This window comes from Saccoglossus kowalevskii, chromosome 16, assembly GCF_978046115.1.
Source record: "Saccoglossus kowalevskii chromosome 16, keSacKowa6.1, whole genome shotgun sequence".
NCBI lineage: Eukaryota > Metazoa > Hemichordata > Enteropneusta > Harrimaniidae > Saccoglossus > Saccoglossus kowalevskii.
The window spans coordinates 6,564,241-6,675,971 of NC_140656.1; the positions used below are offsets into that span (position 1 = coordinate 6,564,241).

General features: G+C 35.8%; 3 protein-coding genes across 6 annotated transcripts; 2 read left to right on the plus strand and 1 right to left on the minus strand.

Moving 5' to 3' along the window:
• The first annotated feature begins 7,254 nt into the window (after window positions 1-7,254).
• Window positions 7,255-27,059, plus strand: LOC100372584 (acid sphingomyelinase-like phosphodiesterase 3b). Of its 2 annotated transcripts, none has more exons than XM_085491675.1 (6): window positions 7,255-7,396; window positions 7,969-8,173; window positions 8,487-8,734; window positions 9,510-9,673; window positions 11,552-11,732; window positions 26,688-27,059. In XM_085491675.1, exons 1-6 carry the CDS (start codon window positions 7,318-7,320, stop codon window positions 26,693-26,695), a joined length of 885 nt encoding a protein of 294 aa, XP_085347801.1. In that variant the 5' UTR covers window positions 7,255-7,317; the 3' UTR covers window positions 26,696-27,059. The 2 variants fall into 2 exon arrangements, with proteins under 2 accessions (XP_085347801.1, XP_085347800.1); XM_085491674.1 differs by lacking the exon at window positions 26,688-27,059 and adding an exon at window positions 22,940-24,394.
• A 2,712-nt stretch (window positions 27,060-29,771) lies between these two features.
• On the minus strand, window positions 29,772-38,629 carry LOC100378966 (uncharacterized). The gene is made up of 10 exons (XM_006817061.2): window positions 38,342-38,629; window positions 37,929-38,099; window positions 37,653-37,837; window positions 34,352-34,511; window positions 33,911-34,004; window positions 32,978-33,140; window positions 32,360-32,504; window positions 32,042-32,207; window positions 31,558-31,742; window positions 29,772-29,929 (listed from the first exon to the last, which is right to left on the minus strand). Exons 1-10 carry the CDS (start codon window positions 38,559-38,561, stop codon window positions 29,892-29,894), a joined length of 1,527 nt encoding a protein of 508 aa, XP_006817124.2. The 5' UTR covers window positions 38,562-38,629; the 3' UTR covers window positions 29,772-29,891.
• Window positions 38,630-46,303: 7,674 nt separating this feature from the next.
• On the plus strand, window positions 46,304-110,937 carry LOC102805195 (rabphilin-3A-like). Of its 3 annotated transcripts, none has more exons than XM_085491677.1 (16): window positions 46,304-46,459; window positions 66,886-67,189; window positions 74,298-74,441; window positions 88,811-88,940; window positions 89,328-89,414; window positions 90,173-90,356; window positions 91,298-91,393; window positions 93,831-94,034; window positions 96,442-96,771; window positions 97,542-97,696; window positions 99,812-99,921; window positions 100,442-100,568; window positions 101,325-101,482; window positions 102,739-102,820; window positions 103,041-103,137; window positions 103,389-110,937. In XM_085491677.1, exons 2-16 carry the CDS (start codon window positions 67,119-67,121, stop codon window positions 103,514-103,516), a joined length of 2,103 nt encoding a protein of 700 aa, XP_085347803.1. In that variant the 5' UTR covers window positions 46,304-46,459; window positions 66,886-67,118; the 3' UTR covers window positions 103,517-110,937. The 3 variants fall into 3 exon arrangements, with proteins under 3 accessions (XP_085347803.1, XP_085347804.1, XP_085347805.1); XM_085491678.1 differs by having other exon boundaries at window positions 90,173-90,341; XM_085491679.1 differs by lacking the exon at window positions 93,831-94,034 and having other exon boundaries at window positions 90,173-90,341.
• The last annotated feature ends 794 nt before the right edge of the window (window positions 110,938-111,731 follow it).

The window sequence follows — 111,731 nt, forward strand, 5'->3', positions numbered from 1 at the left end:
TTATTTGCATACACCAGTGCTTTGTCTCACGTGTCTTATTTGCATACACCAGTGCTTTGTCTCACGTGTCTTACTTGCATACACCATTGTTTTGTCTCACACGTCTTATTTTCATCCATCATTGCTTTGTCTCACGCGTCTTATTTGCATACACCATTGCTTTGTCTCACATGTCTTATTTGCATACACCAGTGCTTTGTCTCACGTGTCTTATTTGCATACATCATTGCTTTGTCTCACGTGTCTTACTTGCGTACACCATTGTTTTGTCTCACGCGTCTTATTTGCATACACCATTGTTTTGTCTCACGCGTCTTATTTGCATACACCATTGCTTTGTCTCACATGTCTTATTTGCATACACCATTGCTTTGTCTCACATCTCTTATTTTCATACATCATTGCTTTGTCTCACGCGTCTTATTTGCATACACCATTGTTTTGTCTCATGTGTCTTATTTGCATACACCATTGCTTTGTAGCACGTGTCTTATTTCCATACACCGTTGCTTTGTCTCACGTGTCTTATTTGCATACATCATTGCTTTGTCCCACGTGTCTTATTTACATACTCTATTGCTTTGTCTCACGTGTCTTATTTGCATACACCATTGCTTTGTCTCACGCGTCTTATTTGCATACACCATTGCTTTGTCTCACGCGTCTTATTTGCATAATCATTGCTTTGTCCCACGTGTCTTATTTGCATACACCATTGCTTTGTCTCACATGTCTTATTTGCATACACCATTGCTTTGTCTCACATGTCTTATTTGCATACATCAGTGCTTTGTCTCACTTGTCTTACTTGCATACACCATTGTTTTGTCTCACACGTCTTATTTTCATACATCATTGCTTTGTCTCACGTGTCTTATTTGCATACACCATTGCTTTGTCTCACGTGTCTTATTTGCATACACCATTGCTTTGTCTCACGCGTCTTATTTGCATACACCATTGCTTTGTCTCACGCGTCTTATTTGCATAATCATTGCTTTGTCCCACGTGTCTTTTTTGCATACACCATTGCTTTGTCTCACATGTCTTATTTGCATACACCATTGCTTTGTCTCACATGTCTTATTTGCATACATCAGTGCTTTGTCTCACTTGTCTTACTTGCATACACCATTGTTTTGTCTCACACGTCTTATTTTCATACATCATTGCTTTGTCTCACGCGTCTTATTTGCATACACCATTGTTTTGTCTCACGCGTCTTATTTGCATACACCATTGCTTTGTCTCACATGTCTTATTTGCATACACCATTGCTTTGTCTCACATGTCTTATTTTCATACATCATTGCTTTGTCTCACGCGTCTTATTTGCATACACCATTGCTTTGTCTCACATGTCTTATTTGCATATACCATTGCTTTGTCTCACATGTCTTATTTGTATACACCATTGCTTTGTCTCACGTGTCTTATTTGCATACACCATTGCTTTGTCTCACACGTCTTATTTTCATACATCATTGCTTTGTCTCACGTGTCTTACTTGCATACACCATTGCTTTGTCTCACGTGTCTTATTTGCATACACCATTGCTTTGTATCACGTGTCTTATTTGCATACACCATTGCTTTGTCTCACGTGTCTTATTTGCATACACCAGTGCTTTGTCTCACGTGTCTTATTTGCATACACCATTGCTTTGTCTAACGTGTCTTACTTGCATACACCATTGTTTTGTCTCACACGTCTTATTTTCATCCATCATTGCTTTGTCTCACGCGTCTTATTTGCATACACCATTGTTTTGTCTCACGTGTCTTATTTGCATACACCATTGCTTTGTCTCACGTGTCTTATTTGCATAAATCATTGCTTTGTCTCACGCGTCTTATTTGCATACACCATTGTTTTGTCTCATGCGTCTTATTTGCATACACCATTGCTTTGTCTCACATGTCTTATTTGCTTACACCATTGCTTTGTCTCACATGTCTTATTTTCATACATCATTGCTTTGTCTCACGCGTCTTATTTGCATACACAATTGCTTTGTCTCACGTGTCTTACTTGTATATACCATTGCTTTGTCTCACGTGACTTATTTGCATACACCATTGCTTTGTATCACGTGTCTTATTTGCATACACCATTGCTTTGTCTCACGTGTCTTATTTGCATACACCAGTGCTTTGTCTAACGTGTCTTACTTGCATGCACCATTGTTTTGTCTCACACGTCTTATTTTCATCCATCATTGCTTTGTCTCACATGTCTTATTTGCATATACTATTGCTTTGTCTCACATGTCTTATTTGTATACACCATTGCTTTGTCTCACGTGTCTTATTTGCATACACCATTGCTTTGTCTCACACGTCTTATTTTCATACATCATTGCTTTGTCTCACGTGTCTTACTTGCATACACCATTGCTTTGTCTCACGTGTCTTATTTGCATACACCATTGCTTTGTATCACGTGTCTTATTTGCATACACCATTGCTTTGTCTCACGTGTCTTATTTGCATACACCAGTGCTTTGTCTCACGTGTCTTATTTGTATACACCATTGCTTTGTCTAACGTGTCTTACTTGCATACACCATTGTTTTGTCTCACACGTCTTATTTTCATCCATCATTGCTTTGTCTCACGCGTCTTATTTGCATACACCATTGTTTTGTCTCACGTGTCTTATTTGCATACACCATTGCTTTGTCTCACATGTCTTATTTGCATACACCATTGCTTTGTCTCACATGTCTTATTTGCATACACCAGTGCTTTGTCTCACGTGTCTTATTTGCATACATCATTGCTTTGTCTCACGTGTCTTACTTGCATACACCATTGCTTTGTCTCACGTGTCTTATTTGCATACACCAGTGCTTTGTCTCACGTGTCTTATTTGCATACACCATTGCTTTGTCTCACACGTCTTATTTTCATACACCAGTGCTTTGTTTCACGTGTCTTATTTGCATACACCATTGTTTTGTCTCATGCGTCTTATTTGCATACACCATTGCTTTGTCTCACATGTCTTATTTGCTTACACCATTGCTTTGTCTCACATGTCTTATTTTCATACATCATTGCTTTGTCTCACGCGTCTTATTTGCATACACTATTCCTTTGTCTCACGTGTCTTACTTGCATATACCATTGCTTTGTCTCACGTGACTTATTTGCATACACCATTGCTTTGTATCACGTGTCTTATTTGCATACACCATTGCTTTGTCTCACGTGTCTTATTTGCATACACCAGTGCTTTGTCTAACGTGTCTTACTTGCATACACCATTGTTTTGTCTCACACGTCTTATTTTCATCCATCATTGCTTTGTCTCACATGTCTTATTTGCATATACCATTGCTTTGTCTCACATGTCTTATTTGTATACACCATTGCTTTGTCTCACGTGTCTTATTTGCATACACCATTGCTTTGTCTCACACGTCTTATTATCATACATCATTGCTTTGTCTCACGTGTCTTACTTGCATACACCATTGCTTTGTCTCACGTGTCTTATTTGCATACACCATTGCTTTGTCTCACGTGTCTTATTTGCATACACCAGTGCTTTGTCTCACGTGTCTTATTTGCATACACCATTGCTTTGTCTAACGTGTCTTACTTGCATACACCATTGTTTTGTCTCACACGTCTTATTTTCATCCATCATTGCTTTGTCTCACGCGTCTTATTTGCATACACCATTGTTTTGTCTCACGTGTCTTATTTGCATACACCATTGCTTTGTCTCACATGTCTTATTTGCATACACCATTGCTTTGTCTCACATGTCTTATTTGCATACACCAGTGCTTTGTCTCACGTGTCTTATTTGCATACATCATTGCTTTGTCTCACGTGTCTTACTTGCATACACCATTGCTTTGTCTCACGTGTCTTATTTGCATACACCAGTGCTTTGTCTCACGTGTCTTATTTGCATACACCATTGCTTTGTCTCACACGTCTTATTTTCATACATCATTGCTTTGTCTCACGTGTCTTACTTGCATACACCATTGCTTTGTCTCACATGTCTTATTTGCATACACCAGTGCTTTGTCTCAAGTGTCTTATTTGCATACATCATTGCTTTGTCTCACGTGTCTTACTTGCGTACACCATTGTTTTGTCTCACGCGTCTTATTTGCATACACCATTGTTTTGTCTCACGCGTCTTATTTGCATACACCATTGCTTTGTCTCACATGTCTTATTTGCTTACACCATTGCTTTGTCTCACATGTCTTATTTTCATACATCATTGCTTTGTCTCACGCGTCTTATTTGCATACACTATTGCTTTGTCTCACGTGTCTTACTTGCATATACCATTGCTTTGTCTCACGTGACTTATTTGCATACACCATTGCTTTGTATCACGTGTCTTATTTGCATACACCATTGCTTTGTCTCACGTGTCTTATTTGCATACACCAGTGCTTTGTCTAACGTGTCTTACTTGCATACACCATTGCTTTGTCTCACGCGTCTTATTTGCATACACCATTGTTTTGTCTCACGTGTCTTATTTGCATACACCATTGCTTTGTAGCACGTGTCTTATTTGCATACACCGTTGCTTTGTCTCACGTGTCTTATTTGCATACATCATTGCTTTGTCCCACGTGTCTTATTTGCATACACCATTGCTTTCTCTCACGCGTCTTATTTGCATACACCATTGCTTTGTCTCACGCGTCTTATTTGCATAATCATTGCTTTGTCCCACGTGTCTTATTTGCATACACCATTGCTTTGTCTCACATGTCTTATTTGCATACACCGTTGCTTTGTCTCACATGTCTTATTTGCATACATCAGTGCTTTGTCTCACTTGTCTTACTTGCATACACCATTGTTTTGTCTCACACGTCTTATTTTCATACATCATTGCTTTGTCTCACGCGTCTTATTTGCATACACCATTGTTTTGTCTCACGCGTCTTATTTGCATACACCATTGCTTTGTCTCACATGTCTTATTTGCATACACCATTGCTTTGTCTCACATGTCTTATTTTCATACATCATTGCTTTGTCTCACGCGTCTTATTTGCATACACCATTGCTTTGTCTCACATGTCTTATTTGCATATACCATTGCTTTGTCTCACATGTCTTATTTGCATACACCATTGCTTTGTCTCACATGTCTTATTTGCATACACCATTGCTTTGTCTCACGCGTCTTATTTGCATACACCATTGCTTTGTCTTATGATCGTCAGTCACGGTTACAAAGTGCATTGATTTATGGCACTTTGTGTTTATTGTATATACACGCTAATTGTGAAGTTGTAACCTTTGAACCACTGAATTTGTTGAACAGATTGGAAGCTATATATAAATATAACAGCAATTGTTTGATGCAATGGGACAAATCTGTAGGCTCCAGTCTTTGTGGACTATAATACATTTTATTTGGGTGATGTCATTGATACCGTGTTCTGTTATTTCTGGACACTGCTGATCATCATTGCGACTGCATGTTAAGACAATTCCTAATTTCCGAGTTAATATTTTTCTCACGAAATTCGATAGAGGGCGTTCTCAAAGTACCCGGATGACAGTCTGTGGTGGGGTTGAAATTTGAGCGGCGTCTGCTGTAAGCAATATACTCACGCCAGTGGATTCGAATGCGTCGTCGGGAACCTGAGTGGACGCCAAACTATATTCCTGGGTTTGTTCACGGCATTTTCCATCCTGCGCCAGTATTATTTTAGTTCAATAACTGGAGACAGCCGTCTTTCAACCGCAGTTATACATCGATTGAAAAATGAAAACTCTGTCAGCTTCCCGAGACGAGCGCAAACAAAAACATTGAGCCGGATTTGATGGAAATTTCGCTCGTTGCCGATTCCCACATCGATCTTCTTGTTCAGAATCCTTATGATGGCATTTGTTTCGAAGTTGAAGTTAAAATAACTACGGAAGGAAAAAACGTGTGTCCATTTATGATAACTGCATCTGCTGATCGCCTGGTGGATCATATTAAATCAAACTCACACTACACAGTTACAAACATCAGAAACTAGTAAGGATTTTCCTTCATGGATGATTGCCGAATACACTCTGCCATAGTGAAAATAAATTCTGTATTCTGCACATGATGAAGCTTTACGGAAAGTAAATAACCATTATCAAGTCGATATTCTTTCAGTCTGGCTGTTGTCCAGTCACTTCGATGCAACAAATATGCGAACATATCAGCTATTTCAAACAAAGGCAAAGTATGAAGGTTTTTACGTTACACGGATCTACCAGAGCTATCGTCGACTCACTGTATTACAGTACGACGACGAATTGTTTGACTCTTGGCGAACATTTAACTCGTTTGCTAACTCAACAAGTTCAAAAAGTTTAGCTTTACGAACATTGTTGCAAGTTATACCACGACCCTGAAGCAAATTTGCGGAGTTCTGGAACTTTTATGTTTTTCCAATCTATTGATTTACGCATGTAAGAATACAGAACTTCAATAAAAACAACCCCACTCAGGCTCGTCATCCGGGTATTTTGGATGCGCCCTCTAGCGGAATTCCGTAGAAAACTAACAACTCGAAAATTAGGAATTGACAATTGTGTACTGGCGTGACAATGTCAGGGAGACGCCATAATTTAGAGTTTTGCTTACAAGTGTGTTAATTCCCGTCCAAACTATGTGCTGACTAGACACTGCTAAGGAATAATAATATTTTCCGTGTCGGTTTCAGAGGAATTACTATGCGAAAACATTCACCGGTTTTGACGATGTGTGACAGATTTTAATAACGTTTGAAAAGTAAAATTGATATTGATTTGTCGATCTCTTGGCGCATAGTCCAGAACTTTTGTTTTTAATATAACGGCTATTGTATCTTTCCGTGCTAGTTTATGTGTTGTATACGTGTTCCAGACTGTCTTTTAGTATCACGGTGCCTGTAAATATGTGTTACGTCGACTGAGTTAAATAAATAAATGATTTTTTTTTCAATTATTTCAGTGGAAAATTCTGTACAATAATACATTATAGATGCATTCGCCTGAACCAGGCTCAGCAAGGTTTGAATAATTCAAAGGTCATGGGTCATGGCGCAGCATAAAGTGAAAACCCACACATGTACATTCATTGGCAATTCCTGTCATACTAGCAGATACCGGAACGAAAGTCTTTGGCAGCTGCACAGGTTATAAATAGAATATTACCGCAAGCATTTTTAATTACAATATCCGTCACTTCATACGTTTGAATACTCAACGCTTGCCGACATCGGTGAACAGGGTAAACGACGATCGAGCAAGAAGCAACGGTGAAACTTGTAAGCGCTACTCGAGTTTGCAGACCACACGATGCTGTGCATTCACTTCCTGCTTTCCATTAAGTACATGGTTCTGCTTTTCGTGGGAACATCATATGGGTCCAATATAGGTAAGAGATTTTTTTTAAGTTACACATGGATTGTGGTTGGTTGATCCCCCTCCCCTCGAAAAACATTTACCAACCTAGATCTCTGTGCTGTGGCAGTTAAAAAATAAATCGTAAATTTGCAATTGTAAGTAAATAATTGCCATTGCTTTTCCGGTTTCGATTCCGAAATGGCCTTTCGGAGAAATGTTGTACACCGCGCGGTGTTCTGAACATATACCAAAAAGTGAATAAATATTACGTTATTGTCGAGTATCGAGTTACAATAAAAAGGGAGAACGCATGCATTTAATCTGATACCGATACAGAATTACGGTTTAGAGTGCAGGATCAACGGCTGCATTGTAGTAGTTTTATTTCAGTCTCAAAACGTGAACAGCGAAACAATTGGTCGACATGTTCGTGTTTGTTGAATATGTTCATGTACATGTTTGATTAGTCAATTTTGAAAACAACGGCTGTTTCTGACTAATAACATAGTACTTTGGGAAATCATATAAATACCTATGTGCTATACATTTTAATTAATTGCTCATTTGACGTCACTTTCTTAATCATTGTGGTCACTTCTATAGGTCGTATCTGGCACGTCACAGACATCCACTATGAGCCAAACTATACAGCTGGTGATTATCCTGCGTCCAGTTGTCGTGACCTAGATGGAGGCACGCCTGGTTACTGGGGAGATTATCGATGCGATTCACCGTGGGCATTGGTCAATTCATCAGTATACGCCATGAGATCTATCGAGGAAAATCCCGACTTCATTATCTGGACTGGGTAATGCTCCCACGCGACGGATATCTGAATATATGCAAATATGCTGTTTGAATTTTCCAAATTGTGGTCAATATCTTATTCGATTATGATAAGCAGATTTGTTTGTTGGTACAATGACGAGATTTGACAATTAGACCCATTTTTGATTTTGAAGTAGAGAAGACTGTGTTTAAAATAATCACATGTAATATGTATTTATCAGAATTTGTTCGATAGTAGGTGCGTATTACCATGGAACTAATATAGTTCCATGGTATTACAAATGTCTTGTGCAATATTCTAATAATAAAGAAACTGTAAATTTATTTCACAGAGATGACACCCCACATGTCCCAGACGACAATCTCAGCACAGATAAAGTAATAGATATCATAACGAACGTGACCACACTACTGAGCGAAACATTCCCCGGTACGACTGTATTCCCTGTTTTCGGTAACCATGACTACCACCCCAAGCATATGTTTCCACCGATGACGAATCCGGTTTATAGCACAATTGCCGACTTGTGGTCGCATTGGTTGGGCGACTACCCGGCATTCAACGAGAAATTCCGAAAAGGTTGGTGTATACTATCATACAAGGTGTGTTCGCACATTTGCTTTTGTGTACTGTAACATGTTTTTTTAGGAAATTTGTCTAATCTGTAATTAATTTTGCTAACTCAAAATGTAGCCAGTTTGAAAGAAAGTATATTCTCACCATAAAATTGAAGGCACCTTAGCTAAATCAAGATTCTGTTCTCTGTAATGTCATTTAGTTATTTCGAAGTGTTTTGAAGTAGTCAATCGCACTAGTAGCTGTGCTGTTCCAAGAATAACTGTCACACTTATACACCACACATATGACTGCTATACTTGAAACAGCGCGTATACGCGGTACGATTAACGACTTGTACCACGACAATCCGACAAAAACGCGAATTAAACTCGTGCATAAACACGCGGCGATGATTGTATTCTTCAAACGTTTACATATGTATATGATGGTTTAACCATCACAACAAAATCACTCATTGAGATTATAGGTACTGACTTCTTGAACGAAAGTCCTGATTCGAACCCATTTTGGCTAATTTTTTAGGTAGTTGAGAAAAAACTCTCAATCAGCCCAGAATTCTAGACCATGACAGCAAGCCAAGATAAAAGTTTATTTACACGAACGGAAACTAATTATATGCATATATAATATGTCAATTAATAATCTTCACACTTTTTCGTGGAATTCCGGTCGAAATGCTAATTACCAGCAATGGATACCAGTTCCCTGATTATATTCACAATTGTCGCGCATTGTGCTCTCCAACTGACTTGTGGGTTTTTTCTGTGATGCACAGTTGCATATTATACAGCACAATTCACTGCTGGACTTCGAATAGTTGGACTCAATACTGTATATTATTATACAAGCAATAAAGTAACTGAGGATTTGGAAGATCCTGGTGATCAGTTCGTGTGGCTGGAATCTGTATTGAACCAGGCCGCAACAGATGGCGAAAAGGTAGGCACATTGCGTATTCGTAAGAGCATGCAATTATGTGTGAGGCATTACGTATTCGTAAGATGTATGAAGCATTACGTATTTGTAAGATGTATGTATTATGGTATATATGGTATTATTATATATTATGATAAAATGTATGTATTGTGTATGAAACTATTATTTCTTGTGTGCAGTCGAGTGTGTGAAATGTGATTCGAGCCCCCCCCCCTCCCCGTAGATAGAAATATAATTTAACACGTATTAGTATTAACCTAATACTTAAACTCAATATTTATAACTCACTCACATATGGAGATTTTCAGTTGATGATATGATGACATTAGTTGATGATATGATGTCATTAGTTGATGATATGATGTCATTAGTTGAAGATATGATGCCATTAGTTGATAATATGATGTCATTAGTTGATGATATGATGTCATTAGTTGATGATATGATGTCATTAGTTGATGATATGATGTCATTAGTTGTTAATATGATGTCATTAGTTGCTGATATGATGTCATTAGTTGATGATATGATGTCATTAGTTGATGATATGATGTTATTAGTTGATAATATGATGTCATTAGTTGATGATATGATGTCATTAGTTATTGATATGATGTCATTAGTTGTTAATATGATGTCATTAGTTGATGATATGATGTCATTAGTTGATGATATGATGCCATTAATTGATAATATGATGTCATTAGTTGATGATATGATGTCATTAGTTATTGATATGATGTCATTAGTTGTTAATATGATGTCATTTGTTGATGATATGATGCCATTAGTTGATAATATGATGTCATTAGTTGATGATATGATGTCATTAGGTGTGGATAAGATGTCATTAGTTGATGACATGATGTCATTAGTTGGCGATATGATTTCATTAGTCGATGACATGATGTCATTAGTTGATGCTATGATGTCATTAGTTGATGATACAATGTCATTAGTTGACGATATGTTGTCATTAGTTGATGGTATGATGTCATTAGTTGATGATATGATGTCATTAGTTGTTAATATGATGCCATTAGTTGCTGATATGATGTCATTAGTTGACAATATAATGTCATTAGTTAACGATATGATGTCATTAGTTGTTAATATGATGTCATTTGTTGATGATATGATGCCATTAGTTGATAATATGATGTCATTAGTTGATGATATGATGTCATTAGGTGTGGATAAGATGTCATTAGTTGATGACATGATGTCATTAGTTGGCGATATGATTTCATTAGTCGATGACATGATGTCATTAGTTGATGCTATGATGTCATTAGTTGATGATACAATGTCGTTCGTTGACGATATGTTGTCATTAGTTGATGGTATGATGTCATTAGTTGATGATATGATGTCATTAGTTGTTAATATGATGTCATTAGTTGATGATATGATGTCATTAGTTGATGATATGATGTCATTAGTTGGTGATATGATGTCATTAGTTATTGATATGATGTCATTAGTTGTTGATATGATGTCATTAGTTGTTAATATGATGTCATTAGTTGATGATATGATGCCATTAGTTGATGATATGACGTCATTGGTTGATCATATGATGTCATTAGTTGTTGATATGATGTCATTAGTTGATATGATGTCATTAGTTGACGATATGATGTCATTAGTTGACGATGTGATATCATTAATTGACGATATGATGACATTAGTTGACGATATGATGTCATTAGTTGTTAATATGATGTCATTAGTTGATGATATGATGTCATTAGTTGATGATATGATGTCATTAGTAATATGATGTCATTAGTTGATAATATGATGTCTTTAGTTGTTAATATGATGTCATTAAATAATTTCCATTGCAAAAACGTGTACTAGTATTTATTTGCATTATAGGTGTACATAATTGGTCACGTGCCACCCGGGTCATTTGAGCGTCACGCTTCCAAATCGTGGTTCTACCCTAAATTCAATAAAAGATATACGAATATTGTAACTAAGCACGCTGACGTCATTTCCGGCCAGTTCTTTGCCCACCAACACGATGATAGCTTCAGGATGTTCTATGACAGCAAAGGTGAGTTACGTTACTGTCATTTTTAACATGTGGTTTTGATATTAATTTTTACGATAACGCTTTTCATGATTAAATAATTCATGATTGAATAATGTATGATTAAATAAATTTTCAGAAAATGAGTTGATGACGTCAGCGCATTTTACCTTCACATATACATGAAACATGAGTGGCAGTAGAGGTAGTGGATTTATTTTTTGTTGCGTAATATCACATTTAGAGTAAATATATTATAGTTTTCAACCCCATCTCAAGGCGCAAAGAAACGTGGGCGGTGCAATTCTCTCTATTTTGAAACAAAAACTTTTAGCAAAAAAAACATAATGCTACTATTTCAAACTGTTGAATATGGTATGATACAAGAAAAGTCACTCGTAAGGTTTGTGATTGGAAGTTTAGCATACATCATCGGCGGATTGATACATTTAGAGTGAGCAGTCAGCTGAGTCAACTTTTCTAGTATTGTCAAAACTAGTGTAGTTGATGACATTTTTGGACTTTCATTGTGATGATGTTGTTTTGATTTTTTAAACTAAAATACCTCTTTCTAATTTTGTAAAGTTTGGAATACGTATTGCCTCTATATGTATATGTAAAATAATTATGCTTTATAAGTTTGTACATCGTCGTCTGTGGGGACTTCACTGAAGTGGGAATAGCATGCCATGAATAATTGAACTGAAATAACAGGAAATATTACAATAACAGTAATATATATATTCATATATGTAACACAAACAATATTACGCTATGTTGTTATGTGTTTAATTCGAACACCGCGGTTTAAGCGGAAATAACAATTGCCAAAGACCACAGAATATAGTTTCAACCTGCGCCATGTGCAAACGTGACATGGTTGGCATACAAAGCGAATATACGGTTAACAACGCTCGTGACTGTCATTCGCATATTTGAAAACAAAACATTTTTCCGACCGTACATGACATAATATTTTTAGATTTGCTAAATACACCTCATAACTAAATTCAAATATATAAATATATACCCAATTCTCTAAAGACTCATTATGTCATTGTAATTACCTACTATCATCATCTGAAAAACACATGAACATAAGACAACACCGTCTTTTCCATTATCACATGCAACAGTGCCGTTGTAATAATTCATTGGAAACCCAGGAAACATTGTCAAGCGAAGAGATCACCATGCCTGGGTGCATTTTTTCATTATATTGGAACAATGTATCCGATGCACGCGTTCTCTAAATTAATTCTAAATTAATAATTTATTTTTAGTCCAATTAAATACTGTATATGGAAAGGGGAATACGTTAAACGTGCAAATACTGTAAAACCATTTATTTTCATTGACATGTTTAATTCACTATTTTAATGTTCAGGACTTTTCACCGGGGTTTAAGTTCACAAATCTGACAGAGAAACAATGAGTTCTACCGTTACATGTTCATGTGGATTTGATTCGGCGGATTTTAGTTTATCGGCGAAAATAAGGAAATTATAACAAATTGAAATTGAAGTCCAATTTCTGTGACGTCTTGTTAATTAGTTATATAATGACAAAGTAGCGCTCCGCGGTACATTTATTTATAGTTTATATTGTGTGGTTCACGTGACTGCTAAATAAGCTTCTGAATTATTCACGTTTTACAATTTCAGAATATCAAATTCTTTAAGTTAGAAACCATGAAAGGCGTTACAATCGTCACGCAGTGCGTGTTCGATTTTCAAGTGAAAGTTGGGAAGTACAGTCGCTTACACTTAACTCGAGTAGGGGCTTTACAAATGTCAGACGCGGACACAGTAATTCAATTAAACACGGGGTTTATTGAACATTGAATACTGAAGCACAGTAACGAGTAAATGTCTGAAGAAACACATAATTATGAGCCGGATTCTCATCTCTATATATACTGTAAACCAGTGGCGGATCCAGCAAAATATATTTGGGGGGGGGGGGGGGTCCAAGCTTCGCTTAAGATATACGGAGCGTAAATCACAGAAAAGCTATGCGTAATCCAGATGATATGAATCGGCCCCCTGCCCCCACCCCCACCCCTTTTGGATCCGCCACTGCAGTAAACGGACACGCGAGAAAATGGACAAACATACTAAAATCGAACGTGAAAGAAATTACAAGCAAACAAGGACATTTAAAAGGCATAGAAAAACATATCGTTATGCATATAAAAATACTCTGCTGTGAAAGATATTAAAATTGTCATGGCCAAAAAGCATATTAAATATTCAGATTTGATATAATTGTTTTCGCCGGCTGGTCAGTATAGAAGGCAAACTCTACATCATCTCATCCCAGCTGTTGTCACGGGATAGTACGGATAGAATACAAGGCCAATGTCATTATCATATTACTCTAAAAATGCAAAGAGAAATTTCAGTGGAACAGCGTTTCCCGACATTCTCCAAACCGCAAAAAAGTGCAAACTATTGAATTGAAATTCAAACTCGAAATACTAGCAGATCACACTCAGGCATAACAGAGAAAGGAAGAAAAAAATAGTAAAGAAACGATGAGCATCTTCGCTCAATGAAATTATAATAAAAAATTAAATATTCACTTGCTGTTTATTATCATTCATATTTCGATATCCATAATGTCTCCATTGCGTGTTTGGTAATTCTAACTAACTACTATTTCGCAAAATTTGCCCAGGCTTGCTTCTACCAGTAATTTAAGTCAACTCCCATATAAATTACATTGACCTTGTATTCTATCCGTACCATTCCATGACAGCAGCTGGAATGCGATGATGTGCATTTGGCCTTCTATACTGACCAAACGGATTCGCGGGCGAATACCATTATAGCAACAAGAGAACTGGTGATGGACAAAGACTGTTGTGTAATGCAAGGGAATGTAAAGGAAAATGTATTATATTGTTACCTCTGTGCAATTTACAATATATCTGCATTAACCTCCACTGTTAAGGACAATATGGGAGTAGAAGCAAGGCTACGCAAATTTTGCGAAATAGTCGTTAGTTAGAATTACCAGATATTGTGGGATATAAAGAAGTGGTCTATTAACCCATGAAACATACTCGCACATATCCATACATGTCTTATTGTGTGGGGCAAAGCTGTCATGTACACAATCATAATAACTGGAAATGGTTTCACAACAGAAAAAAGTGTTATTGTTGTAAATAATTATGAACAATAAAAACTGAAATTTAGAAAAACTATGAACAAAAAATAGTGAAAGTCTGTGATGTTCTGTACAGTTTCCAGAGATTCACTTCGAGTATATCAGAAATATAATTTTACAATTGCATACGAGTCATCAAAACGTACAGATTGATGACATAATTCAAATTGTGTATAGTTCAATATGCATACAACCACCCATATACTAGTACATTTTGACAATAAACCCCTCTTTCACACTGTGCAAATACAAACAAGACATTAAACCTTCCTGACAGTAACATGTAAGCGTTGTATAAACCCGAATGAAAAGCTTTGAGTCACGGCGAATACTTCTATCGAGTCGCCCATTTAAAAACCGCTTCAACTAGCCAAGGCCAATCACTAATGTGCGGGGTCATTAATTAAATAATATTAATTTCATTAACACTTACACATTCCCTGGAGGGGTTGGCAATGGCTACAAATGTTTAAGAAAGAATAAAAGGTTAAACAAATTAAATAAATAAAATAAAATAAAAACATACAAAACATACTAAGCTAATACATTACTGAAGCAGAGAAAGAAAATATTAAGACTAAATTATTATACAATAAAAAGATAGAAAAATGCAAAACTTAACTGTGAACGAAAATTGTCACTGGGGTTGCTGTCTTATTTCAAAACACTTCTTTAGGTACCTTGCTACAGGGAGTGTTAGACCACCATTTTGGTTTTTGCCATTTCAAATAAGACATTTCTATCGGGGGTATAATTTTTGCATGACATCATTAGGTGATCACAAAGGTTACATAATCTATTGTCAGTCAGTTTCAGTTTTCAAGTTATGGTCACTGTGGCGGAATTATTTAAATTTTCGCGCATCTCAATATTTTTAGGGTAACAAGGTAAGTTTCAAAAGCGTTTTTTTTAATTCTCTGTATGTTCTTAATTTATTTATATTTCATTTTGTTTTGATTGATTGTCGTTTTGTAATTCACTTTTCCAAGTTGATATAAATGATGTTTGTATATTTTTATTAATTTGTCCTAATTGCCTTGCTGTTAAAATTTCATTGTTGTCAACCAGGTTAGACTGGTTGATGTTATTCAAAAGGAAGTCTACCATTTACTATTAATTTCTTAATATTGATAATTTACTATTAAACTCGAAAACATCGTAATGTTATTACTTCTACACCAGGTAACACAAATTAAAATCACCATTGATTTAGAACTGTGGCCAATGACATTGAAATTTGCTCTTCCATAAAGCAGCAGTTTCCCTCTTCTAATAATCAAAACTACCCTTGATACCCTGGTGAATTATGTCCATTGTTTCACAACAACGACTGTCCCAAGAGATTTTCGTCTTCTCAATTTCTCAAGACCCCCCCCCCCACTCAGGATCCATAGGGGCCGCATGCGCGTTCCCATTTTCTCGGGAAAGGGGGTACTTTTTGACGATCTGTCTCGGGAACATTTTCCCGAGAAAATCGTAGAAAAGGGGGTATTTTTTGCTTGTTTTCCCGAGATTCTCAAAATAGGGGGTGTATTTCAAAACACTTCCCGAGATATATAAAAAGGGGGGTTTAAAAGGAGTTCTAGACTGAAAAGTTCCCTAGATAGGGGGTGAAATTCATCGGAAAAGCCCGTGAAAGGGGGGGGGGTTAAATTTTCTTCTTTTCCCTAGATAGGGGGGGGGGTCAAAAAATGAGGGAACAAGCATAGGCCCCCCTAAATATAGGGAGTGGGGGGGGCTCAAGATAAACGTTCCATGGTTGTTTTGTTTACTAGAAGGAAATGTCTGTTGACAGCATTTCTTGAATTAATTTCCATTGCACAAAAAGCAGAAAATACTGTTACTGAAACACAGAATTGAAATGAATTTTTTCCCCGGTCATTCACGCAAATATCAGGGGTAAAATCTTTTCCTCTGGGTTTCTCCACACTTGTCAGGGGGGAATCTCGTCTCGTCTCTCTATCTCGTCCCCTTGAGGTACGGGATCGGAAAAGTCACTTAAGCTTTACAGTAAAATAAGACACGCACAACGAATCGGTCATTTGAGCACTCTATAAGACCTCAGACTAGTAATACAATTGTATTACTAGTCTGAGATAAGACACAGCGCCCTGGGGAAAAATCCCCAAGACTATCGCAAGGCTGACCCAAGACTGCCTATAGACTGCGTCAAGACTCGCCCCAAGACTCTCCAGGACTGGAGTGCGTCTGTCGTGCTGTACTCGCCAAGACCAACTAAAAACTCTTTATTCATTTTCAAAACATTAACCAATTACAAAGCAGTAAAAAGACTCTAGGGCGTAACCTTCAATCATAAAGCCAATCACACTAAGTACTGAATACGTCATATCTTTCAAGTTTGATTAATCGTTCACTACATTAACAAGTAACCTGTTAATAATAAATAGTTACCAAACAATGAGAAATCTATAGGATTGAATATACCCCACAGCTGGCTTCACATGCATTGTTCATAGTTCATATGGTGCTTACACCAGGATTTAATTACAGCACCTAGGCGGTATGTGGTTACAGCTTAATGTTCCGAGTAATCGCAAGAAATTGACATGACAATAGAAATTCATTAAAGACTGGCACTCCCATGCAATTAACAGCGAGTGGAATTCCTGGGATTGAAACATATATTTTGAAGTCACTGATGTAGGCAACGAGTAACTGCAAGTTGACATAAAGACGAGGTAGTTTATTTAATCAGTGGTCAACTAGAGGCTGAAAATATAATAACCTCGTAATTTCTCCTGACGTCAAATAGAATACACTGGTGAAACACGGTAGTAACTGTGGGTGAAAGGATGTTTTGGGGTGTAGTTTACATTGTATTTGGAGTGGTAGGGTCGGGTGTAATGTGTTCATTTCCAACTATTATGAAGTCACGTAGAATTTCACTTAATTTATTTTTGCTGACATGTTTTCAAGCATTACATGTGAATCCAATTTTCACTGCGCTGTGTCTCAATAGAGTATGAGGGAAATGGCATATTCACTGGAATTTATTTCAGGGGAAAAATGTTTTCAGTGATAATGAAGTATTATGATACCCTCCCCGTGATTTCTGAAGTTATTTTCACGAGTGATGCGCCTGTATCCTGCTGCCGTACTTTCACGAGCGAAGCCACGGGGAGGGTGTGGGGTTCTGTTATTATACATATGTCCCATATTTGATTATTTCATATTAAAAAAAGAACGTGCAACAAACCGGGATAGAAATTTAGATCGGGGAACCCAATTGCCCATTAATATGCTCCAAGACAGTGCTGCGACCTAGCAACGCTTGTCAGTGTAGAACCACAGGGAGCCCAGGAACTATAATCAACTGTAATACGCAGTCTCTATGAGCGGGGGGGGGGGGGTATCGGCTGGTATCTAGTGTAAGAAATAAACAAGGGATGAAGGCTCCAGCCAGCTCACATTTTTTAAACTCGAAAAAACAGACGAAAAGAATGAAAAATAAAATATAAAAAAATACCAGGTTGAAGAATATTAGTTGCTTCTTCAAATTTCGCCAAAGCCCTACCTACATTTTACCGATATCTGCAGAATAAATCAAGAAAACTACACAAATTTACTCCATTTAGGAATTCCTAACTGTTTGCCCGAACGCATGGCACAGTTGGAGGCGTGGCCTGTTCAGCATTTGTCAACAACCAATCACAAGACTGGTTATGTGTGAAAATAAAATAATCAGAGGTCTAATTTGAGTCATTGTTCGAAAAAATAACTCGTGGATGTTTAAGCGCGGTGGTCGTAGCGCATGCAGCGCGTGTTCGAATTTCATGTAAATAAACAATGTATTTTACACGCGTTGTATACGTCGCTATGAGTCCCATATCGAACAGGACGCGACACGACGACTGTCGCCCTTTAGTTGGGACCACGACAGAACCAGAACTTAAACTGGGCGACTACGATACACGGTTGATGTTGAAGTTAAAAGTTCCTCCACAGATCTGTGCATTGGCAAACATGCCGTGCAACTGCGGTACTCCACTGACGGAATGACTTTCGTTGAAATCGGCCGTCGCTGACTCGTGAGCTGCACACTACAACCTCGTTTGTGATGTTGCTTGCTGGTCGTGGATAGACTGAGTCTTGGTTACCGGTTAAATTTTGCTAATTTGGCGTTGGTAATTTTTATTTGGAGGAACTGAGTAACGCCGCGTCGTCGCCAGCAAAAACCTCCTGGTATCTCGATGTTGATGGTTGCGGCTTCATAGTAATCGCTGATTTTATTGCGGGTCCAGGCTGCGGATGGATCTTCCGAGAGCCCTTCAAGATTTATAAAACTCAGTTTCCAGGTGTTCAACAAACATTAAGTTCTCCCAATCCTAGTATTCTATGTGATGTACATCTAACATGCCAAAAATGCTGGTGAACGATTTTTTAACTCTTCTGTGATTTTTTTTGGCTTGGCTGATTTTGTTCATACTTGACAGGCAGGTCGTACCATCACTAATCGGAAAAACAATCCTGACCCACCGCTACCATGACAACAGCCAAAATCTGTTTTTCGCCAAATTTATTGCCTCCTACCAGTCTTGTAATAGCAGTGCCCAAATGATCATGCCTTTTATTTTGGCTACGTTGCGCACTCGTAAGAGATCACCAGCGCCGACATTGTTACCACTGTCAACGTAATCCCAACGCAGCTTTGAACTTTGAATAAAATGTAAATGCTGCCTCCAATCTAGAAAATACTATCGCAAAACGGTTGGAAATAATACATTTAACGGCTGAATACATTCTAACAATAAAATAAAGTGACTTCTAATGACTGCCATGTTATTTTGCGAACCTCGTATAAGGTGCCCGGTTTTAGTTATAAACAGACGTTAGCTTCACGTTCATGTCCTTCCATGATAACAGCCGAAAACATATTGCTTGTTTTTTACCGGTTTTCATTGGCAATCGAAGTATTTTTATTTTGTAAACAAATTTTCGTCTGCTATTTTTATTCAGTTCAAATCGTTCAGCAATATTTTTGGCATATTAGGTGTACATCACATGGAATACTACGATTGAGAGAACTTGATGTATGTTGACTGATTTTTAACATAGTACGAAGTACCAGGAAGTTACTCAGTTCCAAATAAAAATTACCAACGTCAAATGAGCAACATTTGACTGGTAATCAAGATTCATGTAATCCATGGCTAACAAGCAACATCACAAGCGAAGTTGTAGCATGCAGTACTAGTAAGTCATCCAGTCAGTGGAGTACCGCAGTAACACGGCATATTTGCCATCAGCATTGTATTCAAACGAATCACGTGGTGTGCCGTTCTCGTTCAAACCTGGGATTCGATCAATAGGGGAGTCCCAGTAAATAAAACACATTGCAAATCATGCAAGTTCAACATTTTCAAACCAATATACTAAAACAGAAATGCTCAGAGATGCAAATGAAGGATAGATATTACTTTTCACTATACACATCTCTGTTGATACTATCCCTCACATATTCTACTCCCAATTACTCCTGCGTAAAATGGACTAGCCTCTTTTCATGTTGACATTCAGAGTAAAATCATGTGACAGGCTATTAAAATTGGCTGTTGCATACTCTTTCGCCGGTCTGGAAAATGTGTTTAATTAGCTCACATTCAAGCAACAATGCAGATTTCCCAGTGGGAGTGAGACTATTCGACTCTGCCACTAAAAAATAGGGGTGTTCTCAGCAAAAAACGAATAACCCTGGAATACACACAATATACTGAATTTCGGAACAAATCGTGCATTACTTACAGCAGCAGAATACCACAGAAATATCACACGAAACATGAAAACACTATATATTGTATTTCAGCCTGAACCCTCTATATTGCAATTCAAGGAATTAACCCCATATGTGCATCCATTTCCCACCTTGGTATCACCCACCCCTGAAAACAAACTCTTAATACCACGCTGAAGCGTTTGGTAATAACTACGAATACCAACTGTCAGAAATAGTAGTCCGAATAGCGAAGCTCGTAATTAGTTCCAAATCACTGAGTCAAGTTCCGTTCAGAACCTCAAATGGCCTAAACGATGCCAGACATAACACAGCAATTCGCTAGTAATCAACTAAATAAGTCGGTTAACAGATACGCGTAAACAAATTCATCATACAAACTGCAAATCAAGACTTTTACCGCATCCATAGTTGTTGACAGTTGATGATGATGGATGTATTGTGGCGTATTTTGACCCCCCCCCCCGATTCTGACCTTGCATTCTTACCACATTTACTGACCTTTCATACCCGTTCAATTTCCTTTCATTATTTCATCATGATTCCTTGATATTTAAAACCAACCTTTATTTCACAGTCACGTTGGTTTTCACTTTTCTAAAATTATCTTACTGATCAAAAGACTTTTCACTCCAATCATGCAATCTCCCACAGTACTTCCGCAGACACAGCGGCAATCGCCAACATATCTACAAATAAACTCGCTCTCAGGAGCTGAGGAATAAAAAGCACAGTGCTGAGATTCACTTCGAGTATACCTGAAATATAATCTCACAATACGAACCGTGAAAACGTACAGTTTAGTGACAGTTGGGAATGATACCAAGATTTGACAATTCCATGATAACATCGCATATTGTTCTTTTAACACATGAAACGGATGTGCATAAGTCAAATTTTGTATAGTTCCAATACACATACAAGCACCCATATATATTTTGACAATAAACTTTTCTTTCACATTGTGTCTAAACCTAAACGTTTTCAACAAGCCTCAGCGACTAATGTGCGGGGTTATTACTGTGGCCAATGACATTGAACTTTGCTCTTCCATAAGGCAGCAGTTTCCCTCTTCAAATAATCAAAATTTCCCTTGATACCCTGGAGAAGTATGTCCATTGTTTCACAAGAACAACTGTCCTAAGGAATTTTCGTCTTCTCAATATATCAAGAAAAACGTCCCAAGGTTGTTTTGTTTACTAGAAGGAAATGTCTTTTGGTAGCATTACTTGTATTAATTTCTATTGCACAAAAGAAACAGCAAATACTGTTACTGAAGCACAGAATTTGCATGTTTTTTTTCCCAGGCCAAATCAAGTCTCTTACCGCATTCATAGTGTTTGACACTTTGCAGCCGCAATTTTGACCCCAGAGACTGACCTTGTACTCTGGCTACATTTACATGTCATACCAGTTCAATTTCCTATCATTACTTCATCCAGATTCCATGATATTTAAAACCAACCTTTATTTCACAGTCACTCTAGTTTTCACTTTTCTAAAATTATTTTACTGATCAAAAGACTTTTCACTCCCATCATGCAATTTCCCACAGTACTTCATCAGACACAGCGGCGAGCGCCAACATAACGACAAATAACCTCGCTCTCAGGAGCTGAGGAATTACAAAATATTTGCAAAGAGGAATGTTATAGTGGCAAGCGTTGTCTGACAGTGGACAAGCAAGCACATGTTGAATACATTGTTAAGAGCCCCACATGGAACACTATGCGGCGTGACGACTGTAACAACGTGTTTACAAAATCTGATAAAATGTTGCGATTTACTTATCTGCTTACATACAATGTCAAAAGGCTGGTTTGAATTACTGTAAAACATGTCTTTTTAGCTAGCATGTTATTTTAGCTAATTTGGCTAATCTGTAATTTCGCTAATTCAAGATGCAGCTAATTTAACATAAAGTATATTCTCACGAGGAGATAGTCGACACTTTAGCTAAATTAAGATTCTGTTAATTCATGCCAAGAGTCAAATCCGCTAAAATTGCATGCAGCTATTTCAACGTGTTCTACAGTATTAATAGATGACATGAACAATGGAGCACGTGACCAACATGAAATACATAGTATTTACATTGCTATAGCAACCAGTTAGTAAATTATGATTTGTGTTTCAAATTAAATTATTCCGTTCAAATAACTTGAGATTAAATACTCAAATCACATACACGAGTCATGACACAAATCCCTTGGTGACTTGTTTGACAAATAGAATTGCAGATGTGTCGATACACCACCTGAGCCTAATATAATGTTTTATTTTATCTTATTTTATTTTGTTTCAGGTATGGCAATTAATTCAATGTTTCTGACCCCAGCCGTAACACCTTGGAATACAACCCTTCCAGGCGTGGGACCAAACAACCCTGCTATCAGATTGTATGAATACAATAAAGATAACTTCGCAATCAAGGATATCAAACAATATTTTCTGGATCTGTCTCAGTCTGGAACACCAACCTGGAAAATGGAATACTCTGCGACGGCAGGCTACGGAATCCCAGACGTAACCACGGCATCCTTGCAAGGGTTAGTCGACTCTTTCTGGGACCAGACAAGTGACAAATTCGACAAGTATTACTTGTACAACAGTGTCAGCTATGACAAGAAGAAATGCGACTCTGTCTGCCGAAAGGTACAACTTTGCGCCATAACCAATGTTGATTTCGATGACTACGCAGTGTGCATTTCAGAATATACCAGTGGAGTACAACGCTACACAGGGAGTGCACTCACTTACATGGTTATATTGATTTGTTTGAATGTCATAATGCATTCATATATTCTTTAAACCTTGTACACTAAATGTACCTGACCAAGCAATTGTATGAATTCTAATAGCATGTAACCCATGGCTTTGATTTATTATATTGTGTTAATATCTGATAGGTATTCATGCACTACTGGTGACAAGCCATTGCATAACACGTTATTTTGAATCATTGCGATTACTGACTACCATTTTTAGACATGTTTCATGTATTAGCTGATTTAATTACTAAAATGCTGGTTTAATTTATTATAATTACATTTTCTATAAATAATTTCCATAAACAATTTGATTCAACTAAGAACAAATTTCTTGTCAATCTAATAATTTTGGTAATTAATTCAAATTAATTAATGCGCTCTAACTTCGATTAAATATAATATTAATATTCGGGTGTACTATCAGCTTTTTTCTTGTAAATGCCATAACTCGAGGTATTTATTGAGATTAAGGCGTCGTAATTAACATAGTAAAACTCAGATAACATATTCAAAGTTGATGTGGCTCCCGTGCATGAATAATTCTACTTGGGAATAAGTGTTTCGCAGGTTTCAAACTACTGAAAGTGTGTGGTTGATGCTTGCATACGAATGGGAGAGTTTAAAGCCGTTTATAGTAATCTGGTCACGTTCCACACATACTTAGCTATTGTTATTCACGATGTAAGCATGTAGAGGAAGAGTACTTCTTACGAACATCGAGTTACGAAAATGACCACGCCCATAACCAACGTTTAATTAACAGTTAATAACCGAACTTGTGTGTTCATAAACTTGATAGCAACGTCTGGATTCCCAGACATCAAATATGATGTTCTATAGACCGTCGCACTGATTTACGTATTGCGCGCATGCGCAGTGACTGGATGACAAGAATGGTCATTCGCTCCGAAGATAAAATAAAGTTGTTTGCTGATTCCGTTATTGAATATTTCTGTAAGTGTTTCTAGTAATAAAATAACTTGTAGGAATAGGGATTGTGAGCTACATTCGTTATCACACATTCTCATGCTGATTGGCAAAAAATGTAAACGTATGGCGTCACATTACGACGGCCTATAAGAGAGCAGCAATTGCATGGAGGCACACTTTTCCAAGCTAGTAAAGATGTCATAGAAACAATATAGCAATGTTGATAATGTACCCACAAGATTTACACAAGTATCTTGTAACTGGCTGCAGAAATAACTGTAAGTTAATAAGGTTTTTTATCAAGCAAATACAAATGTTGAACGAGATTGTCAATTATCAGTTAAACCATGGACTCAACCATTTAACACGTGTATTCTCGGTTGAAGTGATGACATTCCGTGGTTAAGAATAGTTTCGGCTTGGCTGTTTTAAATTCCGAATATTTAGGTACCCGAACTAAGTTTTGAATTATGAATAGCGTGGACTTTTCATTGCTAGTCAGTAACTATGTTTTTTATCTTCGGAATCACTCGTAGAAATACTATGGTTACGTATTTTGGTCATAATCATACTATATCATAGTATGGGTATGGCAGCTGATCGCTGTTCGTATAAAACTCTTATTAACACCATAAAAAGAAATCGCACTAAATCATTGTTTCAATACTCTGATTTTCATTCGCTTTACGTAATTTATGTATTAAAGCGAGAGGGTCGTCACCTGCGCACGCGCGGGAATTGAGTCCCAAGCGACGATAACAACACACGCTCAAAACGCAAAGGCTCGTGGGTAGACGCTTGTTTGTAAACAATGACACGCTGTGGCCATCTGACGCATGCGCAGCTGACGACTCCTCCTCTTTAAACCTTTTACTCAGGAAAACGTCAAAGACATACCAACATGTTTTACTGGTTCGTCTATATTGTTTGGCAAGTCAATAACTTGGTCATCGTTGTATTACTTGAACTGAAAATTCGTAATGGCACCACAGATTTCGTGCTAAGAGTTAAACTCCCCACTACGACAACGTAAAACCTTGAGAAGGAATTTAGAAAAAATATCTAGTTTTTAAAGTCAAATAGTGTATCGCAGGGATTGAATGTTTTCAAACATGAAAGCAATTCAACTTCTGAATCAATGGCATTAACAGTATTGACTACTCACTTCAAATGTATCAGTCCAACTTTTCAAAACTAGTTGGTTTCTTACGATTTAAAATACTGCAAGGTTTTGGCATGATGTAAGATATACACAAAGTCCAACGATTACTTGTTAATAAATTACGTGTGACATCATTGTTGAATGGCAGTAGTCGGACTGCATTATAAATTGCTTTAGTTTGATGAAACTCAGTCAAATACCCGTCGTAAAAAAACAAAAATGTCTTTCTGTTGTTTCGTCTATATATATATATATAACGATTTTTTTTATTATTATACAATAGAACCGAGAAAAAAAGGAATTTCCCGTTTTGTTCTTCAAGCCTCTACTGCATAATTATTTCCGTTGATGGCTTGCCTGGGGAATTCCGAAATAGTATTTTATACATCAATCTGAATAATTGCGTTTTTTTCAAATATGTTAGATATATCATTCATAGTTTAGTTTGTTAGTGTGATATATAACAATTCAGCAAAGTATTAGATATCCGCGAAACTTCGCAAAACACAAAAAGTAGTCCCGCTTCAGATTACAATAGAGTGAAGAATCAGTTTGACGTTCAGTGCGAGCAATGCACGAATGTATTTAGCAATGTAATTCTACCGAAATGATCCGAGTGCAATCACCGTTTGTTTTTCACGCGTTTTGAGCACTCGAGTTGTTCACTCGTGTGTCTTACGCGCGTTTTAAAGAATACAAGAATATTCAATTCACATGTGGCAGAGACTTGGTCAATGCCTGGAGAATGTACCATTTCGTAAAAAATTGTATCCGGGCCCAGTATCCCGGTCTATTTCAAAACGTGTCTGCACTCGTCTCGACGTTTGATTGTTAATTGTAATGGGGTCACGTCACCAGCATGCATTAAACGCCTTATTAAAGCGCGGTGGTCGTCGCGCAGCGCGTGTTCGAATTTCATGTAAACAAATAATGAATTTTACACGCGTTGTATACGTCGCTATGAGTCCTATATCGAACACGACGCGGTACGACGACCACCGCCCTTTAACAAAGAAAATACATACAATAGTAATGAAGCTATCGCTCAGGCAGCACGGGATCGCATCGACCGATGCCTACATACGTCGTACTTCGTTCGCTTTCACGTTTTAACGTCATATCCAATTGTAAAAATTTTGTTATTTCCAGAATGATTTAATTGTTAACGTTATGACCTATATAATCCACAGTGCGGTGATCGTTAACGAGTGGTGGTACTACACAAGCAAATAATGTACACCGATTTCAGTCAGACCCATAGCTAGTCAGTTCATGTATTCCAGTCAGCTCTATTGCCAGTCGAGTCGACTTCTTGGTTCAATGGTGTACGCTGAAGATTGTTGGTTCAAATGCCACATTAGGAGACTTGCAATTTTTCACTTTATATATCTAACTCGTTTCAAAATTTGTAGAGCTATCTTTATGATATATATGACAGTGCGGAAGTATAATATGATACTCTGCACCTGTAACCAGATATTAATATTGATTATCTTGTTGTTCATTTCCTGTTACAAAGTAAGTCATTTCCTAGCATTAAACATAATGACAATATCACACAATTGTTCCGACATTGTTTCTTTACGTGCTAGTCAATAAATCAAGCAAGTTGTCTGTCACATGCTGCTTTATTATCGGGTATCAACTTCTTCAAATCAAGTACTACTCCGTATTATCCGACAAGTGTTGGACAGTCTATGATAAAGAATGGTCACATTATCATTTGGTAAATATTGACATTGAGCCATCCAAGCGTATTTCTTGTCTCTGACGTCATTCAGTGTATTACTGGTCTTTGATGTCATAACATCCGGGACAATCAGATTGTTGTTGACGATTAAAGCGGGAGGGTCGTCACCTGCGCACACGTGGGAATTGAGTCCCAAGCGACGATAACAACACACGCTTAAAACGCAAAGGCTCATGGGTAGACGCTTGTTTATAAACAATGACACGCTATGGCCATCTGACGCATGCGCAGGTGACGACTCCCCCGCTTTAAAAGGATGGGTGACACTTTCGAATGCAATTTTCCACTGGGGGCTAATTTATTTTTACCTCGATTGTTGTCTTGTTAGGATCTTTCTTGATAATTAAACAGGAATATATCAAGAATTATCTTCTCCAAGTGGCTGTTATCGGGAGAGACAGTGGTCAATATCAACCACTTGGGGATAATCATATTTGATACCGGCCTCAAGAAAACTGTGTTGGCTCAAGCTCACAAGATTTATTACCGGTAATTTATTACAAACGCGCACAATGACTAGGCCCAAAAGAAACAAGCAAGCTTATTGCCTGGTCAAAATGAAAGACAGTGCCTGGATGTTTGAACATTCTACGTTGCCGTAACTCGAAGTTATGTTAACTGTTAATAGAACATCGAGTTACAATTTGGGCGTGGTTTTAAAAAGTGGGCGTGGTTTCAAAAATATGATGTTTCGTAACTCGATGTCCGTAACTCGATGTTCGTAACTCGAAGTCCGTAACTCGATGTTCGTAACTCGATGTTCGTAACTCGATGTCCGTAACTCGATGTCCGTAACTCGACGTTCGTAACTCGACGTCCGTAACTCGACGTTCGTAACTCGATGTCCGTAACTCGATGTTCGTAACTCGATGTTCGTAACTCGATGTCCGTAACTCGATGTCCATAACTCGATGTTCGTAACTCGATGTCCGTAACTCGATGTTCGTAACTCGATGTTCGTAACTCGACGTCCGTAACTCGATGTCCGTAACTCGATGTCCGTAACTCGATGCTCGTAACTCGATGTCCGTAACTTGATGTCCGTAACTCGATGCTCGTAACTCGATGTCCGTAACTCGATGTTCGTAACTCGAAGTCCGTAACTCGATGTTCGTAACTCGATGTCCGTAACTCGATGTTCGTAACTCGATGTCCGTAACTCGATGTCCGTAACTCGATGTTCGTAACTCGATGTCCGTAACTCAATGTCCGTAACTCGATGTTCGTAACTCGAATTCCGTAACTCGAAGTCCGTAACTCGATGTTCGTAACTCGAATTCCGTAACTCGATGTCCGTAACTCGATGTCCGTAACTCGATGTTCGTAACTCGGTGTCCGTAACTCAATGTCCGTAACTCGATGTCCGTAACTCGAATTCCGTAACTCGATGTTCGTAACTCGATGTCCGTAACTCGATGTTCGTAACTCAATGTTCGTAACTCGAACAATTCAGCATTTCCCTCAAGAGAATAGAACATCGTAACCTAGAAATCTGTTATAAGATTTTTCACATTCAGCTGGGGCATCACGACTCCGACGAGATTTAGTTCCCGCCTAGTATCAACCAACACCAACAATTTTCACTTATAATGTATTTGATGCATAACAGCTTTGTAGATCTGTGTATTATTTCAAATCTCAAAAAATAATCCATTTGTTAACTAAAAGATGCCACTCACAGCTAACAATGATTAAAAACCTTATACGGCCGCCGAATTCTCGTTGAGAGCGAGACCCCCCCCCCCCACCGTGCGAAATATTGTTCCATTGTTCCCCATCATCACATGTATTGTTCCCGGCCCTATGTAGCCATGGTATTTGGGATAGTAGGAGAAAGTGGAACACTATTAGTGTGGGAAAACAAGTTTCGTGGCTTTCTACATTACATGTTTCATTCCGTTTTTTGTTGTTGTTTTTTTGACGTTGTCGTGTGTTCTATGCTCTCGTCTTTCACGTGCGTACATTAGAGGCGGCAATGTGGATAAGGTATTTTAAAAAGTAGTTTGTTCTTGAATCTTACCAAAAAGAGTATGATCCATCGTGAAAAAAAAGTTGTTTCGACAGAAAACATACAAGCATTCGTTATAATAACATAACACGCATGCGCACCGGATTTGCCGATACGTACTAGTAATTCAAAGCACATGCGTACGTACCCTGATAACTGCAAAATCGAGAGTTGTATTGTATCGGCGTTTCTGTTATTGTTCGCTGCGGGCGTTTTTTTTTTTCCAAATACGGACAGTTTTATTTAGGCTATTTTAGACATTCGTACTAGTATATGGGTTCGACAGACCCCACCCCACCTGCGACTCTGAATAGCAATTGCCGATAAGATGTGTCTTTGGGATATACCTAGTAACACTGTTTTGCAGCATATTCATTCAATTCGTGTTATTTTATGCCTAAGCTGAGAAGATACAAAAACATTAATAGCTTGATCGGTATTCTGTTTTGCTCCACTTACACAACAACTTTGAAAATAACGAAGACATAACACACAAAAACAACAGTACACCTATCATATTTGTATTAGTGAATATATTTGCTATACAACTAAACATACATCTACATATATGGAAATAACTTTACGAATTACTACTACGACATCAGGACCAGTTCCGTATTTACTGATTATTATCGGTCATAATGTGGGCGGCGTCAGCTCCATATGCAACAGTGCTGTGTGAAAAAAAAAATAAACACAACCGTTAATCGAACGGGTGCGTTGCGAGCGGATAGGTGTTTGGAGTTGCAAAGGATTATGGGATGTAAACATTAAACACTAGATGGCGTTTTCTTGGAGGAGGACTCACATCTTCTTATGTTAAAACCAGCTTTTTACCTCCGGTCACACGCAACGTAATATTACCGTAATTGGTATAGTACAGGTGTGATGGTTCAAATACCAAAATGGCAACAGTAACATAAAGACTTCTCTGGCGGCGATGATAACATACGAACACGGAGCCAACAGATGAGGTTTCAACTGGTACTGGTATTATTATACGCTGCAAACATCAAGTACAATAACTCGGTAAAACTCCAAACCTCCAATAACTAGATACTTAAACTCCAATACAATTCAACGAGATCTCCGATCTGATCTCAGTGCTGAACAACTCCCCTATATATACCCACACTGTCTATAAATAGACCATTACATCAGCATACACAATGAGTCTGGAACTTACTACAAATTTCTAGGATGTTCCATTACCTATTCAACCAGTTTCTAAAAATTCCACCCAGACACAGTACGGTTCTAGAACATTCTCAGTCACACGGAAGTGGTAAACAAGTCGTATGCGACACCTTCCCTCTTTTCAAGCAACGGGTTAGTTTTTTTTAATTATAATTACATTGTTGGATTTTCCATTGATTTTACTGGGAAGATTGTTTTGACAAATTTGTTTCGATTTATTACTGTTTTTGAATGCAAGCTGTCTGACTATAGGTACTGTAGTGATAGGTAAGTGTATTTGATTTCTACTCATTCATTCATTTTTATTTATCATTTATTATTTTCCGTGTTACAGTTGAACAAATCGTGCATCTTGTCAAGTAAAAAGTTTTGGTTGAATTTAAATCAGTTTTAAAAGACATTTTAAGTGTGTGACAGTGTCCAGAATAAAAAAATGGAGAACTTTCAGACTTGATTTTTAAAGAGTGACTGACACCTTTTTTGAGACCGATGTAACCTCAGTTGAATAAAAGACCAGCCTGTGTAAAGAATTCTTAATATATGAATGTACTGCCGGGGTACATTCTGTTATTGGGATTTAATGCTTCAGTTAGAGACATGACCTCAGAAGGGGGCGTGGCATATTTTGGAGGGTGGGGGTGATCTATGTGTATGTATGTTATGTTCCATAACCAATCAATTGGCATATAACTATGTATATGGTAAAAGTCATAATCCTGTCGCATCGAATGTCGCTAGAGGGCGCTAAACTCGAATCTAGACTGCTAGTATTTCTTAAAGGACGGCAGTCGTCGCACCACGCATGCGCTTGATATATGGGTCTCATATAAACAAAGATGGCTACTTCGACTGTTGCGCAGATCAACGAATACAAACTGAGAGGCTACCAAGCTTTAATTGGGTATTTTAAGGTGATTGGAAGGTATCGAAAGAGTCACCGGCGGTAATCAGTGCAAGTCGCGCCCGGGTCGAACCTCATACTTGTGATTTCCATTAGAAGAGCGCATTGGATTGTGGGGAAAACCAATATGTATCAACACAAATGTCTCACGTGCGCAGCGCGACGACCACCGCCCTTTAAACCGGATTGACGACAAACACATACCTGCTACTGCAGTCTGGAAAGCAGCATTATAGTCACACGCCACCTCATTCTTAACATAGTCCTTTCTATTGTCATTGTAATTGTCATATTCGCCGGGTCCACCAACCAATGCTCCGACCAACACGTTAGGGTTTGGATCGGCCGAATTCAATGCAGCATTTCCGCATATTGTGTCCGAACAGGAGCTACATACATGACAAAGCTTATTACTGTGAGTGTAAGTTGTCATTCATAAAATTCCAGTTATTGTGAATTAAATCAAACTACACAATACTTATTTGACAGAATGGCCTGAATACTAGAGCATTGTCTAGAACTAGAATGAAACTCTCTCGTTGTAATTCGGGGAAAACTGTCGCCGTCTCTTGAATAAATAACTGAAAGTTGTGATTCTATTTTAATTACCAAAAAAACGCCGAGAGGATTGGATTGGATTGGGTTAGTTTTTGTCATGTGGTTTATGAGTTACGTTATTAAACCTTACCTTGCTCGGTGATGAGGGCTTTTGGGGAAATTTTCTCCAAATCCAACAACGTAACTTCTACCTCCATCCCCTAACATATAGTGAATCTGCTGAGTTGCAAATTCTTTATATTTTGGAGTTCGTAATCCGAGCTCAGATGCAATCAAAGCAATCATAGCTGTGCCCGCTAGAAGAAAAAGACGACGAGTCAGCGATAATTCAGAACATATATATACAGACAGTCATACGTCCGTCCGTCTGTCCGTGCGTGCGTCCTTCCGTTCACACAAGTGTTGAATTAACAAAACAAGTCAAATCGAAATCAGAAATCCTTCTCACCTGCGTAACGCAGAGGGCCCCATTTGCTACGGAAGGCTAGACCTTTAGGTGTAGTATCAAAACCGTTTTCCGGCAACCATGCGTTAACATATGGTTTTACCCTCTTAGCATATTCTTTTTCTCCAGTCAATTCAAACATAAGAAGCTGTGGACACAAATGCAAACCACATATTTTTTATCATATTCAATGTCTGGCAAATTGTTTCACAAGTACACAACAGTTCAACGACCTGCAATCTATCAATGAGTAATCCTACTTATATTCCTTCGGGGATGCATATGGCGTTGCCATGGTTTCGAGTACCGTGTATTTGAAGACCTTTAGACGCAAACTTGAATGGCCTCTGAAACCTCGCTGAGTGCGAGAATGCCGCGAGACTATAATTTTGTCTGTCAAATAGTGTGTTTGCATTAACTGTTCCACTAATTTATGTAACCATGGTATTTGATCTATGATCCCATTTTTTCACATACGACCTTGTATGGCGATAAACAGTCTATTCGGATAATATAAAGTAATTTCAAAGACTTCGTGAAATTGTATTGACCAATTTTAACAGCACGCTGGAGTTACGGAAAACGCTATTGCTGTAAATTATACAAATGAATATTACTCACGCTAACACCGACATTCTTGGTTGACCAACCAAATGAATATGGTATTCCATTACAGGCGTATTTGTTCCACAATTGTGCTGCTTTGTTCTTCCATGCATTTGTACTGGTTGCCCTGTATAACCAGGCAGCTGCCCATGCCAGCTCGTCGCCGTATTTGTCGCTACTGTGAGTGATAAATTAAGCAACTAAATAAGTTAACTTATTACATCTACTGTAATAGTTTGAAAGAATCGGTACAACTATCATGTATCAAGATATAATATTAGATCTATGACATCCAACATGGATGCCTATTGTGCGTAACAGACATCGACTTCACCGTGACCGAGGGATACAATATATTCGTTACTCATTACATATTTGGACACCCCTGGCCACTATACGGGTATGTGCCGCCCAAGTGGGTATCTTTTTCATTCCAGTTGGTATAGAAGTGGGTATCAATCATGGTCACTGTTAAGAAGGCAGTTTATTTTTCAAATATAAAAAGTTCGAGAAATCTCCCGAAATCCCGAGTGGGAAAAACGTGCGAAAACGTTTATTCGGGAGCCACCTCCCTCTCGGTATCGCGCTGATTACCCGACTCATACTTGTTGATACCGCTCTGGTCACGTGTTTTGAACTTTGACCTACGTTTGGCATCCTATATGTTGGTCTTAAAGTGGGTATGTAATCACTACAAGCAGTGGCCTGGAAGTGGATGGAGGCTACAAATAATAGGGTCACACTTCTTAGCCATTATGTTTAAAGCGTTCCGGTACTATGCTCGAAGGGGCACATAACAACCACGTGACGTTCTATTGTCTATATGTATCGTCCTAGCAGCTTTTATACCTACCTGTTTTCAACTTACTGCTGAGTAAATGTCAACTGCTGGTTCGAGCCCACAACCTTCCTGACAAAGGCTGAAAACGACCATAATGTTATACTTACTGATAGTATTTGCCATTGAAGAGTCCACGACATTCGTCGGCAAAGGTAAACAATTCTTCGGCGTGCTTCAGACATTCTGCTGAATAGGCCGGGTCTAAGACAAATTCATTGAAAGCAACAAAATTCACCGTACTACGTAGTATTATCAATGTCAGGTAAAATTCACCGTACTACGTAGTATTATCAATGTCAGGTAAAATTCTAAGAACAGCGTGATTTTGAATTTAATAAGACGGAGAATATTTGAATGAGAGAGACCGCATATAAAAAGTTTTTTTTTTCACAATACATATTTCCTCTATGTATTTGGTGATGAGTGTTGAACATTAGGTGGAAATATGAAAAATCTGATGAGAAGATGTTGTGCATTGCTGCCACAACTTGAATGTTTTAGACAGGTTTGAAAGAAGGCGAGTACGCCATTGCCGCTAAGGTGCATACCTCGTTTTTTAAATGCCGTGGAAACCGCTGCCAGTGCAGCCGCTGTTTCGGCAGCAATATCGCTGCCACAGTTTGAGCTGTCGAGTTTCGTTGTGGGCCGTGGCATAGTCATATCTTCTGGTCGAACCCAGTATTTGTGATCAATGGCACCACTGCCAACCTAAAATATAAACAACACATGTAAAACTCCTGCTAAAATTGACAACAGTTTCAGTTGCATGCCTCTGATTACAATTTGATTATTTAATCTATTGATATGCAAATTAGTGATTTTTGAATTGTCCCAATGATACATACACTGACATCTTCGTCAGCAAAGGTACGTTTATTTGGTCATCGCCTCACCAACACACCTTGGAAGATGTTATATAGCAAACGTGCGCCCTCTGTGGCAATACTAGAGATATCTTCGTCAATGCATTGTCAAGTCAAATTGTTCGTTATAGCTGCATCACGATCAAAATTGGACAGTACTAAGATTTTCATCGCAGCCAGAGATTGTATTGACATTTTCGATCTGTTACTCGGGCTACAAATCCAAATATTTAAAAAGATGCAATCTTTTGTCCATGTAATAATATTTTAGTCATTTTTGATACAAAGGTATGCTTAATTGGGTATCTGGTATCAAAAATATTTTGCACTATCTGGAAATGGATAAGTCATAGGAAAATAATGATTCAAAGTATAACACCAATCTAATCAACACGATTTGCATTAAACTCAAAAAAGTATTCGGAAAAAAGTGTCAAGAACAAAATGCATGATGATGATAATAAAAACAAAAAACAAAATACTAAGCTGCGTACATATAGACTGCTAAAGAAAAATTGCCAGTATGAAAGTTATCTAACAAAAATAACAAATGCAAAACATAGAATTAACACCCAGAATTTAGAAATAGAGAAAGCCCGGGACGATACAAAAACAATTCCTTGCAGTGGTAGAAAGTGCAATCCTCGCACTGCTTGACCAAAATGAGATTGAAGACGAAATACACTTCTTACTTCATGCAAGCTTGTATGAAAATGAGAGAACTGAAATGTTGAAGGATCGAAATAAATTTAATACATTGCAACAACACTAATACTAATAAATTGACTACAACGCTAGCAAGCAATAACAGCCAAAAAATATCAAAACTAGCAAGCTACATCTATAGTTGTTTTAGTGCCAGAGAAAATCATTTCAAGAAACTACCAGCTGCTCCTAAATAAATACAATATTTTTTTATTTTTTTATATTCTTTCCTATTTTAGCGCTTTCGTTTCGCTACTTCCTCAATTTTTCGTCTTTATTGTAACTTTTTCTGAGTCAATATCTAAAAAAGGATACGATTATGCTATAAAGATTCTTCTTCTTCTTATTATTATTGCATTTCGTGTCCTTAAAGTTGGGTACTGAACTATTATCGACACAGAAGAGCTATGGTTGCTCCCATAGACTTGTAGCAAAATCGTACTTATTTAGGCTCTGGGGACCTACTCGAATGTCAGTCACTATATTCACAAAACGTCGCGGTGCTAATAAAACTAGAAATGAATGACAGTTGGCAATTTAGTGAAACAAATTAGATAGATGTTTTAGTGGTCATAATGGTCTATGTTTTGGTGCGTAAGAAAATATTTGTGAAGTTGAGATTGTGTTTTACACATAAGGGCGTGAAAATGCGGTCGAAGATGTTTGTGACATGCAATATAGGACGTGGGCAGTTAATAACTTGCAGGCTGGGCCACTTAATAAAAAGTTGTACTCACATCGACGCGGGGCGGCAAATATAGGTCAAAACACAACCCAAAAAATAAATTCTTGGTGCTGAGTTGTTATTCATTGTGTACATGACCAATGGAGTCTAAGGAACTCCTAAATCAAATGCCATAATATGGTTAAGAAATCGACTACTTTGATTTCTATGTTTCAATTCGTTTTATTTCATTCAATGTGATTTATTTGGATGTGATTTATTGCACCCCTCACAATTAGTGAGAATTGCCCCACAAAAAAACTTTACACAAGCATAGATCTATGACTATGTTTTATTAGTAATAATGTTAATCTGAAGAGATCAGATTAAAATATTTGTCAAGGTCAGCTAGCCTTTCCGGCAGGTGTGAAATATTTTCGGGGGACCTCCCTTTATATATATTTTGTCTTAAGTAGAAATGGTATGTCTACCTACATACTAGATTAAATAGTATCGCCCATTTCTTACAAAAGCAAGCAGCTAGCAGAATCTAAATATTCGGATCTTAATCATTGTTTTGATGCATAACTTCCGAATGTTTTTACAAATAAACATTACACAGTAAACTTTATGATATCAAAAATAAAATACTCAGGAATAAAATCATTGCCTGCTAGTAAAACAAACCTGCACGATTTGCCTCGTCAGAAAGTAATCTAAACAGCACAGGATATTTCAATGCAAACTGGTGCAATAATGACTCAAATTAGCACATGGTATTTTACTATAATCTAGTTCATAAACATAATTTTCAAATAAGCATAGGACAATGAAAAGAATCTTCTGAACATTAGCCGAGAATTACCAGAAAATCAGCTATTCATTGCAATCAGCCAATGACTGCCCGCTATATTAACTAATTAGCATGATACAATTATTCATTAATGGCGATGGAGTATAGTTGTACACGTTAAAACTAGTGGAAATAAAGGATTACTTTGAAATATTATTTTTTCATAAAAACGATCGGATAAACAACAACGACGACGGCGATATAGGCAAAATTCTGCTAACTACTCTACTATGTATTCCATTGCATCCCAAGTAAGAAAATATATGGACCATTTAGAATTCTGATTGTTTGTGTGAAAGTCGTCATATAACAGATACAAAAATAAAATAAAACCCTTCATTTCAAAAGAGAAACTACATGAAAGGGCACATACACAGTTACACAAAATAGCAACATAGGCAACATTTCAGGCCCCTTTGAACAATACTTTTTTCTTCTTTCAAATACCCTACGCTATCCAGCACCCATTCTTTTCGCAGACAGGCAAAAATACAACTAGCTGCATTTCGATTTATTTAGGTGTCATATAGAAATGGTCTATTAGATATATTGTAAGAAAAACACATGAAAGTGCCCGGATATCCTTAAAGCGGGAGTGTCGTCACCTGCGCACGCGCGGGAATTGAGTCCCATAAAGATAACAACACACACTAAAAGCGCTGTTGGGTAGACGCTTGTTTGTAAGCAATGACACGCTATGGCCATATGACGCATGCGCAGGTGACGACTCCCCTGCTTTAATGCATACGACTGTCTCCACTAACCTGCGCATAGAACACATTTGGCGATGGGTGTGCCTTTATAAAGTAGTCAGTGCCCCACTTGACAGCATCATACATATTATCCAGCTCACCAGCGGCTTTATACGCATCTTCATATCGTATTAACCCCCAAGTTAAAACCGTAATGGTATATGCCATCGGTAGACCAAACTTAACGTGGTCACCGGCTACGGAAGTAACAACAGTTAATTACAAATTGTTCATACGAAATCCGCAGCGCGACGATTCTGAATAAACGTGATTTTAAAAAAAGCTTACCATCGTAGTAGCCACCTGTCAAATCTTCGTCATTCTCGCCTTTGTCGTAGAGGCCAGAGTCCCCTCTCCACGAAATACGATGGTTTGCTGGTAGTTTCCCAGATCGCTGAGCTTCGTAGAACAACATTGACTTTTGAAGAACTTCGGCGTAGTCATAAGTTGATTGTCGGGCTGCATAAAGAAAGGTGAATTAAAGTAATATAGTAGAATACACGGCTGCGGTGCCGTGTTCAAAAATCTACAAAATACCTCTGAGCCATATCGTTTTTATCGGGTATGCGAGGAACCAACTGTTGGTGATGATTACGGTCCGAGTGAAGAAATTCCTCAAAACTCACTCTCTTTTTAACATATTTTTAAGAGAATTTCATTTCTGTTATACTTAGAAATTACATATAAAAACTACAACTAACTTTGAACATTGCGTTTCACTTCCTCTGAATCTTCGACTTCCTCCAGTGGTGATTGTTCTAGGTCAGGTGGGGGAGGGAGTGGCGGTGAATCAAATTGCCATGGATACTGCTCCATTGCATCATCATCGCCAGTACGCACGTCGATAGCCGCTTGAAAGCTGTGGGTTTGAACGCTACTGGTAAAGAGGCACCACGTAAAAATGGAAATTAAAGGCAGCATTACGAAAACTGGATGACAGTGACAGGTGAGGGCAGTGTACACTTACATACACACCGTGACACCAGTGTACGGCGCTGATACTGGTACATCATGTCGGATTCGTTTTTATAAATCTTCGTTCCACAGCAGGCTTTAAATTAAAACAGCACGATAGACATCCACGTCGGCGATATTCTATAGTTTATAACTCTTTTCTGGAAACCATATCTGTTATATTGCGCCGAAAAGGGGATTTTAAATGAGTTACCCAACATGGTTCCTATTTAGATGTTCCTATTATTTATGCACTACATCAATGTTATAACTTCTTTAAAATCACAACAGCTTTTGGTCTTTGTTGAAAAAAGTTTTTAATTATAGAATGATTCAATTCTGAATGCATAAAAAATAGTTTACGATAATCAAAATGTAAGATTTATAGAATTAAAACGAATGTTTGCTTGCATTCCTTTGTGAAAAAATAGTAATGTTCATTTCTGTCCGTATCTATCCATCAAGTCATGTGATCTTTAAATTCAATCAACGTTTTTATAGCAAGTGATAATATAACTTGCAGTTAAACAACATGTACAAATAATTGCGTGGATAGCATTACGTTAACGTTCCATGGTTATGCGCAGTTGTCGTGGCAATGTTGAAGGAAATTGGGAATGTGAAATAATCGTGTTCTGAGAATCTAGTCTTAGCCTTTTCACCACCATAATTCCTCGCTCAAATTTTTCTGTACTTTTTTCTTACATTCTCCAATATTTCTGAAAATTAACTCTAATATTGAAGCCAACAGACAAAATTTGAGTCAACTTTCATTTTTTACTTAAACAAATTTGGCTATATTTGCCAATTGTCTGAAGGAAAATGCAGACTATAAACGGGGATATTTGATGAATAGAGGAAACTAGTTGTGAAAAGATTAAGCATGTCGCACACTGCCCGACTCTACAGACCCGACACCTTCCCATTTGAGTACGAACACAATCTACACGTTCAGTTGCGTTTAGATGGAGTCCTTGATACTGGGTTTCGGTGATTGCGTGTCGCACATTGCAACGCAGACTGCTGCGACTGAAAACATTTGATTTTCATTTTCCGGGAAAAAAAACTGTTCACGCAAAGTGAGCCATCGAAACGACTTGTAACACGTATATAGAAGATAATATTTGGTAATCGTAGTCCTAAATAACTATTAAAAATAGCTAGACGTTTCGAGCAATGGCTCATTGCTCGAAACGTCTAGCTATTTTTATTAGTTATTTAGGACTACGGTTACCAAATATTATCTTCTATATATCATATTTATCAGTCCGAGCAGCGTTTATTTATTTATAAACTACTGTAACACGTATACTTTGTCATCGTGTTTAAAAATCCAAACTATGTGAATAGTTTAAACTTGGTATATAATTTTATCTTTCAAGGTTAAAAATATAATGGCAGGATCGTCTGAATGTAATACTCCGTGTATCCATGACCACAATTTATTTATTGCTTTGACATTGCTTTGCATGTACATTTTTATTCATTATACCACTTTTAGTTTATTGGAAATCCACGCATGATTCTTCGTATTTATGCTAATTATAAGCCGGCCACACATGTGTAATTTCCACAGTTGCATTCATATGCTACAAATAACTGTGGCATATTTTGTAAACCGTTGTTGTAAATTGGACCTTGCATCTTGGCTAAGAATGAGAAGTTTTAGTCAAGTAGCAACGTCTGAAGTTGCGGACAAGGAGATATTTCAATTATTCAAAAAGTTCAAGTTGGCGGAAGGTGTTCGAACCACCAACAACATTAACCACAGCACATATTAAACGTTTGTAATATTGACGCGCATAATAATCGTTTTGAAAACGCACTGAACATTTTTTTTTAAAAGCGTTTTTAAAACAGGCACATTTTTGTTGTTTGAAAAAAACGTTTCTGAAAAATATTTTAAAATAGTTTGCAAAACGTTTCTTTAACGCTTGAAAAATACAGCTGTGAAGAGCGCTTTCTATGGATGCCACTGCATTACTCGACTTTAATAACACTCATCTTGTTGTAAATACCATTGAATCACGTGATCATTCAAGCACTTTCAGTAAGTACCGTGACCATTGGATTGTTTGACATTAGGACAGTCAAGACTTTCTGTCAATATCATTGAATGACGAGATTAGAGCAATTTATGTAAATAAAAAATAATATATGGCTTTATTTCGTACGAACACGATTTATACAGAACATTTCTAAATAACTGTTTTATGAAGGGTTACTTAAAACACAGATTGTTTACAAAAAATCATGTTTTAATATAAACATAAAAGTGTTTTCAAGATTTACAAAATATAGAATATATTTATTGCATTAGAATATATAAGAAACATCGTCTCATTTATATAACGACACATTTGTACCATCTGTACATGTTGATAGGACCAGTACCGTATTCAGAGTCTTGTTAGGTTTGTGGTCAAATCTGTGCGTATCAATTAGCATACTAACTAGTGATGTCATACTGTAAAATGTGGCCGTAGTTGGAGTACGAGATGTAGAATTGCGGAACATTGACAATCAACAAAACTGATTGCAGAACATGTTTGACGTATGCACATCGAAAATCAGACTCATTTAATACACAGGAGTGCTTACGCGCTGTCGCCACATTCATCATGTTTGACGATAGCTACAAATCAAGTTTGTGCAGATATGGGATATTGTATTGTTATTATTACTGTGCGTGGGTGGTATTAACTCTGATAACGTTAATGATAGAAAACCGCTTGGACCCCCAATGGAGATTTGATATCCGCACGTCTGTCGAAATGTGAATTACGTGTTTAACTTATTTTGATTGGCCATGGTGTATGCGAATATGGTGACGTCATTTGTATTACTGCAGATGTGAATGAAATAAACATTTGGAAACAAATAAATGATATTATCACTTATTTCATTTTTGCGCAATTATCTAAAGATGCAAAATTTGACAAGACCATATATTTTTAATAATTTATATAATATTGTGGTAGGTAATCGTATAGTCTGAGTCATGATTTGAATATTTGTAATGGTGTTGTTTGATACTGTTTATTGATTAATACTTCGGGCTATGATATATGAAAATGATGTTCAGGCAAACCCTCCTACGGGTTGTATTCCAAGTCTGAGTATGGTCCACGATAAAGTCGACGACATAACTGATCGTTAACAAAAAATAACTTGACATTTGGCTGACTTAATTTGAACAGTTCGTGGTAAAAATAACATAGAAAACCAGTCTGTGCTCTTGAATTCGCGTGGATTTCACAACCACGGGGATTTAACGAACTACTAAGGTATTGCTGTATAAATTCTGCAGAAAACGGTCTAAATTGCCGCCATTGGGACTTATGTATATATGCAAAAGAAACCAGAGGGAAAATGTTTGTTCGGAATGAAGGTGTCTGGTGCAAACTAAGCCTACTACTAGTCTGTGGAACAAATAAATACAAAATATTACATGGTTATAGGCACCTGTCTATCTGTGTCGGGACAATGCATGTTCATATCCTATTGTAAATTTTAAATACTCAATGATTAAATTTTATTAAATTAGCTTCAAGCAATTGTATTGTTGCTGTAAAAAATGTACGTACTAATTGCAATATGCATGTCATTGTCAGGGGGGAAATATCTCATTTCACCAACGTATGACAAAATGGCCGAGATTTAATCAACCAAATACAAACGACCCTGTGCAATCCACTCGGAATCGTATGTGAGACCATGGAATTAGATAGGACAGTGAATGACTAATAAACACAAGCAATTTATTCACGAATAAACTCAATATATATAATGTATTTATTCTTAGAATATACGTGTTAGTAAACAGCCAATGATACATGTAGACTTAACATGAAGAGTTTCATTTGTAACTGATAAATATTCATACAAATGACAGTGACCTACTTACCACTCAATGGACAGATAACTTGTTGGAGCGTGAACGAAGCCCCCCCCCCCCAATGATCCCATTGATGTGTCGAAATAACATTGATTGAACATATTAATTGTCTGATTTCAAGTGATTTCAGCGGTATAAACTTTGTAATTAGCATTGACGTACTGTTGTTAAATTGTAATTGTTAAATCATTAACTAGATCATATCATGCATTGAGGGAAAATGACCATGAATGATCACACTACTAGTACATATTCTATTTAACCGTATATTTCCATTTCCTCTCAGTCGATTCCAATACCTCTCTAAAACTGTTGGCGGATTTTGTCATTCACCGGGATGCGACTATCATATGACTTACCGTACTGTACGGGGTTCCAACCACTTATGTGTTGTCTCATTATTACCAGGTTATTTGTTTTGTAAGATTTTATAAAATCATTAACGTGTTGTTTTGTTCCTCCGATTTTTTACGTGATATAGCTCGCTGTGAAAATAACAGGTCTTGATACAGCGATATTCACCTTCTACATTATTCTCTGGGGAAAATCACAAATCGCTGTTTTCTACTGGTGTTTTACTCCTTGGGTTAGTGTGCATATATTTTAATGTTTGTGTTGGTATCATTTTATTTTTGTACTTAAACGGAACTGACGCATAACATTAGGAGTTACGTTGTATGTGTATGTATGGGTGGACTATCTGGATGGGGTATAACTATTTTGCCACAACAAAATACGTGTTTCGTTTTTGTGTGTGTTTTGTTTGAACGACATGTAAGTCTGAGATATTATGGACTCATTAATACCTTGCATTCAAGGACTGTTTTTTTTTTTAATCAGGGGTTAAATTTCAGTTTTCTTGTTATAGTTGAATTCAAGTGACATATACCCAACGTCACCTTTTCCCACTTTCATGTACATTGGGTATTTATTATTTGTTACTGTTCAGTCACGGCAATTCGTCTTCTTCACTCCTAAATCTGACTCTGGTCTGACCAACTACCAATGCGCGCTTCTAGTTGGTTGACTCATCAAGTCAGAAACAAACTGACAGTGAACGCTACTACAGCATATGTAGTATAGGCGATTTGCTACATTCCCCCTTTTCAGACTATCGTTTTTTGTTTGTTTTTTGACACGAGTGATGAATTACATGAACCATATTTCTGCCAGAATCATGATTAACACTTTTTATGGTTTTATCAAAACAGTGGACTAGTTCGGCACCAGGGGCAGCACAGATAGGATCGACAGCGTTTACAGAGATTTCATTGGCGCCGGGAATCGAATCGGCACAGGGAACGGTGGCGTTACGTAAGTTGTCAGATAACTCATGGTCGTTGCGCATCGCATGTTAGAATTTCATGTAAACAAACAGTGCATTTTACTCGCGTTGTTACCGTGACGTCACTATGAGTGTCGTGTCGAACAGGACGCGGCGCGACGACCACCACCCTTTAAATCGGCACCAGGGGACGGCAATGCTGCATAAATATCCGAATATTTTTTGAACTTCAAATACATGCTCCTTTCTCAGTCATTAAGTCATTCTATGGGAGATATGATAAGAATTACCTTCATGTTCATTAAATTATCGAACTATGCTTCAACAAACTGGTTTGTTGGTGATTATTTACTCCACTCAGCCACTTCTATTTTAGATCATGACTTGTCATTATTTAATTGATACATTAACATGTTTTCAATAATTTTGCTCACAATACACAATACCGCTTGTGTAGCGTCATCCAAGAGACCAATAACTGCCCCTCCCCTCGCTGAAGGTGCACTGTTGCGGGATTAGTAATTAAAACAGTTTGTACTGCTAGATTATCATAAGTGAAACATAAAAATGACCAAACGTCTTCTGATTACTATGATGATGAATATATATATATATATACTCGGTTCAATCGATTCAGTTTCCAGTTTGTGTACATATCTCGCCGACTTACTGGTTTGCTCACGCCGCCCTCAGCGGTATGTGTTTTAAACACAGTGGGCCACAGACTGGAGAAACATGATGTCAAGTTTTGGCTTGAACCTGTCCGTCTGGTAAACCAGTAATTAAGGTAATCTCCACCATGTGATACTTCTGATCAAACAATCCAAAATATTCACAGCCCAAATCCACCTTTATATTATTTTTATGTTTTGGATACAACACTGACTTTGGAAAATACAAAATTAAGTCACTAAGAGCTACAGCACAAAAAAGTTCACGTAATCATCACAATACAAAGTAACATTTATAAAATACAAAATTCACCAATGATTAAACATACTCAAATACATTACACCTGTAATTATAATACTACTGTGATTTTATACAAGTTGAATGAAGTGTACCGTAGTGATCAATGAACCGCGACCATCGTTTTATTATACTGTCAAATTTGGTGCGAACTTACAAATGGAAAATGTTTTCGTCCATTTTGTTGCTTAAAGCGGGAGAGTCGTCACCCGCGCACGCGCGGGAATTGAGTCCCAGGTGACGATAACAGCACACGCTAAAAACGCAAAGACTCATGGGTGGACGCTTGTTTGAAGACATTGACACGCTATGACCACCTAACGCATGCGCAGGTGACGACTCCTCCGCTTTAAAACATGGAGTATACTAAATTATAAACAGGAATGATGTTGATCGTTTCACGTAGTTTTTAAATAATTAATACCAATGATTATGTTGTACTTACACCGTGACGATCGACTCGATAGCCGGGCGGCCGCCAAAAGTAGTTTGTAAAATCCTGTCCTTTCTGTTGTAGAAGTATATGTTTTTAATTCAATCACGTGACCTTACACATGCCTTGTAAAAACAATGCGTTGGTACAATATATGAGTCATGGCACTTTTCAACCACTAAAAAATAAAATCTGGTCACCGAACTAAAATTTCCCAAAACGACCCCGAAAATTGATCAAAAATGTGTTTCTATGGCAGAAACATTCCATCATATTTGAAAATTGTGTTCGGTGACCTATGCTAAAAAATGATATGTAGTGTTATGAGGGCTAAATATGGCTGTCATGAAAATGGGAGAATTTTGAATATTAGTTATCCATAGAATAATGTTTACATGGAATCATAAGGAGAATTTACCAAAATGGGCGCTTTTAGATTATTTTTCATATGTTTTCTTGAAAACACATCCTTCTTTTTCCGTAAAAACTTTCTGCATGTATGTGAATCATCACACAAACAACTTTTAAGGTTCACTGTGGTAATTTTTTGTTTTGTTTTAACAGCAACGAACTACCTTATGTTATGTCCCGTGCAATTGCATTGGCATTGATACTAACATCGCTCTCATTGAATTGAAACTTGCCATCCGAGCAATTACATTGTTTTTTCCTATTTGGATAACCATTCTTGGCGCATTTAAATACAATTGCCATCCTAACTGTGTGCTTCATTATAAAGTATACATCGTAGGAGATCGACAAACGGAAAACTCAACTCATTCTTGCCAGACAGTTTGCCACCATTTCTTTTAAAGGGCGGTGGTTGTCGCGCCGCGTTCTGTTCGGTATGGGATTCATGGTGACGTAACACAACGCGTGTAAAATACATTGTTTGTTTAACCGCCCTTTATGAAAAAAAGAAGCCATTATTGTAATTGTCGCAATGACGGATATATATTATTCAGAAAATATATATATACCATGAGAGATAAGATAATCCGACCCACTGTTCTTATCTTTCTTATCCTTATCCTGTCCATAACACGAGGGCTTGACTCCTGATGATCTCGCTGATTGCGCCCTCTAACAGCAAATCACGGCTTAGCAGTTCGATGCTGACGTCACGGCCAATCAAATAAATGAATTTCTCGGGTAATACGGCTGAGCAGTAGTAGACAGTCGTTGATCGCGTCGAATAGAGTAGTATCACATGATATTTTTCCTAATATCACCCGGATTTCTCACTTGATCATTGTTTATTCAAACTCACAGAATCACAGGTAAGTCCAGCCTCGTTGTGCGCTGTATAATTTGTGACCAATAGCGGTGTTTATTTACGAAATCCCGAGATCTGACCGCAGAAAGAATCGATTCATCTTCGTCGAGGCCAAAATTGATCGTGAAAACGTGTCCAGATTACATTATCGTGTATATAGTAGTGCCGATCACAATTGTTCATTAATGGTCAGCGACTGTCCTATTTCCTACGATTTCATACAGGGTATTTTGGCAGTTTTTGCCGAGTGTCAGTGTTACAAATCACTGGTTGCCCTGTCTCCCGCAATGTGAGCGCTTGACGAGTGAAGACATTACCGTTTGCGTATGAATAGTGAATCAAAGAGTTGGGGCCCTCTATACCTATGTATTATAACGACGTCTCCGACCGTCATTGTGTTGGCTATGACCACAAATTTCTGTCTAAAATTATATAGACCAAAACAGAATCCATGTATGTGGTTATTGTTGTTATTGACATTTCCGGGTCTATGAATGAACCCCATGACCTCCTCTGTTCAGTATGCTAAGTAGTTTGGCCCCTGGGTGAAACACCGACGTACAAGCGCAATTTTCTTTTCGAAGAACCCCCCCCCCCCCTCCAGGAAATTCATAACCACAAAAAAATACCTGAATTAACAATAATATTGTAAGTAGAGAACATTTAAATTTATTGGAATTTTGAGTAGTAATTAAATTAAAAAAAATGAGTTTAACAATGTAGTACTGTTTTGATGAATTTAACAAGTTGTTATGAATGTGTAACAATATATTCTGATAAAATGTAAGAAAATCTATAAAACATATTTTATTGATTATACCCTCAGTAGCCCAATATCAGAATTCCTAACTAGAAATATACCATAGTTCAATATATATTTAGCATGATTCTTTAGCTGACTTGTTGAAGCAGCTGCTACTTTTTCATATTATTCCATGAATGTTAAATAATTGTAATTTTATCTCTGTAAACAATTGCAAGTTTAGTTATCTTTGCTTACTCTGCGTGTCTACGCATGATGAAAATGACGGACTGCATGGTGAAAATACTTGAATGGTGTGGTCGATGTAACACAAATTGCTAATGGAATGTCCCTTTATCTAAAGCTAATGTCCATATCTACGCTAAGGCCATAGAAAGGGAGTTAATTCATGAATGTGTTCTTATCTGGTGTAAAAATATTTTTGTGGGAAAATGTAAACATTGAAACCAGAGGTTGAGGTATTATATGAATTGTATTAGCTTCATTTGGTGGGCATATTCACACATATGTAGTAGATGACGTCTGTATTCAATATTAAATCACATGCACTAATGGAGTGATACTGTAGAAAGATAAATATTCACTGTGTTTAATTTTTGTGGATTTAGCAATTACTGAAAATGACATGTGGTATCCATTTACTAGTACTATTTGAATGTCAAAGTCAAGATGCAGCAAAACAAACCTACTTCTCCATTTTTTTTTCAAACATTTTGATAAAAACATGTACCGGTACACTTTGAAAGAGAATGTCCAAAATTAAAAAAAATTATAGAAAAATATAGACAATAGTATTTTGCTAGAAATATTATGGTATTAAAACTGCTTGACTGTTGCTACTCTGTACACATACATTGGAAGAAAATAATAGAAGATAATAGTGTAGTGAAATTACAAGAAGATTGAATTACTGCAATTACAATACACATGTGTTTACACATATAGTTTTCTTTAAATTTATTAAATAGTAAATTAATTAATTCTATAATAAATAAAAAGTTTAAATAATTATGAAAAAAATACATTCGTCACCGTATCACTGTAAGTTACAGGTTGCAGTAATTTTGCAGTATTGCACGGTGTATCTACATCCTACCATATTAGGAAATGAGAATTCCAAATATGGAACAATTATGGGATATTTCCAAGATGGCAGACATTTTTGAAAAAAGAAGTTTTGGGCTTCCAATATCTAGCGGTTGGTTCACAAAGGTGTATAATATTAAGGTTATTTTAAAGATATCGCAAAGTATTCACTCAGCCAGTACATAGCCACATCAACCTCCATCACTACGCAGATACTCCTGCTGTACTGATTTCGTGCATACTTTGCGGCATCCTCAGAATAATCTCATAATATTGTAGAATTATTTCATTTACGTCATTCTGTTTAGTGACTATAAAATTCTAACTACTGTAGATGCCATTATTCTCATGTGTAGTTAAACCATGATTATGTACCAGAAATAACTTTACACTACAACTCATTGGAAAAAAAATGAACGAAAAAAACAACTTTTATATTTATAGGTAATTTTCTTTGTCCTCAAGGCGACAAAGCCAAGTTTCTATTCATATTGATCTATTGAGTTTTCTCTGTCAATATTACCATGGCAACTGATCTAAACAGCTCAAAATGCTAATTATATTGATTTTTGTTTCGTTATTATCAAATAATAAATTAATTTAATTTTTCCTGTTAACTTCTATTATAATTTGAATTTGTGATGAATTCTTGTGATAAGTCGAGCGGAAGACATAAAAGCGAGAACGCCACTGATATGGAAATCATACACTGTGACATATCGATGTGACAGGTAATGATCGGTCATGCTTGTAGGCGACGTTCCTGATAACCTCATTGGAACAGACACATTTTCACTGTCAAAATTGATGTATATTGTATATTCAGATAAAGGCATGTGTTGGGTTAAAACGCACACTTACATAAATATGTACGTCTATTAGTAAACATATCGTATCCTATTATTTATTTTACATGCACCTGAGGCGTTAATTTATTTTCACTTAAAATGACAAATTTATGTCGTTGGTCGTACATGTCTGTCATGTACTGTTATAAGCTACGTGTAACACTTTGGTAAGGCTACACACTATTTTATCTTTTTCAAGTATATTTTTTTCGCAAAAATGATCTGACATTGATGTATTAAATGGTGCACCACTGTTTATTAATACGAATGTCGTGAGTAGCGGGTGTTGCTGAGATCGCATAATGTATTATAATTAGACAGTACACCTGTGAATATTAATTGGGTATATTTTACATATAGGTTATAGGAATACATCTACGCACTTTATCCAACATTTATCTGCTATATATGGTGTGTGATTATATCATATGTGAATAAAATAAAGTAATTTTAATTACATAGTTACCCTTTGAACTCATTAAATCTCATAGCATGACACTGTGATTCAAATAGAAATAATACTTTCATATTAAAAAATAGTTGTATTTATTACAGGTCAATCACCTGGATGGATTAATTTCGTAGCCACCTGTTGCAACCACATTTGCTTGTCAGCTCGCTTTGTTTGTCAGAGTCGACGCTTTTAAATAACTGACAAACCTAGCAAGTTACAGAGCCCCTGTGGTTGCGACTGGCCTTACATGTTAGATAAAATATCGTTTTTGTCTTTACCATGGAAAGCACATCTCCAATGAAGGCATGTTTAAGTGACCAATCCATTGTTACGATGTCACTGTTCACATAGAGATGTGAAATTTATATACCTATTTATAAACTTCACTTTGTATTCCAAATATGGTCACTATCGACAGCTTTGACTGTTTTACTTTTCAATTGAGTGAGTGTGGGATCTACATGTGTATTGAGATTAACCTAATTAAAAATCCCTTAAACCTATTTATAAGAAAGGCCAAAAGAACTCGTTAACTTTGTTAAGTTAAGTGTTTAACAATGATTCTTTTAGTTTGCTGTTAATTTTAAATAATTTATGCAGGCATGTGACACCTCAATTGTAAAATATCAGTGGTATATATATTTACACATTACCTGCTAAAAGCCACCCCTCCCTCCCCACAGATAGCAAAAATGAATGGGAAAAAATGGTAATAGTATAATACTGTAAAATCTGTATTAGAAGCCATGATTTCTATTAAAATGGAACAATGCAACAGGGAGGATGCTGCTTCTATTAGAACATCTACACAAATGAGAAATTGTGGTTCTCAATTGTTCAAAAAGCATGGGTGCGACTTATATTAGGAATCCGGCTTCTAATACAGATTTTATGGTACTACCTAAAACAAAATAACTCCAACATTTTTTGTTTATGCAAGTTATACTCTGCTATCTAGATACAATGAGAACAAATAACGAGAGTTTTGGCAGGTAAAACAGGAATGTAATGCTTACAACGGTAGCAGTGGCTTACATACATGCCATCTGTACCCGGTGAAAAAGGGCAGTTGGAAACATGAAACTAAACATAAACATTTTTGTTGATAGAAAGGATCATACAATGATGAAGCAAAAGACGAGCAAAAGCATAGTAACCAACCTCACTTGGAAACAAATTCTCAAATTGAATCTGCTGTCATAGTAAACAGCATTACAAGTGGCAGGCGAAAGGGTTCGCTTGCACGCATAAGCACAAATGCATTTTAATGGGGGAAATGAACATGGATCCTGCAATCAATAAGTAAATTCGCTGAATAATTAAACATTTTGATCTCTTCTTAAAATTACACAATTCTAAGTGAAATATCATGAATGTCTATTACAATAAAATATTGAAAATATCATAGTATAAAAAAATATATGTATGTGCCTTTAATATGAGATGGCTGAACATTTATGTAAATTAGTTATCTCAGGGGATTTAAACTACTATGGCCTTGAAAATAATTCACTACATCTTTTACTCTACATGTATTGGTAAAACAACATTGACAATTTCTCTTTCGAACTTTTGTTCATAAAAAAAACAATACAAAATTTAGGAACTTAGATGTACAGGTATTAATTCAGAATTGTCAATATTTTAATTTGAAAACTGATATCAAAATCAACAGTTTCTTATTCAGAATACATTATGTGCTCTAGTGTATATATTACTTATCCACATGGCACTGACTCCATGATAGTCAACCCTCTGAATGCCATTGTCAACTTATGGCACCATCTATAAAATGTTTTTGTATAGTCTGCCCCTCCCTACATGAAATGTTGAAAAAAATTTACAGACCTTTTATTAAAAATTAAAAGCAATATCTGAAAATGTCTGTATAGTCGAAAATGATGATAAGATTTAGTGACTACTGTAAAATACTTTATTTTAGCTGGAATTAATTTTTCACTGAAAAAAATCATTTTGGGTGTTTTGTATGGAATTTATTTTCACTGATTTGTGACAAGTTGAATGTAAAATATAGGAAAAAATGTACATTCACCGGATTTTATTTTCACTGAATTATTCCTTAAGCGAAAATAGTGAAAATTAAGTTCATGCGAAAATAAAGTATTCTATAGTATTTCACAAAATATAAAAAATATTTGCACTGATTTTTTGGCGGGAAAAATATCTGGCACCTAAAGGATTATGGGAAACAGTTGACTGCGTTATTGTACATTGTGTATACCTATCTATACAGAAGATATGGAATATATAACTTGTCATGTGATATACAATGTAACAAGACACACATCTTACATTATGTAGATAATATAGATTTATATTTATAATGTTTATTATTATACATCTGTCACCGTAACGCCATAAGTTACAGCATGCCCTAATTTTGCGGTATTTTACGGGGTATTTTCATATTACCATATTAGGAAATGCAAATTCCAAATATGGAATGATTACGTGCATAAGCATCCTCTAATAATAAAAACAAACATGGCTGCCACCACGATTTGAGCAGACTCCATACAACGAAGTTCGCTGATTCTGTTCTAAACTTTTTGGATTTCGGCATTCCCATGATGTATCCTTGGAAGGAAAAGATGTATAATAATAAGGTTATTACGAAGATACCTCAAAGTATGCACGAAGACAGTACGCTGTCGCATCGACCTCCGCTGCGCGTAGGTCGATACTGCCACTGTGTTCGTGCATACTTTGAGGTATCTTCGTAATAACCTTATATTTATCAACTTTGATGTTTTATTACGTAAGAGAATCTTTATCATTGCTGTTTCCTGTGTTTCTCTCTAAGGCCTCCTTTCAATGAGATAAGATGACCAGACTGCTCAAGTGTCACCGTTATCTCACTCTTTCTATCTTTGCTATTTCCTTTCACGAAATGCACATGCATTCACATATCACATGATGTCAGAATATTTCCTTTAAGAGATAAAACTCATTCTTTTGTTACTTGAGCAGTGATGGCCTCACTACGCGTACCGTAAACAGCTTTAATTTTACGAGTCAAATCTTCATGAATTTCACATATCAGTTAAAATTTTAAATTAAAATTTTCAGAAATTAAAATTTATTTAAAATTTATTTTTAAATTAAAATTTATAGAACATATTCATGAGTGCCGTAAAATCATCAAATCCCCAAAAATTCTCAATATTGAATATTAATAATTATTCTATTATTTTTCATACATAATATTGCTGCCATCGCAAATATTCCATTCAAAATCCATTCCTAACCTGTCTTGTATGTTACATTGTACTTAGCAGACTTATACCAAGATTTCTATATTTAATTTAAAATTCTTTTTCAATATTTATTATTATTATATTTCTTAAAGTGAAAACTATTAATTTAGTCAAACCCTGTACGAACCTGTTTGAAAATGTTACATATGTCATTTTGCATCCTACGCATTATGGAATAGAATTACTATTCTGAACGCAAACAGAGCAGAAATGAATCTTATATCTCTACATGTACATTACTGCAAGCATGAAAAGATTTACAATAATAAGGTCATTGTGAGAATACCGCAAAATATGCTCTCAGGCAGTACAGGAACGCATCACCATTGAATAAACGTTGCACTGCCTTTGTGCGTATTTTGTGGTATATGTAATCCCAAGATATTTTCTCATAGGTTGACTGACGTCAGCAGACACGAGGGATTATCACCGATTTTTGTATCAATCTAAGCCACAAGCGAGAATCATTGCTACTTTGGTGGTAATTAGGAGTCACTGCTGATGTCGTCCTAAGAAAAAAATATTGTGGGTTTATATATTTATCACATACATATTTCCATTGCCATAAAAAAAAAGAAATGTGTTGAAAGTGAAACTAATACTTAAATACTGTATGGTCAAATCTTAACATTTACTGATGCCAGTTTAAAGCTGATTATTAAAAGTGAGTTTAGCTTGCTTTTGAAACTGCCACATATCTAAATTATGCTGAGTAATATTGCTAGTAACATCTTAGTAACATGATTAAATACTACAATAGTTGTATTGAAGTTATTAATAGCTATGGTACAACCTTAAGGCCTGTGTGTTCTCTAAGAGGGCTGATTTTGAGTCAAAATGGAATCCCCAAATTCAAGTTCCATCAGCTTTTGAGTGCTGGGGAGATAGGACTTAAAAAAAAATTTCTGTGGCCCCAAATTTTCTACAGTTTTACGTTTATTTTGTTTTTAAAATTTAATTTTATTAAATTATAAATTCCAGAACAATTGTAAGATGTATTTCAAAATGAGGATATCAATATACAATTTTCTGCTGTGTCAAAGACGCGCCAGTGAATTAGCTCACCGAATTGCGTCACAGCAAATCTTTGTACATTGATGGTGCGCCATATTGGCTTTAGAGGTCACACTGCTTCAGGCAGTGCATACAATGAAAAAAAAAAATGCATATGACATCAAACTATGGGATGGGCAGTTTGAATCTGTCTTGTATTATGTCACACTGTGAAGATACACATATTATGCATGGGGGGATCGGAGTAACATCATAGTATTGAAAAGGTCATAAATTAAATAAATCTTATTTGTGTATCCATGGATACAATAAACCTATTCATTGAATGTTTTGATAAAAATGTAATTCATGAGTTGATTAATTGATATATAATGATAGTGCAATGTCAAATATCATAAATAATATTACCATCGTTAACACAAAAATTATGATTTATAAAATAAGTGAATTTGAATAATTGTTATCCCTGTTTCTATTTTATAATATCCTAAAAATACCATTTGTGCAAAAGATATTATTTCTATCTCTATGCAACGTCTACAAATACGTGCGCATTATTGAATAACTTTGAAATGTGTCTCATTTACATATCAGGGCTGGGAGAATTGAAATTTCCTTGTTATTTATTCCTTGCCAAAATTTGTCTGCTCTTTTTTCTTATATTCTTCAATTTTTCTGGAAATGAACCCTAATGTTGGAGCCAACACGCCAAATTCGAGTCAATTTTCAGTTTTTACTCAAAAAATTATGTTTTCCCCCAATATTCTGAAGGAAAGTGCAGACTATAAATTTGTAGTGAAAAGGTTATTATATTACCCCTAAAAATTGGAACCATCCCTTTATTACTATGGATTATATTTACTGTACATTCATTTCACTTTTTAACTAAGTCAATGTTTGACAATTGGGGTCAACTAATGTCAAATGTCACACTATGTCTGTGAACCAATCACATTGCAGGAATTATAGCACGCTAGTATGGAGATATTGATCACATCACACAGTTCTCATGTAACATGATAAACAGTTTTATTTTGTGTAATTTCAATTCCTTCTAAGTGTTTGACTATTCAATGATAACAAAATTAATTTTATGATGAAACGTTTTTTATAAATTTATTGAATGTACATGAATTGATACCAATTTTTATAGCAATGTACAAGTATCTAACTGTGGTATGTATTACAGACATAGAATTGTGTTGTTGTATGGGGATTAATCTGTGCATGTTTTGATGGGTCATATGCTACCCCAGTGGATTACAAGGCACCATGTGTCCAATGAAAGCAATGAAAACAAATAATGGCACCAGGGTTCAACATTAATACTGCCCCAGTCAGTCTGTTTTTACTGACTAGTAAAAATGGATTGTGGTACGATGGAGTAGTTATTTTTCTTTACAAATGTCATAATTTAACTGCAACCTAATCGTAAATGTAAAGATCGTTTGCGGTTCAGTGGATACCACCATACCTAGGTAATGTTGGTACAGTGGTTAGTATGTTTTTCTTGCATCAGTTAAGTTCTGGGTTAATTCCAAGTCAAAGAACAGTCTACTCTGATTAGCAAACCATTCCTTGAAGTATGTGTTTCTGGTGATCCTAACTGAAGGTTGCAACACATCATACCAGTATGACAAAACATGATATAACTCCAATCACCAATTATCCCAACCACACATATCCACCCACATCTACCCCACTGACCACAACCCACCATTACCCTAACCACACCTATCTACCCCTTATATATCCATCCCACATCTACATGTCGCTACATGTATGCACATCTTTACAAATGTCCATCCCACCCTGCACATCCAACCCACTGACCCCTTTGCAGCTACACCTATGCACCTCCTTAAATGTCCATCCCACCCTGGCACATCCAACCCACTGACCCCTTTGCAGCTACACCTATGCACCTCCTTAAATGTCCATCCCACCCTGGCACATCCAACCCACTGACCCTTTTGCAGCTACACCTATGCACCTCCTTAAATGTCCATCCCACCCTGGCACATCCAACCCACTGACCCTTTTGCAGCTACACCTATGCACCTCTTTACAAATGTCCATCCCACCCTGGCACATCCAACCCACTGACCCCTTTGCAGCTACACCTATGCACCTCCTTAAATGTCCATCCCACCCTGGCACATCCAACCCACTGACCCTTTTGCAGCTACACCTATGCACCTCCCTAAATGTCCATCCCACCCTGGCACATCCAACCCACTGACCCCTTTGCAGCTATACCTGTGCACCTCCTTAAATGTCCATCCCACCCTGGCACATCCAACCCACTGATCCCTTTGCAGCTACACCTATGCACCTCCTTAAATGTCCATCCCACCCTGGCACATCCAACCCACTGATCCCTTTGCAGCTACACCTATGCATCTCTTTACAAATGTCCATCCCACCCTGGCACATCCAACCCACTGATCCCATCCTAGCTACACCTATGCACCTCCTTAAATGTCCATCCCATCCTTGCACATCCAACCCACTGACCCCTTTGCAGCTACACCTATGCACCTCTTTACAAATGTCCATCCCACCCTGGCACATCCAACCTACTGACCCCTTTTGCAGCTATACCTGTGCACCTCCTTAAATGTCCATCCCACCCTGGCACATCCAACCCACTGATCCCTTTGCAGCTACACCTATGCATCTCTTTACAAATGTCCATCCCACCCTGGCACATCCAACCCACTGATCCCATCCTAGCTACACCTATGCACCTCTTTACAAATGTCCATCCCACCCTGGCACATCCAACCCACTGACCCCTTTGCAGCTACACCTATGCACCTCCTTAAATGTCCATCCCACCCTGGCACATCCAACCCACTGACCCCTTTGCAGCTACACCTATGCACCTCTTTACAAATGTCCATCCCACCCTGGCACATCCAACCCACTGACCCATTTGCAGCTACATTTATGCACCTCCTTAAATGTCCATCCCACCCTGGCACATCCAACCCACTGACCCCTTTGCAGCTACACCTATGCACCTCTTTACAAATGTCCACCCCACCCTGGCACATCCAACCCACTGACCCCTTTGCAGCTACACCTATGCACCTCCTTAAATGTCCATCCCACCCTGGCACATTCAACCCACTGATCCCATCCTAGCTACACCTATGCACCTCCTTAAATGTCCATCCCGTCCCTGCCCATCCAACCCACTGACCCTTTTGCAGCTACACCTATGCACCTCTTTACAAATGTCCATCCCACCCTGGCACATCCAACCCACTGACCCCTTTGCAGCTATACCTATGCACCTCCTTAAATGTTCATCCCATCCTTGCACATCCAACCCACTGACCCCTTTGCAGCTATACCTATGCACCTCCTTAAATGTTCATCCCACCCTGGCACATCCAACCTACTGACCCCTTTGCAGCTACACCTATGCACCTCCTTAAATGTCCATCCCACCCTGGCACATCCAACCCACTGACCCCTTTGCAGCTACACCTATGCACCTCTTTACAAATGTCCATCCCACCCTGGCACATCCAACCCACTGACCCCTTTGCAGCTACACCTATGCACCTCCTTAAATGTCCATCCCGTCCCTGCCCATCCAACCCACTAACCCCTTTGCAGCTACACCTATGCACCTCTTTACAAATGTCCATCCCACCGTGACCCTGGCACATCCAACCTACTGACCCCATCTATGTACCTCCTTAAATGTCCATCCCACTCTGGCACATCCAACCCACTGACCCCATCCTAGCTACACCTATGCACCTCCTTAAATGTCCATCCCACCCTGGCACATCCTCTCTACCCTACTGACTGAAGCCGGTTCAAAAAGAGATATAATCTACACTTGGATGGCCTACATGTATGTTCAATTTACAAGGCCATGTTTAATAAAATATAAATTACATCAAATTTTATTAAAATATTGATGTGAATTAAAGACTATGTACAGGAAGAATATAAAAGAAAATCCTATTTTTAGAAATCTGTCTGTGATGGCAACAATCAATGAACTTTTAATTCTATTACGTTTTGTCTTGAGACACACTACAGGAATTTACCAGTGATTGAATGAGCTGTGGTGTATATTATATGACTTTGTCATTCCCAACTTTGGCCCCTTGCATGTAACAATACATATATTTGTAAGAATAGCTTATGATTTGATTGGATGATGATGATGTATCGTATAATTTGATTGGCTGATGATGATGATGACAGGTAGTCTAATATTGCAATATATGATGCGATTATATTGAATGCCTTTGTAGATGGCTTATTATTAGATTTGTTTTATTGTGATTTGTGGTTAATATATAAGTAGATGATCTACTTTGTGGCTGTGGGTTGCATCCTACCTACACTCTGTACGATAAAGGTAGGAGAAGTTTTTGCATATACATGTATATTGTTTTATAGAGCTAAGCTCAATTAATAATTAGTAATTAATTGTGATAATTTAGATTAATTATTATTCAAGTCAGTTAATTAAAACAAATAACGTGTACATTTTGTAGTATGGTTATTTGCTTTTAATTATAAATTAATATAATCGATAATGTTAATATTTGCATGGGGAATGTTTTTGACATCTTCAATAGCCTTTCCAGTTGAGTGGACAGGCTATTTTTAGAACAGCGATTATTACCAAAATGTGTTTAGAATGAATAGATGTATGATGAATGTGCCAATGAGATGATGATTATTCTCATTGTTGTCATAGCAACAAAATGAATGAATTTTATTACAAGTATAATAATACTGAACTACATATTCAGGCACTAATGCTATATCTTTCATTCAAATCAATTGTAATGGAAATAATTAGTTAGAATCTTGATAATAGAATGTTTAGATAATTAAAAAAACAAATTAATCACTGATGACTGTGATTAATTTGTTCTTTTCCTTACAAATATGGACTAGTACATGTGTACCTGTATTAATAGATTCACTGTGTATTAATTGTGAGAATATGCATGTATTTTCTGTTGAATTGGCAAAATAGATAATTTTCGCTTCACTGCAAGCAGGCATGATGCTTGAAAGGCGTGGGCTGAACGAACGTCTGCTGAAAAAATCAAATGATTCAATTTGAATCTTGTTTTCTGCAGTTCAATGTCAAAATGCCAATCTTTCTAAGGAATGTGTCGTTGAGATACTCTTACTCCATCAAAATTGACCATCATAAAATGTAAATGTGATGCACATTATTAAGCGTAGAACTACCCCAAAAGTACTTTTAACAGCGCCTGTAATTCTTTTGTAAATTCCGTTGCGTTTCGGAAAGTTTTAATTTTCATAAATTTTGAATATACCGGTATATTTGTACCGGGGTACTTTCAGGTTAGTGAGGCGGTTATAATAATAATTGTTTTTTCACTGGTCAGATTCCTTTAAAAAGTCACTTCTGGCCATTATAATTGCCATTATTTTCTTAATGGCCAGAATATTGATCAGGATTTTTTTGTTTGCCAAAATATTGACCAGTATTTTTAAAATGGTATTTTTAATTTTCGTCAAATTCCACATGATGTTTTGACACCTCTGCAACCTTTGTTTGTTTTTACATTTGATTTCACACATACATATCTCGCAGTGAATGGCAAATGATCTATTACAGGCTAGCTACATATCATATACAAGTAGTAATCTGTATAACTACCACGTTACCTGTATTCTTACATACCACCATAAATACATGTAGGTACATGTTGCCCCTCATAACAGGGAGGGGTTTGACCCTCTCATCTGACTGGTCAGTGAACTAAACCTCGAAATTTGGTATAAGGTTTGGGAGAATGGTCTTATATTGAATGGTACAGATTTTTAATCAGATGTGCTAGCTTTTTAGCTCCGCTGTCGACTTTGTCGAGCGGAGCTTATCATATGAGTGATTGTCCGGTGTCCGTCGTCCGTGTCAATGTTTTACTTTTTCGACTTCTTCTTGAAAACTACAAGCCTGAATGCTTTGATACTTGGTGTATATGTACCTTGGGTAGACCTCTTTCAGATTTGTTCATTTTGTAATGATATATTTAATTCTCTAATTTTGGTGAATATTTTTGTCATTTTTGGTAAAAAGTGATATTTTCGACTTCTTGTTAAAAACCTAAAGTCCAATTGCTTTGATGTTACATATATAGGTACTACATGTGGTTCTAACTCAGATTTGTTTATTTCATGATGATATCTTTAATTCTCTAATTTTGATGAATATTTTTGTAATTTTTGGTAAAAAGTGATATTTTCGACTTCTTGTTAAAAACAATGAATGAAATGAAATGAAAACATCTTGGCTATCAGTAAAACCATCAATTTTTGTCTTCTGTGCATCGTGCTTCTCTGTAACCCAGAAGAGATAACGCTACACGCTGAATACTTCTTTCCATTAAAATAATTTGTACGAAACGCTATAAATAGTAATTCGTTTTTTTATGATTGATGATCGAGAAACTGCAAGAAAAGTGAACAGTCTTCAGGTGCAAAGGTTAACTAGATATAGTTTAAAGGTCAAATTATTCTGATTGGATAACGTTCTTGCCTGTCATTCTGCTCATTAACATAAAAACTAGTATGAAAACACACTAGTTCTTGCTTTCACCACAGAGGGTGTGGCAATTGCGTCTAGTCTGGATGGTTTTGCAGTTACAGGGGATTTTGTGTTAACACCTCCATTTCACGATATTTGTATTTAATTTAAACTTTAAAAAGAAATAAATCGTCCAGACTCTGCCAGTCTAAAGCTGGGATGACTGGCTTTATTTTCTCTTAAGCTCTAATAAGAACCAGGGGCTTTGAAATCTATAATTGGGTTCTTTGCCAGCTGATCTTAAATAAGTTAAGTCACAATTAGTGTTTGCTTTGTCTAAATCATAAATGACGCGAAAGATATACTTAGGGTAAATGTCTGTTGTTGTCTTTGGTATAAACGTTTTTCTTGTGAATAACCTTATGATAGGTTTCACCTGATATTTTATAAACCCGTTAGTGATCTTGACCAAGTTCAATTTTGGCATGAGTTGTTTGTATATTTTTCAAGATATTGGTAAAATTTCTCTTGTAATTACAATAATTCAAACACTCATCAAGTTCAATTTTGGTGTGACTAGCATGTATATTTTTCAAAACATGGCCTAAATAACTAATCATGTTGATCTTGAAAACCAGATATTAATAATATTCTCTCAAAAATCTGTCTATAAGATAGTGTAGTAACTTGATATTATATTTTTAGTTTTTAATATAAATCATATGCTTCGCAAAATTTTTCTCTGGTATATGGCTATACTATTATTTGGGAACTTTTATTTAATTTATACTGCATGTATATTATTATATAAGGGGCATTGAGGTTAATACAGTGCATATAGTATTAATTGGATATTACTTGATTTTTCATGTAATTATGTTTAATTTTGTTTAATTTCAGTTATCTACAAATTATTGTACTTGAAACATATGCAATATTTGTTAATTGTTTTATTCATTTCGTGTTATATTCTGACTTGTACGTTGTTTCAAAATACAGACTCTGAAGTGCGAGGACCACATAAGTGTGAACGTGGTAGAAACCACCGCAGTGTGTTCTTTTGGGTCAATTTTTATATTTAACCAATTAGAGGCTTTCCCGCTAATAATTATTGATGTGCATTAAGGGCACACTTCTGTGTCATTCTTACAATTTGTGTTCTATCGTGTAAGTCTCCGGATTGCCAGCGGGCTTTCTGTTAGCAAATAAATTTATTATAAGTTGTTCTACTGTGGTGATTGGTGCTGATTGTGTAGCAGATAATTTTGCATACTAATTGTTCGTTATTTTCCATATTTGCAACATATCGTCCCCCACATGTTCATACATAAATTGAAGCCATTATTTTCTGCATAAAATTTTGTTTAGATATACATGTAGTATTATATTGTTTCAGAATTTTTATAGTTTTTTATAGCCCTGCAATGAAAAGATTGTACCCCGCAGCAAATGCATTGTTAGTTTGTGTCTATCCTGATTTCTTATTTGTTATTTTAATATATATCGTACTTCCCCGATCATAAACCCAGGGACCTCAACATGTAAAATTGTGGAAAGTAAGAAGAAGAAAAAAGTTGTCATTGATTTCCATGACACTTTTACAATGAAAAACATGTTCATAAAAATACAGAATTTTATTACAATAAAATTTACATACCATCTGAATTTACGATGTAAAAAGAGGTAGAGTTTGTGGGAAAATGATCAAAGGCAAGATCTTTATCATTATCTTCGTTGTGCAATGTTTTTGATTGTACACACTCTCCATGCAAAACAATTTCCACCATGATGTTTTTCAGCATGATTTAACCTGAAATAACTTTCTTTGACCTAACAGGTCAAGTCTTTCATTAACCAACCAATGATTACCAATAATTGACGATGTAATTCTTTAACACCCTTTTAACGAACTGCACAAGTTCTCTGGTGATGAATTGAAATGTTTTGAACCAGCCACTGAGGATGAAATAATTAAAATTATAAAAAAATCGTCGTCGGTTTCGTGCGATTTGGACTGTTTACCCACTAATATATTAAAAGATGAAAAGATCCTTTCTATCCTGCTTTCACCTATAACAGATATCATAAATGAATCACTTCGCACTGGAAGTGTTCCTGAGAAATTGAAATGTGCGCTGATTAAACCTCTGCTCAAGAAAGCATCGTTGGATTCAAACATGCTGAAAAATTATCGACCGATTTCTAATTTGTCTTTTATATCTAAAGTCCTTGAACGTGTCGTTGCATCCAGAGTGAAACAACATTTAGAGAATTATTCGTTGTATGAAGAGTTTCAATCAGCGTATCGGACCGCACATAGCACTGAAACGGCTCTTTTGCGGGTCGCTAACGATGTACTATGCAGTATTGATAATTCTAAGAATTCAGTTGCTCTCGTACTTTTGGATCTTTCAGCCGCTTTTGATACTGTGAATCACAGGATTCTCATCGATAGGTTGAGATCAAATTTTGGTTTAAATGGTCTCATCATCAAATGGTTTGAGTCGTATTTGAGTAACCGCATTCAAAAAGTGAAAATTGGAAATGTATTTTCTGATATGACGTCTATATTAGAAACCGGTGTTCCACAGGGCTCCGTCTTAGGGCCATTATTGTTCTCAATGTACATGCGTCCATTGGGCGAGTTATTGCGACGTCACGGCGTAAAATATCATTTTTACGCCGATGACACACAGATTTATTTATCGGTTTCTGAAGATGATCAAATTCGCGCCCGGGTGATACTTCAGACATGTATTCAAGACGTTAGCGATTGGATGTCTTGTAATTTCCTACTTTTGAATGTGTCGAAAACTGAATTTGTGTGCATGTCGTCTCGGAGATTCTCACAAGACTCGTGTCCTTTGTCTAGTATCGCAATTGGTGAAGAATTGGTTAGTGCTTCGTCAAGTGCTAGAAACTTAGGTGTCTTGTTTGATTCGCAGCTATCTATGGAAACACACATTTCTACTATTTGTAGATCTGGATATTCCCATCTAAGAAATATTAATCGTATTCGTAAATCATTATCCCAATCTGATACTGAAAAGTTGGTACATGCATTCATATCTTCTCGCTTAGACAGCTGTAATTCATTATTGTCTGGTCTCCCTGTAACTAAGATAAAACCTCTTATTCGTGTACAAAATGCAGCAGCCCGCCTTGTCACTCGTGCTCGAAAATATGACCACATTACAGACATTTTTATTAAACTTCATTGGTTACCAGTTGTACAAAGAATCAATTTCAAATTACTTTTACTAGTGTATAAATCTTTGTATGGTTTTGCCCCAAATTATCTATGTGAATTAATCGAATTTTATGTACCTAGTCGTAGTTTAAGATCTGAATCAAAGTTTCTTATTAAAACTCGTCAGGTGTGTAGTAAAAAGTCCAAGGTGTTATACAAAGACCGTGCTTTTGAAAATTTAGGTCCTAAACTTTTTAATGAATTACCTCTGTCTGTTCGTTCTAGTCCTTCAGTAGACATTTTTAAATCCAGACTGAAAACGCACTTATTTAAATGTGCTTTTAATATTTGACTGATTGTTTATTGTATCAGCGCCTTTGATCTTCATATGTTGGAATTGTTGCGCTTAATTAAATAAAGTTATTATTATTATTATTATTAACACAATGTGAAGTGAATTCCGCAATGTTAAAATGCGATCTGTTACTGTGGAATACTTTATTTTCGCTTGGAATTAATTTTTGCTATTTTCGCTGAAGAAATGATTCAATGAAAATAAAATCCAGCGAATATACCTTTTTTCCTATCTTTTACATTCAACTCGCCAAAAATCAGTGAAAATAAATTCCATATAACACACCTAAAAAGTCTATTCAGCGAAAATAAATTCCAGTGAAAATAAAGTATTTTACAGTAGTTGATGAACAATTTTTTTTTTCCTAAAAACTGGTGATTTGCAATTTTCAAATGGTAAACTGAGTGTGGAGGAAGTATTTAAACACCTTTCACAGTCATCAGCAGGACACGTCAAAGGATAGTTTACTCGTTCACACCCCATTCATGTTATTCTCAATGGACACAATTATTTGGAAAAGTAAAACAATATCCAATGACCAGGTTTCACGAACCAAATTATCGTACTAATCACAATTTTTATGCAATGAAACACACTTTTTACACAAATATTTTAATAAATGTCATCGACGCCTGGTAAAAAACACCCTGGGCTTTTAATCCGTGATGCTCTCAACTCATTAAATGTCAACAAATAGAGGGCTGGGCTTATACTCGGGGAGGGGCTTATGATCGGGAAAGTATGGTAAATTTTCCATAGGCAAGGTTGTAGTAGTTACACTATGTTTACTTACATTCTGCCTTCGACTTTTTATTTTAATTAATAAAGATTCAGTTTTGTTTCAAGTGACTTGTGTATTTCAGTTTTAAATGCTTGCTAATACCCACTGGGCACTTAGAACGATGGAGATAATGGTTTGGTACACTCAGCAAATGGATATCATGTTACTTATGACATCACAGTACCATCTGAAACCAAGAATATTGCCATTAAGAAGATAATTATTATACAATCGTCTGTCTCTAAAAATAATGGATTTTATTAAATGTTCTTTTTAAGTAGGGGCCTTGCCCTAATACATTGGAGATTATACGTCTGATATGTTTTTAGGTAATTTGAATATTCCAAAAGCAATTATGCGCCTCAATCCTCACAGAATTTTCTGTAATCAGCTCGTCATATCTTCACTCCATTGGTTAGTTTGCCCCTGTAGCAAATTTATCACTTAGAAATGTTCTTTCTTCTCAAAAAACAAATATTTCTTGTGTATTTAAATATAAAATTAAAAAGAATGTTTCTCAGATTGTCAAATTTCAGTAAGAAAACTTATTTCCTGGTCGATCACCTCCTACTTAGAGTGAACGCTGTGGTGTACTGTATTTGCTCTTTTTTAGCTCCACTGTTGACTTTGTCGAGTGGAGCCTATCATATGAGTGATTGTCCATCGGCAAATGTCGTTGGTGTCAACTTTTTAGCTCCGCTGTCGACTTTGTCGAGCGGAGCTTATCGTATGAGTGATTGTCCGTCGGCGGTCCATGTCAATGTTTTACTTTTTTGACTTCTTCTTGAAAACTACAAGCCTGAATGCTTTGATACTTGGTGTATATGTACCTTGGGTAGACCTCTTTGTTTATTTCTTGATGATATCTTCAATTCTCCAATTTTGATGAATATTTTTCAACTTTTTGGTAAAAAATGATATTTTTGACTTCTTGTTAGAAACTGCAAGTCTGATTGCTTTGATCGTATACATAGGTACTAGAGGTAGACCTCTCAGATATGTTCATTTCATGATGATATTTTCAATTCTCTAATTTTGATGAATATTTTTCTAATTTTTGGTAAAAAATTATATTTTCCACTTCTTGTTAAAAACGGCAAGTCTGATTGCTTTGATATTATACATATAGGTACTACAGGTAGACTTCCCTCAGATTTGTTCATTTCATGATGATATTTTCAATTCTCTAATTTTGATGAATATTTTTCTATATTTTGGTAAAAAGTGATATTTTCGACTTCTTGTTAAAAACAGCAAGTCTGATTGCTTTGATATTATGCATATAGGTACTACAGGTAGACTTCTCTCAGATTTGTTCATTTGATGATGATATCTTCAATTTTTTAATTTTGATGAATATTTTTGGTAAAAAGTGATATTATCGACTTTTTGTTGTAAACACCAAGTCCAATTGTTTTGATAATATATATACTGGTACTACATGTGGACCTTCTCTCAAATTTGTTTATTTCGTGATGATATCTTTGATTCTCTAATTGTGATGAATATTTTTGTAATTTTTGGTAAAAAGTGATATTTTTGACTTCTTGCTGAAAACAGCAAGTCCAATTACTTTAATACTATACATATTGTTCATTTTCTAATGATATCTTCAGTTCTTTAATTGAATCTGCATTGCTAACAGCGGAGCTATCGCAGCCGATAGACTGCTTGTTTAGTGTTTGTGTTCATACGTTAAACTTGTCTTATAAATTGTGTTACTACATGTAAAGGCCAGTGTTTGTAAAGTCTGAGTATCATAACTCAACCATTCTTTTACAAATTTATGTCAAACTTTTTATAAGAGCATTGTAGGAATCCAGACGTGAACATCAATTTATTTTTTTGATATGATCTGATGCAGAATTCAGATTCTTACAAATCAATGGGAAAAGCTCAAACATTCGAAGTGGAGTGATTCATCTATTCATAGAAATTCAACGTTCATGCATTAAAAAATCCCAAGTATATGGACCCCTCATTATCAAATGAACCTAGGGGTATTTGAAACGAAAACTGTAAAATCATTGCTGATTGGCTCCTGGGGTAGATTTTGACAAACACACAAAAGATTATGATCAAATACTTATTTGCTGTTAATTTCTCATTTGCAACAGGTTACTGGTTCTGATTGAATTCTCACATTCAACGTGACTCAAGTGACATTTGAATTTTAAATCTCCTATCAATGGATGTAGATAAATGGACGTGTCCCAACGATAGACATCTTGCACTCCGTGCTAAGTAAGTAACAAACCTTGAACTGGCCGTTGTAAATTTGTACACTATCTGTGACCTTTGTTGGAACTGCACTATAGGCATATAACTGGGATTTGTACCTGTATAAAATATGGCTGTGAGATCTGGTGGAATTAAGAAGTGGACATGCCCAGATGACAGACAACTGGCCCTCAGGGCAAAGTAAGTAACAGGGCCCTGCAATGTGTATTTTATATAGTTGGATTAATTGCATGATAATTATTGACGCTCAATAAATTATGCTATTGGTCAGCGTAACTATTGGATAAAATGTGTACATTGTGCTGTTTTGTTTTTAAGAAAATCGTTTCTGAAATCTAAAAATTAATGTAAATTATTTCAATTTGATTCAAAAGAGCCATGTTCAGAATATGTGAAATCACTGTGCCATACATGTACATCAGCTTATCAGTGATTCAGTCTATTCGCACATTTTGTAAATACAGTGGCCCCTCGCTAAGTCGCGGGTGTTGGGATCCAAGCAAAAACCGTGACTTATCGAGGGCCGCGACTTACCGAGGGACATCGTGAAAGAGGGAGGTCGTGCATTGAAAAACATATAAAAAGCACATATAAACCCTCGGTTTAGTTAATTGATGTATCATCACATGTGTCAGGCAGTATTCGAATAAAATCATGATTATGTTTGCTGTAAACATTGCGTTGATTATTTTGTTTGTGTCTGATATTATGTGGGCCGCTTGCTGTTGCTTGCGACTTCTACGGTAACAGCTTCCAAAATAAACCAGTTTCATCGCAATTATAAACATGTTCGTCAAAATAACCACCTTCATAGATAATTTCTCTCAGTTTTTCGGGAAAAGTTCTGACAGCGTCAAAACAACAATAGAAATTTTGGGAGCCATCCAAGTACCCGCGACTTAGCCGAATCGCGACTTACCGAGGCGCGACTTAGCGAGGGGCCACTGTACAGTGTATGTCGTTAGATGTCCTAGTTATGTGACCTTGTTTGTAATCATGCATGCTGTAACTTTACATGTTAATGCATGACCCTTTGACCTTATATTTGTCTCATTAGTATGCATTTTAATTTATTAATGCATTACATCAGAAATCTTTATATAAACATTTTGTATTTTAATAAATATTTAAGACATGGCTGAATATTGTCAAAATCTATTGTTAAGTCACAGTTTTGGGATCCAAGCGAAAACTGTAACTTATCAAGGTGCACAACTTAACAAGGACAGACAGACAGACCGACAGACAGACAGACATACTGGATAACTTTCGTTTAAGACATGCTATCAGTTGGAAACTAGAGATCAGAGTGATGGATTGTTCACATTGCAGTGAGTTTTATGAGGTTTTATCAAAGCAGTACCGACTGAGAACCGTGTTGAAATCTTGAGTCAAGCCATCAGTGCCTTTCACAGCCCAGCAATTAACAGGACAAAGGGTGTTAAGTGCCGTTGCCATCATCACGATTGTCTCACACTAACTCTGCAATGGATGAATAATACATGAGGCAAAGAATCCCTAAAAAATAAAATGTTTTGGGAGCCATGGAATTATCTACATCATAGCTAATATCGCGACCTGCAGAGGCGCAACTTAGCGAAGGGTCACTGTACTGTATATATATTAATTTAAATAAACATATCTCAAAAAAATATTTTCTCAAGAACACAATATTAGAAATTACTTGCATTGTAAATATTCACTGTAGAATAATTTAAATGCTGACTGGATTAAGGCTCATTTTATAAATGGTGGATTACCAAATTACTAGTTATGAATTATTAAATTATGATGTATTAAAACTTATACTTCATCATTTGGTGGAAATGATAACATTTTTTATAAATAAAACAATTGTATGATGGAAGCAACATGCCATTGTTTATAATAGCACTATCCCCCTCTCACTACTCACTCGACCAATCTAATAAACTAAAGTATTTTTAGAATCAGAACTATTACTTTTATACTATGTCCAATCATATCAATATTTCAACTTTTGGGCCAAATTCTTGAAACGGTTCGTTTAAAATAGGATATTGCCTTCAGCAACCTTAGATTAGACATGCAGCAAGGTTACCTTGGGGCATCCACAGATCATTAGCATAGCAGAAAAATGAACTCAATCAGTTAATTAGGGGCCCAAGCCTGTAAGGCGTGGCCCCTATTCTTATTGTCCGGTTTTTTAGGGGCCCAAGCCCAAAGGGCGAGGCCCCTATTCTTATTGTTCGGTTTTTTCTTCTTCTTTCTTCTTCTTCTTCTTTCTTCCACAACTTCTTTCGTCAAGCCGTTTGAGAAAACTGCTGAACTGAATAGTCTGAAAATGCTCTATACTGATAGTCCCTAATGTGAACTGGTGCAACATGCTTTCAGAATTTCGATTGGTCAATTAGTTTGGCAGCCATGTTGAAATGAAATAAAACCGGAAGTGGCTGTTTGACCACTTTCTGAGGGTCTAGGCGTCTAGATTTTTTTATGGTATATAGTACAACTCATGTGTAATAGATATCAGCAATAAAAACTTTAGCGGTCATGTGACATTTCCCGCCATTTTGTTTTTCCTAAAAACGGCAAAAAACACTAAAAAATCTTCTTCTTCAGAACCACCAAGCAGAATGCTCTCATATGTAGTATTAAGCTTCTATATATGAATCCCATTTATGTTTGAAAAAATTATTACGATTGGTCAAGTGGTTTGGCCACCATTTTGGATTTCTTCTAAACAGGAAGTAGTTTTTTACTCTGGCAACACTTGAGGGATTATTTTCAATTTTGCTTCATGGCATCTGTATATCAAACGCTTTCAGAAACCTAAGAAAGATTTCAGATCAGTCACATGGTTTGGCCGCCATCTTGGATTTTAAGCAAAATTGACCAAAAGTTTGGGCATTTGTTTCTCAGAGGTGATTCAACCAATCTACTAGATGTTTTTATATTTACCATGCGTGGCCTTAGCTGCATACGAGAAAAATAATATTATTTTGATCAGTCACGTGGTTTGGCCGCCATCTTGGATTTTGTGAAAATAGAAATTATGCAACTACATGTTTTGTATTAGTCTGATTTCTTTCAAATTTTGTATGTGCATTTGTGTCATCAGATGCATCATTTTGCCCCAATAGCACACTGTTAGGCCACGTGGCTGGGCACCCATGGGGTGGGGGCTTCTAACCTCATTAATATGCATAACTGTTATAACTCAAGCACTGTTGTAGTTAGGATGATGAATCCTGCGTTATTATGACAACCTTGAACAAGAGATTCGATTAAAATAACAAATGACCATATAGTCACGTGAGCTCATTAATATGCATAATCGTTATATCTCAAACACTGTTGCAGTTAGGAAGATGAATCCTGTGTCATTATGACAACAGTGAACAAGAGATTTGATTAAAATAACAGATAACCATATATGGTCATGTGAACTCATTGATATGCATAACCATTATATCTTAAACACTGTCGCAGTTAGGAAGATAAATCCTGTGTCATGACAACAGTGAACAAGAGATTTGATTAAAATAACAGATAACCATATATGGTCATGTGAACTCATTAATATGCATAGCAGTCATATCTAAAACACTGTCACAGTTAGGAAGTTGAATCCTGTGTTATTATGACAACAGTGAACAAGAGATTTGATTAAAATAACAGATGACCATATATGGTCATGTGAACTCATTAATATGCATAACCATTATATCTTAAACACTGTTGCAGTTAGGAAGATGAATCCTGTGTTATTATGACAACAGTGAACAAGAAATTTGATTAAAATAACAGATGACCATATATGGTCATGTGAACTCATTAATATGCAAAGCAGTCATATCTAAAACACAGTCGCAGAGCAGGGCATGTAACTCGTGTCATTATGAATACATTGAATGAAAGATGTAACTGACATTAGAAATGGGTATATACAGAGGTACATTACTTGGGGTTTGCAACTCGCATAGTACTGTATGGTGACATCATGTCAAGATCCCATTCAAGTCTCTTCTCGTAGATAGCGAGACTGAGGCTACGACCTTCTGACATGATATATATCAATGTTCAAGGTTTGTAATGAAAAAAATAAACTTTTCTTGTCACTATCGTAGTGAAAAATGTAATACATCGAAAATGTACAGAAAATATAGTTCTCGTAATCCGTCATATCGTGGGCAGCTATTTTGATCCACCTGGACATCCCAGTATCCTAGTTACCTCGGGCATGCGCTTTCGCATTTTTTCTGAGTTGGAACGCTTATGCGAGAGCGAGATTGTGACGGGATCTTGGTATCATGTCACCGTAGTTACAAACCCCAAGTAATGTACCTCTGGTATATATGATTATGTAATCTCATTATTGTGCATAAGAACATGGCTCATTATATATCCTGAAAACCATATTTCAATAACCAAACCAGGTAAATACATGGTACCAACTTCATTTCGACCTCATGTTACTGATAATACAATCTACCTGCAGCTGATTGTCTAACATGTGACCTCATTAATCATGAAACAGAATCTTATCAGCTTGGGCCCCGGTGACGCCGCTTGCGGCTTTAATTCTTTCTTCTTTCTTTCTTCCGTAACTTTTTTCGTCAAGCCGTTTGAGAAAACCGCTGAACGGAATGGTCTGATAATGCTCTATACTGATAGTCCCTAATGTGAACTGGTGCAACATGCTTTCAGAATTTCGATTGGTCAATTAGTTTGGCAGCCATATTGGATTGAAATAAAACCGGAAGTGGCTGTTTGACCACTTTCTGAGGGTCTAGGCGTCTAGATTTTTTTATGGTATATAGTACAACTCATGTGTAATAAATATCAGCAATAAAAACTTTAGCGGTCATGTGACTTTTCCCGCCATTTTGTTTTTCCTAAAAACGGCAAAAAACACTTAAAAATCTTCTTCTTCAGAACCACCAAGCAGAATGCTCTCATATGTAGTATTTAGCTTCTATATATGAATCCCATTTATGTTTGAAAAAATGTTTACGATTGGTCACGTGGTTTGGCCACCATTTTGGATTTCTTCTAAACAGGAAGTAGTTTTTTACTCTGGCAACACTTGAGGGAATATTTTCAATTTTGCTTCATGGCATCTGTGTATCAAGCCCTTTCAGAAACCTAAAAAAAAATTCAGATCAGTCACATGGTTTGGCCGCCATTTTGGATTTTAAGCAAAATTGACCAAAAGTTTGGGTATTTGTTTCTCAGAGACGATTCAAGCAATCTACTAGATGTTTTTATATTTACCATGCCTGGCCTTAGCTGCATACGAGAAAAATAATATTATTTTCATTAGTCACGTGGTTTGGCCGCCATCTTGGATTTTGTGAAAATAGAAATTATGCAACTACATGTTTTGTACTAGTCTGATTTCTTTCAAATTTTGTATGTGCATTTGTGTCATCAGATGCATCATTTTGCCCCAATAGCACACTGTTAGGCCACGTGGCTGGGCACCCATGGGGTGGGGGCTTCTAACCTCATTAATATGCATAACTGTTATAACTCAAGCACTGTTGTAGTTAGGATGATGAATCCTGTGTTATTATGACAACCTTGAACAAGAGATTCGATTAAAATAACAGATGACCATATATAGTCACGTGAGCTAATTAATATGCGTAATCGTTATATCTCAAACACTGTTGCAGTTAGGAAGATGAATCCTGTGTCATTATGACAACAATGAACAAGAGATTTGATTAAAATAACAGATAACCATATATGGTCATGTGAACTCATTAATATGCATAACCATTACATCTTAAACACTGTCGCAGTTAGGAAGATAAATCCTGTGTCATTATGACAACTGTGAACAAGAGATTTGATTAAAATAACAGATAACCATATATGGTCATGTGAACTCATTAATATGCATAGCAGTCATATCTAAAACACTGTCGCAGTTAGGAAGATGAATCCTGTGTTATTATGACAACAGTGAACAAGAGATTTGATTAAAATAACAGATGACCATATATGGTCATGTGAACTCATTAATATGCATAACCATTATATCTTAAACACTGTTGCTGTTAGGAAGATGAATCCTGTGTTATTATGACAACAGTGAACAAGAAATTTGATTAAAATAACAGATGACCATATATGGTCATGTGAACTCATTAATATGCAAAGCAGTCATATCTAAAACACAGTCGCAGAGCAGGTCATGTAACTCGTGTCATTATGAAGACATTGAATGAAAGATGTAACTGACATTAGAAATGGCTATATATGATTATGTAATCTCATTATTGTGCATAAGAACATGGCTCATTATATATCCTGAAAACCATATTTCGATATCCAAACCAGGTAAATACATGGTACCAACTTCATTTCGACCTCATGTTACTGATAATACAAACTACCTGATTGTCTAACATGTGACCTCATTAATTATGAAACAGAAACTTATCAGCTTGGGCCCCGGTGACGCCGCTTGCGGCTTTAATTGGGTATTTATTGTTATTTGATTTGCATACATTGTATGACATTTGGCACACTGTGTATGTGATAGGGCTTCGTCCATATTTTATTTCATGCATACATCCTCAGCGGTTAGTTTGATAAGAAGATCAGAATTGCTGTAAAACCTTCCCACATGCATGAGGAATTTGATGTAAAACCTGCATTACAACATTAAGTGAATCCAAGCCCACACAAATCCTGAAAGGGCAGTTTGATTGCTTTCTTCTCTTCTATCGATTCAACTAGACAGTCACTTGTCATTCAAGCTACCCCCTCCACCAATGTGTAATGTCCATTTCCAAAATAAATGCTGTTTAACGATCAATTTAATAGGAAGTCTGTTTCAATTATGTATATTCCAGAATATTATATGATATCGCCCACTATCACTAGATTGTAGATGTAGTTCATACTAATGATGAATCATGTTATCACCCACTATCATTTGTCTCATTTCTCGCATGATCACACCGACTGCCAAAATGACTTACAAAATACAGGTGTTTTGTAATTTTCTGGAATTGTGCATACAATACATATGCTAATACATGAACATTCATGTGTTTATTTCACCTAATCTTTCATAAACCTATGCACGTTTTTTTGTCTTTGCATGAAGTATTTCATCTGTCAGTCAATTGTCAATTTGTTTGTACAGCGTCTCATGTCTTATTCTGCACACTGCTTTTTACTAATTTTATTAAGTTAAGGTTAAAAAGTCAATACCAACAAAGTCTTCTTCTTTTTTTTTCGAAACTAAAAAGATTTATCTTGATAATGGTAATTTAAATCTTTATCACAGGTTGGGAACTGGTTGGTCCTTCCACACAAATGAAGCGAGTCGATATCGTAAAAATGAAGGATTATCACGGGAAGAGCAGGACTCTATTCAGAGAGTTCTGGAAAGAGCGGATAGGCTGGAAAAAATGGAGGAAGAGCGGATTGGGTATGTTCATAATTTTTTTTATCTTGCCACAACATTTATTTAATATGCCACCAGACATACAGGTCAGAGCTCGAAATCAACGACATTTCATGATGGGTAAGAATTGGCAATCCCGTGGTAGTATTAGGTAATCCCTCAGGTTTTGTACAAACTTATAGTACAATCCAATCGAGCTTAAATCTTAAACTAATCTAAACTTAGCTTGCTTTCAAAATTGCCCCATATCAAAATTGAGCATAACTTAACATTTAGGTAGCTTAAGATAGACGCCTACTCATAAATGCAAATACTCAGAATTTATTCATTTGCAATAAATTTTACTCCCGGCCAATATAAGGATGTTGACTTATAAAAGTTTGGGATCACCAGGCAAATTTTTGAGATAATAATGGTTGTATTTTAGTGGTTAGTAGCCATTTTGTCTGTATAACGCTTATACCATAGGTTCCTATGGCAGAGATTTTAAGCCATATCTCAAATTGTAGACTGGAGTATTAAACAAATTATATATTATGAATGAATTATATTGTACTTTTTGTTGTCCTGAATTATTAAGTTTTAAAAAGTGTCAAAAATGCAATTTTTCATTGGATTCTATTGAATTTAAAAAATAATGATTTTAGGAAAAGCTACCCAAAATACATCACTGTAACACAAAAAGAATGCTATTCCATGGTACCATGGGACAATAGCTCCATGATTTTACACAATAAATCAATGAACATTGTCATCATAAGATTTTTTGACCAACTTTCTCAAAAAGTATGAGTAGGCTTCTACCTTAATGCTATCTTAGCTTGCTTTCAAAATTGACACATATCTAAACTGTGGAGGGTAGTCTGCCTAAAAAAAATGTCTCATGTTATCGTAGTAACATTGCTAAAATACAACATGCATGCATAATGTTGAAATTATTGATGACAAAAAATTGTAAGGTTTTATGAAAATGTAAAACTAGCTGACAGTCAACTTGGAAGTTACAGTAGGTTACGCCTGAACTAAGTAAATATCACATTGTTTAATTTGTGTAAAGACACCCATAACTTTGAACACATACTGGTTATTGTATAAACAAGAGTAGGTAGTCTAGTTGGGATACTACATTGGACTTTGAAAATATGGTCACCCTAGGACAAGTATTGGTTTATTGTGCCCCTTAGGCTACTGCTAATTTTTTTTAATAATAATAATAATAATAATAATAATTTATTTACCTAGAAAATATTTCATACAATACTCAAAATTGTACATGCAGTCTAGGTAAAATGGAATCTGAAATAGCTTAAAAGCTAGTCGAGTCAGATCCCTGACATAACTTGAATTTAATGACTTAAGTTAAGACTGACAGTAGGTTACACCTCAGTATATTTCAAATAAACTAAACAAATATGATAATATAATAATATATATATATATGTATATATATACATTTATAATAAATATTAGTTCTATTCTAAATACTCTGACATTAAATTTTCCCGTATAATATTTTTGAATGTAAGTTTTTGTTTAGACCTTAAAGAAATTGATATGCTGTTCCAAAGTTTGGCCCCTAAATAAGATATTGCGAATGTCCCCGCTACTGTGTTCGTTCTAGGTACAAATAAATTATTTCGACATCTTTGTCGTGTTCTATATTTATGATGTAAATACTGCAAATTATATGTTGACATTGATTGTGGGAGATTCTCATGAGTTATATCATACATAAAACTTAAAAGTAATGACTTATGAAGTTTAAAAATATCAAGAATTTGGAGAGTATTAAAAATTGGTGGAGCATGCGCAGTAAAGTCGGAAAACGTTATAATTCTGGCTATCATTTTTTGTGCAGTATGGATAACTTTAAGATTTGACGGGTATGTACTACCCCAAACTTCTAAACCATAGGTGATATGAGGCTGAATCAACGTTTTGTATAACAAAAGGAGAATATGCCGTGGGACATAATGTCTTAATTTTAAAAGAATACCTGTCTTTTTCCTAATAGTTTTATTGATCTTTGAATTATGATTATCCCAGGTCAGATATTTATCAATTTCCACCCCTACGAAAGTTGCTGATTCAGTCTCATATACTTTGTTGTTTTTTATGGACAGGGCACCTCTTACTGCCATACACATACGCTTACCACTGATGATCATATATTTTGTTTTTGAACAATTGAAAGTCAACTTATTTGCATCACACCAGTGTACAACACTGTTTAAATGTTTGTTAATAATACGCAAATCAATATCTGCCCCTGGTGAAAAAGAATGAAACAAATTGGAGTCATCAGCAAAGAGTCTAAAGTTAAAAAAATTTGTAGAGTTTGGGAAATCATTAATGTCATTAATTTTGAGCCCTGCAGTTGTCAATCAGATGAATTTGTTACTGTTTCAATAAATGTTAATGAGATAAGAAGTGTTTTCACTTAGTGACACTGAAGTGTCCTCCAAAGGGTTATCTATTCTTGTCATGACCACAGACTAGACATAACAATGTTGTTGCTTCACTTGTTACTGTAAAATCTATATTACAAACCACAGCTTCTATTAAAATGGTACAATGCAACAAAGAGGATGCGGCTTCTATTAGAGCATCTACAAGTATGAGAAATGGTGAATTTTTGGTTCTCAATTATTCAAAATGAATGTGTGAGGCTTTTATTTGGGATGCAGATTTAAAAAGAACATGGATTATTCTAGTAATTATGTTGATCAATTGGTAAACAATTTTCGTTTGGTATTGATTTGCTAATTTTCATTTACAGCTGGGCGTACATGTTGTTGTCTCTCATTGACTTTGACTTAATATGATTACATATTTAATTGAGATCTATAGACAATCACACAGAGTAGTCTTTCATCAGAATCATGTCAGTTTATAGTGGAAATAATTTATATAGATCAGATAAAAAACATAAATTGTGTCAACTCATAGTACAAGTACATGTATGTTTATTGGTTAGTACATAACTATAATTATTATTTCTCAACTGGGTTTTGCGAGAAACTTACCACTCACTATGTATGTATAGCAATGTCTTGACAGCCACTTTTGACAAGCACTATAAGCCATACCTGTCAAATCAACTACATGACGATGGCAACCAATCTGCAAGGTGCTTTTACATTTGACCTTTAAATATCTTGAAATTAGTAACACCGATTTAACTTGATAATATATAACCTTTGACGATAAGATCAAATTTCCTGAAAATTAAACAGTCAAAGGAATAAATGTGTAAATGAGGGTACGAGAATATGATTATCATAATTTATTTTTTGTAATTGCTTTTTTCTGGCTCAAATTTCTTAACTATAACGCATCAAATTTCAAAATTTATTTTACACTTTGTGGTCGTTCTCATCGATTACATTGATTGGCATATTAATCTTTACACAAGAAGACATATTAATTTCATAAAAGCGGCACTCTCAATGGTATCATGGCGTAGGAGATTTTATTTTATTATGAGAAAAGGTGAAATCTTTAAATGTGATTTACAACAAAAGCAGGTACTGTCAGTATGTTGAGAGAATATTCAGATTTATCATATTTCAATCAGTTATCACAGTACATGTAATAATTTGTCTCGTCATTTAAAGCAAGTGTTTTTGTCATTTTGGGAGGTGATTCGTTATTGATGCCACATGGGGTTTAATATGTAAATTTATTACATGGCTTTATGTAACTGCTACTGTATGATACATTTGATAAAAGTGCTATAAACTATATGAAATACTATGAATAGTTTACAGCATTATAACTAATACCTGAGGCAATGTATTATGCTTTTATCTGTTGCATGGGACCCACATCAACACAACACATTGCGATGACCACTGCCCCTTCAGTAGGACATATAGATGGAAATATACGTGTAATAATTATAATTAATTTTTATTTGAATCATATTCTTATTGAAATCTTAAAAATTTTGAAAAAATAATATCATCAATAAATGAGAAGAAAAAATGTAAATGGAGCCGCCCGGTTGATTTACTTATAATTACTGAGGAAACATACATGTAGTCGGGTGATGTCTCTGGTTTACTAAAATCAATTTAATGCTCCCTATAACATAGTGTAATACGATTGTAAAAGATTTAAAATATGGATTTGGGAGAAGTACAATTTTAATAATATTCGCATTATAGTGATAATTTCAGCTTCACTGGAATGGCTCTGTGTATGTAATACTTGCACCTACAACACATTGCCACTAAATACAATATATTACTAACAGGGATGCAGTGTTTTCAATCTAATAAAATAAAATTTATTACTGAAGGACATATGCATGTACATGTATTGATTGGCTGTCTTTTACAGTATCTTTTATGCGACACATTAATCCTAGGGATTCACACTGTTATCTGTGCACAGAATTACTGATTGTATTCATTTAATATTACTGTCAATTACTATTATTATTCTCATTTGCATGTCATTCCGCTGTAGTAGTTAATTCGTTTGTCTATTCGTATGAAGGCTTCTTCTGAATAACTCTTGACCATTGAGAATCATTTAATTTAAGCCAATGAGCGTTTACTCTCGGTAGATATTTTTCATCAATCATCTTACTCATCATTGTATTTTTTTCTCCCCGTGCAATTTACTCATTTGTATTTGGCGCCTACACGTTTTCTATCATGTTCGCAAAGCACCTATATAAAGTGCTAGTTTCATAAATTCAAGGCTCTTTTATCATGTGTAAGCTATCATTATTTCAGTTTAATAGTTAAACATAAACCATACTATGTTTTTGCATCCACATTTTGACTGTTGTAATACCGAAAATAATACTCTCTGCTGTCTACTCTAGATATACACACTGACTAGACAGGTATTGCTGTCTACTCTAGATATATACACTGATTAGACTGATATTGCTGTCTACTCTAGATATATACACTGATTAGACTAGAATTGCTGTCTACTCTAGATATATACACTGATTAGACTGGAATTGCTGTCTACTCTAGATATATACACTGATTAGACTGGAATTGCTGTCTACTCTGGATATATACACTGATTAGACTGGAATTGCTGGCTACTCTAGATATACACACTGAATAGACTAGTATTGCTGTCTACTCTAGATATATACACTGATTAGACTGGAATAGCTGTCTACTCTAGATATATACACTGATTAGACTGGAATTGTTGTCTACTCTAGATATACACACTGAATAGACTAGTATTGCTGTCTACTCTAGATATACACATTGATTAGACTGGAATTGCTGTCTACTCTAGATATATACACTGATTAGACTGGAATTGCTGTCTACTCTAGATATATACACTGATTAGACTGGAATTGCTGTCTACTCTAGATATATATACCGATTAGACTGGTATTGCTGTCTACTCGAGATATATACACTGATTAGACTGGTATTGCTGTCTACTCTAGATATACACACTGAATAGACTGGCATTGCTGTCTACTCTAGATATACACACTGATTAGACTGGTATTGCTGTCTATTCTAGATAGATACACTGATTAGACTGGAATTGCTGTCTACTCTAGATATATACACTGATTAGACTGGAATTGCTGTCTACTCTAGATATATATACCGATTAGATTGGTATTGCTGTCTACTCTGGATATATACACTGATTAGACTGGTATTGCTGTCTACTCTAGATATATATACCGATTAGACTGGTATTGCTGTCTACTCTGGATATATACACTGATTAGACTGGTATTGCTGTCTACTCTAGATATACACATTGATTAGACTGGAATTGCTGTCTACTCTAGATATATATACTGATTAGACTGGAATTGCTGTCTACTCTAGATATATACACTGATTAGACTGGTATTGCTGTCTACTTTAGATATATATATATACCGATTAGACATGTATTGCTGTCTACTCTAGATATACACACTGATTAGACTGGTATTGCTGTCTACTCTAGATATATACACTGATTAGACTGGTATTGCTGTCTACTCTGGATATACACACTGATTAGACTGGTATTGTTGTCTACTCTAAATATACACTGATTAGACTGGTGTTGCTGTCTACTCTAGATATATACACTGATTAGAATGATATTGCTGTCTACTCTAGATATATACACTGATTAGATAGGTATTGCTGTCTACTCTAGATATACATATTGATTAGACTAGTATTGCTGTCTACTTTAGATAAACACTGATTAGTCTGATATTGCTGTCTACTCTACATATATACACTGATTAGACTGATATTGCTGTCTACTCTAGATATATACACTGATTAGATAGGTATTGCTGTCTACTCTAGATATATACACTGATTAGACTGATATTGCTGTCTACTCTAGATATATACACTGATTAGATAGGTATTGCTGTCTACTCTAGATATATACACTGATTAGACTGATATTGCTGTCTACTCTAGATATATACACTGATTAGAATGATATTGCTGTCTACTCTAGATATATACACTGATTAGATAGGTATTGCTGTCTACTCTAGATATATACACTGATTAGACTGATATTGCTGTCTACTCTAGATATATACACTGATTAGACTGATATTGCTGTCTACTCTAGATATATACACTGATTAGACTGATATTGCTGTCTACTCTCGATATATACACTGATTAGACTGATATTGCTGTCTACTTTAGATATATACACTGATTAGACTGATATTGCTGTCTACTTTAGTTATATACACTGATTAGACTGATATTGCTGTCTACTTTAGACATAGTTATTTCTAAGATTTGTTTGATTGATGTGTTGATGTGGTATTAAACAACAGGAAATCAGTCATTCATCTACATATTTGAACTTTTAAATAAATATTCAACGTATGATCTCATCAAACTCATAAATACTATGTGAACAATAGTAATCGTTTTGCGATTTAGTAATATGACAATATCAATGAAAATTCTAAAAAAAAAAAATCCCTTCATTTTATTGAAACATTAGCGATTTAAAACTGATCAGTTTATTATCTTGCTAAATGTATTTATGTTCTCCCAATGTATGCTTAATATCCAGATGTTTTGTTGAAGATGACTCATGGGACATGGCAGTACCATATTTACTGGCTTTCGGGCACTTTAAATCTAGGGACCAGGGAATATTTGTCTGAAAATTCAATGGTGTCTCGCTGAGTTGCCAGGAAACAAGCTTTAGTGCCTTAAGGCAGTGGAATCAAATGTTGAAAAGCAATCAGTTATTTTCAGAGTCTCCCTGTGTCACCTTGTACGTCATTCTCTACATGTACATGTATGTCAATTACGTGAACTAAATAGTGATTTTACTTTAGCAACTACACAGGCATGTATTTCAAAAATATGACATATGTAATATAACTTGGGCGTTATGATTTAATGTATTAAAATTACAGTCAATGAATATGGAAAAGTCTCACTCACTGATCCACCTTGTTGTGTATATCTGTGTGTATACAATGTACATGTAATTATGTTGTATCTCATATGAATTATATACAATTTCAAATGATGTAAACAGAATGCAGACTGTAACGTCAATTGCATTTGATTTATATAATTTACTTTATAGTTTTCAATTACGTGATCACTGAAATCTACCTGGGGGTTGAATAACCAAACAATTTTATTTGAAAATTACCATATTTGTAGATTTTGTAATTTCCACCATCTATCTTGCATAACCTTGTGTGACCTTTCTGTGAAATGTAATTGGATGTGTGCAGTAGTTAATGGAGATATCTCTTGCTGCCCACGGAATATCAATTTTCATTGCATAGCCAACTTTGTATGCACTCATACAATTTGCTAGTTGCCAATCAAGAAAGTGAGCTGCCATTAAAACAAATGATACTTGGACGTTTACACTATCATGGTTTATTTTATGCAGTTGTTCACAAAACCCAGATCAAAATATATGGTTTCTGAACTACTTTTTTTTCCACAAATCTCAGGTTGAAAATCCTATGGTTAAAAATTAAATTTCTACCATGTCTCAACATTTCCATTGGGTACATATATTTATAGGCTGGGATGTTAGGTATTATTTGCAGATTCTTATGATTACTTCCCATTTTGTACATGTATGAAATAATGCTTCCTTTATTCCAAAATGGCCTTTTTTGACTCTTTGGGGGTCTTTGCAGTTAGTGTGTGTGTGTGTGTGTGTCCCTCCATCTGTTCCACTGATATCTCAAGAATCATACTTTGGTTTTTGATGAAACTTGATGCATAGATGATCTGGGCTAATGAGCAGATTTGATTAGGTTTTGGGGTAAATCCATGCATATTAATTACCTAATTTGGATGATAATTAGCTAATTTTCTGCTGTGCCTTGACTTTTCCAGGATAATGCACAAACCTGATTGGTTGTTTGAAATCCATGCATATTATTGATCTAATTTAAATATTAATTAGCAAATTTTCACCTGTTTCTCAAGTACCATTTAAAAGATTTTAATGAAACATGGTACATAGATGCTTTGCAATAATGCGCAAACCTGGTTAGTTTTTGGTTGAGATCAATGTGATATGACTAATGTTTAGATGACATGTGACCTCAATAATATGCATAACTGTAATATCTTAAATACTGTTACAGATAGGGACATGCAGCTGGTGCTATAATTTTGTGGTCTGACAAGATATACATGTATGTACAAAATATCAAGTCATCATATATGGTCATTATTTCATTAAATATTTGTAACTGTTAAACCATAGCTACTTGGAACCACCCTGATCATTGCTTGCAGTTATATTTTTAAATGCTCTATTTACACTATTAAAAGCACATATATAGTAAATACCAGTACACCGTTCCTTATTTTTACTTCATGCTGCCAGTACCTTCAGCACACAGGAGTTCTTTCTAAGCTTTCTTTGACTGCGTTTTTTAATAGTCTGTCTCCGAACAAATATTTTAGAAAAATAAACACATAAAAATAAATGACATGTGATAAAATCAATAATTATATAGCAATTTCAAAACAAGAAATTGAGACAAATTTCCTGCTTTTTTTTTGCTAGGTTGAATGCCGTGGATCTACCTTAATGCTCTAGGCATTCTTATTTGCTGCTATACTTTGTTAGTCTCCTGTATAAACTTTATATTCTTTGTATAGTACATCTGAATAATCACAACAAATTATTCTGTCTGAGTGGTTAGCTGTATCGTTTACAAATTGAATTTTTGAGTGCATGCCAGTGTGAAAAATAAAGTATTTCTCGCTGTTTTCAACATTTTGAATTATTTGAAACATGATTCTGACTGTCTGAATAAGACTGATTTGAAAGATGATTCTGACAATCTGGACAGGTCTGATTTGAAAGTTTATTCTGGACAGGACTGATTTGAAAAATGATTCTGGCTGTCTGGACAGGACTGATTTGAAAGTGAATTCTGACTGTCTGGACAGAACTGATTTGAAAGTTAATTCTGACTGTCAGGACAGGACTGATTTGAAAATGAATTTCTGACTGTCAGGACAGCACAGGACTGATTTAAAAGTGAATGCTGACCGTCAGGACAGGACTGATTTGAAAAGTGAATTCTGACTGTCAGCACAGGACTGATTTGAATGTGAATTCTGACAGTCAGGACAGGACTGATTTGAAAGTGAATTCTAACTGTCAGGACAGGACTGATTTGAATGTGAATTCTGACTGTCAGGACAGGACTGATTTGAAAGTGAATTCTGACTGTCAGGACAGGACTGATTTGAATGTGAATTCTGACTGTCAGGACAGGACTGATTTGAAAGTGAATTCTGACTGTCAGGACAGGACTGATTTAAATGTGAATTCTGACTGTCAGGACAGGACTGATTTAAAAGAAGAATTAAAAGACGATTCTGAGTGTCTATACAGGTCTGATTTTAAAGATGATTCTGACACCCTGATCAGAACTGATTTGAATGAAGGTTCTGAGACTCTGGGCTGGATGCTAAACCTATCCAGTAAGCCAGTTGTGAGCCATGGTTTGTCTTGGATGAAAGGAGTTCAGCTAATATTCTGTGCTTGCCAAAATTACATTGTATTGATATTCAACTTATGTAGTCATATACACTCCTTTTGCATGCGACCCATAATTAGAAACTCAAAATGGCTGTTGAATCAGTGATCAGTGTCACTGGTGATGCTCATAATTTCTAAATGACCTAAGCAACTATCTTCAAAATAGCACCTGCATTAATCACATTCTACAATTATAAAAAAAATTATGTTAACAGATGATGTGTTAATGATTCAAGGGTTTTCAAAATGAATGTAAACAGTTGGAACATTTAAATATTTATTGTACAGGTTTGTTATGAAATATGAAGTTAAATGCAAATAAATATCTTTATATCTAAATCAATGACTGTCATGCATCATGTAACCACTCATTAACGTCAATTTCCCATGAAATTGTTTCAGTTTGTGTTGTTGCTGTCCTATATGCTTAATAATTGGTGTGAATATAAAGCAGCTAAACTGAATTAAAATATGCAGCCACCTGTCAACGCTAATAACTGTATAATACTATTTTCATATGCTAGTCAGGTTTTTCAGTCTGATGGCTAATTATGTCTTTGATCACCTGTACCAATATTAACCCACTTTTTTCTATTGTTGGTCAGTGTGACTGGAAGGCATTGGCATCTGTGTTTATTTCATGAAGAATTTTAAATACCGATATAATATTAATTTGGGATTTTTTTGACAATATTCGTTGCTAATGGTTAGAAGTTAATTGCTTTGATAATGAACAGTATATGATTTAACTGTCCTGCATTTGAGTAAACCTGCACTAAATGGTTGTGTATGTAGAACATTATCACCAACACCCACAAAGCCATCGTGATTGTCAACGGCATAAGGAGGCTTTCTTGACTTTATTTTTATCACAATCTTGAAATCTATTAAGTGAATTCTAGGAACAGTTAAATTCTGGAAAATTTAACAAAATGTGTTTAGGTCTGAAATTAATGAATAGGAAAAAAGGTTTAACTTACTTGAGAAACGCTCAGGAAACTGTATAGAAATTATTAATGAGACTTATGAATGCACTATCCAGCTGGTTTTGAGAGAGAGGCCACCGCTGAGGTTTACATCATATGGTGGGGAAGATTGAAGAATTTTACTCATCATTTTTGAGATTTATATAAGATACAAAACCCATTACCGGTATCATGTACGGGTAATGATTTGAAAAAAGATTCCGTGTTGGAATATTTACGTTGACTTTTCTTCAATCAAATGACAATTAGAAAATAACTTAATTCGTGAAGCCCATTCATAAATGAATTACATTAACGGAAAAGAAAATAGAAAACAACAAATGATAAAAATTATAAATATGTTATTTATTTATTTATTTATTTGTTTGTTTGTTTGTTTGTTTGTTTGTTTGTTTATTTATTATTTATTTATTTATTTGTTTGTTTGGTTGTTATTTTTATAAGGGTTAAAATAAAGTTGTATAATATTACCATTTCCAGCAGTGTTGTTTTGTAATGTGAGTATTCTATAGAGAATTTAACAATTATTTATAGTGATTTATTACATTAACACAATGGACTGTTATCCCCTTACGTATTTAGCAGTCAATGTAACTGCATACAGTTAATAGATCAGGATAAAATACAAAACTGTCAGTTTTATTCTTCCATTTAAAGAATTTTCCGGGAATGTTAACCTTCAATCCAAATTATTAATTGTATTAATCAACAAGTTATTTCTTTTTTTTCATAATTTAATACAGTGAACTGCAAACTATCAATTCAATACAAACTTGATTGTTCTATACTAGTTATTTAAAAAGCTACTAGAATTATAAGTTTTGAAATACATTAAAAAAAAAAGAATTGTCTGGGATATTGAAATTTAACAGTTAATATATTGTCCCATTTATAAACCATAAATTAAATGCAAGGCCTCAATATTAACTGAATCCATTGAATTTATTACCATATGGGACCATATGTGCATGTATTGTACTGAGACTAAGAATCAGGGATGCAACCTACTCAACACACCCACATAGAACTCACCATCGAAATGTTTCATGAATCGAAATGCAGCTTCCTGCTTTTCTCAACATCATTTATTGTAAGTGTCTCATTCAGCCTGCAGTTGACATGCAGCTTAAGTTCTAGATGCATACAAATTCACTTTCTTTTTTGTTTGGGTGGCCTTGTATGCGTAATATGTATAGTATTTTTAACATATAGGTATAATCAAATTATATTTCAACAGTGTGCAATTCGGATGACTGCATTTGAATTAAAATATTTATATTGAAATGACTAGCTGTAATTTACACATTGTTGTCTACCTTTGTATATTTCTAAGCCAATGATCATTAGTTTTCTTGCATAATTTGTATCACTAGAGATGGTCATGAATTAGATCAACAAAATTTGAGTGTCTTAAATTTCAATTCTATATGACATGCCGAAACTGAAAATATTGAGGCAATATAAGAATGTATATGTCATACATTGTATGTGTTCTGTGCACTTGAAAACATACTATGAAATATTGTGTACTTTAAAACACTGCTTATAAGTCCAACAAATGTACGTCATCGTGTGTACTTTAAAACAGGATATGATTCACGCTATGATGGATAGATCTTATTTTGTGACATATTACAGCTGCTAAGAAATGGTATTTTCCCACGTATATATTGCGTCTCTTCTGTTCAAATTTGCATTTAATTATACAATATTTCTCTTAAAGGAACATGTTTTAGAAATTAAGGTTACCGGTACATGTAATTTGAAAGATTTTATAATTCTTTCTTTGTTCACCTATTACCATGACAACACCATACAGTTAGTTGATAAGTTAATTTAATCTTGGCATTGATATGTGTGAGGAAATCATTTAGATACGTAAATCCCTTGGCATGCAGACTTTTACCATGACTTTTTTTTTCCCACATTCTTCAAGCAACTTGAACATTTTGAGGTTTGCGCTCATGTATCGGATAAGACACTTTAATGCTTGAATATCTTTCTCTAATACATATTCTAAATAAATATTATATACTTTTGGTCATGCCTAATTTTCGTCTTCTTCTTAAAAACCTTTATTCAGATTGCTTTGGTATTTCATGTGTACTGTAAGATGATTTCATTTCTGGTGAATATTTGAGTAATATTTATCATCATCAATTGGATTTTTGACTTCTGAAAATGGTCTATCCAATTACTTTCAAATTGATATTTTTTGAATGTTTCACTTTCTTTGGCTAGAGTTTTATAATTTTTTGATATGAGTATTGATGTTATTTTTGGTAGGCAATTTAGATAATATTACATTAAGAACATAATAGATTGAATTCATTTTCACTTGATTCACAGACATACACATATACCTTAGCCTAATCTTTTAAATATTGATGTAGGTCACTAACTACATAAGGGTTTAATGCAGGTATTTCTCTTATGGTCATTAATTACATTTATTTAATTAATATAACGATATTGCATACTTGTAATTACTTTATCTTACCTCGCCTCGCCTGACAACATAACCAAAACCAATCAATCATTATTATAATCATAATGGTGTTCATCGTTGAACTTTCCTTACTGGTGAATAATTTAGTTGCTAGGCTTATAGCACCGTTGTGTCATACATATTCATGATGTTATTTAATTACAATTGTAATACACACGTGTTCTTCTAAGACTCCCATGTGAGTGTATGCATAATGCATTTATGTACAAGTCAGTCGATATTCTATCACATGGCGCTGACTATTCTGACCACTGATCTTTTAAATACTAGTAAATCTTTGTGATCTCTGCAACTTATGGTAGATTACACTAAAGAATGGGTACACTATTTTTTCTGCCATTTTTCCCAAGGAAAATTCATTTTCTGAAATCGACAATGGTGAGCATATCTGCTTACATAAAGCCCAATTACGCCAACTGATCCAAAATTTAGGCACCATATAAAAGATTTCAGTGTTCAAGTATTTTTATTAATGTTTGCTTCAAAATATTTATAAGATATCCATATCGAAAGAATACATTTTCATTGGCTATATATACCAATTACCCATAAGTCTTTGCAGGTTTCCTTCAACGATTGGCCGACCAGTAATTTACATATACATGTATGCTACTAAAAGAACAAATACGGTATTTATCTGAGAATAATCAATTTGAGGCATTTAAAATAAATTGGATGTTCCTCATAAATTGGCCTTGATTGATTGAAAAATGCAAAGATTCATGGGTAAATTATCTAGAAGGTTTCTCTAGCCAATGAAAATGTCTTAGTGGATTGAAATATAACATGATGGACTTCTAGGATGAACGTTTTATAAATATTTTATTTCCATCAAAATGTTTATGCTTAAGTGTACTTGTTTTCAGACGTCTGGTTGAGAAGTTAGATAATATGCGTAAAAATGCTCTAGGTAATGGCAATACACAGTGTGTACTATGTGGTGACGAGTTTGGTCTATTAGGCGCCTCGCCGCTCGAATGTCATGATTGTGGAAAGGTAATTATTTCATTGATTAACCACTACTGGAAGATACTGTATTTTTTCTAAAACTGAAACAAGTATGAGGATATTTGAAAATGTTCAATAGGATTTCCATTGAATATCATTTTTAATAGCATACCAGAATTAAGTGTAAATTTAAAAATTGCAGTAAATGCAGATTTCTATAGAAATGTTTCTATAAAATGTAATATCTATAGATATTTGTTTGCTATAAATATTCTATTAAAATACTATAGAAAATGTAGAAACAAATTAAATTTTGTGTGATTAAATTGAAATTCTACTTTTGTATTAGGTGTCTCTGAATCACACTGTTCCTGCTGAGATTGATTTCACTTTATGAAGTTCCTATCACTTCATTGTTTATTTTTTCCTCTTTAGGCTGTGTGTACAAAATGCGGTGTGGATACAACGAATAGCCAGAGAGATGCCATCTTGCTTTGCAAGTTATGTAGCGAGCATCGAGAGGTAAGCATTGAGGAGTCATTAGTCATTAACATGTGACAGTAGCATACAGACACAGTGAGTGACATGTGAGAATTGCATACAGACACAGTGAGTGACATGTGAGAATTGCATACAAACACGGTGAGTGACATGTGAGAATTGCATACAGACACGGTGAGTGACATGTGAGAATCGCATACAGACACAGTGAGTGACATGTGAGAATCGCATACAGACACAGTGAGTGACATGTGAGAATTGCATACAGACACAGTGAGTGACATGTGAGAATTGCATACAGACACAGTGAGTGACGTGAGAATCGCATACTGACACGGTGAGTGACATGTGAGAATCGCCTACAGACACGGTGAGTGACATGTGAGAATCGCATACAGACACGGAGAGTGACATGTGAGATTCGCATACAGACACGGTGAGTGACATGTGAGAATCGCCTACAGACACGGTGAGTGACATGTGAGAATCGCATACAGACACGGAGAGTGACATGTGAGATTCGCATACAGACACAGTGAGTGACATGTGAGAATCGCATACAGACACGGTGAGTGACATGTGAGAATCGCATACAGACACAGTGAGTGACATGTGAGAATCGCATACAGACACAGTGAGTGACATGTGAGAATCGCATACAGACACAGTGAGTGACATGTGAGAATCACATACAGACACAGTGAGTGACATGTGAGAATCACATACAGACACAGTGAGTGATGCACCAATGACAATCAATTGTCATTGTATTGTTATAGATGTGGAAAAGATCTGGTGCATGGTTTTTCAAAAGTATTCCAAAATACTGTCTACCGGAAAAGAAAATGGATACACAGAAATATCAGACTGTTGGCGGAAGGCGAATCGAAGCAAAGACAAGAAATCGTAAACCAGGAGGTGGTAGGAACTACAACACCTGGTCACGGGGTAGGGACCCTACAAGTATGTTTCATTTCAATAAAACTAAATCTGATTGGTCCCTCACTCTGCTCCTGTTGTGAAGTATTTTTTGCCAACCAGATTTTTTTTTTAATTTGGCTTTCATTTTAAAGTAAGCCAAACGGTTTGTATTATTTGCGTATTCCTTGATGACCTTGGTGTTAGTGTAATGTAAGTTTTCTTTCATGTATGTTTTCTTTCATGTATTTTTTTGTTGCTTTTAATTTTATTTTGGCTTTTATACATAACACAATTGTAATCCTTTCTGATTGAATTTCCAAATACATTTAAATTAATCTGCTGCCTGTGTTTACACGCAAAAGGTGGCTCTTATCGATGTGTTGAAGTGCCAAAATCTCAAATTTCACTATTTGCAAAATAATTTTTTTTTTCATGTCTTTTTTAAAAATTTTAAGAAAACTTATAGCAAATTGGAAATTGTGAACATTTGATGCGAAATTAACAGAGAGATTATAGAAAATTACAGAAAAATATTTACGTACAAAATTTTGTTCGTAAGCTTAGTTTTAGTGCAACTTGAATGTCTAAATATATACGATATATTAAAATGAAAGCCATTTAGTTAATAATTGTAGTAGAAATGACCTACTGCATTTTCTCTATAAAAGAAGCTAATATGATAGAGATGCATACTGGAGCAAACCAATTATCTTTCAGTTGGATTCTAAGTACACTAACACATGATGAACACTTTTAAGGGATCATATTAATGTGCGCATATATGCACATAGAGAAAATACAGTAATTGTTTTAATGGAGCCTAATTATATATAAGTGAATGCACTTCTACTGTATAGAGAACTGAGTGACTGTGTTATAAGCTCGCTGTAATTTTATTCATGCTTCACAATTGATTTTCCTTTGAGTGAGAACTCCAGGTGGTGACCAGTCATTTAATGTGAAGTTAAATTTGCTTTTCTCAGCTGGATACGCAAGTGAATCTGAATCTGAATCTTCTAGCAGTTCCGATGATGAAGTCAGTATTGGGCGAAAGCGAAAACCAAAGCGACATGATTCAGGTACGATACTCTGAATAGATTCATAATGTCTAAGAGCTAGTCTGGTGACGCTTTAAGTCACGCTTTAATACATGTGTGGAATTTCAAGCACAAATATTAGTAATATCATCACACAATAGTAAATTCCATATAATATAAAATTGTTGCTAGGCTAGGACGTGTGGTGATGTACAATCAGTTTTTATCCAATATAGTGTTTTTTTATTTCTGATGATGAAATGAAATTGAAATTGAAATGACGTTAAATGATTTATGAAATATTTCAAAGTATAATTTTGTTATTCATGTACACCGATAGAGCAAGAGAAATAACTTTGTGAAATATTTGTGTCTATATGCATTCTAGAACATCACCTAGTGGGAAATATTTAGCAGTCGCTTCCTACTTGCCTGTTTAAAATAAGCAGCTAAAGAGATCGAAACTCATGAAAATAATCAAATAAAATTTCTTCTAACCTCCCCATTTTTTATCAACAATTTCTTTTAACCTCCATCCTAATCGTTTGAGAATGATTTTGTTACAAGAAATAATTTGTTTATGATAATTTTCACTTGCTCTGAGTAGATTGTTTCAATTGATTTGGTTATGTTTACATTTATACCCCTGTGTCTAAATAGCAATTGAGAGGGAATTGTGTTTTGCTTGAAAGCTTGAAGTAGATTGACAAGAGAGCAATTCTGTGTTGTACTTATAATGCATTACACTTTATTCATCTTAGATTTTTACAGCTTTGACCTTTTACAGAGGAACTCAACTTAATGGGACCTGTTTCCCACTTTCATGTTACCATAGCGATGGTTTTATGAGCCAGCTTTTATTAAATATAATTAGAACTTCTAGCACTTTGTAAGAAATGAGTTTTTTTTAATCAAAATGTTCTAAAATATTTCAGAGTTCACGGAAGAAATATTAAAATATTTTGAAGACTTTAGCTGTTTTTTCACTGGCGAACTTGATCTTGATTGAAATAGAGTTAATCTTTAGGAATTAATGAAGATGTTCATATCAGAAAAAGAGACCCAATCAGCATGTGCCAAAATCACATTCTCATTCATCAAAATGCTGAAATTAAATACATATGTACTTGCTTTCCCAACAATGGTTTGCTGACCAGAAATAGAACAGATATTTTCATGAACATGGCACCATTTTTTAAGTTGACGAATGCCAATAATAGAAATTCCCAAAAGTCGACTATTTTTATAAAAATCAACATTGCCAATTATTGACCATTCAGAGACAGGTTTCAGAACATGCCAAGATTGATATCTACCTCAAGTTAGCTAGTGTAAACGAGGCTGCTATATTTGGATTTCAAAATATATAATATCAGAGCAAACTTAATCAAATATGATAACGTATAATGCCTCATAAATGAAATATGTGCATATAATTATTGACCGAATCAACGATTAATTCCGCCTCCACATTAATGGTATGCCATACTAAATATCCACCTTCTAAAATAAGGTTAACATTCTGACTAAGTCCAAAATGTGGACTTATAGGTTGACCTTTATTTGTGCGACTGCATCAATTCATCTGCCTGAGATATACAATGTAATTCAAGATGGTAGACTAGCGGCCATTTTTGTATAAAAATGGATCAAAATCAAAACATATACATGGACGGATTTCAGCCAAACTTGGGACATTCATACGATATAATAGGGCACTGATATACATCTCATTGTTTCAAGAATTTGAATCTGATTTTGTTTTTTGAAAAATGTTGTTCTGGAGCTAAATTTGTGGACCTACATTCAAAATTACTTTACGTAATACGACATTCCATGCATTACACAATTCAAACTAATATGTAACTTTATTTCAGTTTAAAATGAAGATTTTAATTATCATAGCAACCACTCATGAACATGGTTGAGTTAGAACGCACAGAAGTTTTCATAGTAGAACACATTCTATCTTCATGAATTGGCATAGGGCAAATACTGAAACTTCCATAACTTTATAAATAGGTCCTGTTTTTTGATTAGATATCTTAAGTTTCAAACAATAATTTTCTAATTCCATTAGTCGTGTTTTTACCTCATAGAGTTCCATGTATTAACTCCATAGTCTTTGTAAAATAATATCTTGTTTATCCCAGAGATTTGGTCCATGATCCCAGTTTTTTATTTTCGCTTATAACCTCGTATAGCAATAAGCAATTGATTTACAAGATGTTTAAAAAATTCCAAAGACTTTCATGAAACTGTATTGATCAACCTTAAAATGCTTTTTTTTACATCACCATGGTAAAGGTGTCTGAAAAGTGCATACCCATGAAAGTCATTCATATCTCATGTTTAAGAGAATTATACTATCTAACTATCATCTGTGTTAAGAATGTTGGTTTGTGTTCTCACGTATCTCTTGTAGATACATGTATGTTTGTCTTTTTCTAATTTCCCTCGCTTGATGCTCTTCTGTCAGCACCAGAGAGCGACAATGTCAGTATAGGTCGACCGAGCACACACCCTCTATACGGTGGTAACAACATGGGTGACAGTCACACTAGCATTGGCAGCGGTGGGGGTTGGTATGGTGGTGGTGCTACAAGCGCCACAGAAAGCAGTCATGGGGATGCCCTTCATGATGAAACCGACAGCTTAAGTGACCATAGTCGGAGTCCAGGAGGTTTGCGTTAAATCTTTATTGCTGTTAAATGGTTGTCGTAATTGGTGTGACTTTTGTAGTCGTATGTGGCTGTTTCATGCATGTATAACTACCCTCTGCACGGTTTCCCCCTTCAAACCTTCACCCATTAATCCTACTAGCAACGTAATATTGATATGCTAATTGATAAGTAATAAATTAATTTTAATTAAGGTCAATTTTTTAATGAGATTTTTTATTTATTTAAAGGGTGGCAGTCGTTGTGCCGCGTCCTGTTCGATATGGGACTCATAGCGACGTATACAATGCGTGTAAAATACATTGTTTATTTACATGAAATTCAAACACACGCTGCATGACGACCACCAAGCTTTAAGCTGTATTTGTTGTTGCTCACATCTTTGAACATTGAGGCTGGAAATGATGATTGTTTTATAACTTTGTTGTACTGACTTATTTGAAATGACCATGCTGTGTATGTGTAGATTTCATTTTGTCAATTACACAAATGTATATCAACATGGATTCCTATAGGAAAGACTTGATAATATACCTCCTAAAAGTTTTGCAGAATGACACAGAGTGCATGTATTCATTATTTTTTTAACATCATTTTTATTGGAATAATGCTTGATTTAAATTTGTTATTCTATGGAAGTTGTAGCCAGAATGAATTTTTTTGAATGTGTAACATCTGGCTCAATTTATAAAATTACATTTCTGTACTTTATTTATTATTTATTGTTTTTTACTGAGTACCCACTGAATATTTGCATGTCAATTTCAATACTGGAATCGTGACATAATTTTAATAATTTTCAGAAAAAATAGTTAGTAGACTTTTTCCTGAATTGATCAATGATTATATTTACCAGTAATTGTGTGTGTTCAAGCAGTCTACAGTGTTCATAATAGATATATGCATAATACAGTACAGATGCTGTTCAACTAGTCATTATTTTAACATCTATAACACACATTGTTTGAATAAATTGATTTTCATCACACCAGCATCTCATCACACCTTTCGGCCACTACAGTGAAAACACTGACATTATTACCTCCTAACTTCTATGATGTGTATGATCTAATAAGAAATCAAATTACATTGGCTGATTCAGTCTGGTAGCTATACCCAGTGGGGTGCGGTATAAAGCATTATGACAACATGCGATAAATGGGTGTTAAAGCCATGTATGTTAATTCTCAGCCATATATTTAAAGAGAATTAAAATACTGTAAACTATTTCAATTTCACAAGCGTCAAATTTTCACGAATACATGAGCGAAAAATCAAAAAAGTCATAAAATCAGTGAATCAGCTAATCAAAAATTCTGAGGAGCGAAAATTATGCGCTTTACTGAATTTTAAATGGATGTATTATCATGTAAATTTAAAACCTATTGGTAAAAGTTTGTACACAATGTGTTTGCGACTTTCACAAGGGTGATGTTTCAAAAATTGCTGAATAACAACCTGTGGAATCACATTGAATGTTTATTTTTATAAATAGCGCCCTCTCACATTGATTAATGAACATAATTTCATGTCAAATTCTGGATTTATACACCAACATCATTGTAGCGCCCTCAAACATTGAATAATGAACATAAATTCTGGGTATATTTTAGATATAATACCAACATCCTTGTAGTATTGCATAGTTCAGTATTATATGCACATCATTGTTACTTCCCAACAGTTTGCTTTTGTGTAAGTTGTAGCCTAGTGTAGTAGTTTGTTTGTTGTATCTTACCTCATCAGCATATAGTGAAATTATCAATCTTAGATAAACGACACTACATATAGAAAAGATAATCACTGCCTGTTATCCAAGTGATTCTAGCCACCTGCTACTCTAAACTATACATATTGATCTAGAGATTTACATCCATATTAAATCCTAGATTCAGGTAACAAGGCAACTAAGCTAAATCTCAATAAAGCAATCACTATACTATACAGAAAGCTGTGAATGTTTTTATACTAGAAATTTATTTTTAGATTCAAATAAAAATTGGCTATATATCCTTTTGTTAATTTATTACCTTTGAATCTCTGTCTTTCTCTCAATAATGGCTGATTTACGCTGAACATAGATCCTATTAAATTTATTCCAAATACACAAAATTTACAAATATTGATATTTCAGTTATCAATAATAGTGTTATCACTACAGTTTGGTGTAAAACATTTATTTTGTAGTACTAGTAGTGGGGAAATTGTCACGATGGGTCAAAAGCTGCATTAATCACTGTGGTGTACAGGCAGTATTCATTTATGAAACATTTGCATTTACTTATATAAAAATATTCCCAGCTTTCTGCAATGTAGTGTAAATGTGTTTAAATCAATGTTTATACGGCTTATTTAAAATATTATATGATAGTATACTGTTGGTTTAATTATTATCTAATCCAACAACAGATCTCAGTCGTACAAGTTCAGTACGTTCTGCCACAAGTGCATCAGCAACAATTGAAGAAGATGATGTAGACAGAGCATTCAACCATTATGGGACCAACGATATCCGTGGCTCTGGGCGTGGTTATCACTCACAGCATCCATCGTACTCACAGCACCAGACGCCGTACTCACAACAACAACAACAACAACAACATCAACCAGCGTATGCCCAACAGCAGTCACCATATGCACAAGAATCGTCGGCTCCACACAGTCCAGTTAAGGAAAGAGAAATCACGCCTCCTCCACAGGAAGTTTTACTCGAGTCTAGTCCAGATGATGACTTTGGAAGTAAGTGTATGAAATGTGATGTCTTAGTCAACTAGTGAAAGGATGCATAGTATAGAAATAGCTGTGTAGTTATTTAGATGGAACCATGTGTCTAATTTTATAGTATTTAGCTTCACTGTCTGCTAAAACACAGCTAATTGTCATCCATCAACAAATCTTCTTCAAATGACAATTCAAATTGCTTCCATATATGGTGTGTAGGTGCATTGGGGTGATCTCATTCTGATTTGATCATTTTATGACAATATCATCAATTGTCTGTCCACTATCGGTGCCCACATGTTCATTATTGGCATCTACATCTACCATTGACGTCAACATCAGTGTGTCCTTCAATGGGACTGAGTTAGTAGGGATCCTAAGTCAATATTGAATCCTTAAAAATTTAGTCAGCTTGTTGAAAATAAAATTGTATGAGAATGTCACCATTAGTCACATACTGAATTTCCAATATTTTTACACTTATTTTGTTTATAAAGTGTTAATTTCTATTCTCGGGATTACAAATTGGATAACTATAGTAGGATGCTTTTCATGATTACTGGTATTATATTAATGTACGATTTTCTGATGGGTCAATGATGCGCCGATGAATTTACACAAATAGTTGTGTTACAGCAAATCTCTGTGTCAGTGGCACATCATATTAGCTTAGACTAGGGCACACTGGTCCACATGTCCATTATCAGTGTGTACATGCCTATTTCATGTTACACAACACTAGTTTTAACATAGCTTCTAAACATAATTTGATGTTTTTCTCTTCACAGCTCACCTTGGCACCTTAGAATATTCAGCTTTGTATGATGGCATAAACAATGCATTACACATCACAATACTAAGAGCCAAAGGACTGAAAGCTATGGATTCTAATGGATTATCAGATCCATATGTCAAGTTACATCTATTGCCGGGAGCAAGCAAGGTAGGTGTATTCAGACATTGAAATGTCTGATTAACAAAAATTATTATAAACTAAATAGTCTTAATGTGCCCTTCAGCCCTCCTCAACACCCATATCATGTGCCTCTTCCCTCCCCTCCTCAACACCCATATCATATGTGTATTTCAGCTCCCCTCCTCAACACCCATATCATGTGCCTCTCTGCTCCCCTCCCCTCCTCAACACTCATATCATGTGCCTCTCTACTCCCCTCCTCTCCTCAACACCCATATCATGTGCCTCTCTACTCCCCTCCTCTCCTCAACACTCATATCATGTGCCTCTCTACTCCCCTCCTCTCCTCAGCACCCATATCATGTGCCTCTCTACTCCCCTCCTCTCCTCAGCACCCATATCATGTGCCTCTCTACTCCCCTCCTCTCCTCAGCACCCATATCATGTGCCTCTCTACTCCCCTCCTCTCCTCAACACTCATATCATGTGCCTCTCTACTCCCCTCCTCTCCTCAACACTCATATCATGTGCCTCTCTACTCCCCTCCTCTCCTCAACACTCATATCATGTGCCTCTCTCCTCCCCTCCCCTCCTCAGCACCCATATCATGTGCCTCTCTCCTCCCCTCCCCTCCCCTCCTCAGCACCCATATCATGTGCCTCTCTCCTCCCCTCCCCTCCTCAACACTCATATCATGTGCCTCTCTACTCCCCTCCTCTCCTCCACTCTCATATCATGTGCCTCTCTACTCCCCTCCTCTCCTCAACACTCATATCATGTGCCTCTCTACTCCCCTCCTCTCCTCAACACTCATATCATGTGCCTCTCTCCTCCCCTCCCCTCCCCTCCTCAGCACCCATATCATGTGCCTCTCTACTCCCCTCCTCTCCTCAGCACCCATATCATGTGCCTCTCTACTCCCCTCCTCTCCTCAACACCCATATCATGTGCCTCTCTACTCCCCTCCTCTTCTCAGCACCCATATCATGTGCCTCTCTACTCCCCTCCTCTCTTCAACACTCATATCATGTGCCTCTCTACTCCCCTCCTCTCCTCAACACTCATATCATGTGCCTCTCTCCTCCCCTCCCCTCCTCAGCACCCATATCATGTGCCTCTCTACTCCCCTCCTCTCCTCAACACTCATATCATGTGCCTCTCTCCTCCCCTCCCCTCCTCAGCACCCATATCATGTGCCTCTCTACTCCCCTCCTCTCCTCAGCACCCATATCATGTGCCTCTCTACTCCCCTCCTCTCCTCAGCACCCATATCATGTGCCTCTCTACTCCCCTCCTCTCCTCAGCACCCATATCATGTGCCTCTCTACTCCCCTCCTCTCCTCGGCACCCATATCATGTGGCTCTCTACTCCCCTCCTCTCCTCAGCACCCATATTATGTGCCTCTCTACTCCCCTCCTCTCCTCAGCACCCATATCATGTGCCTCTCTACTCCCCTCCTCTCCTCAACACCCATATCATGTGCTTCTCTACTCCCCTCCTCTCCTCAACACTCATATCATGTGCCTCTCTCCTCCCCTCCCCTCCTCAGCACCCATATCATGTGCCTCTCTCCTCCCCTCCCCTCCTCAGCACCCATATCATGTGCCTCTCTACTCCCCTCCCCTCCTCAGCACCCATATCATGTGCCTCTCTACTCCCCTCCTCTCCTCAGCACCCATATCATGTGCCTCTCTACTCCCCTCCTCTCCTCAGCACCCATATCATGTGCCTCTCTACTCCCCTCCTCTCCTCATCACCCATATCATGTGCCTCTCTACTCCCCTTCTCTCCTCAACACTCATATCATGTGCCTCTCTACTCCCCTCCTCTCCTCAACACTCATATCATGTGCCTCTCTACTCCCCTCCTCTCCTCAACACTCATATCATGTGCCTCTCAGCTCCCTCTTTACTTAGTCCAGCATTCAAGGTAATCTACTTTTTGTCGTCTATGCTCCAAGTTATTTTTGGCCAGAACTTTTCACACTCAAATTTCAAACTGGTTGAAATAATTGTCACTGTGTATAATCGTTGTCCCCTGTTATAAGTGTCTGATTTACTGCTCCCATCAACATGATTACCTAAAATATATAAGCTAGTCAAGGTTATAAATGATGCACTATGTCGTATCTTTATTAACAGGCCAATAAACTGCGAACAAAGACTGTTCACAAGACATTAAATCCGGAATTCAATGAGACTCTCACTTACTATGGAATCACTGAAGATGATCTGCTTAGAAAAACACTCAGGTCAGTGTCTGTGTTTTATTGTCAACATGATGTGTGATCTTATAAAATATCTTGCGATCAAGCAATATAAAGCCATTAGCAACAGGGATTTTAAACAAGGGAACAGTGGCGCAGTGCCCTCATACCATGGCCATGCACCCCCTTACCCTGGGGAGCAGATGGCAACCATAAAATTCTGATTGACCAGGGATCACATGTGGCCACAGTCTTCAACTGTGACCTGTCTGATAGTAATTTTGGTTTATGGTACTATGCAATGATGATCCCATTCTGCATACAAGGAAATCAAATGTAATTCTAACTTTATAGCGATACTGAAAGCAGCGAATGCTTGGACAGAGATGTGTTTCTGCTTCTGATAAAGTTCTGCATGTTGCGTGGGGGCAGTTTAAATTATGTTAATTGTGTGTATGGATCTGTTCATAGTTTTCTTATCAGCAAAAATCAATATGGCATCCTATTTTGTGTGTGAAATACAACTTTCCCACCCGAAAAACTTTCATTATTTTTTTGTTAACAGATTATCTGTCTTGGATGAGGATAAATTTGGTCACAATGATTTCATTGGAGAACATAGATTGCCACTGAAGAAGCTCACACCGCACCAAACCAAGAACTTCAATGTCTACTTAGAAAAACCACTTCCGGTAAGTGATGATGCATAAACACACGCTGCGTTCAGTCATGACTCGTATGTTTAAATCACCTAGGGTCACCCTAAATTAATAACATTTCCTAACATTTTTACCATAAGACTTTCTCACCCAAATTTTTCTGCACTTTTTTCTTACCCGGTATATTCTTCTATGTTTCTAGAAATGAACCCTAATTTTTGAGTTAAAAGACAAAATTTGAGCCAATTTTCAGTTTTTACTCAAACAATTTTGCTATTTTTTACCAATCTTCTGAAACAAAATGCAGACTGAATTATTTGTGATTTTTTGATGGAAGAAAGAAACTGGTGGTGAAAAGGTTAAACCAAATGATGTAGTAGATGAGATTGACTTAGTGTTGGAATAATATGTTTTAGATTAACTTCATACTTATGTATTACAAATATACAGTACAGTTTGATTTAAGCTATCTCAGTTTACTTTTAAAATCATTGTATATCTAAATTAGTATCTTTGATAAATACTACAAGTTTTTATATTAAGGCAAAAGCAGGTTAGAGCCAGCTTTGAGGTAAAATTCACTCAAACTGTATTTTATATGTGAAAAAGCATAAGAAGGTTCAGTATTATTATGAGATACACTTGTGCCCATGCAAGTCTTATTTCATCTGTTCATATGTTGAATGCATGTACATGTAAAATCAATTTCTTTTGTGTTTTGTTGAGGTGTGTATCAACCAACTTTACTCGATCATTTATTAATTATATTCTCTGTTCCTTATTCCATAGCTTGAAAAGGATGATGAACTCGCATCAGGTGATCGAGGTAAAATACAGTTTTACCTAAAATATGTTACTAGGCAACAGCAGTTAGTTGTTGGTATTGTACGATGTGCTGGACTTGCTGCCATGGATAGTAACGGATATTCAGATCCGTATGTCAAAGTGTGAGTATTGTCCAAAAACATGAATTCAACATTCCACTGCTTACTGGTTGCATAGCAACGACAGACTTGGTTAATTACAAATTTACCCATAATCATGTGAAAACAATTTAAATTTGAATAAGACAATGAAGGTGTCGTAGAGGGCGCATATCCTAACATTATGGGAAGTGTCTCTTGAAAATAGAATAAATTGTCTGTTTCACACCATGGCAAAATCAGCTCATTAGCAACACTTATATCAGTTTATTTCTTTTATTTATGTTTTAATTCAATATTACATATTTCCTGCTTTAACACTTTGAACACCTAAGTCACAACATATACAAAATTTGCTCTTTTCAACATAAAATGTTGACAAAAATGTTTCAATCAAAAACTAGAAGTAATGTCATATTTAGTCTGTTTGGTTCAAAATTAAAACTGAATTTAGTGAAAATCACAGAAATGTAAATAAATTTATAGCAATTTTGAGCATGAAAACAATTAAGGGTTAAGTTGCAAGACTAATGATATTGTGGACTGAGATTTATTCTACTTGTGGAGAACAGCAACCAAGCACCTAGATTCAACACTATGATATACAAACTGATTCTGTTTAGTAAAAGACTTAGCAACATATTCCCAGTCACGACCGTGAATGTTGCTGCCATGGAGCAGACAAACCGGCATCTGACTCTAGGCAAGATTTGCTATTCCAGACAGACAGACAGACAGACAGACAGACAGACAGACAGGATGAGATCCTTCATGTCATCACTACAGTAAAAGATGAGCAACTACTAAAGTACCAATTGCGATTTTTGCAACCAGCATTGCAAGGTAGTGCTTATTAATTTCCCAAATGAACGACAACTGGATCATTTATTGCTAACAAGGATTTTACTGTCAGTAACACTAACAACAACAACTACTGCTTCATCAGGCTATCTGGAAGTAATTATGAAAGATACTATGGCCAGACTGGAACTAAACTGCTGCATGCTGATTTCATAGTTAACAATTTGTTGATGGTAAAAATGTAAATGCTGATGTTGTACCAAGCACAGTGTAGACCTCAAATCAGCAAACATTCAAATACTTCTTAATTTCCAAAAGAAAAGAGGTAGTCTGGTCACAACTAAATCAAAACTTTGTTCTAAACAATCATTGATTTGACTAACAACTCCGTTTTAAACAATCAAAGCTCTAAAACTTCACTTCTTAAGATAATTTTACCAAATATTTATAATCATTCTCTGTACATGTTCTGTTTGTAGTTATCTGAAGCCAGATCAGGGCAAAAGAACAAAATTCAAGACTCCAATTAAAAAGAAGACTCTCAATCCTGAATTTCATGAAGTAAGCAAATTTGCATATTTTGGTATTATTATTTTTATGTCATATTTTATGTCATATTATATTGTATGTCATGTTATAACCTAGATTTTAAAATGCAACTTTCATGAGTCAATACAGCAATTCAATCTGATTTAACATACATCTGAGAAGTTTAATTTTAAAATGTGATTTTATTATGTTAATTAATAATGAAATATTTTCATATCTATGCTTTTAATAGGAGTTTGTGTATGATGTAAAACTGAGTGAATTGGCAAAGAAGACATTGGAGTTGACAGTCTGGGATAAAGACATCGGAAAGAGCAATGACTATATTGGTAAGAATCATCAGACTGGACATGTGCCAAATTTGACTTTATAAAACAGATACCCATGTTTCATTCCCATGCTTACAGATAGCAGAGTTTTGGTCTAGTTATAGTATATTTCCTTGTAGGATCCATAACAAATATTTAAATATGAAGTTGAATTTTGACCCTGTTTCATATTGTACATAAATGTGTCCAAGCTTCATACCCTAAATAAGTTAAATTTTCGAAAAATCTTAACATTCTATTTCCTTTGGTAGGTGGCATTCAGCTTGGTATCCATGGCAAAGGTGACAGACTGAAGCATTGGTTTGAAACATTAAAGAACCCAGACAAAAAGTTTGAGAGGTGGCACACGCTATCAGAGGAACACTTTGATGATGCTTAATATTATATTTATGTCAAAAAATGTGTAGTATATCACCAAATATAAATATATAATAAATAATATTAATCTGAAAGAGCCTTAAAATATATAGTTAATAATATTAATCTGACATAGCCTTACAGTTTATTACTGTGGTGCTGATATCCTGCTGTTGTTAAAGAATTAATGTTCAATGTAAATTATTGGCAGGAAATGAAACTGGCAAATTGTACATTACCGTAACATTCTCAGTTTTCCCATAAGACATTTAAATGCATAGATATTTAGATTTTTAATTGTACATATATGGTACTGATGAAATTTAATGTTGCTGGAGCTATGATGTCACAAGATTGTGTATTTTAACCCCCCCCCCCCCCCCCCCTTATGTAGCATTTTAATATCTAGAGGGCATTCTTGGAGTTAGAGATGTAATACGGACTGGAACACGTAATTTTTAGTATTGTTGTTAATACTGTATGATGACAGATATGTTGGATTCTGATTTCTTATGACCTAAAAACGCAGTTCTTGTAGCATACATCTGAATATTCATTTGATGAAACAATGAAATTCTGTAATACACATGTGCACTTGTAACAATCACTGCATGTGTGTATTAGTGGTTTCAATTTCAATTTTTCATCCGACAAATACTGTGTCCTGCAAATACAAAATTGGTGGTTTGTGATAAATTATAGATTCGGTTTACAACAATATTAAAAAAAATTGTGTTTTCATTCATATTAAAACCGTTAACATAAAAGGTTATAACTTAAAGAGAAAAGAATTTTTTTTTTTACTTTTTAACATGTTTACTGATTCTCTTCTAGCGAATGCATTAAATTCTCTAAATAATCTATTGCTTGCTTGATATTCACTAGTTCAACACTGAGGGCACTATTTCAAATATGATAGAAGTGAACAGGCTGCACTAGAAGTGCAAACATGTTTGGGAGCTCGATAATGACATCATATTTTAAAACAGCGCCCTCAGTGTTCAACAGATAAGCTGCAGTATATGATTTATTGTACTTGGATTTGCTATCACAAGAGACAGGTATTTAGTTACATAAATGTGGATTTTAATAATTTGTATGGCTTGAAGATTTTAATATAGGAGAATATATCTATCACAGAACATGATGTATTTTGTATGTGAATATTGTAAAATATTGAACTTTTTTGTTGTGTACTTATCGACCAGACTCTGAGATATTTAAAAAAAAATGTTTTCATTATGTTAATATCTATCATTATGATACAACGTAATCACAAAAAATGCGACACTGCTAGTTATATAAAAAAACTAAATAAGCTTTTTGGGAATTCAGAATTATGGATCTTCACAAGCATATTTTATTCATGGTGTACTTAATAATTGCAATTCTGTCATAGTTGACCTTGACGTAGGGTAGAATGTGGACTTTTGAGTCTACATGATACGTATATTCATACTAATGTTTTTTAAACAGAACCAATGAACAAATAGTGGATCATATCACGAGTCAAAATAGTCTTCCTCGGTTATTCTTAGGATTTAAAAGTTGCAAATATTTTTGTTTTTTTATCACAATAATTTAAATCACTATTCAATCTATCATCACTTACCATGCTAATATCATTCGAATTGCATCTTTTCAAACATCTTCAAATGTTTTATTGTTCTTAACTGATTAAACACCACAGTCATTGCCAAGGTCACAGCTAGTTGCCCCTTGGTACCTCCTTTTATGCAAATTTATGTATAGACTTGATTGACTGCTGCTAACAGCGGCCCTAAGATTATCACACATACACATATAGGTGGGAATACTGCTGTGTCTGCCATTCTGTAAGTCGTCCAGTCGTCTGTCTGTCTGTCTGTCTGTGTGTGTGAAGTAGATATTGAATTGGCAGGTACCTTCAGTGGGTCTCTAAAATTGGCATGTACTTGGGGTTTGTCCATTTAATAACAGTATCTATTTTAGCAAATGATTTTTCTTAATGACCAAAACAGATATTTTCAACCACTTTTTTAAAACTGAGGAAATGTTTTTAAAGCTCTCTATAATTTGCTCAATAATCTTTGGTTTATTTTGGATGATGACTAATTTTTTATTTATACTTCACAGTTATACAATAAAGCTTGTCAGGATATCACAATTCGCTCATTGCTTTTTTTGTTTGCAATCGATTTTATATTGATGTTGCTTAGCATATCATTTGCATATCATTTGCATACAATGCTTACAGTAGTGTCATTCCATTACTATACAATATTACTATCTTATTTGCACATACTTTTTGTTCTACTGTCTCTAGACAATATTTGCATATATTGTTTACATCAGTGTTGTGCACTTTCATCCATTATTGTCCTTACTATCACCACTGCTAGACAATATTTGCATCTCATTTGCATTTTATATTCCAAGTGTTGTGCACTTTCATCCATTATTGTCCTTACTATCACCACTGCTAGACAATATTTGCATCTCATTTGCATTTTATATTCCAAGTGTTGTGCACTTTCATCCATTATTGTCCTTACTATCACCAATGCTAGACAATATTTGCATCTCATTTGCATATTATATTCCAAGTGTTGTGCACTTTCATCCATTATTGTCCTTACTATCACCGATGCTAGACAATATTTGCATCTCATTTGCATATTATATTCCAAGTGTTGTGCACCTTCACCCATTATTGTCCTTACTATCACCAATGATAGACAATATTTGCATCTCATTTGCATATTATATTCCAAGTGTTGTGCACTTTCATCCATTATTGTCCTTACTATCACCAATGCTAGACAATATTTGCATCTCATTTGCATATTATATTCCAAGTGTTGTGCACTTTCATCCATTATTGTCCTTACTATCCCCAATGCTAGACAATATTTGCATCTCATTTGCATATTCCAAGTGTTGTGCACTTTCATCCATTATTGTCCTTACTATCACCAATGCTAGACAATATTTGCATCTCATTTGCATATTATATTCCAAGTGCTGTGTACTTTTATCCATTATTGTCCTTACTATCACCAATGCTAGACAATATTTGCATCTCATTTGCATATTCCAAGTGTTGTGCACTTTCACCCATTATTGTCCTTACTATCACCAATGCTAGACAATATTTGCATCTCATTTGCATTTTATATTCCAAGTGCTGTGCACTTTTATTCATTATTGTCCTTACTATCACCAATGCTAGACAATATTTGCATCTCATTTGCATATTCCAAGTGTTGTGCACTTTCACCCATTATTTTCCTTACTATCACCAATGCTAGACAATATTAGCATCTCATTTGCATATTATATTTTAAGTGTTGTGCACTTTCATCCATTATTGTCCTTACTATCACCAATGCTAGACAATATTTGCATCTCATTTGCATATTATTTTTCAAGGGTTGTGCACTTTCATCCATTATTGTCCTTACTATCACCAATGCTAGACAATATTAGCATCTCATTTGCATATTATTTTTCAAGGGTTGTGCACTTTTATCCATTATTGTCCTTACTATAACCACTGCTTGACAATATTAGCATATCATTTGCATACTAGATTTACAAGTGTTGCGCACATTCATCCATTATTTACCTTACTATAACCACTACCAGACAATATTTTCTTCTCATTTGCATATTTCAAGTGTTGTGCACTTTCATCCATTATTGTCCTTACTATAACCACTGCTCGACAATATTTGCATATCATTTGCATATATTGATTACACAAGTATTGTGCACTTTCATTTATTATTGTCCTTACCATCCCACTGCTAAACAATATTAGCATATCATTTGCATATAATATCCCAGAAGTGACATGCAATTTCATCCCTTATTGTCTTACCATTTTCACTGCTGGACATTATTAACAGTTACATTTTGAAAATTATAATATAGTATTTACTCCACCAGTTTGTATTTTCAAAATGTTAAAAAAAGTGATAATTATAGGGAATCCAAAAGTTGCATAACATAGGATCGTAATTGTGACACATTCTGCAGTGTGCATGTATATTCTTAATTCTTTCCTCAGTGTTAATGTGAAGATAACATTGGTGAATGTTGACATGCCATCTTAATGTGAATGTAGACATGTCATGATAATGTGAATGTTGACATGTCATGATATAAATGTTGACATGTTATCTATGATGTGAATGTTGACATGTCGTGCCGGGTGTAAATGTTGACATGTCATCTATGAGGTGAATGTTTACATGTCATGCTGGGTGTAAATGTTGACATGCCATCTATGAGGTGAATGTTGACATGTCATGCTGGGTGTAAATGTTGACATGCCATCTATGAGGTGAATGTTGGCATGTCATGCTGGGTGTAAATGTTAACATGCCATCCTAATGTGAATGTAGACATGTCATGATATAAATGTTGACATATTATCTATGATGTGAATGTTGACATGTCGTGCCGGGTGTAAATGTTGACATGTCATCTATGAGGTGAATGTTGACATGTCATGCTGGGTGTAAATGTTGACATGCCATCTATGAGGTGAATGTTGACATGTCATGCTGGGTGTAAATGTTGACATGTCATATATGATGTGAATGTTGACATGTCATGCTGGGTGTAAATGTTGACATGTCATCTATGATGTGAATGTTGACATGTCATGCCGGGTGTAAATGTTGATATGTCATCTCTGATGTGAATGTTGACATGTCATCCCTGTTGTAAATGTTGACATGTCATCCCTGTTGTAAATGTTGACATGTCATCCCTAATGTGAATGTTGACACGTCATCCCCAATTGACCAATATCAAAACTATTTTTAGAAAGATTCAAACAAGACGATTTGAGATATAGAAAATGGATGTTTTATGCTAAAGACATTGTCAAGCAATGATAAATTTTGCCATTTTTTTTTTATTGAAAAATACGAACTACATTTTGGCATAAACTTGTAATACTTGTATGCAGGGTTGTATGATTCAGATAATGCTCCCTGATTTATGGCTTAAAATCATTGCAATAGCAGTATATTACTGCATATAAATTTAAAATTGTTGGGGGCCGGTAAATATTGTCATATGGCTTATAAATGTCATATATGTATTACTGTCTGAATTATTTTGACTATTTCCACATTTGGAATCGAAAAGTTTAATTAAATTAAAGTAGAAATTATATCAAAAATACAACAAACTGCCAACTCACATTACAAAGTGAGCTGATTATTTGCTCCAGTGTGATTTACTGTCTGTGATGTACATACTATTATGACAACATGTTATTGAAAAGTTACAGGTGGCTTTGGTCTGGCCATTGGGGTGATTCTGATGTTCTGGTCACCTGTGAATCTGATGTCCTGGCCAGAGTGGTTATGATGTCCTGTCCAGTGGGTGGTTGCAAGGTTCTTATATTCTGGCCAAATGTGGTTCTGATGTCTAGCCTAAGTAGTTTTTATGTTCTGACCAAGGTGTTCTGATGTTCTGGTCATGGTGGTTCTGATGTCCTGGCTGAAGTGGTTCTTGTGTTCTTGCCAAGGTGGTTCTGGCCATAGCGGTTCTGATGTTCTGGCCAAGGTGTTTCTGGTGTTCTTACCAAAATGGTTCTTATGTTCTTGCCAAAGTGGTTCTGATACCCTGGCCAAGATATTTCTGATGTTCTGGCCTTGTGTTGTGTTTATGTCCTGGCTAAGGTGGTTCTGATATCATCGCCAGGGTTGTTCTGATGTCTTGGCCAATGTGGTTCTTGTGTTCTGGCCAAGGTGGTTCTGGCCATAGCGGTTCTGATGTTCTGGCCAAGGTGTTTCTGGTGTTCTTACCAAAATGGTTCTTATGTTCTTGCCAAAGTGGTTCTGATACCCTGGCCAAGATATTTCTGATGTTCTGGCCTCGTGTTGTGTTTATGTCCTGGCTAAGGTGGTTCTGATATCATCGCCAGGGTTGTTCTTATGTCTTGGTCAAGGTGGTTCTGATGCCTTGGCAAGGTGTTTCTGGTTTTCTGGCCTAGGTGGTTCTAATTTTCTGGCCTAGGTGGTTCTGATGTTTTGGACAAGATGGTTCTGTTGTTCTGATCGGTGGTTCTGGCCATAGCAGTGGTGGTTATGATATTATCACCAGGGTTGTTTTGATGTCCTGGCCAACGTGGTTTTGATGCCCTGGCCAAGGTGGTTCTGAAGCCAGGGTTGTTCAGATGTCCTGGCCAAGGTGTTTCTGGTTTTTTGGCCTAGGTGGTTCTGATGTTTTGGACAAGTTGGTTCTGATATCACCAAGGTTGCTCTTATGTCCTGGCCAAGATGGTTTTGGTGCCCTGGCAGGGTGGTTCTGATATCATGGCCAGGGTTGTTTCGATGTTCTAGCAAAGGTGGTTCTGATGTTTTGGCCAAGGTGGTTCTGATGTTTTGGCCAAGGTGGTTCTGGTGTTCTGGGCAAGGTGGTTTCAAAGTCTTAGCCCCCTGTGGTTTTGATGTCCTTCCCCTGTGGTTTTGATATCCTGGCCAGGATGGTTCTGATGTCCTGCTCAATGATATTCTGATGTATAGGCCACCTGTGGTTCTGGTGCCTTGCCCATTATGGGTCTGATGTCTCGTCAAGATGGTTCTAATGTCATTGTCAAAGTGGTTTTGATGTCCTGGCCAGGATGGTTTCGACCAATTTTCTGACTTCCTCTTCAAGGTAGTTCTGATGTCCTAGTCAAGGTGGTTCTAATGTACTAGCAAAATGAAACAAAATTGTCTTGATGAAAATATTTAAATTTGCTGAACTCAAAACTTGAGTAAATACTTGTTGAACATGTGAGGTCCATTGTCACAGGCAATTATTATCATGTTCACATCACTTGTTGCCATGGAAATAATGGATACAACATTTCCTACAATCCTTATGGGGATAAATGTTGTGTCATCAGTAAATACAGTAACCTAGCATAATAGTACTATTGTGTGTAAATTCATATATCATAGTATTGCCTTTTGTGTGGGTAGAAAGAAATGAACCTCCCAAAGTCAGAATTCCAGTCTGGATTCTATACTTTTGAACATATGAGGATTATAATAAAAAAAAATAATACACTGAATAAGTTTTGTGTTGCTTATCATTTTTTTCCACTGAAATCTGTGACTTAGAAACCACTCCTTGTACAAAACGTCACCCCACACATATTTATTCACAAGGATTTATCATATTAGGTATGTTAGTTTGTTATTTCTGCTGTCTAATAATAACTCCACAGTGAGCATTTCCATCGTATATTGTGTATTCTATGTACAAAATATTTTTTTTTTAAAAAAAATAAATATTTGAAAAAAAAAATGTGTTCTATGTGTTAATTGTTGAATAAAATTCATACATGAAAAACTATATTACTGGAAATGAATTGTATTCGATATTCTGAACATGTTGAGTATTTTGTATGTAATATTTGTTCTTGTATTGTGAAATAAAGATATATGAACTGGATTTTATGATTGGCATATTTGTATGTGTGTAGAACATGAACATGTAATATTATTTAACTATTTGTTAATAATTCAAATAATTTTAATTTATTTGCAAAGATAGATGAGTTTTTGACATTCGTTCAACTTAACTACTGTTCAATCAAATTGTTTTTTGGTTTGACTTTTTTTTACACCTTGGTGCTCTGATCTACCGACAATCTTATTTTTGAAAATAAAATTTAACAAATCCACCATCTCCAACTGATCGAAATTAGAAATATTTGTAAAAAACTTGAAATCGCAAGTTTGTAGATTTTGTATTTCTGTGTTGAAAGAATTAAACCTGTATCTTGACATGCCTGGACCAATCACAGTCAAACTTTGCACATACATAATACTATACATATGCACATCAATTTGTTTCACGATCTGATTCAAGATGGCCGAATAGTGTACATTTTTGTGCTAAAAAATCATCAAAATCAAGCATTTATGGATGGATTTTAAACTTGGTACATATGTTGGACATTATGGGACCTTGATGCGCATCATTCTATTTTTCAGATCCAATTTAAAATGACAGACTGGTGGCCATTTTAATTTATTTGCAAAGATAAATGAGTTTTTGACATTCAGTTCAACTACTGTTCAATCAAATTGTTTTTTGGTTTGACTTTTTAGCTCCGCTGTCGACTTTGTCAAGCGGAGCTTATCATATGAGTGATTGTCCGTCATCGTCCGGTGTCGTCCGTTGTCGTCCGTCGTCGTCTTCGTATGTAGTCGTCCGTGTCAATGTTTAACTTTTTCGACTTC

Bases quoted from the DNA above. Each gene is read 5' to 3' on its own strand.
- LOC100372584 (XM_085491674.1), top strand. From the start codon at position 7,318: ATGCTGTGCATTCACTTCCTGCTTTCCATTAAGTACATGGTTCTGCTT. The intron at 7,397-7,968 runs GTAAGAGATTTT...TCACTTCTATAG, and splicing joins ATCATATGGGTCCAATATAG to GTCGTATCTGGCACGTCACA. The intron at 9,674-11,551 runs GTAGGCACATTG...TTTGCATTATAG, and splicing joins CCGCAACAGATGGCGAAAAG to GTGTACATAATTGGTCACGT.
- LOC100378966 (XM_006817061.2), bottom strand. From the start codon at position 38,561: ATGCTGCCTTTAATTTCCATTTTTACGTGGTGCCTCTTTACCAGTAGC. The intron at 34,512-37,652 runs GTTAGTGGAGAC...TTTATATTTTAG, and splicing joins CAAATGTGTTCTATGCGCAG to GTTGGCAGTGGTGCCATTGA. The intron at 32,208-32,359 runs GTGAGAAGGATT...TTTTTCTTCTAG, and splicing joins GGGCCCTCTGCGTTACGCAG to CGGGCACAGCTATGATTGCT.
- LOC102805195 (XM_085491677.1), top strand. From the start codon at position 67,119: ATGGCTGTGAGATCTGGTGGAATTAAGAAGTGGACATGCCCAGATGAC. The intron at 91,394-93,830 runs GTACGATACTCT...CTCTTCTGTCAG, and splicing joins ACCAAAGCGACATGATTCAG to CACCAGAGAGCGACAATGTC. The intron at 99,922-100,441 runs GTCAGTGTCTGT...TTTTGTTAACAG, and splicing joins CTGCTTAGAAAAACACTCAG to ATTATCTGTCTTGGATGAGG.